Here is a 144,179-nt window from a genome sequence, read left to right as displayed (position 1 = left end):
CATGCATTAGTAGCATATATTGAAATATATCCATAGAATTTCTTTGGTTATTAAAGGTAAATTACTGTACAAAAATTATGGTTAGTCATTAACCAAAAAAAAGTTACGTCTACAAACATGCGGTTAATTTCAGTTCAGTAGCAAATACCGTATCTAACAAAGGGGCGCAATTTCTCCTATAACATAAAATTTCAGTTATACGCCGTAAATTTCCGTAGTCGTCAGTAGCATTTCGGACCGACTGTCAATTGACATCATTGTATCATTCATGATTGTATGTTGCTTTGTGCTTGAGTGAAACTCACATCTTGCCATCGCGTTAATTTATTCAACGCATCAATATTTGATTCAATTATGCACTGCGCCTATTGCACAAGTCTCTGCACAAACCAACATGCACATATGCAGCATGCAATTAACGAACAAGAATGTTGCATCTGTACACATGCATGATACCATTAAGCAGAATGTTAATAGACATTGGACATCAGGCAAGATGTAAGTGTCATCAAGCATGAAAAGGTGTCTACATAAAAATTGAAAGTACCATCAAGAATCATGACACAGTCACACAGAACGATGTAATTTTTACCTAAATACCCTTTCATATGTTAATTTAAATGTGGTATGAAGTCTCCATGGTTCGAGTTTCCCCATTATTCCGAATTTGAATTAAAGCCAAGTGCATAATGATTTCAATTTTAATATTACAAATTGAAATAACAATAAAAAACTACCTCGCAAACTGTTGATTATCGTCGATTGTAGGTTCCAACTTTTCTTATTAATGTACAAAAAGGTTAACATTCAACAACAGCAAAGTTTGAAAATCCATTTAGCCAGTACTTAGTAGGGCAGTGTACAAAGGAATCAAGTGTCGGGCACGCGGGAGATCTGCTGTGTAACAGTATAGGCCTTAAATTGAATGCATGAGTCATACGCCGTGCCGCTCTGTTAGTATATACATACATGCCTCCGCAGTTTACTCAGTCTATTGCTAGCGCTCACCACATACACGCCCACTATCAAGTTGCCTGATAATATATTTATTATGGATGTATAATAAACTTATAAACAATACATGTAGTTTATTAAGTACACCATAAACATGCTGGCTGGTTTAGAAAACAAGAGAATTGCGCTTGCAAACATTCGAAGATACACAAACGAGTCAAAATGCAAATCTACTTATAAACGTATTTTTTTTTTTAAACACAACAAAAAAACGTCAAATTCTTTATGAAAACATATAACAATTTAATGTACATGTTTATATTGTGTGATTTTTAGCTCAGCTGTTTTCGGAGAAAACCCAAGGTATTGTCATAGCCAGCTTGTCGTCTGCCGTTCGTGTCTTGCTAAAACCTTAACATTTTGTTAAGGTTTTGAACATTGGCTTTTAAATCAAAGTGCTTCAACCTACAACTTTGAAACTAAACAGGTAGCTGCACCTTGATGAGTTCTACATGCCACACCCATTTTTGGGTCACTAGGTCAAAGGTCAAGGTCACTGTGACCTCTAAAAAAAAAAAAATTCTAACAAGCTTTCATTTGTTAAGAACTGCACCCGCAGCCGAGCGTGGCACCCGTTATGCGGTGCTCTTGTTAAACGTTCTTAAAACAATCTGCGAGTGTTTGGAATGAAACTTTGAAATTCCGTTTCCCGATAACGTTCCGATAAAAACGTTGTAAGAACGTTACAGGAACGTTACACTTTTAAAGTCCACCAATACATCCTAGGATCATAAAAATATACTGTTTAAATGTGACTTTCATAACATATATTTCATATAACTAAAATAAGTTACGAATACTGATAGTTTGATTTTTGTTACAACGTTCTGAAAACGTTCTGGGAACGTTCTGTGTGATCATAACCTAAATAGAACTTAAGTGTAACGTTATTTGAACGTTACGTGCTAGCTGGTTTTATTTATCATTTTTTCTCTGATTTTGAAGGGTTTGAACTCATGACTATGCAATCCTTGATCATGTGGTTGATGTCAAATTACTGCAATAAAACATAACCTTATTACGATTATTATATACCAGTTAATTGTTATTGTTTACATTCTGGATTTTCATGAGCACTCACTGGTTACAGTAACCACAAACATATGCATACTGGCATGTGTTATGTTAATAAATTGATAAGTAATTATAAAATAAACATTGTAACACCTGAAATTAAAATAATAATTCAATGACATGATATTTAGTTCCAGCCTCTCTGCACATCGTTAATGAAAGTCATAATTAATATTGTAACAGGGTTATATTACCATTGTATTGCTATTCCTAATGTACCTATGCAGTAAATAAAAGTTAAGCAATGTCACCACAGTTCATGTTCTTTCCTGGCCAAAATACAATAATTATTAGCTCGACTGTTTTCAAAGAAAACTGAGGTATTGTCATAGCCAGCTCGTCCGCCGTAGGCGTCATGCTAAAACCTTAACATTTGCTCTAAAATCAAATTGCTTCCACCTACAACTTTGAAACTTCATATGTAGATGCACCTTGATCGAGTTCTACAGGCCACACCCATTTTTGGGTCACTAGGTCAAAGGTCAAGGTCACTGTGACCTCTAATATAAAACTTTAACATAGGTTCCAAAGTCAAAGTGCTTTCACCTACAACTATGAAACTTCATATGTAGATGCACCTTGATGAGTTCTACACGCCACAACCATTTTTGGGTCACTAAGGTCAAAGGTCAAGGTCACTGTGACCTCTAATATAAACCTTTAACATAGGCTCTAAAATCAAAGTGCTTCCACCTACAACTTTGAAACTTCATATGTAGATGCACCTTGATGAGTTCTACACGCCACACCCATTTTTGGGTCACTAGGTCAAAGGTCAAGGTCACTGCTTTATATCTTTTTAAAGATATTTCTTGTTTCAAGGTGGGTTAAACTAAAATTTTGGTATTTCAGCTGGAAAATGGTTACTACCCATATGTTTAATATGGGACAGTCTAAAATGGTGTTATTTTAGTTGGGATAAGGTTACTTCCCTTTGGTGAATATGGACAGTAGTATTTCCAATCTTAACACAGAGTTGTCGGTTTGGGATAAGGTTACTTCCCTTTGGTGAATATGGACAGTGGTATTTCCAATCTTCACACAGAGTTGTCGTTCCTAGCTCTCACATACAATCTCTGCAATCACAAGAAAATCATATCAGATTTGTTTATGAAAAGTGGTATCATTTTCTGTTATATTTTGAAAATAGTTTATAAGTTTATGTTCATAATAAAAAATAAATTACTTAAATTAAAAAAAGTAAAAAACAACAACTGAATATTATTGTTCCACGTGGCTTGGCTATCATCACGTGGTTGGTTATGAAGGCAGTTATTTTGATCAGACATGCTGCTTCCAGTTAAACCTCTGCGCGGAGGTTGTGGTATTTTATTTGGGGATCGGGTTACTGCCCTTTTTATGTCCCCCAGTTTATACTGGGGGACATATTGTTTTTGCTCTGTCTGTTTGTTGGTTTGTTAAGTGCGTCAAATTTTAACATTGGCCATAACTTTTGCAATATTGAAGATAGCAACTTGATATTTGGCATGCATGTGTATCTCATGAAGCTGCACATTTTCAGTGGAGAAAGTTCAAGGTCAAGCTCATCCTTTAAGGTCAAAGGTCAAATATACGGGGGGAGGGAACATAGTGTTTCACAAACACATCTTGTTTAAATTTGGGACAGCCTTAATTGTTAGTATTTTAAATGGTATAGGGTTAATGCCAATTATTCAATATTGGGCAGTCTCAAATGTTGCTATTTATGCTGAGATAGGTTTACTGCATATTGTTTATTATGGGACATAATTGTGTATAGGACAAGCATCCTTCTTCCCTTATGATAATTTTCTTTGAATACGTTAAGGGCTTCATAAAAAACTGTTTTATGTCAAAGCCTTTTATTGACCCCAAAAGCTTTAATTCTTTATATATATAGGGTGCACTATTTCAAAGACACCGTCTGGTGCTACCAAAATTATGTTATTACATTGTGAAAATTCAAATACTGTATTTTTAAATTTTAAAGTTTAAAAGTACATATACATAAACATTTGAATCTTTAATTTCACTCAGAGTATGTAGATGATGGCTTTAAACATTTGCCTAAGGCTTCAAAAAGCTTAAATGACTTTAATTTTCAGCTGCAAATTTTATCAAGTATTGCTGTCATGTTTTTAAGACTGCTTACATTGTTTGACATTTAAACCATCGCATAATGTGGCGAGGGAAGTCATAAATTGTGTGCATCAAATGATTTTTTTAATGCACACACTTTATTTTCATTTCCATGCAAATGTTAAGATGATCTGTGACACCTTTAGCCAGAAAATTAAGGTTTTGATGCATCAAAACTGTCTAGACGCTCATACATATGCTTAAAAAGTGTCTTAATTTTGTTACTTTAGACGTTTTATTTCTTCCAATTTCTATTATTTTGATAATAGGCAGTAACAAAAACTCATTACCAGTGCTGCTGCACTGTGCAGTATGTATGCAGATTTTATATTATTCCCTGGCTCTAACAATCACTAGAAGTGTCGTCTGATGAAAGGAAAAATGAAAGGAAAAAAAGCGTCTGCAAATGAATATTTCTCCACAATGCTGACTGTATTCAAATGGGAAAAAACGTCTGCACATGGAAAAGTCGTCTGCATACATTTAGCAGCAGATGTTTTTAATGCACAAAAAAACCACTTGGCTTAGAGCCAGGTTCATGCAACATATTTGCATTTTATGTTAATATGATAGCACTTTTTGTACAAGGTGTATATTTATTATTCCTGCCCTACTGAACAATCTTTAATGCAGTGTGCAGTGTAATGTTTATTTCATTTAACAACTTTTTTTAAATTACCTGAGCTTTTTTATCTCGTTATTCAACTTTTATCCATGTAACTTTTTTTTAGAGCCGTTTTGAAAACTCATTGCTCAAATGCTGTAGGTTAGGCTTTTCTCCCTGTGCTTTACAACACTTACGCATTTCTTTCATGCTGCATTTTAATGGCAAGTGAAATGCGCCCAATAAAAAACACTGCATAAAATGTTGCAGTGATGGGAGAATATTGAGTATACCTTCGCTTTGTTCAGTGGACAAAAATCTCCCCAGCTTAGATTGCAAAGAAATAAAAAAGAAAGTGCAGACATAACATGGATATCATTGGAAAAACTGAAACTCAAAGGCATTATGCTGGGAAAGTTCAGTGGAAAAAACACTCTTTTTTAATTTTGGAACAATGTTCTCAGAAAAGGACTAAACTACTTAGTAACAGTAACATTTTTAAAGTGGTGCTTCATTTTCATTTGCTGTTTCACAAATAATTTGTATTGTTTTTCATCTTTTAACAAACAACAATTATCGCTTATACACCCCCCATGTTAAATTTTTCAAGTCCTGCATATAAGATACAATAAAATTCCTCTGTTCATCTAAGTTTCATAAAATCATGACCCCCAGGGGTAAAAACTAGCAACACTCAGTTTGGGGTGAAATTCGCCTCAATCTTAACGTTTTTGTTTTTCCCCAAATGACCACATATTCTGAATTGATAGTTTCCAAAAATATATTAATTGTTATGCCAGATCGAATGATCGGGGGTTTATTGTTTTTGGCCTGTCTGTCTGTCATTGTATGTGTGTCTGTTATTGTATGTGTGTGTCTGTCCCAAAACTTTTACCTTGGTCATAACTTTTGTAATATTGAAGATAGCAATTTTATATTTGGCATGCATGTGTACTTCATGGTGCTGCACATTTTGAGTGGTGTAAGGTCAAGGTCAGGAGGTCGCGGTGGTGTTATGGATATGGTGTTTGCCTAGCGACCAGGAGGTCATGGGTTCGATCCCCACTGTGGGAGCGTTCTTTAAATCTTCCCCAAGACACCAAGTACTGGTTCTAGGCCCAGGAAACGGACTCGAGAGCATTCAATAAGCCTGAGGCTTTCGATGCAATCGAGCTAAAATAAATAGGTTTAAACTAAGGTCATCCTTTATGGTCAAAGGTCAAATATATGGCTTCAAAGCGCAGTAGGGGCATTGTGTTCACAAACACAGCTTGTGTTTTATTTCAACAATTAGTTTATCCCCTTTTATAGCTCATGAAATTAAACCTAAATAAGTATTATATCTAGAACACTTTTATTCTTAATTTCTAATTTTTTGGAAGCAAAAAAAAAACGCAACTTTCCCTACATTTGTCAAAATGATGTGATTTTTCCCAATCCAATGGGCCCTTGCTCATTCTCAAAATGATGAGGAGTCATCTAGAAATTATTTCTGGATCTTGTGCAGTATTTCTGTATTTGTACTTGAAGTGAGACATTGCGGTTGTGGTTGTCATCTTAAAATGACTTTTCTAGTTAACTTCAGTAATTCTAAAATATTTTTTTCCCTGAATTTATGGGCTTCTGATGACTAGGCTTTATATTTCTGTAAAGAAACCAAGACAATGTGCAAGTAAGGAAACAAAATATGTCATACCTCTTTCAGTGCTGGAACCAAATTTTGAAGGCCTTTGCAAACAGTTTGGATCCAGATGAGACGCCACAGAATGTGGCGTCTCATCTGGATCCAAACTGTTTGCTATTCTGATAGTATTCTTTGGAAAAAATCAATGAAAATGCTAATTTTAGAAATTCAGCACACAACATTTTAGCAGACGACAAATTTCCCAGCATGCAAAGGGTTAACATTCTATAAAAGGTGCGCTACAATTTATGAAGACATAATCAACTGATATTATTCAAACAAATACTTAGACGAAATGAAATGCTGAGCAAGTTAACCTATTTAGAACCCAGGACAATGTCTAAAGCACGGAAACAGGACAATGAAGGTCGCTGTGGTGTAGTGCATAAGGTGTCCGCCTAGCGACTTGGAGGTCACGGGTTTGATCCCTACACTCGGATTCGATCCCTTCTCTGGAAGTGTTCTTTTGATCCGCCTCAAAGACACCAAGTACTGGTTCTAGGCCCAGGAAACAGACTCAAGAGCGTTTCAAATAAGCCTTAGGCTTTCAATGCACTCAAGCTCAAAGATGTAGGTGTAAACTAAACTAAAGCAGGGAAACAAAATAAGTCCAAGCATGACCAACTGTGTGCACGTATATTCAGGCAAATGATGCAAAGTGGGATGAAATGAGTGGATGAAAAAGTAAAAATTAATGAAAATTCAAAAGTGAATTAATAAATGAGGCGGAATAGACTGAATGAGTAAATGATCTGGTGTTATTGTACAATGATATGACACGCCAAACACACGAAACATACTACAACACTTATAAGGCAACATACACTAATAAATGACCCTGTGCCATATTGATCATTAACTGCCACTGAGTGTGTTCAGTGATACAGTTGTACTTTAAAAATTGTCTTAAGATCATTGATATGGCAGGGCCCTGAGGTAAAGGAATGAAGCTGCAAGAGCACAAGCCTGAGTGGTTTGATTGCTGCATATCTAAATGACATAGAGTGGTTTACTGGCCATTAAACAAAATTACATACAAATTATTTCTATAATAAAATGTTTTGCATGTGAAATACAAACTATGTGTTTGGCCTAAATGAAATCCATGCTACATCAAAGGTAGGTGGGAAGGTATTTGGAAATTGTTCTCATGATTTCTGTTTGGTGTCTTTTCTAGTTCACACAATTTCCACAAAGAGTAAGAACAACGTATTCAGCTTGAAAAGATCTTCAATGTTTTCCTAAGCTCCTGCGCTCGGAAATGGATGCAGACATTATTGCTGCCAAAACTGAATGCTGTAAAGGCTAAATTCACTTGTTTCTAAACACAGTTGCCACAAAATATTTTAGCTGTGAAAATAAATTAAAGGTCTTAGAAAACCATACAATTTCTATCCTCATAAGTACTTCTGTTTAAAATGTTAACGGTTAAAAGACTTCAGCAGTCCAGATCTTTATCTGATTCGTCTAGAACAACTTGCCCAGAATGAATCCTTAAAGTCATAGTACATCTTTTTTTTTAAGCATTACACTGCTATGGATTCAAGTCTGGAAATCTGCTGCAACTAAACTGCAGTAGACAAAATATTAACCCTTTGCATGCTGGGAAATTTGTCGTCTGCTTAAATGTCGTCTGCTGAATTTCTAAAATTAGCATTTTCTTCGATTTTTTTCCAAAGAATACTATCAGAATAGCAAACAGTTTGGATCCCGATGAGACACCACGTTCTGTGGCGTCTCATCTGGATCCAAACTGTTTGCAAAAACCTTTAAAATTCGGTTCCCGCACTGAAAGGGTTAAGTACTGTCGCACTGATTCATGATAATTAAAATACACTGAGATAGAACCTGAAAAGGAAATAAGTGTACTGTCAACCATTCTTTGTATCCTCCTTCACTCAAATAAATCAAAGACAAATATAAAAATCTGTGACCAAATTCCTTTTAAGGATGAATTCAATTTTCACAATACCTAATGTCTATTTTATTGAAAAAGAAACTTTCTTGACAAATTTTAGTTTTTAAACCGCCACTCCTAGCTTAATTTATTATACGCCCGTCTATGACGGGACGTATTATGGTATACCCCGCGTCCGTCCGTCTGTTAATGTCGTACGCTACGTCAAATATCCTTTGACAGATTTTCTTCAAATTTTAACACAATCTTAATATTGATAAACCCTGATCCCCTTTCGTTTTTGACGGAATTCTGAATTGTCGTTCCAGAGTTATGGGACTTTGTTCGTCAAAATTTCGTCATTTCATTGAATGTCCTACTGTAGCTCAAATATCCTTCGATGGATTTTTTTCAAATTTCAACACAATCTTAATATTGATAAACCCTGATCCCCTTTCGTTTTTGACGGAATTCTGAATTGTCGTTCCAGAGTTATGGGACTTTGTTCGTCAAAATTTCGTCATTTCATTGAATGTCCTACTGTAGCTCAAATATCCTTCGATGGATTTTTTTTTTTTTTTTTTTTAGTATCCCTGAAAAATTGAACAAGGTGAGCTTTTTTCTATTCCGATTGTACACTACCACTTACCCATCTACATTTCTCTTTTATTATTGGTCAAAATATCTATAACAGGTTTACTTCAACTCCATATCCTCTAAAGAAATGCATACATATACTCAAAAAAAGATATGGTATGAATGTCAAGGAGACGGCGCTCCATGCTCATGTACTTATAAAATAAACCATGTATTCAAATACAAATAAACTGAAGTAAAAAAATGATTCAAAGGGTTATTTATTACCTTACTACTTCATTGGCGAACGACGGGCGTATCATGCGCTCATGGCGCAGCTGTTTATTTAGATAGCAACACTTATTGTTATGCCCATGAAGATGTCATATAAAAGTCAGTGTCACTGCCCATCCTTGGTGGTATTCTTGGTGGGTGAGTCCTTCCCAACAGATTTTATGTACATTATATTTTTCAGCATAGCTGTTTAACCAAACTTTTCATCTTAGAGACTTTTTACCCGGCAGACCCAAATGAATACACTTCCTTTTTCCATTGGCTAATTTGAACATTTTCCCCCTGAACATTAAACCTTTGCATGCTGGGAAATTTGTCGTCTGCTCAAATGTCGTCTGCTGAATTTCTAAAATGAGCATTTTCTTCGATTTTTTTCAAAGAATACTTTCAGAATAACAAACAGTTTGGATCTTGATGAGACGCCACGTTTTGTGGCGTCTCATCTGGATCCAAACTGTTTGCAAAGGCCTTTAAAATTCGCTTCCTGCACTGAAAGGGTTAAACCTTTTTGTGCCTAGCGTATAGAAAAATGGCTATGGCAAACAGCGTAGACTCAGATGAGACGCCGCATCATCGGGTCTGCGCTGTTTGCTTAAGGAATTTCTGTAAGAAATGTTCTAAATATAGAAATTAATATACTTGACATCCCTAATTTTGGAAATAAATTAATCCAATTTAGAAGGATGGGAGAGTCAACTAGGCAAAAATGAGTTAATAGCAACATAACCGTGCCTTTGTAGGATGTAACACTGTTCAGTGACGGAGATCCACACTACTCTCTGTCTGCATTTTCATAGGAAACAGAGACATACATTTTGGCCCACTTACAATTACACATTTCTGGTAAATTCAATCCCCAAATACATTCAGGGTCAGACTGTTGGGTCAGTAAAATGTCAGGGTAAGACTGAATGTACTATCAATAAACGCCATAGGTTATATGTATTAAAAAATACAAATTTTAGGGAAAGAAATGAATAAATAACACAATGTTACTTCAATTTTCTATTGGAAAGTATCATGGTTTGATATTCCATTTACAAGACGCAGTCAGATTTTTAAAGACTGTGTGATGCAAAAATGGCTCTTTTGCAATCTGCTTCCAGTGCTGGCCCAGCATGCGCATCAACGCAGACTTGTCAGCACATCCATTCTTAATTGGCTACACTGGAGAAACCACAAAAACTTGCATCCTTTTTTAATAGCAAAAAGCGTAGCCCCCTACCAGACTGGGCTGGTGCACAGGCTGGGCTTTAGCTTTGCTGTTTGCCTATGATATATGACAAACGCATGACGCGGATGTAACAGTGTTAATCGAATTTGTGAAAGAAAATGTGTCTTAATATAATATCAACATACCATAATTATGCTTCGATGATGAAGGAATCATTATCAGCCACTATATTAGATCAGAATATGAGACTGGCTCTGGAAAAACAGGGCCTAATGCAATTGTGTGAAGTGTTGTCCTAGATTAGCCTGTGTACTATGTGAAGTGTTGTCCCAGATTAGCCTGTGTATTGTATGAAGTGTTGTCCCAGATTAGCCTGTGTATTGTATGAAGTGTTGTCCCAGATTAGCCTGTGTATTGTGTGAAGTGTTGTCCCAGATTAGCCTGTGTATTGTGTGAAGTGTTGTCCCAGATTAGCCTGTGTATTGTGTGAAGTGTTGTCCAAGATTAGCCTGTGTATTGTGTGAAGTGTTGTCCCAGATTAGCCTGTGTATTGTGTGAAGTGTTGTCCCAGATTAGCCTGTGTACTGTGTGAAGAGTTTTCCCAGATTAGCCTGTGTATTGTGTGGAGTGTCTCCCAGATTAGCCTGTGTATTGTGTGAAGTGTTTTCCCAGAGTAGCCTGTGTATTGTGTGAAGTGTTGTCCCAGATTAGCCTGTGTATTGTGTGAAGTGTTGTATAAGATTAGCCTGTGTATTGTGTGAAGTGTCTCACAGATATGCCTGTGTATTGTGTGGAGTGTTTTCTCAGAGTAGCCTGTGTATTGTGTGAAGTGTTGTCCCAGATTAGCCTGTGTATTGTGTGAAGTGTTGTCCAAGATTAGCCTGTGTATTGTGTGAAGTGTTGTCCCAGATTAGCCTGTGTATTGTGTGAAGTGTTGTCCCAGATTAGCCTGTGTATTGTGTGAAGTGTTGTCAAAGATTAGTCTGTGTACTGTGTGAAGTAGTGTCCCAGATTAGCCTGTGTATTGTGTGAAGTGTTGTCCAAGATTAGCCTGTGTATTGTGTGAAGTGTTGTCCAAGATGAGCCTGTGTATTGTGTGAAGTAGTGGCCCAGATTAGCCTGGGTATGGTGTGAAGTGTTGTCCCAGATTAGCCTGTGTATTGTGTGAAGTGTTGTCTAAGATTAGTCTGTGTACTGTGTGAAGTAGTGTCCCAGATTAGCCTGTGTATTGTGTGAAGTGTTGTCCAAGATTAGCCTGTGTATTGTGTGAAGTGTTGTCCAAGATGAGCCTGTGTATTGTGTGAAGTAGTGTCCCAGATTAGCCTGTGTATTGTGTGAAGTGTTGTCAAAGATTAGTCTGTGTACTGTGTGAAGTAGTGTCCCAGATTAGCCTGTGTGTTGTGTGAAGTGTTGTGCAAGATAAGCCTATGTATTGTGTGAAGTGTTGTCCAAGATTAGCCTGTGTATTGTGTGAAGTGTTGTCCAAGATAAGCCTGTGTATTGTGTGAAGTGCTGTCCAAGATGAGCCTGTGTATTGTGTGAAGTGTTGTTCAAGATTAGCCTGTGTACTGTGTGAAGTAGTGTCCCAGATTAGCCTGTGTATTGTGTGAATTGTTGTCCCAGATTAGCCTGTGTATTGTGTGAAGTGTTGTCCCAGATTAGCCTGTGTACTGTGTGAAGTGTTGTCCAAGATTAGCCTGTGTATTGTGTGAAGTGTCTCCCAGATTAGCCTGTGTATTGTTTGAAGTGTTTTCCCAGAGTAGCCTGTGTATTGTGTGAAGTGTTGTCCCAGATTAGCCTGTGTATTGTGTGAAGTGTTGTCCAAGATTAGCCTGTGTATTGTGTGAAGTGTTATCTCAGATTAGCCTGTGTATTGTGTGAAGTGTTATCTCAGATTAGCCTCTGTATTGTGTGAAGTGTTGTACCAGATTAGCCTGTGTATTGTGTGAAGTGTTGTCCCAGATTAGCCTGTGTATTGTGTAAAGTGTCTCCCAGATATGCCTGTGTGTTGTGTGGAGTGTTTTCCCAGAGTAGCCTGTGTATTGTGTGAAGTGTTGTCCCAGATTAGCCTGTGTATTGTGTGAATTGTTGTCCAAGATTAGCCTGTGTATTGTGTGAAGTGTTGTCCCAGATTAGCCTGTGTATTGTGTGAAGTGTTGTCAAAGATTAGTCTGTGTACTGTGTGAAGTAGTGTCCCAGATTAGCCTGTGTATTGTGTGAAGTGTTGTCCAAGATGAGCCTGTGTATTGTGTGAAGTGTTGTCCAAGATTAGCCTGTGTATTGTGTAAAGTGTTGTCCAAGATTAGCCTGTGTATTGTGTGAAGTGTTGTCCAAGATTAGCCTGTGTATTGTGTAAAGTGTTGTCCAAGATGAGCCTGTGTATTGTGTGAAGTGTTGTCCAAGATAAGCCTGTGTATTGTGTAAAGTGTTGTCCAAGATTAGCCTGTGTATTGTGTGAAGTGTTGTCCAAGATGAGCCTGTGTATTGTGTGAAGTGTTGTTCCAGATTAGCCTGTGTATTGTGTGAAGTGTTGTCCAAGATTAGTCTGTGTATTGTGTGAAGTGTTGTCCCAGATTAGCCTGTGTATTGTGTGAAGTGTTGTCCCAGATTAGCCTGTGTACTGTGTGAAGTGTTGTCCCAGATTAGCCCATGTATTGTGTGAAGTGTTTTCCCAGATTAGCCTGTGTATTGTGTGAAGTGTTTTCCCAGATTAGCCTGTGTATTGTGTGAAGTGTCTCCCAGATTAGCCTGTATTGTGTGAAGTGTTTTCCCAGAGTAGCCTGTGTATTGTGTGGAGTGTCTCCCAGAGTAGCCTGTGTATTGTGTGAAGTGTCTCCCAGAGTAGCCTGTGTATTGTGTGAAATGTTGTCCCAGATTAGCCTGTGTATTGTGTGAAGTTTTTTCCCAGATTAGCCTGTGTATTGTGTGAAGTATTTTCCCAGATTAACCTGTGTATTGTGTATCTAATGATAGGAAATAAGGAACAACTACAGTGCATTCAGTGTTATGATTTTTTATGCTCCTCCAAAAATTTTATTTTGGGGGGAGCATATAGTCGCCGCTACGTCTGTCAGTATCATTCAGTCAATGCACAATTTTTTACCGGGCTATTTCTCAGCAACTAATGACCAGAATTTAATGAAACTTTATGGGAAGCTTCACTACCAAAAGGAGATGTGCATATTATCAGCGGGTTCTGGTTGGATGATTTTTCACAGAGTTATGGCCCTTTGAAATTTTCCATTAACTGTACATATAGTTCAATTCTTGTCCCCCCAACTACTGTACTGACTGGAATTCAATGAAGCTTTATGGGAAGCTTAACTACCTTGAGGAGATGCGCATGTTATTTGTTCTGGTTAGATGATTTATTTAGAGAGTTATGGCCCTTTGAAATTTTTAAGTTGCTAAACCATCCATCGTTATATTTTGTACAAAGTTATGCCCCTCAAGACGTTGTCTTTTATCTGAATATATAGTGCAATATTGTGACAAAAAAACCTTTGGGAGCATCACCCGTCTCCGACGGTTTCTTGTTTATTGATTTTCTCAGAGGATGAGGCTTTTTTTACTTTAAAGGAATGCCTTCTTGTACATTGAATGAGTCGCACTGATAAGAACTACAAACATCAGCCTCATGGATGCCTGCTGTTGTCAAAGTATGGCTTTAAAAAAAAAAAAAATTGTTGACGATGTTTAACTTCATACAGGGTAAACAGAGGCCCCAGAAGTGTCAACAGGTTGTATGTAGACTGGTATACTAATAGTACAGATACGCCGAAGGTATTTGGTACAAAGAACCTGAAACAGTCGACTATTCACACGTTTTCATTTAACTTGAACAGACATGGCGTCGAAGCGAAAATTAACTAGTTTCTTTTTACCCACAGACGGATATAACAACAAGAAAGATGAAAGTTAACCGTTGTTAGAAAAAATAAGGAAATAAAATCCTTCTACGAAAACAGTGAAAAATGGGAAAAAGAACTTAATATAAAACTTAAATTTACGAGAACGTTTTTGATTTTACGAGTTGGTATTAAAACTGCTCGCCATGTTTTGCAAGTAGAAAAACAAGTTGAATTTGAGCCCTACATGTTGAGAGAACATGTACATGTTTCCGATGAAAACAATCAGTTTCAAATAAGCTCTCAGAATAAACATTTAAAAAAAAGAATGTAAAAGAGTATTAAAATAATTAATGGCTTTGTGTGATGGGGTACCAAGAAACTAAAATAATCCACATTCCTAATGTTAAAATAATTCTCCCCCTTGGGCAAGTACAGGTACTTTTCCCATTACGGGATGGCTTATACCGGTACATAGCATGATGATCAAAGAATTCCCTGTTTAAAATATTAATATATTCTTGTATGTATAAACTAGGTCAGAAGTTTTATCTAGATAATCTGAAGGCCAAGTTCGAACATGGGCCATGCCAGATCAAAAACTAGGTCACAGGGTCACTTAGTACGTTATACATATTGAGCATGGTGTCCGCTCTCTATTTCAAGTAAATTAAATCTGATCTTCACCACACTTGGTCAGAAGTTGTAACTAAATGATGTGTAGGTCAAGTTCAAACATGGGTCATGCCGGGTCAAAAACTAGGTCACGGGGTCACTTAGTGTGTTTTAAACCTCACTATGTTGTCCGCTCTCTAATTCTAGTTGTTATCCAATCTTCACCAAAATGGGTCAGAAGTTGTATCTTGATAATGTCTAGGGAATGTTTGAATATGGGTCTTGGACTAAACAATTTTCTCTAAAGTAGCTGCAGTGCGGCTTCAAAGTTCATTGGGGGGCATTGTGTTTCATAAACGCAAGTCTTGTTTTTCTATCATCAGAGTTGCTCTTATAAGCAAAAAAACTCAGATATGTTAAGATTGAGATTTTCAGGCTTGTCCATCTGCTTGTAAATGCAAATAAATGAAAAGTGTGCATTTATTATTTGTATTGCCCCATGTTAAAAATTGCCAAAGTTATGCCCCTGTTTTAATTTGCACATTTCTATTACCTTCTGCTACATATTACATGTAGCATTTGGGGTAACCTTTGTCACTATTGGGCCATCCTTAAAAATTCTTTTGTTTGGCATAACTCGACCGACCCACTACCCACTAAAATCGGCCCGACTGAAATTTTTGTTTGTCACTTTCCAAAAAAAATTTTTGCTCGCCGAAATTTCTTTCCGCTAAATTTTGCCTTTCCGCTTTTTATCCGTTCCGATTATTTGCATCATTTAATTGAATGCTCTTTCAAGGATATCTAGAATAGCAATGAACAAAACGCGTACAAGTATTTATTTGAGTCGCCTATTTATTTGACATATGCATATGCGATTAATTAGCTTTTAAATACAATTAAACCGCTCCTGTTTTTCTCGTATCCCTTTAATTAAAATACGCTGCTGTCGTTCAGGATAGTTTGGGAGAAAAAAACCAAATTGATTAGTTATCACTGTTCAATTTAATTTGGCAATTGGCAGAGATGTGTAATATTATTGCCATATAACTAATTATTTAATTATCACTCTTTAATTCAGATCTGTAAATATTGGGAAGAAAGATGAAAAGTGGTCAGCTTAGAAATATTTATTGACGGGTATTGTCACGTTTTTGTTTCATTTGTTTATCTCTAGCGACCGCCCGCTATTTTGAAGGCAGACTGCGATATTAAATGTGTATTAAAATATTACAACATCTGCGCATAATGGCCCAATATTATCCGCTTGCTCCACCCTTTCTCACGTTTCGTTCATCAACGTCATGTCATGTGAAAGCAAGCTCAATGTTGATTGGCCAGCTACCATGTGCACTTCAATAAAAATAAGGTCAGGTCAAGCGATGTCTAATCGGGTACAGACCGGGTTTTATTAATTGTTCAAATTGCGAACACTTTCATTGAAACAAAGAGACAAATATAGAAAACCAGTCTGGATTAAAATGGCGGATGTTTTCAACGAAATTTTACAAGATTTTCGAATTTTCGCAATTCAGATTTTTCTTGAGCCAAATTCTCAATATTTTTGGAAATGGCTCAAATGGCGAACGACAGCAGGAGCATTGCGAACGTGTTATTATTGGAATAAATGCTCACTATTACAGGGCTCGCTCTCGTTCGCCATTTGCGAAAATATAGAGAATTAGGCTCAAGAAAAATATAATTTGCAAATATGCTGAAATCTCGTTAAATTTAATTGAAAACAGCCGCCATTTTTATCCGGATTGTTTTTTTTTTAAACCATTTTTTCTCTTTGTTTCCATGAACGTTTTGAAGCGCATATGGTAGCTGGCCAATCAACATTGAGTTCGCTATGGGGTAATATTGGGTAATTCATGCGCAGATAATGGAATACACAGTTGAAATTGTCATCTGCCTGCAATATAATGGCCGATGGCAAAAGTCGAATAAAAAATAAGCAAATGAAAATAAGCGTAACACTCAATAAATTATTTTTAAGCTGATCACTTTACTACTTTCTACCGTCTATCGATCTGAATTAAAGGATGATAATTTAATAATTAGTTACATGTCGAAGATGTTACACCTTTCTGTTCTTGATTGAAATTAAAATGTTATAATTACTTTGTTGTTTTTTACTCACAAACTATGCTATTGTAAAGTAATATGTCAAACAAATAGTATATTAATTAAGTATTTTTTGTCGATTATATTATATTTTCGATGTTCTTTATACAAAAAATAGACTTACGAATACACGTGCGGTGATACGGACGGTGCAGAAATATATTTACCAATTTTCTTTCATGAGGCAGAAGACTTGGAGCTTTATTTGATAATTACCTTTCAGTTTGGTATATGTCGGAGTTCAATTTCAGGAAAAAAAAAACACTAAAATAAAATAAAATCCCTACCTACCTACCCACCCAAATTTACCTGGGTCGGGTTATGCCAAACAAACAATTTTTTAAGGATAGCCTTGTGAGAAAAGGTCTTATAATCATTCACCTACTGACAGCTGTAAGCTTAAAAAAAATGTTGAGCCGGCTTTGTGAACAGCACGATAAAGCACGTCACAATGGACTCTTGGTGTATGTGAGTGGGTTCTTTCTTGCCTGCATCAGTCTGATCCCCTCTGGTCTGTAACTTTCCCCTTTATATGGCTTAGTTAAAATAACTGACCACAAATGATCACATTATTTGGAGATATTGAGTCCCTCTCAAAACCATACCTTAGAGCTCAAAATCACTTTAAAAGGGGCCTTTTCGCTTTGGTAAATTGACAAAATTGAAAAAGTTGTTTAAGATTTTCACATTTAGTTTTAGTTATGATATTTGTGAGGAAATAGTAATACTGAACATTTACCAAGCTCTAAAATAGCCATTATATGCATCTTTTGATGATTTAAAACCCCGAAAATTATAAAGCGTTGCAACATGAAACGATTGAATAATTTGGAAAGTTCTGTTGTTGTCATTATATTTTGTGAAACTACAAGGATTGTTTATATAAAGTATAAAATACTTCCTTCATTGTAAGAGGACGGATGGTTGAGTGGTCTATGTGGTTTTCTTTAACTCCAGGACTCCAGGGGTCAGTGGTTCGAGAACTGCTAAGGGTTACTTTTTTTTTCCTTTTTAAAATTTTATTCTTGATGTTTTACTGGAGCTTTTTAGATCCAACGTTTACATTTATCAATATAAAGCATTTAATGACAAACTTAAAAACATGCCAATATCTGTGAAAAAGCCCCTTTAAAAGTATGTAGTAAATGATAGCCACTAATTATGCACCCCCTGTAGGAAATCTGAGCTTTATGCATGTGGGTATAGTGTCGTCCCTGATTTACCTGGGCAGTCCACACAGGCTAATCACATGTGGGTATAGTTTCGTCCCTGATTTACCTGGGCAGTCCACATGTGGGTATAGTGTCGTCCCTGATTTACCTCGGCAGTCCACATGTGGGTATAGTGTCGTCCCTGATTTACCTGGGCAGTCCACATGTTGGAATAGTGTCGTCCCTGATTTACCTGGGCAGTCCGCACAGGCTAATCACATGTGGGTATAGTGTCGTCCCTGATTTACCTGGGCAGTCCACATGTGGGTATAGTGTCGTCCCTGAATTACCTGGGCAGTCCACATGTGGGAATAGTGTCGTCCCTGATTTACCTGGGCAGTCCACATGTGGGTATAGTGTCGTCCCTGATTTACCTGGGCAGTCCACATGTGGGTATAGTGTCGTCCCTGATTTACCTGGGCAGTCCACATGTGGGTATAGTGTCATCCCTGATTTACCTGGGCAGTCCACATGTGGGTAAAGTGTCGTTCCTGATTTACCTGGGCAGTCCACATGTGGGTATAGTGTCGTCCCTGATTTACCTGGGCAGTCCCCACAGGCTACCTGGGCAGTCCACACAGGCTACCTGGGCAGTCCGCACTGGCTAATCAGGGTTGACACTAAATCCTGCCTAGAGTGTAAATTTTTACTTTAGAAGAGATTTCCTTTACACAAAAGTTCATTTAAGTGGGAAGTGCATAAAATAGCCCAATTGTCTCATTTAATTTCTTCAGACTGTCACATCAACATATATCAGGCAAATGTAAGATTACTTGCAACAAACTAAATAGGCCATGCTCTGTGAAAAGGGGGTTTAATGAATGTGCCTAAAGTTAATTTCTTATTAACAGTGCAGTCCGGTTTAGGCGGAAAGTATGGTCCCTGAATAGCCTATGCAGACTGCACAGGCTTATCTTGGACAACGCTTTACATACATGCTTGAAAACCTCTTTTCACAGATCACTGCTAAAATAATTACAATGTAGTGACTGAGTATTAGGCATAACACTTCAGTTTATAGCTTGAACGTCAATATCATACTCTGTCTTAATATTAAATATGGACATTTTATTGCCTTTAGTTTTTCATCATTTATCAATTCTTTAAAACAACTTTATCGCCATTCAGAGATGATGTATGAACCTTAATACGTGTGAGTTTAAAGGTAAAGTGTACCCTTACATTGGCAATCCAATTTCAAAACAAATACTGCTTGTCCGGATGTAAACTTCATGCGAATATATAAAATCATTACAAGCTCTGTAGACAAATGGCTGAACATGTTTCCAAAAGGAGATGTAAGATATAACTTATATATTGATAGAGTTTTACTGTAAGTAATTATTTTATATACACAATGTTCTATTTGATTCATAACACTACTTCAAACATGTTTCTTTAATAATGTAACCATATCTCTTTGCCTCTATCTATCTATTAAAGGCATGTTTTCTTTAAGAGTGTAATAATGATTTGAATAACTATGTCACTTAATTAAACTTTATAAGGCATTTTATCATAACAATACACATAAAGGCTTGATAAGTGTTCCTTTAACAACTTTAATAATCAACTTGGGTAACTACATTTTGAATTACTTTCAACAAGATTGACGGTCATTTTGCCATTACTATATTCATTCAATAGTACACTACGTGACTAGTGATTTTTGCCGCGATTCTCGCATCACCGCAATTGATGCAACGTGACAACTCACAGTGATATCCAAGCGACAAGAAAATTTGGGTGATGTCTTTGCGATTGCACAGTGACCGTGTATTGTGTATTCTACCACGGCACGTGACTTGTTTTCTATATACAAAGAAGGAAAACTACTGTTGGTTATTACCCCGATATACTAACGGTTGTTTAAAGTGACGTCACTTTGATTGTCCGCGCACTGTTTATAATGAATGAAGACAACGTCATTTGAATTTAATTGTTGTGGTGACGTCAATTTTTTTCGCGGAAAAGTGGAGGACGTTCGGTTAATATATTTCTCATTTATAACCTTTAAATCGCGGATAACTTATTAATAAAATCGTGTTAGAATCAAAATAATTGACGGGTAACCGTTGGTTATTGCGGTTATAACCAACGGTATGTCGTTCTGATGCTTGTTATCAAATCACTCGGGCTACGTCCTCGTGATTTAATTCCTACGTCGGAACTCCATACCGTTGGTTATTACCGCAATAACCAACAGTTACCCGTCGATTACTTCTTAATTGACCATCGTGCGAATCACCACAACCGCCGTGAAGGCAGTGTAACTGTTAACAAATATTCACTTTAATTTTTACCCATAAAGTCTCCGGGAAGCACGTTTTTTACATGCTGCCTATGACGCAATAAAACATTTTTTTGTACATGATCGTATTGCATTCAATCTAAATTCAAATTCGCTCGTCCAATGAAAGCTGTGTCTATAATGCATTATACTCTTTACACTATTGAAAAATGGCGTAGTCATATGGTTGTGTTTATGAAATTCTTAAACATATTTATTGTCATAAATGTTTAAGATTATTTTTAGTAAGTGATGTTGTAATTATGTTGGATTATCAGATAATTGTGAACATTAGAAAAGCGGTATGTATACAGTGATCGATACAATTCGGTTAATATGCATGAATTTGCGAATCACCGATGTCACAGATATCCTCTGCAATCACAACGAAATTGAGGCGTATCACAACAAAATTGCAGGGAATCACTGCGAAGATTATCTTGCTCTAGAGCGACGGCGGAGTGACGAATCACATGAAATCTGTGATGTTCCACTAAAAAATCAAACTGCCCACCATGACTCCGCGAATCAGGCAAAAATCATGGGTCGCGTAGTGTATATATGCTCTAAATCATGTTAAGGTTTCCAAAAATTCTTATACTAAAATGTTGCATAAATTTCATATTCTGACCCTTTAAGCTTAAAGCAATAATTTTCATCATGTTTGATTAACACAGAATGATGTAAAACAAATTGCATGCAATACCCATATAAGTATTTTGAACCATAATGTCCTTAAAGTAGATCAAATGCAAATACCACTCTATTATTACAGGTTTTATTGCCTTTACTTTTTATACACCCATTAAAAAACAAAAGCCAGGGTGTATTACAGGAACAACCCCTAGCATGTGATTTGCAGGGTGCAGCATTCAGGAAAACAATTTCCACTCTTTAATTCAAATAATTTAAATCATAATGAAAGTTTGTAATAGTGTTTGATGTCATATAATCTCAAACAAGTTTGATAACCAGCCAAATTGCCAGAAGTACAGTACAGGCACCGTTAACTTAAACAAAAAAGCCTGTCCGCGGTGTTCACTTTTCCCAATGGGTGACATTTCGAGGGGGGCGGAATGCTTCAAACCGCGGTGTTCGGCGAACACCCGAAATCGCCGCAATTGCACGCTATATTTAACGGGAACACCCATGATTACCGCGATGCTGCGCAGCCACGTAAACACCTGTCTGCAAGAGTCGTTCGCGCGTTTTAAATTTAAATGTACACAAAAAAATCATATACTACATGTAGATATTACATGTATGTGCACATGTATGCGTACTTAAATTCGGAAAGTACGTAAAGTCGGAAACGTAAATAAAGCGTTTAGATGATAATTACTATTGACCCTTATGGTGTTTATCAATGCAATTGCCCTTTTTAACAACAAATACCGAGTTTCAAAGAAATCAAGAGAGTATTAAATCATGTATTTACTTGTGTCTGACTTTAAGTACTGTCCGAATTTACGTATTGCATCCGTATGTTACGACACTTGTGTGCAGTCAGTATACAATACAACAATTGTTTCAATAATAAAAGAACTGATACAGTGTAACGGTAACAATACAACATGTTTAAATTATATTTTATTAAGAGGAAATGTCAATGCCAAATAATTGGCAAGATACCCCGGTACTTCAGTTGCATTCACAACGAAACTTTCAATGGAAATTAATTAATCTCAATGTTGTACCCACTACGAAATTTTTATTTACAAATAAATACACCCATGCCAATTTTCGCGGGTTTTTTATCTGGACAAAGAAATTCATTTATTTCATGTAAAATTTTTAACCTAAAATAGCTGTACACGACGCGTGCAAACTGTGTCAGGTGATTTACGCATGTTGCAAGACAACGGTCCTGATTGGGAGCTTATTTCATCATATCTTTAAATAGAATCATATGCCGAAATTCATTTCACACTTTCGAAAATTTCAAACGTTTGTATATATGACTCTTATCGTCTATATGACCCACCCATAATTTGGTTTTAAAATATAAATCGGGCATATATGGGATTATCGAGTAATGGGTACAGATGGGAAAAGTTGCTTGTATGAGATTGAGTCAGTTGACACGTATGTATCGGGGAATCCAGAGACTCGGGATAATACGATTACTACAATTAGTTATGAGTTCTCCATGGCTTCAAACTGTTAATTGAATAATCAAACACCTAATTAACACTCCTCCAGGTGCAGACATTATCCTATAGCTATACGTGGCATTTTAAAAGACAGAAAACACTGTCATGGGCATGGGTGTGAAATACATTATTCATTATCACTTTTAAATGAAAGGAATCAATATAATACGTTTATGTTAAATTATTTTATTTTAAGCAAACACGATGAACACGGTATATATTATGGGTCCGCGGTGTTCGCCTTTTGGCAAATGGCCCCCGCGGCATTTGATCTGAACACCCATCGCGGGGTCCATGTTGAAAAGCGAACACAGTGAGATGAACACCGTGGCGAGTGGCGTTTGTTCAAGTACACGGTGCCTGTACTATATTTCAGAGTTATGGTCTTTTACATAATAAATAGAAAAAATGTAATTTGGTCTGCTCCCTAACTTAGATCATTTACATCCGACGTTCATGAAACTTAGTTGGATTATGATGTACGGCATATAGTTTTAGCCAAGTTCAATAATCAACTAAGTGGTCAACTTTAAACTTGATGAAAATTATTGTGGACATAATTTATTATTATAATCCCCAACAAGTTCAAAAACCAGTCAGAGTGCATAATGCACTTATGAATTATGGCCCTTGCATCATCTCAAACATTCCAGATTTATCCAGACCTATAAACCAATCTATATTGTGACAGATTGAAATCCTTGTTAAAATATATAACATGCAATGCACATTTCCCTTAAGCTCCTTAAAGTGAGTTATTCAATATAGTATGCACCTCTATGTAATCTGTCTGGTTACCAGATCTATAATCTTTTGAGCTGATTCAGGGAAAACTGCTAAATGCATGTGCCTTAAGTGTGGTCCCAGATTAGGCTGTGCATTCATCACAGGCTAGGTCCCAGATTAGGCTGTGCATTCTCCACAGGCTGGGTCCCAGATTAGGCTGTGCAGTCTCCACAGGCTAGGTCCCAGATTAGGCTGTGCATTCATCACAGGCTAGGTCCCAGATTAGGCTGTGCAGTCTTCACAGGCTAGGTCCCAGATTAGGCTGTGCATTCATCACAGGCTAGGTCCCAGATAAGGCTGTGCATTCTCCACAGGCTAGGTCCCAGATTAGGCTGTGCAGTCTCCACAGGCTAGGTCCCAGATAAGGCTGTGCATTCATCACAGGCTAGGTCCCAGATAAGGCTGTGCATTCATCACAGGCTAGGTCCCAGATAAGGCTGTGCATTCATCACAGGCTAGGTCCCAGATTAGGCTGTGCATTCATCACAGGCTAGGTCCCAGATTAGGCTGTGCATTCTGCACAGGCTAGGTCCCAGATAAGGCTGTGCAGTCTCCACAGGCTAGGTCCCAGATTAGGCTGTGCATTCTCCACAGGCTAGGTCCCAGATTAGGCTGTGCAGTCTCCACAGGCTAGGTCCCCGATTAGGCTGTGCATTCTCCACAGGCTAGGTCCCAGATTAGGCTGTGCATTCATCACAGGCTAGGTCCCAGATAAGGCTGTGCATTCATCACAGGCTAGGTCCCAGATTAGGCTGTGCATTCTCCACAGGCTAGGTCCCAGATTAGGCTGTGCATTCTCACAGGCTAGGTCCCAGATTAGGCTGTGCATTCTCCACAGGCTGGGTCCCAGATTAGGCTGTGCAGTCTCCACAGGCTAGGTCCCAGATTAGGCTGTGCATTCATCACAGGCTAGGTCCCAGATTAGGCTGTGCATTCTCCACAGGCTAGGTCCCAGATTAGGCTGTGCATTCTCCACAGGCTAGGTCCCAGATTAGGCTGTGCATTCTCCACAGGCTAGGTCCCTGATTAGGCTGTGCATTCTTCACAGGCTAGGTCCCAGATTAGGCTGTGCATTCTCCACAGGCTAGGTCCCAGATAAGGCTGTGCATTCTCCACAGGCTAGGTCCCAGATTAGGCTGTGCATTCTCCACAGGCTAGGTCCCAGATTAGGCTGTGCAGTCTTCACAGGCTAGGTCCCAGATAAGGCTGTGCATTCTTCACAGGCTAGGTCCCAGATTAGGATGTGCAGTCTCCACAGGCTAGGTCCCAGATTAGGCTGTGCAGTCTCCACAGGCTAGGTCCCAGATTAGGCTGTGCATTCATCACAGGCTAGGTCCCAGATTAGGCTGTGCATTCATCACAAGCTAGGTCCCAGATTAGGCTGTGCATTCTCCACAGGCTAGGTCCCAGATAAGGCTGTGCATTCATCACAGGCTAGGTCCCAGATAAGGCTGTGCAGTCTCCACAGGCTAGGTCCCAGATTAGGCTGTGCAGTCTCTACAGGCTAGGTCCCAGATTAGGCTGTGCATTCATCACAGGCTAGGTCCCAGATAAGGCTGTGCATTCTCCACAGGCTAGGTCCCAGATTAGGCTGTGCAGTCTCCACAGGCTACTTAGGGACAACTCTTTCCATTTAAACTGGATTTTTCATTTAGAAGAGACATCCTTTAAACGAAAAAAATCCATAGAAACGGAAAGTGTCATTCGTGATTAGCCTGTGTGGATTGCACAGGCTGATCTGGGACCACGCTTAAAAGCACATGAATTAACTCCCATTGTCCTGGAACAATGCTCATTTAAACTCTTCAAATTATGAAATAGAAAACACTGTCCCTTTTAAACCACTTTAATTTTGTTATATGATTTAAAAGCCTGCATAATGTTTAACAGCTTCATGACTAATGCCGTACATTTGTATGCACCTCGATTGCCACTGTGTGCAAGCAGGCAGGTATATACCGCCCAACTTTTTTTCACTCTGCATATTAACATGTCTACATCAGCCTTTCGTCTGCATTTTTTATTGATCCAAGTTGAATAATATTAAAAATTCATTTCCCCTTTTGGTGGTGTTCAAAACAAAATATGCAGTGAAAATATTGGATATGTATACATTGACAACTTTCCCTGAGTATTTTATAGTTATTTATTGCATTCAATTTAAAATATCAACTATATCTGCTACATGAGACTAGTTTGAGTTTAATTCAAATTATTATTAGGGGAGAAATACAACAGTACTACAGAACTGTATATTAAGAGACTGGATCAAAAAATGTATTTAATTAAACATATAACAATGTGCAGCAACATATGATTAACCAGTCTGCTCATGAAAAAAACTAGAGCAGAAGATAAAATATGTAATATTTCATCTCGTTTCTCAAGATGCTTGTGCAACATTTTTTACTTGTCATGTAGAGATGTGATATACAAGAATCTATTTTTAGCCGTAAAAAAGTGCATCAGCGTTGCAGCTGTTAGAGCACTGTGCACTTCTGCATTTTAATCATTATAACTTCAGTTTGCGTAACAGATTGACATACAGACTGTTACATGGTGTTAGATTATTTTAATTAAGTGAGGATTTTTTACTTGTGTGCTGTATTTGTTTTTAAAGTGTAAAAATAAATATTTGGATTAATAAAAAGTGAACATATCTGTTTTAGGGATTTAATATTCACACTGTACAGGTAAGTGTCATTGTCTTACAGTCATTTCAGCTTTCCGTTGTACTTTATGTAGCACCTTAAGCAGCTTTAATGATGTTACTATTTCCTAAGCTTAGAAAGGTTTTTAACTTGTACAGTAATTCTCATCATAATCACAGGTATTCATCATTATCCAACAAACATCATCTCATCATCATCATAAAAATAATAACTCATCATCATCCTTATCCACACATCTTCACCTTTATCCACAAATCATCATCAACACATCCATCATCATTATCCACACATCATCATTATCAACACATCATCAACAACAACACATCATTATCCTTATCCACACCTCATCATTCTTATTCACACATCATTATCCACAAATCATCATCCTTATCAACACATCATCATCCTTATCCACATATCCTTATCTACAAATCACCATCCTTATCCACACATCCTCATCCTTATCCACACATCCTCATTACCCACACATCATCATCCTTATCCACAAATCTTCATCTTTATCCACACATCTTTATCCTTATCCACAAATCATCAGCATTATAAACACATCATCATCGTCATCAACATTACATCATCATTATCTATCAACACATCATCATTTTCTATCAACACATCTTCTTTACCAAAACATCATTATTATCAACACATCAACATACTAGACACACCATAATCATTGTCAGCACCTTATTGTAATCATTATTAGCGCATCATCATAATCATTGTCAGAACAATCATCATAATCATTGTCAGAACAATCATCATAATCATTGTCAGAACAATCATCATAATCATTGTCAGAACAATCATCATAATCATTGTCAGAACATTGTCATAATCATAGTTTACATTATCAAAATCATAATCAGCACCTTATTATAATCATTATTAACACATTATCATAATCAGTATCAGAAAATTATTATAATCATTCTTAACACATAATCATTATCAGCACATTATCATAATCAGCACATTATCATTATCAGCACATTATCATTATCAGCACTTTATCATTATCAGCACATTATCATTATCAGCACTTTATCATTATCAGCACATTATCATTATCAGCACTTTATCATTATCAGCAACTTTTCATAATCAGCAAACCATCATCATCACTATAAAGACATCAACATCGTCAGTTCCACTACAGGGTTCCCTGGGCTTTAAAAAGTTGTTGCCACTTAGTTTTGCCAAATTCAAAAAGTTGTCGCCAAACTCAGGGGCTTTATTGGAGCATTATTAAGATCATGTTATTATAATACAAACAAAAACTGAGCATTTTACTGTATGTTAAATAATTTTATTTAACACCGTATTATTAATAATAACAACACATTTAACAAGTTTAAAAAGACTTGTAGTATAACCTTGACATACTCAGAAAAATAACTTACTTAATACAAAATTCAAAACTAATGTCTTGGAAATTTATTTTTCTCATGCCAATGTACGTTACTAATAAGTTAAACAGTTATAAAAACACAGCATTGTAACAATTGTGTTTTCTATATCTAAATAATACTTTCTCGCATTTGTTGTTGACATTTATATACAAAGATTGTACCTAAAGCATATTAAAGTAATTAAACAAATGTATTAATTTCCCTTTTTTATTGATAGGGAAATCGATCTTTAAATATTTTCACGAAAAATATTTCTAAGAAATGCAAAATAAATATAAATTGTGAAGCAAGCTTAATTGCTAGCAGCTGTGTCATACAAGGAATAAGATATACACTGGCTAAACAAAACCATTTTGATAAAAAAAACACTTTTTCTTTATTAGCCGGATTTTTTTCGAAAAAATCTCGGCTGATAGATTGATGTTGTCGGGCGGGGCGGGGGGGGCGGGCGGGCGGGGTGGCGGCGTGCTCGAAAATGTTAAAGTTCTTATTTCATGGTATAACTTTGGTATGCTTGGACCTAGAGTCTTCAAACTTGACATGAAGGTTGGCCAGGATTAACAGATGACCACTGGTCATTTCAAGGTCATTCATTTGAAGGTCAAGGTCACTGTGACCTTCAATATAAAAAATGTTAAAGTTGTTATAACTTTGGTATGCTTGGACCTAGAGTCTTGAAACTTGACATGAAGGTTGGCCATAACTAGTTAGTAACCACTGGTCATTTCAAGGTCATTCATTTGAAGGTCAAGGTCACTGTGACCTTGAATGTAAAAATGTTAAAGTTCTTATTTCATGGTATAACTTTGGTATGCTTGGACCTAGAGTCTTCAAACTTGACATGAAGGTTGGCCAGGATTAACAGATGACCACTGGTCATTTCAAGGTCATTCATTTGAAGGTGAAGGTCACTGTGACCTTCAATATAAAAATGTTAAAGTTGTTATAACTTTGGTATGCTTGGACCTAGAGTCTTGAAACTTGACATGAAGGTTGGCCAGAACTAGTAAGTAACCACTGGACATTTCAAGGTCATTCATTTGAAGGTCAAGGTCACTGTGACCTTGAATGTAAAAATGTTAAAGTTGTTATAACTTTGGTATGCTTGGACCTAGAGTCTTGAAACTTGACATGAAGGTTGGCCAGAACTAGTAAGTAACCACTGGGCATTTCAAGGTCATTCATTTGAAGGTCAAGGTCACTGTGACCTTGAATGTAAAAATGTTAAAGTTCTTATTTCATGTTATAACTTTGGTATGCTTGTACCTAGAGTCTTCAAACTTGAAATAAAGATTGGCCAGTACTAGAAGATGACCACTGGTCATTTCAATGTCATTCATTTGAAGGTCAAGGTCACTGTGACCTTAAATGTTAAAATGTTAAAATTGTTATAACTTTGGTATGCTTGGACATAGAGTCTTCAAACTTGACATGAAGGTTTGCAAGCACACTTAGATGACCACTGGTCATTTCAAGGTCATTCATTCTAAGGTCAAGGTCACTGTGACCTTGAATGTAAAAATGTTAAAGTTCTTATAACTTTGGTAGGTAAAAATGTTAAAGTTCTTATTCCATGTTATAACTTTGGTATGCTTGTACCTAGAGTCTTCAAACTTGACATAAAGGTTGGCCAGTACTAGAAGATCACCACTGCTCATTTCAATGTCATTCATTTGAAGGTCAAGGTCACTGTGACCTTCAATGTTAAAATGTTAAAATTGTTATAACTTTGGTATGCTTGGACCTAGAATCTCAAACTTGACATAAAGGTTTGCAAGCACACTTAGATGACCACTGGTCATTTCAAGGTCATTCATTTCAATGTCATTCATTTGAAGGTCAAGGTCACTGTGAACTTAAATGTTAAAATGTTAAAATTGTTGTAACTTTGGTATGCTTGGACCTAGAATCTCAAACTCTATCTGCTAGAACTGGTGTGATAGAAACCTTTTGGAGTGATCATAAGGCTGTCTGGATTTCTGTGTAGGTATGTGAAAGCAAAACAATAAATAGTATTATTTCATCTAAGTTTATTTTCTTACATTTGATAATGAAATTGATGGAAACTTCAAACAATATGTTACTAATTTGCTAATAAAAAAATTGAGATCAAACTTTCCTAATTGTCAATTCAAGTTCTTATTTGTGACCTTAAATGTTATTGTTGTTCATGTATATGCATGCATTCAAAACATAACACAAGGTTTGCTCATGCCTTGAAAAGTACTTACATTTCATTTTGACCTTTGAACAATATTTCAGTAATTTAAGTATTGCATTGACAAAAACACGAAAGGTACTTTCCTGTCATTTAAATCAAAAATCCGGCTTCAATGCGGTCATCTCCGACCGCGGAACTCTTGTGTTCCCTTAACCTCATATAAAAATCTGTTAACACAGATTCAAGTTGTATCTGAATTCTTGGACTTTTGAAATTCAATGAAATTATTGTGAAACCTTTGTTCATTAAATACATGATGCTTTTTATTGATCATATAGTATGGATGGGTACCCAAAATTTTCATTCATAAAGAATGTATGTGACATCTCATTAGTTGTATGTCCAATACTGCAAGGCATTCCAACCAAGGAAACTGCATATGAGTGTACAGATACATGATGGCATAATGTCATATAACCAATTTATCCATTGTTCCATAATTATGATGGTGATGATAATGGTGGCAATTCATGTCATGATTAGTTGTATGGTGGTGTTGATGATGATGATGATGATGATGATGATGATGATGATGATGATGATGATGATGATGATGATGATGATAACCTGGGTTAAAGTTTTTTTGTTTTTTTTTCATGTACAATTTTATTAGCCCTGAATCTTTCTTACAGATATAGTACAATAGACCATAAATCTTCTAGGGTTAACCCTTTACCATTTTGATGCCTTTGTAGTCCCATTCAGGCCTTTTCCGCTCCATTTTGGGAAAACCACACTGGAATTTTGGGAATTTTGTGTTGTGAAAAACCCCATTTTGGGAAAAAATAAATCACAAAGCTGGCTCAATTGGGAAAAATAATCGCATGTAAATAGTGTTTCTTATATTTCAAAGAAGCCGTTAATTGGTAAATAACGACTATTTTGATAACATATTATAAAAAAATTACAAAATATTATGAACATGTGTGATAAGTGCAGGTTTTTTGATTTTTGGGAAAGGGCCTGGCCATTTTTGAGGGGAATAAATCGCACGAAACGCCCGATTATGGGGAAAATAAGGAATGTCTTAAGTAATCTATTTAACACATTTTACTGTTAAAACAAATTCAAGGCAACAGATAATTTAATTTTGCAATATTTTTATTTTTTTCTACACTGGATCAGATTAACTTAGATATTTAAAGGATTAAAAAAAAAATATAAGTTTTTTTTTGGAATTGGGATTTTTTTTTTCAATTGGGAAAAAAACAACCAGATTTGCATTGGGAATGGGGCCATTATTCGGATCCGTAGGGCTGAAAAGGCCTGCCATTAGAAAGTTTTATTTAATTTTAAGACCTTTCTTACTAGATTCAGGTTTTTAAGGCTTCAATTCCAACACTGATAAGCAGCAAACAGCATAAAACCTGAACAGGCTGCGAGTTACTCGCAGGCTGTTCTGGTTTTACGTTGTTAAATGCACATAGCCATTTTCACTTTGCTTCTAAGTGGTAACAGGTTAAAGAGCCATACCCATGACCATCAACCTTTCTAAATATCATTTTAAGCTGACCTTTTCACAGATTGGGCATGTTTTGAAGTTTGTTCTTGAATGCTGTTAAACTGATTAAAAAAATTTGGAACTAACTTAGCTCCAGTAAGAAACGCGAATACAATTAAAGAGAGAAAAAAGTTATCCTCAACTGGGCGCAAACCACTGTAAAAGTCTACCAATTAAACATCTTGGCACTCTGTACTCTAACAGTTTAGTACTGTATTTTGTACTTTTAACAATCAATCCTTGCAGTGTTACAAAATAGTTAACGATAACAATACTGTCGAAACTGATCTAATGGCCACCTGTAATTAACGGCAACCTCCAGACAACGGTCAGTCTGGAATCTCCCTGACGAAAAACACTCTATATTACACTTGAAAATAACGGCCACCTGTCCATGACGGCCAACGGCCACTATATTTCACTCCAGTTTGAACTGAAATCAATGGTCAAGCGTCAGTCGTCTTGAGTCGCGAAAATTAAAAACACAGCACATCATTTGTCCGTCTATTTTGCGGTTAAAGCGTCTGATAGTGGTAATTGCCTTTGATATAATAAAAGCGGCCCGTTGCGATTAAACAAATAATAAGGTATTGAGAAGGTTTGTTTTCCCGGGATAATTGTGGGGGTATCTTCAAAAGAAAATATGTCAGTGTTTGTGACACGTTGAAAGTAATTTTCGCTAATTAAATGACCGCTACATCGATCACTTAAAGAATGTTGCTTTGTCAAAGAACAACCAGGTAATGCTTGACTCAATCATGAAATTTCAAGACCGATTATTTGCGCACAGGGTCAAGTGTTCTAGTATTCAAAAGAAGATTAGCGAGTTTTTTTTAGCGTGGAGTGAATTGTTTTGATTGTTGCGAGTGATTATGGCTGTGTGTGTTTTGAAGTTTTTTGCGTGATAAGTTATCTTGTTTTATGTGCATGATGTGCTATGTTTTTTTGTTTTTTTAAAGAATGAATGAATGTTTGTATTTTGAATGAGGTTGTTGAATGAAAATGCTGTTTGTGTGATGTTTGTGTCTTTTTCTTTGAATGAGAACGGTACAGTTCTATCGATTTATGACAGCAAATCCGCTTTTTAGACTTGCATGGGCTTGACGTCAATGGCACGTGACAAGCTTTATTTACTGAATGAACGAGATGCATGAGTAAACAATTATACTAGCGTTGATAAAGTCATTGCTTTAGTTCAACAATATGAAATTAAATAAATCTATAAGATATTATTCTGTATTATTCAATGTAAGTTAATTATGTTATTATGCTTAGTAAAGGCAATGAGCATTTGTTTTACACTGTATGCAAACGACTGGGTGGGGTAACGACGTAGCAATACTACCAACTGACCAACCATCTTAAAATTGTGATCCGAATTCAACGGTCACCTGTGAACAACAGTCACTTTGGTCAATTCCCTTGACTGACCGCTGAATTCAGGTTTGACTGTATTAAAGTAAATCCCTTCTGTAGTTTAAGAGTTATGCTCCGAACAAAAATTTCTTTGAAATTAAATCAAGGGAGACAATTCAAAAAGTAAGGAAGATAGAGTTATGGTTTTTAGTCTCTGCACTTCTCCTACTTGCCATCTGTTTATATTTCAAGTTTCAAGTAAATGCCTTCAGTAGATTTAGAATTACAAAAATTTACTTTGAAATTATATATAGGGAGATAATTAAAAAACTAAGGTAGATAGAGTTATTGTTCTTGGTCACTGCACTTCTCCTAGTTTCCATCTGTTTATTTTTTAAGTTTGAAGTAAATCCAGTGAATAGATTTGGAGTTATGCTCTGAACAAAGTTTCGGACAAACGGATGGACGGGACCAATTACTACATCCCCTCAAAAATTTCAGCAAGGATAAAATGTTGGGCCTGCAGTGTCATTTGCAAAATAGCCTGAAGCAATGATATTTTTACAAATTTTCTTATCTGAGTCCTGGGACTCGATAACTTGTAAATCTATGAGTCCCCAAATTGTAAGAATGAGTCCAAATATTAAACGATATTATTTTTTGAGAAATTTTAATACATTTTTGGGACACACATAATTGAAAACTTTGCATCCTTCGAGGTTCTTGTGAGTCCAGTATGCAGAACTCGCAGGTAAAAAAATCACTGGGCTGAAGGCAACAATTTGCATTCATCTGTTATAAATTGTAAATTAGCTGCAATTTTCAAGTGAAAAGATAAATGGTTTTGAATGGTAATGTGAATGTTTTAGAATTATGAACGCTTTATTATGCCCCCCTTCGAAGAAGAGGGGGTATATTGCTTTGCTCATGTCGGTCGGTCGGTCTGTCGGTCCGTCCACCAGGTGGTTGTCAGACGATAACTCAAGAACGCTTGGGCCTAGGATCATGAAACTTCATAGGTACATTGATCATGACTTGCAGATGACCCCTATTGATTTTTAGGTCAAAGGTCAAGGTCACAGTGACCAGAAATAGTAAAATGGTTTTTGAATGATAACTCAAGAACGCATACGCCTAGGATCATGAAACTTCATGGGTAGATTGATCATGACTTGCAGATGACCCCTATTGATTTTGAGGTCACTAGGTCAAAGGTCAAGGTCACGGTGACCCGAAATAGTAAAATGGTTTCTGGATGATAACTCAAGAACGCATACGCCTAGGATCATGAAACTTCATGGGTAGATTGATCATGACTCGCAGATGACCCCTATCGATTTTGAGGTCACTAGGTCAAAGGTCAAGGTCACGGTGACCCAAAATAGTAAAATGGTTTTCGGATGATAACTCAAGAACGCAAACGCCTATGATCATGAAACTTGATAGGTAGATTGATCATGACTTGCAGGTGACCCCTATTGATTTTGAGGTCACAAGGTCAAAGGTCAAGGTCACGGTGACCCGAAATAGTAAAATGATTTTCTGATGATAACTCAAGAACGCTTTTGCCTAGGATCATGACACTTCATAGGTACATTGATCGTGACTCGCAGATGATCCCTATTGATTTTCAGGTCACTAGGTCAAAGGTCAAGGTCACAGTGACAAAAATCGTATTCACACAATGGCTGCCACTACAACGGACAGCCCATATGGGGGGCATGCATGTTTTACAAACAGCCCTTGTTTCTGAATTCTATCGATCACATTTGTTTGCAAGTATAGTTTTTTGACAAAGACCCCATTCTTCATGTTAACTTTAAAACAAATACTTCATAGTTCTGCAGGAGAATATAACCATTTGTTGATCGTTCATTTGTTGTTTTAACCTGGAACATTAATTTTGAATATGAATAACTTGAAACTTCTAAAGGTTCACTTGATTATTACTACTTTTTCCCAATTTCAGTTTTTTCTGGCTAATTTTTTTTAAAGGGTATTTTTGTTCTGGCACTTTTCCCAAATAGGAAAAAAAGTTGTCGAGTTCTAATCACGCATCATGGGTTTAAATTGGATTAATACAGCATGTATACAACTTAATACAACAGTATTTTGGAGCAAAAAATCAAAATACGCCAATTTCCCAATATGTAGACTTCACAACGAGAATTTTCCCCATTTCGGGTATTTTCATGCACAATTTTCCCTTTTGGGCTAAAGAATTGTTGGATCATCATTGATATAGCGTTTACTACCTTTCCATTTCAAAAGCCTTCTGGGTGTATAATTATATAGTGGTAGCGTGTTTGCTTTTGCTTTTGGAGCATCCTGGTTCGAACCCCAGGGCTGGAGATTTTTATTTTATTTTTCATTGTTATCACATTTATGTAAAAGTTGTGAAATTGTTGAAGTTGTGTGAGTATTTATATTCATTATGTTTCCAAAATACAAAAATCTGTCAGTTAGCCCCTGTAACCCATACACTCATAAATCTGAGAGGGATGTGGGGCATGTGTTAGTTTTACTGTTATTCTATTGCTTTATTATTTCTTATACCATTATAATATTAGTAATAAAAGTAAAAATAATAATGAACCATTATACAAGGAAATGACATAGGAGCCCTTTTAAAAGATAATACCTTTAGATGTTGAAAATGCTAATTTAAGTAATTTGAAAAAAAAACAAATTATGCAAATGAGTTATGCAGTTCCATCATAATGAAAACGAACATTATACCTCCTGATTCGGTTTTTCTGTTTCCAATTGTGATTTCTAAACATATGTTCACATCATTTCTCCCCTTTGGTTCAAAAATGTACCATGGAACATTGAAATTAGAACACAGATGGACCTTTTTGCACCAATGGGGCGATTATATATTTATTTTTTTTCCCTTGGATAATATTGTATAAGCAGGCAATAGCAGTGATTTTTTTTGCTTTAATTTGTTACAGCCTGTGCCTTTTGAATTGGGAAAATTAGCGCGATAAACCGTGAAATTGGGAAAAATAGCGCGATAAACCATAAAATTGGGAAAAATGAAGCATTATAAATAGGATTATAAGTAACAGAAGTGATATTGTTTTTAAGTGCATGTTAAGGGAGTTTTCTAGAAAAGGAGTCTGGTCAAATTGGTTTTTTTTTTAATCAATAAAAGTGGCAAGTTTGGGAATGATTTATGAACAAAAATGACTAAATTCAAGTTATATATTTTGTAAGATGTTAAAAAAATAAAGTTGAGACCTAGATTTAAGAAATCATAAGTTATATGAGACTTCGTTATAAAAAAAAAAAAAAAAAAATTTTTTTTTTTTTGGAAGTTGGGCTTTTTTGGGAAATTTTGGTCAGAATTTTGGGAAAAAACGTGTATTTTTGCGATTGGGAAGCAGCCGAAATTCGGCTGTAAATTTGAGCAAAAAAAATCACTGAATAGTAAGGAGTTACCACATAAAATGTTTGAAATGAGATAATGAGGGTTTTTGACCCAAAGTTTTTAATAATGTGTTAAATATTTTTCTAAAATCCATTATTTAAGAGTCCCATAAAATTGAAAGACTTGACTATTCTCAATCCTGCGAATCAATATCAAGTCTTGTTTATATATTTTTTTAGATCACCCCTCGGACTCACCCCTTGTACAGTCCAAGGTGCATAGCTGCAGCGCTTATAAAGCAGTGGTGGTAAATATGTCTTTAGTAGAAGTGCTGAGTATTTTTCAGCTAGCTGCTTGACCCAGCTTTTCACCTTAGATGACCTTGACCCAGCTTTTCACCTTAGATGACCTTTATATAACACCAGCAGACCTGAATGAATACACTCCATTCATTTCATTGGCTGCTAAGTCTAATTCCCCATGAAGTGAGCAACATCACCATGTCTTTATAGTATAGGATGTAACACTTTTTATACGCCCGTATAAAATACGGGACGTATTATGTGAAACCCCTTGGCGGGCGGGCGGGCGGCGGGCGGAAGGCATCACTTTGTCCGGACTCTAATTCAAATTGTATTCATCCGATCTTCACCAAACTTGGTCAGCAGTTGCATCTAGTTGATATCTAGGCCAAGTTCGAATATGGGTCATGCCGGGTCAAAAACTAGGTCATAGGGTCAATAAGTGCATTTTCAAAGGGGCCACTTTGTCCGGACTCTATTTCAAATTGTATTCATCCGATCTTCACCAAACTTGGTCAGCAGTTGCATCTAGTTGATATATAGGCCAAGTTCGAATATGGGTCATGCCGGGTCAAAAACTAGGTCATAGGGTCAATTAGTGCATTTTCAACGGCGCCACTTTGTCCGGACTCTAATTCAAATTGTATTCATCCGATCTTCACCAAACTTGGTCAGTAGTTGCATCTAGTTGATATCTAGGTCAAGTCCGAATATGGGTCATGCTGGGTTAAAAACTAGGTCACTGGGTCACTTAGTGCATTTCAAGGATTTAGCATGGTGTCCCCTCTCTAATTGAAGTATTTTTCATCCGATCTTCACCGAATTCGGTCAGAAGTTGTGTCTAAATGATATCTAGGTCAAGAACAAATATGTGTCTTGGCGGGTCAAAAAATAGGTCACAAGGTCACTTAATGAATTTCAAGCGTTTAGCATGGTGTCCGCTCTCTACTTGAAGTAGTTTTCATCTGATCTTCACTGAATTTGGTCAAAAGTTGAGTCTAAATGATATCTAGGTCAAGAACAAATATGGGTCTTGCTGGGTCAAAAACTAGGTCACTTAATGCATTTCAAGCATTTAGCATGGTGTCCGCTCTCTAATTGAAGTAGTTTTCATCCTGTCTTTACCAAATTTGGTCAGAAGTTGTGTCTAATTGATATCTAGGTCAAGTTCAAATATGTGCTGCTTAATTTTCAAAAATATATCATTTTGCCACTCAAATGGTAAAGCTATCAAGTTGTCCAAAACCTTCAAACGGGCGTATCTTGTGACAGTTTGGCACTCTTGTTAATTGTAGGGTAATGCATATTACTTTTTTTTGTTGGTACAAAACATAAATACACATTTTGGCCCAGTTGCAATTACTCATTACCAGAAATTTCATGTCCTTTTCCCAAAGACTTTCAGGGTCAGTGCTGGGTCAGTAAATCATCTGAGGAAGGCAGAATGTACTATCAATGAACCACCTTATGTTGATAACACAGTATTTCTTTCAATATATCAACAAGATGTGTTTGTGAAACACAATGTCCCCCTATATGATGTTTGACATTGTAGGATGACCTTGACCTTGTGAAGGATGACCTTGACCTTGACCTTTCACCACTCAAAATGTGCAGCTCCATGAGATACACATGCATGCCAAATATCAAGTTGCTGTCTTCAATATTGCAAAAGTATTCATAAAATAAGCGATTTGGGCCACATATATTTGACCTCTGACCTTGAAGGATGACCTTGACCTTTCACCACTCAAAATGAGCAGCTCCATGAGATGCACATGCATGCCAAATATCAAGTTGCTATCTTCAATATTGCAAAAGTATCCATAAAATGAGCGATTTTGGCCACATATAATTGACCTCTGACCTTGAAGGATGACCTTGACCTTGACCTTTCACCACTCAAAATCTGCAGCTCCATGAGATACACATGCATGCCAAATATCAAGTTGCTATCTTCAATATTGCAAAAGTATTCATAAAATGAGCGGTTTTGGCCACATATATTTGACCTCTGACCTTGAAGGATGACTTACACCTTGACCTTTCACCACTCAAAATGTGCAGCTTCATGAGATACACATGCATGCCAAATATGAAGTTGCTATCTTCAATATAGCAAAAATTATTGCAAAATGTTAAAGTTGGCGCAAACAGACAGACAGACCAACAGACAGACAGGGCAAAAACAATATGTCCCCCACTACTATAGTGGGGGACATAGTGGGGAACATAAAAACCAAGCATTTTAAGGCAAACTGGGGAAATGTCATTTGTCTTCTGAAACAAAACCACCAAAACAGTATATTGTTCATGATAGAAGGAAAATTACTAAACATATGTGAATACCGGTCAGTCTATCTGATAATCTGTCTTAGAAGCCAGATAAGCTTACAGACATTGGCCAGTTTGCTATATTTTAATTTTAACCCTTTGCATGCTGGGAAATGTTGTCTGCTAAAATGTTGTCTGCTGAATTTCTAAAATTAGCATTTTCTTCGATTTTTTTCAAAGAATACTATCAGAATAGCAAACAGTTTGGATCCTGATGAGACTCCACGTTCTGTGGCGTCTCATCTGGATCCAAACTGTTTGCAAAGGCCTTCAAAATTTGGTTCCAGCACTGAAAGGGTTAATTGGAAAGTATCAAGGTATTAAACCGAATGTTTGTCCGGACCATAACTATGTCATTTATCGTTAGATTTTAAAATGACTTGGTAAATTTGTTCACCATCATGGGACAGTGTGTCATGCAAAAAAAGTACATCAATATTTCCGAGGTCAAGGTCACACTTGGAATTCAAAGGTCAAATGCTTGTCCGGGCCATATCTTTGTCATTTATTGTGAGACTGTAAAATCATTTGGCATATTTGTTCACCATCATGGGATGGTGTGTCATGCGAAAGACTAACGTCGATATCTCCAAGGTCAATGTCACACTTTGAGTTTAAGTGTAAAAAATGGCAATAAATGAGCTTGTCCCAGCCATCACTATGTCGTTCATTGTAAGATTTTAAAATCATTTGGCACATTTGTTCACCATCATAGAATGGTGTGTAATGCAAAAGAAATATGTCGATATCTGCATTGTCAAGGTCTCACTTTGAGTTCAAAGGTCAAAAATGGCCATAAATGATCTTGTCCGGGCCATTACTATGTCATTTATTGTGAGATATTATAATTACTTGGTACATTTGTTCACAATCATTGGACGGTGTGTCATGCAAAATAATTACGTCAATATCTCCAAGGTCAAGGTCACACTTTGAATTCAAAGGTCAAAAATGGCCATAAATGATCTTGTCTGGGCCATATCTATGTTATTAATTGTGAGATTTTTAGTCCCCTACCGGTTTCACCGGAGGGGACTTATGGTTTGCACTCCGTATGTCAGTCTGTCTGTCCGTCACACTTTTCTGGATCCTGCGATAACTTTAAAAGTTCTTAATATTTTTTCATGAAACTTGAAACATGGATGGATGGCAATATGGACATTATGCATGTCATTTCATTTTGTTCCTACGTCAAAAATTTTGGTTGCTATGGCAACAAATAGACTAGAAATACTGCTGAAAATGGTGGTTTTCTGGATCCTGCGATAACTTTATAAGTTCTTTATATTTTTTCATGAAACTTGAAACATGGATAGATGGTAATATGTACATTATGCATGGCATTTCATTTTGTTCATACATCAAAAATTCTGGTTGCTATGGCAACAAAAAAAAAATCTGACAATGGTGGAATTTCTGACAATGGTGGAGCCGGTAGGGGACTTTTATTGCTTGGCAATAGTCTTGTTAAAAATTACTTTGTACATTTTGTTCACAAACATTGGACGGTGTGTCATGCAAAAGAATTACGTTGATATCTACAAGGTCAAGGTCACACTGGGAGTTCAAAAGTTCATTGTGAGATTTTAAAATGGCTGTACATTAATTTTGTATACAGTCATTGGACGGTGTGTCATGCGAAAGAATTCAAGAGTTCAAAGATCAAAATGACCATAAATGATAATGGCATATTAATTCTTAAAAATCGCCATACATTAGCTTTTCTTGTTTTGTGAAGACAGCATGCAAAATAGTCTGTGTAAATACAGTATGTGGGGGTATATGTCACAAATAAAATATATACATTAAAACATGGACACCTCCTTATTTTGGTTGAAAGGTTTTGTATTTAACTGTAGATATTTTTCGCCAAAAAACATTCATTGTGTTGTGCTTGTAAGAATTTATTTTTATGCCCCCTTTCAAAGAAAAGGTGGTATATAGTTTTTGCACTGTCCGTCAGTCTGTCAGTCAGTCTGTCTGTGACAGTGTGTCACACTTTTCATGAATTAATCACGAAGCTGAAAAGTTCATGAACTTAAGAACATTCATGGACATAATTCTTGAATGTTCTTAAGTTCATGAACTCCTCATGTTCATGAATAATTCATGAAATGAAAAGATCATAAAAATAGTCTCATTTTCAGTTCAAGAATCATTCATGAATATTCAAGAACTGAAATATTACTTTGATGAATTTTGTTCATGAACTGTTCAAGAACTATTCATGAACATGGGAAGTTCATGAATGTTCTTAAGTTCATGAACTTTCTATGTTCATGAATAATTCATGAAATGAAAAGATCATGAATAGTCTCATTTTTAGCTTGGCTGTTTTCGGAGAAAACCCAAGCTATTGTCATAGCCAGCTCGTCGTCCGCCGTAGGCGTCGTGCTAAAACTTTAACATTGGCAATAACTTTTTAAATATTGAAGATAGCAACTTGATATTTGGCATGCATGTGTATCTCATTGAGCTGCACATTTTGAGTGGTAAAATTTCAAGGTGAACATCATCCTTCAAGGTCTAGGGTCGAAAAAAACAAAGTCAAGGGAAGTAATAAGCTTTAAATGGACATAGTTATCTGACCTGCCCACATATATATTTTTGTTTAATAAATCAAAGCAGCGCAGTAGGCGGCATTGTGTTTCTGACAAACACATTATGGTAAAAGGTCAAGGTCATCCTTTACAGTCTACGGTAAAAAATACAAATTTAAGGGAAGTAATAAGCTTTAAAGGGAGATAATTATTCAATATTGAACATAGCCACTTTATATATTTGGCATGCATGTGTATCTCATGGAGCTGCACATTTTGAGTGGTGAATCTACAGTCACGGTAGTGGCTTTTAATTATTTGCTACTAAAAATAGAGATTTGTTACAGACAATTATTTTCAAGGGAAGAAATTTATATAATTATAAATCTCATATTATATATTTCCTTACCAAGAATTGAAGTTCTTTTCACAGTTACTGTACAGATTTATTATTTAGATTATTTATAAATAAAAATAAATGAATAAAATAAAAAAATAAAATAAAAATAAAAAAGTAAAAAAAAAAAATTATGAAAAGAAAAAAACAATAATCTGGCTATGATCTCTTTTAAACCACAGGCCTTGGTTGTCAGTGATGTCTGTCATGGTCAAAATTGACTGTGAGACCCCCCCCCCCCCCCCCCCCCCCCCCCGGTTGGATTGGACAAAATTCAAGGGGAGTAATAACCTTTAACGGGAGATGATTTCTATACCTGCCAAATGATGAATAGAATTTTTTTATTTCAATGCGGCAGAAGAGGGCATTGTGTTTCTGACAAACACATCTCTTGTTGGAGATCAAAAGGTCAAGGTCACTGTGACCCCTAAAAAAAAAAAATCTGACAAGCTTTCGCAGCCAAGCGTGGCACCCGTTATGCAGTGCTCTTGTCATTTCAAGAATCATTCATGAATAATTCAAGAACTGAAATATTACTTTCATGAATTTTGTTCATAAACAGTTCATGAATTATTCATGAACATGAGATAAGTTCATTAATGTTATTAAGTTCATGAACTTTCTATGTTCATGAATAATTCATGAAATGAACAGATCATGAATTATGTCTCATTTTCAGTTCAAGAATTAATCATGAATAAATCAAGAACTGAAAGATAACTTCATGCATTTTGTTCATGAACTGTTCATGAATTATTCATGAACTTCATGGGTTCATGAACTTTTATTGTTAATGAACATTTATTGTCCATTTTGCATGAAAACTGTTACTGACAAAGGATACAGACAAAAACTGATCACAAAAGCTCACCATGCACATAATATGTGCAGGTGAGCATAAATTAGTACAATGGCTGAACATAAACATAGTCTTTAAATGTAGGCTTACATTTATGTAAACATAAGTTTTAGGTAAAAATACATGATTCTCCTGAAATGTATTTTAGAGAGATTTCACTTCATCTCCCAAGCTGAAACAGATTAAACACACAAGAAATTCTCAATGACCCTTTATTGGAAAAGCAGAGCTTAACTTTAAAAATTTAGGTCTAAAACATGTATTTGCTACATCTTTGAAGAAAAATCAATTGTACCAGTCAAAAGTACCAACTGGCACACATTCACAGTACATGTATGTTTGTTTCATGCAAACAGTTGATACAATGAATATTGTTTTTTACAAGTAACAACATCATATTGAGAAACATCAAGTTGCATATGAAACAATACGTCTTTATGTATTTTGACTTTATTACCTTTAATATGCTGTTATACCAATAAAACGGAAAGTGTTTGTGAAATTTGTGTTTGAGTTTTTCGTTGGTTTTCAACAACTTTTAAGTTATATCAGGCGGGCAGTTACCTTACCATCGTTCCTTGAAAAAAAACTAGACTCTCATCCTCCGAGAAACTGGGGCTCCCTCTACCACACATCTGCTAAACTAGGGCTTCAGATTGAAGCGTTGAATGTCTGTTTCTGAAACTTTGCTTCTATAATTTCACATTTCTGGTATTGTTTCTTTATCGGGGAGACGATGTCCCTTGTTGATATGACACCCATATAAGAGCATAATGCGGTCTTCATATTGTATTAAAAACTGTGTATCTGTGTCTGCCATCTTTGAACATCCAGCGCGCACAACACCAGAAGTAAACCACGTGTGCTCAATTTCGTTTAATCGATTCTGATTCGTTAACAAAATGTATTTCAACCAATTAAAACACGCGTTGTAGAATAACTTTGTCCTAGAATTTCTAGGCTACACAACACTAAATTCTGAACCAAAACCATAAATAAATATAAACTTCCTGTTGAATTTGCTCAGTGTTTTTGATTTTCATTATAGTCTGACAGATCATAATTTCCAGCGCTTCCGTTAGTGGATGTCTGGGCGTAAATTACGCACAAAATCGTCAGTCGTACGTCTGTTTTACAAATAGTGAATGCCACTTGGACGTCCGATAATCCACACGTATAGATAACCCACTGATAAGAGATATTAGACTATTGAATAATTAAGTCACATTACACAGCCATGCATGCTGACACTTGCATCACGAGCAATTCTTGGGTAACTTTCCAGTCGCAAACTGTGCTGTTCAGCGTCCAATCCGTAACGAGAAAACACAGGGTTAACTGGTGATTGATATTTTTGATTGACGTCAGTCTTGAATTTAGCTTTTATTGCAGATTGATTTACAAGGAATCACAGTTTAAAATTTGTGTTTTATCCAACTGTAATTAAACATGAAAGACGATGTCGGGTATCATCATCACACCTTTTTACCTTAAAGAATCACATAAACAACAATTGTTCCTTATGAGAAGTTAAATGCAAATTGTGAGCAATTAATTAATTATGGCGAGTTGTGAAAACATGTAATACCCGTTACAAATTATATGCCTTAACAATTTAATTTCAGTACAAGTATATTTCATCATGTCCATTTATAGACCTAAATTACACAATTTTTCTACAGCCAAATGATACTATGATTTAAGTCCCTTTGAACGCATCTGCGCCATTCACTGTACATGATGCCATGAAATATCTGCGTTTTAATAAGACCGCGACATTGTTAACTAGAAATGGCGCGGCAGAGGCCGACGCGTATCCCCACGCCGAATGTTTGACCTAGGTGTGCCCCAGGGTTGGTAATGGGGCCATGCATAGCTGAGATTGACCGTATTGTCATAAGAGAAGTTCATCATCAATTAGAAGTGAATTGGTGTAGAAATGAAGAAGTTATAGTAAAAGGCAATTTTGGGTGGGTGTGACATATGTGGGCAGGGCGCCCCAGGGTTGGTAATGGGGCCATGCATAGTTGAGATTGACCGTATTGTCATAAGAGAGGTTCAGTATCAATTTGAAGTGAATCGGTGTAGAAATGAAGAAATTATAGTAAAAGGCAATTTTGGGTGGGTGTGGTCTATGTGGGCGGGGCGCCCCAGGGTTGGTAATGGGGCCATGCATAGTTGAGATTGACTGTATTGTCATAAGAAGTTCAATATCAATTTGAAGTGAATCGGTGTAGAAATGAAGAAATTATAGTAAAGGCAATTTTGGGTGGGTGTGGTATATGTGGGCGGGGCCCCAGGGTTGGTTATGGGGCCATGCATAGTTGAGATTGACCCTAATGTCATAAGAGAAGTTCAGTATCAATTTGAAGTGAATCCGTGTAGAAATGAAAAAATTATAGTAAATGGAATTTTTTGGTGGGTGTGGCCTATGTGGGCGGGCGCCCCAGGGTTGGGATTGGGGCCATGCATAGTTGAGATTGACCCTAATGTCATAACAAAAGTTCAGTATCAATTTGAAGTGAATCCGTGTAGAAATGAAAAAATTATAGTAAATGGAAATTTTTGGTGGGTGTGGCCTATGTGGGCGGGGCGCCCCAGGGTTGGGAATGGGGCCATGCATGGTTGAGATTGACCGTATTGTCATAGGTGAGGTCCAGTATCAATTTGAAGTGAATCGGTGTAGAAATAAAGAAGTAAATGTAAAATAACCTAAAAAAATGAGTGATAATTTCTGACGCGGCCCCACCCCAACCCCTATAACTTTTGACCCAGGGGTCAGATCAAAATTCCAAATAGTGCAGGGTCGCACATATGCTCATAGCTACCATGTGTGTAAATTTCAAGGTTCTAGTGCTTTTAGTGTAGGAGGAGATAGTGGCCAGGACGGACGGACAGACGGACGGACGGCGGAGATCACCACAATATCCCCACCTTTTTTTCAAAAAGCGTGGGGATAAAGACAAAAGTTCCATGCGTGCGTGTCAAAACAGACCATGTGCCGTAACTAAATATAGACGTGCAACTCGGTGCATGTAGAATTTTAAAATGAAAAATACATCGGCATTTAATGCACACAATTAGATAGTATTGACACATTGAAACTGTATAAAAAAAAATACGTACATTTTAGAACTAATTTTGGTGTTAGTTTGGACACCGCCAGTTGCTTATTTTAGTAATGCAATGCGTAAACAATGTGACGTGATTACCCCGGTGTAATTACTATTTGTCAGGGTTCAGGTTGAAATTCAAGTTATGGTTTGTTCTCATTCCAAGAGCCGGGTTTGTATCCTATAACAACTCTTCACAGGAGTATCTGCTGCTAATGTATTTAAATCTTCATGTTGCTTAATTAATTTATATTTTATTACGACGTCTTGGTTATGGGAATATATGTGTAGAGTAACGACACTCATGCGAGGATTACTAGCACACTAAAAATACAACAGTTTAATACTAGAAATGGCGCGGCAGAGGCCGACGCGTATCCCCACGCCGAATGTTTGACCTAGGTGTGCCCCAGGGTTGGTAATGGGGCCATGCATAGCTGAGATTGACCGTATTGTCATAAGAGAAGTTCATCATCAATTAGAAGTGAATTGGTGTAGAAATGAAGAAGTTATAGTAAAAGGCAATTTTGGGTGGGTGTGACATATGTGGGCAGGGCGCCCCAGGGTTGGTAATGGGGCCATGCATAGTTGAGATTGACCGTATTGTCATAAGAGAGGTTCAGTATCAATTTGAAGTGAATCGGTGTAGAAATGAAGAAATTATAGTAAAAGGCAATTTTGGGTGGGTGTGGTCTATGTGGGCGGGGCGCCCCAGGGTTGGTTATGGGGCCATGCATAGTTGAGATTGACTGTATTGTCATAAGAGAAGTTCAATATCAATTTGAAGTGAATCGGTGTAGAAATGAAGAAATTATAGTAAAGGCAATTTTGGGTGGGTGTGGTCTATGTGGGCGGGGCCCCAGGGTTGGTTATGGGGCCATGCATAGTTGAGATTGACCCTAATGTCATAAGAGAAGTTCAGTATCAATTTGAAGTGAATCCGTGTAGAAATGAAAAAATTATAGTAAATGGAATTTTTTGGTGGGTGTGGCCTATGTGGGCGGGCGCCCCAGGGTTGGGATTGGGGCCATGCATAGTTGAGATTGACCCTAATGTCATAACAAAAGTTCAGTATCAATTTGAAGTGAATCCGTGTAGAAATGAAAAAATTATAGTAAATGGAAATTTTTGGTGGGTGTGGCCTATGTGGGCGGGGCGCCCCAGGGTTGGGAATGGGGCCATGCATGGTTGAGATTGACCGTATTGTCATAGGTGAGGTCCAGTATCAATTTGAAGTGAATCGGTGTAGAAATAAAGAAGTAAATGTAAAATAACCTAAAAAAATGAGTGATAATTTCTGACGCGGCCCCACCCCAACCCCTATAACTTTTGACCCAGGGGTCAGATCAAAATTCCAAATAGTGCAGGGTCGCACATATGCTCATAGCTACCATGTGTGTAAATTTCAAGGTTCTAGTGCTTTTAGTGTAGGAGGAGATAGTGGCCAGGACGGACGGACAGACGGACGGACGGACGGACGGCGGAGATCACCACAATATCCCCACTTTTTTTTCAAAAAGCGTGGGGATAATAAGCAAACTCTATGCAGTTTATACTTAAATTAATGTGTGTGATTGCATTGTTACGAAGGTTCCTTTCATATCTTATACCTATTTTTCCAATGATATTTATAAGCATTTTCTGCGAAGAAAACACATTTTTGTAAATGATTTTTCTGCAGTTTTTCTGCAATTTTTGGAAACAAGACGATGGTTTGTGCAATTTCTGGTAAATTAGTGTTTAAAATTACCACAGAATCTATTTTCCGTTTGTTGTTGAACTGTTTTCCTGGTCAAGAATCTTAATGGAATTTAGCCTTACGGTTTATACTAAAAAATTTCTTCATACATTCATGAAAATTTATCTAATCATGAACATTCAGGAATATATTTTTTTTCATGAATTTTTCAAAAACTTCTAATGAAACAAAAATTACCTTTAGACATTCATGAAAATTTGCAGAAGTTCGTAAAAATTGATCATATCATGAAATTTCATGAATCTTTTTATTCAAGTATTTTTCAAGAACTTTTCAGGAAATCAGATTTTTATACGCCTGTCTATGACGGGACGTATTATGGTATACCCCGCGTCCGTCCGTCCGTCTGTTAATGTCGTACGCTACGTCAAATATCCTTTGACAGATTTTCTTCAAATTTTAACACAATCTTAATATTGATAAACCCTGATCCCCTTTCGTTTTTGACGGAATTCTGAATTGTCGTTCCAGAGTTATGGGACTTTGTTCGTCAAAATTTCGTGATTTCATTGAATGTCCTACTGTAGCTATATAAAAATGTTAAAGTTGTTATAACTTTGGTATGCTTGGACCTAGAGTCTTGAAACTTGACATGAAGGTTGGCCAGAACTAGTAAGTAACCACTGGACATTTCAAGGTCATTCATTTGAAGGTCAAGGTCACTGTGACCTTGAATGTAAAAATGTTAAAGTTGTTATAACTTTGGTATGCTTGGACCTAGAGTCTTGAAACTTGACATGAAGGTTGGCCAGAACTAGTAAGTAACCCCTGGACATTTCAAGGTCATTCATTTGAAGGTCAAGGTCACTGTGACCTTGAATGTAAAAATGTTAAAGTTCTTATTTCATGTTATAACTTTGGTATGCTTGTACCTAGAGTCTTCAAACTTGAAATAAAGATTGGCCAGTACTAGAAGATGACCACTGGTCATTTCAATGTCATTCATTTGAAGGTCAAGGTCACTGTGACCTTAAATGTTAAAATGTTAAAATTGTTATAACTTTGGTATGCTTGGACATAGAGTCTTCAAACTTGACATGAAGGTTTGCAAGCACACTTAGATGACCACTGGTCATTTCAAGGTCATTCATTCTAAGGTCAAGGTCACTGTGACCTTAAATGTTATTGTTGTTCATGTATCCTACCGTAGCTCAAATATCCCCCGATGGATTTTTTATACGCCCGTCTATGACGGGACGTATTATGGTATACCCCGCGTCCGTCTGTCCGTCCGTCCGTCCGTCCGTCCGTCCGTCCGTCCGTCTGTTAATGTCGTACGCTACGTCAAATATCCTTTGACAGATTTTCTTCAAATTTTAACACAATCTTAATATTGATAAACCCTGATCCCCTTTCGTTTTTGACGGAATTCTGAATTGTCGTTCCAGAGTTATGGGACTTTGTTCGTCAAAATTTCGTGATTTCATTGAATGTCCTACTGTAGCTCAAATATCCTTCGATGGATTTTTTTCAAATTTCAACACAATCTTAATATTGATAAACCCTGATCCCCTTTCGTTTTTGACGGAATTCTGAATTGTCGTTCCAGAGTTATGGGACTTTGTTCGTCAAAATTTCGTGATTTCCATGCTCATGTACTTATAAAATAAACCATGTATTCAAATACAAATAAACTGAAGTAAAAAAATGATTCAAAGGGTTATTTATTACCTTACTACTTCATTGGCGAACGACGGGCGTATCATGCGCTCATGGCGCAGCTTTTATTCATTAAATTCATCAAATGGTTCATAAACATGTCCTTAAAAGTTCACGAACAGTCAATGAAAACAGTTCGTGAACTTTCATGAATATTTTGTTCATGAACTACCTTGATGAACTGATGATGAACTGTTCATGAATATTCATGAATCTTCATGAAAGTTCGTAAAGTCATGAACATCGTTTTGCCTGGGTGAACATTTACCTTGCTTTAAAATATCCATATTACGCATCTTTTGATGATTTAAAAACCTGAAAATTATAAAGCATTGCAACGCGAAACAAGTTAAGAATTTGGAGAGTTCTGTTGTTTTCATTATATTTTGTGACACAACCAGGATTGCTTATTACATCACTCGTACATCACTCATTGTGTGAGCACGGATGGACGAGTGGTCAAAGCAATAGACTTTTACTCCAGGGGTAATTGATTCAAGCCCAGTTGACTCCAGGGGTCAGTGGTTCAAGCCCAGTTGAAGGCTTTGTTTTTTTTCCTTTCTTTAATTACATTCTTGTTTTTTACTGGAGCTTTTTAGATCCAATGTTTACATTTATCAATATAAAGCATTTAATGACAAACTTCAATACATGCAAAAATCTGTAAAAAGGTCCCTTTAATATGATTTTTTCGCTGATTTATTTACTGGGATAGACTGCTTGACTAAGACCTCAGCTTTATTTTTAGCTTTGTATAAGGTTGATTTAAGTTATCTACTTCATTTTGATTACTTTTGATCTTTTTGGGGGATTTAAACTATGTAGTTCAAAGGTGTGTTATTTGATAGGTGGAGCATTTTCTAATGACTATTTTGATCTTTAAAAAGTATTTAGCTGTCATTGATTTCATGTGATCAAACAATTTAAATTAAAGATTTAATTACTTAAGATCTCCATCAGAAAACAGACTTGAGAGCGTCTCAATAAGCCTGAGGCTCTCTATGTCTTCCAGCTAAAATAAATAGGTTTAAACTAAATCAAAGATAGCAATTACAGCAAAAATGGTGGACACGTCTAGTCGTTTTTGTGTAGAGACACATGATGGCTCAGGTTTGTCATACATGCCATAATTTTTCAGACCAATTCCGGGACATCGAGTCAAATTGTCCAGGACTTTTGCCGATTTTCCGGGACATGAATAAATTGTAGCGATATTTATAGACATATGCATTTTTGGTATGTTTTTTTTTGTTTCGCATCGTTAATTGCAAAAGTTCGAAAGCCTATCCCAAATACACTTGATCTATTAACGTCAAATTAAACATTACTACTTCCGTTACTAGATACAAGCCACGTGTTTTCAGTGTAAGCGTTCTAAACATAAATGGTGACCTCACTGCGTTATTGTTATTAAGACCGGTCACTGTAACGTGTAGTTGTTAATACGCCTTTATTCATTTATAACATTTATATAATAAAAAATACAACAATACAGTACCGTTAGATCATCAACTCAAATCAAATCACAGTACATACAACCAATCACAATAAAACAAATAAGCGAACGCAATTCAAATTCACTTATTATTTTTAACGTTATGTTTACTGGGGGTTAAGAACAAGACAATAATAAACCTAGTGAGGATGACGTTTTAAAATGCTTACTTTTTTTTATCAACTTCTTTGTCGGTTAAACATGCGAACATAAACTGCTTTTAATTTTTTACTCAGCGATGTTGGACTTCTATGTGTGAACAACTATCCTTTGCCCTTATGCAGCGGGAAATAATGACGTAGTAGATTAATGTCAATTAACAACCACATATAACAATGCCGCCTTTTCGGTTTGACCGCGAACGTGAGAAAATCGATATGATTACAGGACCCCTGTTAGTTGATCGATTTTGACATGTAGCGTAGTCTGCCTATTCGGGTAGGCATTGTCATGGAGACACTGCAGATATACACAGATTCGAGTCGCAGTTAAGCCTAAGATAAGGTACATGTATATATGGATTTTGTAAATTCCGGGACATTTGACAGATTTCCGGGACAGTGGGACAAGTACTTCATTTCCGGGACTGTCCCGGACAATCCGGGACGTATGGCATGTATGGGTTTGTTAAAACAAGAAATATCTTTAAAAAGATAAACGGCGTTGATTGTGGTTGGAGGTGGTGAAAGGTAAAAAGTTCAATGAATGAGATCAAAGATAGCGAATATCTTTTTCTGTGCAGTACTTAGCAGTACGGGATAAAATTGTTTCATGCCGAACAGGCAGTTAAACATTGTTACATGCTATACTACAAAGACGCGGTCATGTTTCCAATGTTCTGGCGGATTCAATGCTCAAATCAGCAAATGGAATAAATGAAGTGTATTCATTTGGGTCTAGCCGTGGGAAATTTTATTTGAATCTTATTGGACACTTACAAAGATCAGGTATGGTGAAAAGCTAGCTTAGACAGCTACGCCGAAAAAATGTTTCAATCAAACAAAATTGTATGATGTGCAAACCCCTACATGGACCAGATCTTCAGAACACATTATCTGTTGTTTTTTATCTTTGATTTTGTTTGCCTTTTTGTCACCATCAAAGTTATTTTGCTTTTTGATCAACATCAAAATGTGTTTAAGTATATAATAATTGTTATCATCCATAATGAAACTGATCTTCATCATCTTCTTTATCATCTTTGTGGTTGATGATGTCATTTTGTATCATATAATTTTTCTCACAGTGACCTTTGCAATAGCAATAAACATGTATAGATCTACGTAATAATTTTACACTAAGATGTCTGATGACTGTTTGAAGCATTTATAAGCATTCATTCTTATCAGGTATTCATGTTGCATAATGATAATGATAATATAAAATTTTATGAAGTGATAATTTTTAACAGTTAACATAATAAATATTAAAAGCAATAAATAGTTTATGTAATAAAAAAAATAATGTGATAAACATTTGAACTTAATGAAATAAACATTTAATGTAAATAAAATAAACACTTCATCTAATTTAATTATAACAAGAAGTATGTAAGGATAAATAAAATGACTCCTAAGAAGTGACCGAAATGTTAAGAATAAAATAATTAGGTGCACCAATTCAATCTTTATTGAATGGCCTATACACAAAATATACAACATATGTATGAGCATTGCAGATAGTGATGATAATTAACCCTTTGCATGCTGGGAAATTTGTCGTCTGCTAAAATGTCGTCTGCTGAATTTGTAAAATAAGCATTTTCTTCATTTTTTTCTCAGAATAGCAAACAATTTGGATCCAGATGAGATGCCACGTTCTGTGGCGTCTCATCTGGATCCAAACTGTTTGCAAAGGCCTTTAAAATTCGGTTCCCGCACTGAAAGGGTTAATTATACACTGTACACTTGTTAGCATAGAATAACAAAGTTTTTAAAAGCCTATTTATGTATTACCTCCGAAAGTACTCTGGACCCTTATAGTCAGGGGGGAAACACCTCTTTACAGATTGGTCTAGGGGGTAAAATACATTTTGACAAATTGGTCTAGGGGGTAAAATACGTTTTGACAGAATGTTTGGGTCAGGGGGGAAGCACCTCTACAGATCGGTCTAGGGGGTAAAATAAATTTTTGGCATAATTTATAGGTCAGGGGGAAACACCTCTTTACAGATTGGTCTAGGGGGTAAAATACCTTTTGGCATAATTTATAGGTCAGGGAGAAACAACTCTTTACAAATCTGTCTCGGGGGTAAATACCTCTCGACAAATACATCATGGGGTAATATTCCTGTTGACAAATAGGTTAGGGGGTAAAATACCACTCGAAAATATGACAGGGGGTTAAATACCTTGTGAAAAATATATCAGGGGAAACAATACCTGTTATATGTTCAAAACAATATCAGACTTTGTATTTAAATTCAAATGTATTTTTACTAAATAGCTTGTTAAATTAAACATGTGACATAATGTGTTTTAAAACAGGAAACAGAAGAGATGTATCTCAGCAGAACACGAAATGTGCTTTGCTTTTCTCGTTAATCTTTCAGTTATTACTTTTTATTATACCATTTATTCAACTCTATTATATTATGCCTTGATACATCTTAGTCTCTTCCAATGGCTCTGCATGTGTTTTAATGCCACTTTATTATGCCCCCCTTCGAAGAAGAGGGGGTATATTGCTTTGCTCATGTCGGTCGGTCGGTCTGTCGGTCCGTTCACCAGGTGGTTGTCAGACGATAACTCAAGAACGCTTGGGCCTAGGATCATGAAACTTCATAGGTACATTGATCATGACTCGCTGATGACCCCTATTGATTTTGAGGTCACTAGGTCAAAGGTCAAGGTCACGGTGACCAGAAATAGTAAAATGGTTTTTGAATGATAACTCAAGAACGCCTACGCCTAGGATCATGAAACTTCATGGGTAGATTGATCATGACTCGCAGATGATCCCTATTGATTTTGAGGTCACTAGGTCAAAGGTCAAGGTCACGGTGACCCGAAATAGTAAAATGGTTTTCGGATGATAACTCAAGAACGCATACGCCTAGGATCATGAAATTTCATAGGTAGATTGATCATGACTTGCAGATGACACCTATTGATTTAGAGGTCACAAGTTCAAAGGTCAAGGTCACGGTGACCCGAAATAATAAAATGAGTTTCGGATGATAAATCAAGAAGGCTTTTGCCTAGGATCATGACACTTCATAGGTACATTGATCGTGACCCGCAGATGACCCCTATTTATTTTCAGGTCACTAGGTCAAAGGTCAAGGTCACAGTGACAAAAATCGTATTCACAAAATGGCTTACACTACAACGGACAGCCCATATGGGGGGCATGCATGTTTTACAAACAGCCCTTGTTTAGTTTTCTTTTAGGTTATATTTTTTATGCCCCCCTTCGAAGAAGAGGGGGTATATTGCTTTGCTCATGTCGGTCTGTCGGTCGGTCGGTCTGTCAGTCCGTCCACCAGGTGGTTGTTAGACGATAACTCAAGAACGCTTGGGCCTAGGATCATGAAACTTGATAGGTAGATTGATCAGGACTCGCAGATGACCCCTATTGATTTTGAGGTCACTAGGTCAAAGGTCAATGTCACGATGACCCGAAATAGTAAAATGGTTTCCGGATGATAACTGAAGAACGCTTAGGCATAGGATCATGAAACATGATAGGTAGATTGATCATGACTTGCAGATGACCCCTATTGATTTTCAGGTCACTAGGTCAAAGGTCAAGGTCACGGTGACCCAAAATAGTAAAATGGTGTCCGGATGATAACTCAAGAATGCTTATGGCTAGGATCATGAAACTTCATAGGTACATTGATCATGACTGGCAGATGACCCCTATTGATTTTCAGGTCACAAGGTCAAAGGTCAAGGTCACAGTGACAAAAAACATATTCACACAATGGCTCTCACTACAACGGAGAGCCCATATGGGGGACATGCATGTTTTACAAACAGCTCTGTTCATAACTGATTTTGCAGCCAGCTTATGAAAGAAACATAAACATTTTTTAAAAACATATAAGCTGTTTATGTCAAATTCATTTTTTAAGTGCTCATAACGCCTGCGTAACTACTCTTTCCAGATAAACTTACAGCTTTCACAACAGTAAAATAAAAAATACATATTTTATAGCATTTGCACTGTGCATGTTTAACAGTTTTATGTTAATTTTTTGTCTAGACAGTCTGCAGTTTACCATTTAATTTTTATTTGCTGCAACTTTGACAAAAAGGCTGTGGTGGAAAAATAAAAACATAGCGCCTTTTGTTTTCAGTTAACAGCCTCAGAAATTACTGGGAAACTGACAAGATTATCTGAATAAAAAGTGTGTGTTAATTGCTTGTTTTTATTGATATATTATTTGAAAATAAAGTACCTATAGTTGTTATTTTGTTGGCGTGCTAGTAATTTTGTGAAATCTTTTGTTTAGTCCTCACTTGAAATGGCAGACGAGCATATAGTGTTTTCAATGTCAGAGTGTGTAAGTGGAGCGGGGGGAAGGGGGGGATGCGAGCCCATAACTTGCAAGACCATGGTCAAAGCTCAGTAAACCGAAGAGTACCCCATGATGGAAACTCAAAGTAAAATTACATCATTATATTGCCTTAATGAATGTTTTGGGGCGAATGTCATTGCAATTAATGTTTAAGGTTACATGGTCTTTATTATTGTTCTCGAGCAAAGGTCATATATAGGGATACCTAATACATGGTTACATGGTTTTACTGAATGTTCTGTGGCAAAGTTCAAAATATAATATAAACAATCATACGAGTCATGTTCTGAAAAAACTGGGCGTAATGTGTCATCCCATATTAGCCTGTGCAGGCCAGGGACGACACTTTCCGCTTAACCCTTTGCATGCTGGGAAATTTGTCTCTTGCTAAAATGTCGTCTGCTGAATTTCTAAAATTAGCATTTTCTTCGATTTTTTTCAAAGAATACTATCCAATAGCAAACAGTTTGGATCCTGATGAGACGCCACGTTTGCAAAGGCCTTCAAAATTCGGTTCCCGCACTGAAAGGGTTCAATTGGATTTTTCGCTAAGAAGAGACTTCATTTAAAAATTGGTTAAATTGATATCTCGGACGAGTTCGAAAATGGTCCAGATCTGTTTAAAACAACATGGCCACACTGAGGAGGGCGAGAAGTTTTCTCTATATGTATTTAGTGAAAACATGTGAACACTCTAATAGTCATGGTTTTGGTCCAATCTTCATGAAATTTGGTCAGAACATTTGTTGCCTAGATACGTGAGTTAAGTTCCAAAATGGTTCCAGTCCGTTGAAAAACATTGCTGCCCAGGGGCGGGACAGTTTTCCTTATACTTGTATAGTAAAAAAAGGCTTGTGAATAGTCAAGAAGTCACATTTTTTTCCCAATCATCATAAAATTTGTTCAAAACATGGGTTTTATTGATATCGGAAGAAAATGGCTCAGATCGGTGAAAAAACATGGCCCCCAGTGGGCGGGGCAGTTTTCTCTATATGTATTTACCCTGGTGTACATTGTCCAGGGTTATCATGGAACTTAGGCTGGAAATCCATGGTATAACATGGAATTCCATGGAAATCCCTGGAATTTGAAACAATTTCCAGGGTTTTCCAGGGTTTTGTTATTGAAATGTCCATGAAACGTGGACTTTTTTCACCAGCATTTTTCAGCCTTGGATGGAAAAGCATGGAAAAGGAATGGAAAACGCTGGATTTTAGGCTGGATAACCATGGTCAATATTTCCAGATAGCATGGAAAGTGGAACATAGAATTTTTTAAGCATGGAAAATACTTTAACATTTTCAGCTGAACCTGGAAAAAACTTTGACTTTTTAAGAGGAAAAAATAACTTATAAAAATGCAACACATTTTATTCAAAGTTAATCACAGTTCAACAATTTACACATCATATGAATAAAACATAAAACAATTTGCATAGTTTGATTACATAAAAAATTATATATAACACAAGGAAAGCAATATAGAAAAAAATATCATTCAAAATAGTGCAGCTGAGTTCTTTCTTATATTCTATTAAAGACACTTTTGCGATTGTTCCAAATGTATAGTCAACATGTTTTCTGTATATGAAAACAACTTGGGAAAAGGCAGTGTAGTATATCATCATAAAGTGACTATAAACTATCAAAGGCATATTTTGACCGCACATATATGTTCCGTATGAATGCATACTTGTTTATACGTTAAAATTAACAAAAACTGTTCTCGGTTATATAAATATTAAATTGATGACCCTTCATCCCTCATGGGCGAAGAATCTTAGTTATGGTAACATCATGTCTGAATTTCGATTCAGTAGTAAGCAGATTGAGTTCATTTGTTCTGTTTTAAAATCTTTAACACGTTACTTTATTTACATTATACATGGCTGAACGCACACAGGACAGGGCACAACATCTCACAAGACAGTAAATAGACACAAACTATTCAAGGGTCACACAGATTTTATTAATTGATGTATATTATTTGACAACATGGAAGTTACCAATTCTACACTTATAAATACTAGTCGTTCTACACGAATATCGACTTGTCGTGCTTGTCTTAATTTTGTTGCTTGTTGTGTTGCCAAATTGTTGATGTTCATTAGAAATGTCATTTGATGGTGTTTTAAGATACTGTTTTCGGACAAAACACATTTTATATAGAATTATTCACGTCCGCATTTATTAGTACACTGCAAAAATGAATATAAAACGGATATTTTGGAAGATTTAAAATGTGCTTGTCGTGGTTGCGTGCATTGTGACGTAAAAACTAACAATTTGCCTCGAATGATAGACCAAACTACTTATCTGGTGTCAAATATTTATATAACCGGTAATAGTGCTCAACTTTACCCATAGCCTGCGCCTAATTGCGTCAAAATAGAGTAAATAATAAGATACTTACGTGGATTTGAAGTTTCTTAGCAGAGACAATTTTTACAATTTTCTACTTGGCGTGCTAGCCAGAATGACGTCACGGACCACGTGGTATGGCCACTCTGTTGTTACTGTGGCTTGAAAATTTGAAATGTAGTTTCAAAGCAATGTTTGGACTTTTTCATTTGAAGTTTTGATAATATGATGAAATAACTTACTTTGATGAACATTCTGAAATAATTAAGTAAACTGTCTGTAGAAATCAACATTCTGTGTGTAATAAAGCTGAAAAGAGTGATTCAGTAAGTTATGATGGACCTTTTTTGAATGCTCTGAACTACTGAACAGGTTTGTCTCTATATTTACTTTGTATTGTTCTCTTATAATGCTGTGTTTATTACATTAATATTGTTTAACAGTAATATCTGTTTTGGCAGGTGGTTAACATTTAAAATGAATGCTCAAGCCATAATGCAGTCAAAGGTGTACGTGTGTATCTTACAAAACAAACATGGCTGTAATGATTCATTGCTTAAAAATACAGTGACCTAATAAATGGCAATATAACAAATATTTAAGACTAATATATTAATAACAAAATATCTGCCACTTAATGTTAAGCTTTTTTCATATACATGCTTTAAGATAGCTATGGCAGATTCTCTTATGTTATATTGCAATTTTAAGGTTAAAAACACAATTTGAAACACAAATACATAAACATACAAATGAAGAAGTGTAAATGTTGTGTAAAGTGAATTATAATAGCTGGGTTTTATGATAAATATTGTCATCTTAAATTTTACTTTCAGCTGTTTCTGGTCATGATACTAAACGGATTGCTTTCCCTCATATTTAATGAGTACTTTTATATTTTAATTTTGAAGGTTAAACTCTTGCCCCCAGGCAAAATTTACGTTGAACAGAAGATCCTAAGGAAAGTGTGCACATCGGCTGCCAAAAATGGAGCAAAAGAGGGATGTTACCTCATGATGTATGGACTTTTATAAAAGGTTTTTACCCTCAACAAGTTTGCCAGCTCAAGGGGAACAGGAGTGGGAAAACCGCACCCTGGTGATGAGCATATACCTGTCCTTGACCAAGACAAGCTGGATTTTTTGAGAGGTAAATTTATACAGGTTATTGAATTAATTGAGTATATGTTTTTAAAGTATTACCAGCAAATGCGCAGTCAAAGTGGCCGTAAAAAATAGTTTGAAATGGAAAAGTTCAAAATAGAGATGTTTCTCACTTTTTCGAACCTATTGTGTAGTAAATATGCATACACTTTAAGTAGAAATGGTATTTAATAAAAGGTTTGTAACTATACAATATAATTTTTATGCCCCAGAAGGAGGGCATATAGTGATCTGTCCGTCCATCTGTCTTTCCGTCACATTTTGCATTTAGGTGTCGCGTTTAGGTTTCAAAAAATGCTCATAACTTCTATGTCGCTTCAGATAGCAACTTGATATTTGGCAAGCATGTGTATCTCATGGAGCTGCACGTTTTGAGTGGTGAACGGTTAAGGTCAAGGTCATCATTCAAGGTCAAAGGTCAAATATATGGCTTCAAAGCGGAGCAGAAGGGGGCATTGTGTTTCTGGCAAACACATATCTTGTTATTTTTTATCCCGCTCACTTTCCAGCCATATTAGGAAAAAAGTTACTAGCTTTTATTTCAAATACTAATATTCGCTCTATATCTCGACTTTACTTGGTGCGAAATTTCTTAGCGGGATGACCTTAAAATTAGGGCTCCATTAAGAAAATTTGCGGGGAATTAAGTCGAGATATAAAGCGAATTTAAATACGAAATAAACGCTAATCACCTTTTTACAGATATGGCTGGAAAGTGAGTGTCATTTAAAATATAAACAGAAGTAATAAAAGGTATAAAACGGCGAAAAATAGCTGTCTCGCCATAATGACTATCACGTGATTACCCCCGCTGGTACTGAATCAAAGTGGTTATTGAGTTATTGTTACAGTCGTGATTAGATCTGTTAGAAAGTAATATGATTTTTTTCTGTACGTTTTTTTCTTTCTGGAAGTAGATCGAAAACCCACTTGCAAACTTTCAGAGTATAAATTTCAGTTAATGCCAACAAACTTCTTGTTAACTACTTTAAATCATAAATGTTTACTGAAATGAATAACTTTCAAGTAGACAAAATTTGAATAGATATACTGCTTTATGTAGTGATCAATATGAAATATCTTAAGTAGACTTAATAATGAATGAGAGTTAGAATAAAACAATTCCATCTCATGATTGCTGCGCAGTAACTTTTAAAGATGAATGTAAAAACTATAATGCTTTTTCTTTCAGAGATCATGCAGGAGCAGTACAAGGTCAAGTGCGAGAGAATTAAGATCCGCGACCTGCTGAAACCCAGCAAATTAAAAAAACAGTTTTAAAAAATGATGGTAGTTCTTATACTAAAAACAGTACCCTGGTGCTCATGTGTAAATATTGTGACATAATAGTTTAAAATAACTACTGTGGCAAAACATGTTTTAAGAATTTCCATTTATCATTGTTGGTCCCCTACCGGTTTCACCGGAGGGGACTTATGGTTTACTCTGTGTGAGTCTGTGAGTCTGTCACACTTTTCTGGATCCTGCGATAACTTTAAAAGTTCTTAATATTTTTTCATGAAACTTGGAACATGGATAGATGGCAATATGGACATTATGCACGTCATTTCATTTTGTTCCTACATCTAAAATTCTGGTTGCTATGGCAACAAATAGACTAGAAATACTGCTGAAAATGGTGATTTTCTGGATCCTGCGATTACTTTAAAAGTTCTCAATAAATTTTTTTCACGAAACTTGGAACATGGATAGATGGCAATATGGACATTATGCACATCATTTCATTTTGTTCCAACGTCAAAAATTATGGTTGCTATGGCAACAAATATATATTTTTTTAAATCTGAAAATGTTGGAATTTCTGACAATGGTGGAGCCGGTAGGGGACTTATATTGCTTGACAATAGTCTTTTTTCTTTTGTTTCTTGCATATAGTTTTATGCTCGGTTGTTTTTGGAGAAAACCCGAGGTATTGTCATAGCCAGCTCATCGTTTTGTGTCGTCTGCTGTCGGCGTCGTGCTAAAACCTTAACATTGGCTCTAAAGTCAAAGTGCGTCCAGGTAAAAGGTCAAGGTCACTGTGACCTCTAAAAAAAATATTCTGACAAGCTTTCATTTATTCTCAAAACTGCACCCGCAGCCGAGCGTTGGCACCCGTTATGCGGTGCTCTTGTTACAAGGTTTGTGACTGTACATTACTGGACTTATTTGTATTTTTATGGCTTTGAATACACTTTTTGAGGGTACTATACTGTTATTTTGCTTCTTTTTATTGTTTAACTAAAGACAGGCGTGTTCTTCTATGTAATGGCAAGTTTTTTTAATAATGGACCTAGAAGATTTGTATGCATGTATTCAGTTTTGTAGACCAGGAATTTATTTTTCCTTTCCAGTGACCATGGTATAAGCTGGACAATTTTCCATGTTATACCAGGCAACCATGGAATATTAAACATGGAAAACCCTGGAACATTTTCCAGGGTTTTCCAGCAAGCATGGGAAAAATACCGTCCGAATACTCCATGTAATCTGGAAAACCAGCGTTTTCCCTTGCAGGCTAGAAATTGTTTCAGGCTATTTCCGCATACCATGGACAATTCTCCACCGTTTTTAGCTCACCTAAGGGAAAGCTCGGGGTGAGCTATTGTGATCACTCAGCGTCCGGCGTCTGTCCGTCTGTCTGTCTGTAAACAATTTGTAAACATCTTCTTCTACTAAACCATTGAGCCAATTTCAACTAAATTTCATGTGGAGCATCCCCAGGTCATGGGACAAAAGAATTGTTAAAAAAAATTTGATCACATAACCAAGATGGCCATCATGACCATATATGGTAAAAACCTTAAAAAATCTTCTTGTCAGAAACTGCTCATCAGATTTTCAAAAAAATTCACAGGGATGACCTTTGAAGGCTCCCCTGAAAAAGTTGTTCAAAAAAATTTGATTCGTCAAAAAACATGGCCGCAGGAGCTCGTTGAACTTTGCATGTTTATTCGTTTTTGCCTATTTTGTGAAAACTTTCAAAAATTTTCCACATTTTTTGTCCGATTCTTTCCAAATTTGCACAGTGTCTTTATATCAACGATGACACAAACCCTACAAAAAATGAGCATTATTGGTCCATGAAGTACAGAATTACCTCCCCTTGAATTGAGAAAATGGTGTTTATGCAATAAAGTCCAAATTTTTCATCCAATTCTTTCCAAACTTGTAAGGATTTAGCATGGTTCAAACAAGGGAAACAACTACGGTTTATGCATGTTCTTTTTATAACTTTGCCTCCCTTTAATTCATTCAAAATCTCATTTTACAGCAGAGATTCCAAATCTGACCTGTAAATGAGCCCCATATTTACTGCCAGTGCTAGGTTACCTTTTCCCATTTGATCATTCTTAAGTATTGGTCTTGTAATGCTGCTACTGCTTTTGCTACTGCTACTGCTACTGCTACTACTACTACTACTACTACTACTACTACTACTACTACTACTACTACTACTACTACTACTATTACTACTACTACTTCTACTACTACAACTACTACTACTACTTCTACTACTACTACCACTTCTACTACTACTACTACTACTACTACTACTACTACTACTACTACTACTACTACTTCTACTACTACTTCTACTACTACTACTAGTACTACTACTACAAGTACTACTACTACCACCACCACCACCACCACCACCACCATGTCTACTATTACTACTTCTACTACTACTGCCACTACTACTACTACTTTTACCACTACTACTACTACTACTACCACTACTACTACTACTACTACTACTACTACTACTACTACTACTACTACTACTACTACTACTACTACTACTACTACTACTACTTCTACTACTACTTCTACTACTACTACTAGTACTACTACTACAAGTACTACTACTACCACCACCACCACCACCACCACCACCACCACCACCACCACCACCACGTCTACTATTACTACTTCTACTACTACTGCCACTACTACTACTACTTTTACCACTACTACTACTACTACTACCACTACTACTACTACTACTACTACTACTACTACTACTACTACTTCTACTACTACTACTACTACTACTACTACTACTACTTCTACTACTACTACTACTACTTCTACTACTACTACTACTACTACTACTACTACTACAACTACTATTAATACTACTACTACTACTACTACTACTACTACTACTACTTCTACTACTACTACTACTACTACTACTACTACTACTACTACTACTACTACTACACCACCACCACCACCACCACCACCATTCACAGTGACAAAAAACGTATTCACACAATGGCTGCTACTACAACTTATAGCCCATATAGGGGGGCATGCATGTTTTACAAACAGCCCTTGTTTCTATGGGATTTTAACCACAACTGTTCATGTTTATCTCCGACACATATTTTTAGGTCACCTGTCATGAAGTGACACGGTGAGCTTATGTGATCGTGTGATGTCCGGCGTCCGTTGTGCGTGCCTGCGTGTGTCCGTGCGTCCGTCCGTCAACAATTTGTTTGTGTAGACAGTAGAGGTCACAGTTTGCATCCAATCTTGATGAAATTTGGTCAAAAAGTTTATCTTGATGAAATCCGGTTTGGGATTGTATTTGGGTCATTTGGGGTCAAAAACAAGGTCACTAGGTCAAATAATAGAACAACCTTCTGTAGACAATAGAGGTCACAGTTTTCATCCAATCTTTATGAAATTTAGTCAGAATGTTTATCTTGATGAAATCTGGGTTGGGATTTTATTTGGGTCATCTGGGGTCAAAAACTAGGTCACTAGGTCAAATAATAGAAAAACCTTGTGTAGACATTAGAGATCACAGTTTTCATCCAACCTTTATGAAATTTGGTCAGAATTCTTGATGAAATCTGGGTGGGATTGTATTTGGGTCATCTGGGGTAAAAATCTAGGTCAAATAAATAGAAAAACCTTGTGTTGACAATAGAGGTCACAGTTTTCATCCAATATTTATGAACTGTGGTCAGAATGTTTATCTTGATGAAATCTGGATTGGGATTGTATTTGGGTCATCTAGAGTCAGGAACTAGGTCACTAGGTCAAATCATAGAAAAACATTGTGTAGACAATAGAGGTCATAGTTTTCATCTGATCTTAATGAGTCAGGTGAGCTATTCAGGGCCATCATGGCCCTCTTGTTTTTAAATAATATTGATGCTGGAAAAGGCTGGAAACTTAGTCTGAATACTCCAGCCTCATATTTTCCTTGGATTTCTATGGAAAACCCTGGACAATGTTCGCCCGGGCAGTGAAAACATGTGAACACTTTAAAAGTGACATTTTTTGGCCCAATGTTCATGAAATTTTGTCAGAACATTTGTTTCTTAGATACCAGAGTTGAGTTTGAAAATGGTTCTGGTCCGTTGAAAAACATGGCTGCCGGGGGGGGGGGGGGGGCATTTTCCTTATAGTAAAAAAAAATTGTGAACACTCTAGCATTCACATGGTTAGTCCAATCATCATAAAACTTTGTGAAAACATTGGTTTTATTTATATCTCAGATGAGTTTGAAAATGGTCCCGATCGGTTTAAAAACATGGCCGCCAGGGGGGTGGGGCAGTTTTCCTTATACGACTATAGAGAAACCTTGTGAACACTCTAGAAGTCATATTTTGCCTAATCATTGTGAAACTTAGTCAAGACATTGGTTTTATTGATATCTTGGACAAAGTGGAAAATGGCTCAGATCGGTGAAAAACAACAAACTTTTTAGCTCAACTGATTGCTCAGTTGAGGTTTTACGATTGTTCTTTGTCCGTCGTTGTTCGTCCATCCACATTTGGTTTGTATACACTCCAGCATTCACATTTCTCAAGCATTCTATATCAAAGTTGCTGAGAAGCTAGCTATATGGCCACAAGATCTCAGTCAAGTTTGATAATGAGCAAAATTGCATAATAAATGCCAGAATTATTGCCCTTAGAATGTCAAAATTTTAATTATATTATCCTTGAAAACACTCTAGAGGTCACAATTTTGTTTCAGATTTTATGAATCTTGGTCATAAAATTTAATTTTGTAAGCAAAGTTTGATGTTTAGTCATGAGTGGTCAAAATATAGGTCACCAGGTCAAATCTTACAAAAACCTTCAGGTCGGACCTTAAAGATCTCGTGAAGGGGCCGGTAGGACCTGTAAATAAACTCTGATACACAAACACACTTACAAAAACCTAGTAAACACTCCATACGCCAGAGTTTTGGTTCAATAATGATGAAACTTGACCAGGATGTTTGTCTGTACAATATCTAGGTCAAGTTTGATGTTTGGTAATGTTGGGACAAAATCTAGGTCATGGAGTCTAATCTTACAAATTCCTTGTAAACACACTAGAGGCCATAGTTTTGGTCGAATAATGATAATACTTGACCAGGATTTTTTTTTCTTGTGTGAAGCATAACATTGGGGTAATGTGGGGTCAAAATCTTGGTCACCAGGTCCAAATCTCACAAAAACCTTGTAAACACATGTAGAATAAGCATAACTTGCAAATGTTTGCTTTGCAAAAAAAACATGCAAATGGACAGAACTCAATCAGAATTAATCATATGCTCACACTGCAAAAGTAAACAGAAGAAAACCAATCTAATATGCTCTTGAGAGTTGAGTACTGAATTTTCAACTAAGCAATGAACAAGGCCTTGTAAAAAAAAAGGTAAGCGATCTAGGGCCATCGTGGCCCTCTTGTTAAAATTAAACATTGACCTTGCGGAAATTATCATGGTCAAACAAATCATTGAGGATTCATCCTTGTGGATATGATTATCAACTCACTATATTAGTGTAACTCATAGTGCATGTATATCTAGTTCAGCTTGTAAAAAATGTTGTATTTGACAATGGAATTTGTTTATACTCATCCAAGAATAGTTCAAGAGCAGTTCCATGTTGGTAAAACACTGTACTTCCAATATGTCTTCCCCCCCCCCCAGATATCTACCCATCTGTACCTTAATACCATCACTAGAAACTTCATATAAAAATATATGTGAGAAAAAACTGCTGTCAAAATGAAAAAACAAAAACAAACGATATTCACCGCTTTATTTTTATTTTTTTATTGCAGAGCACTGTTTCTTTTAATATTGAATGGCTTTATAAGATTCTTTCAATAATAACAGGGTTTGTACAGACCTTGAAAAGTGCTTGAAAATCAAGGTTTATCTTGAAAAGTGCTTAAAAAGGATCTGGAGTGCTTAAAAGTGCTTTTTTTCAACCATAGCCTTGAAAAGTGCTTAGAAAGTGCTTGAATTTGACTGGAAAAGTGCTTGAAAAATGGATAAAAATATTACATTTCCGTGAGTCGGAAGTCGTAGTTTTTTTCACGATTTATGACGGTTCTGATCTGTTTATACGAGCAGGTACTGGATCGGTACGGGTTGGTACGGGTATTAGAACGTAAGGGAGGCAACTACTACTAATCTTCTGCCAATTGGTCTACTTCGGTATTTGTTGTACGCATTATGCCATTACGGTACTGACAAGTTGAAATATGCCAGCGAATAAGTGCATTTTTCAGAAAGGGTGGCTTTTGAAGTTCCCTTGGGTTGTTGACAATGCCGATTCTAAAGTCAAAGCATCTTGTAAAGAACGCAGAACAGGTATAGAGATAGACAGTATGGGGGAATCGGCGTTGAAAAGCCACCTAAAATGCAGTTTGTCTGTGAAGCAAATTCTTTCAGTTAACCCAATTCTACTGCAAAAAACAAAAGACAAAAAAGTTGCACTTGACTGATTGTCAAATAAATTAGATGATACTGTGAAGAAACTGCAATCTGTTTACATGAGTGCAGACTCTCAGTCTGAACATACACAGTACACTATTGCATCAATAACAGATTTTACATGTATGGTGTAAGTACCTGTTATCAAACAGCACCTATTATCGGACGTTTTGTTTTGGCTCTGTATGCACATGCGCAAAAGTGCGCATGACGTCACATTGATAAACAAAAGGTCACACATGAAGTTCATGACCTACTTGCCTACTTAGCTTGAAACAAATGCGCCAAAAACAGGTAAAAGGAATGCATTTATTCTTATTTACACCGTTTTATGTGTTTTTTTGCTATTACTTTTTGAATGCATTTATCAAAACGTGCATTTACACACCAAAAAGCATATTGCCGTTTGCAATTTTGATTGCAGCAGATGCAGATTTTTTTCGCCGAGTCCGGGTCACGTGATAATCATGTGACTTTGTATATACTGGAGTAGTATTTATGAAATGTCGGGTAATAGGTCATGTTTACATCGGCCGCCATTTTGTTTTGTCTGCTAGAGGTGACAATAACCAGGGAATCATTGTTATAAATTCTTGAAGGTAGTTTGCTGGAAAACTTTACAGATAAATCATTCAATGATTGAACTGTTAGTCATTTGTTAAAACAAAATGTTTTGTCATTTTAAGTGTTTCAATTTTAAGGAAATTTAACGTAATTTCTTAGGTCAGATAACTGGTTCGTCCACCATACATGTGTACCTGCTGTAGAAAATTACTTAATAAGTATAATTTTTACAAGCCTCAATTAATACATGGCATTTTATATTGCCGTTGCGAGATTCTGTACATTTGTAGTTTTCTCTTTTCACTTCAGAATTAATTTGTATCAGATGCATAATTGTCTTTAACATTTTGTATCAGCTATATTATACCACTGGAATATCTGTTATTAACATTTAGAATACATAATGATATTCAATACAAATAACAGGGTATTTTTATGTCCCCCACTATAGTAGTGGGGGACATATTGTTTTTGCCCTGTCTGTCTGTTGGTCTGTTGGTCCGTTGGTCTGTTGGTCTGTTGGTCTGTTTGCGCCAACTTTAACAATTTGCAAGAACTTTTGCTATATTGAAGATAGCAACTTCATATTTGGCATGCATATGTATCTCATGAAGCTGCACATTTTGAGTGGTGAAAGGTCAAGGTCAAGGTCATCCTTCAAGGTCAGAGGTCAAATATATGTGGCCAAAATCGCTCATTTTATGAATACTTTTGCAATATTGAAGATAGCAACTTGATATTTGGCATGCATGTGTATCTCATGGAGCTGCACATTTTGAGTGGTGAAAGGTCAAGGTCAAGGTCATCCTTCAAGGTCAGAGGTCAAATATATGTGGCCCAAATCGCTTATTTTATGAATACTTTTGCAATATTGAAGATAGCAACTTGATATTTGGCATGCATGTGCATCTCATGGAGCTGCACATTTTGAGTGGTGACAGGGTCAAGGTCAAGGTCATCCTTCAAGGTCAGAGGTCAAATATATGTGGCCCAAATTGCTTATTTTATTAATTCTTTTGCAATATTGAAGATAGCAACTTGATATTTGACGTGCATGTGTATCTCATGGAGCTACACATTTTGAGTGGTGAAAGGTCAAGGTCAAGGTCATCCTTCACAAGGTCAAGGTCATCCTTCAAGGTCAAACATCATATAGGGGGAAGCATCTTGTTGGTATGTGTAATGCCTTGGTCAATTACTATATCATATATTTTAAATGAAATATCTTACTTTTGATTAAACAGTTGTTACTGTAGCAAGGTAGTGCAGACTGTTGAAATTCACATAGAATGTTAGGCAAGAAGAGACCAATTTAGCGAAAATATTGTCAGTATTGGCCACAGAATAATATACAGTTTTCAGTAGGGCTGACTAAAAAAGTGCTTGAATTTGGGTTTTTTCCCTTGAAAAGTGCTGAAAAAGTGATTGAATTTCATTGGAGAAAATCTGTATGAACCCTGAATAATAATAGAGGCCTTTCAGAGTTTAGCTAGGATTACGCAGGCGTCAATAAATTTTCCTTTAAACTGTTATTGCTTAGTCAAATTAGTCATCAATTAACAATGTTAACACCTGCTACAAACATCACTTATATAGAATAAGCATTCTTCAAAATGTCAATTGGTTTGTCATCTACATTGGGTCTGCGTGACAGGTGCTTTTGGTTGCAAAAGGTGGCACCATGCAGACCTGAAACAATTTGTCCTTGAAAGTAACTCAAATTGTTCAGTTCTTTTGTCAATAATATGGCCACCAAAGGGTGTCGCCACTGTTTAAAAATATTTGTATTGTGAAAACTTTTAAATATACTTATAAGCAACCACTGCTGATGGCATGGTATTTTCACTGCTTATATTACTGGAGCCAGTGGTATGTTAAATTATTGATATTTACTTGTTTTTAGCTCACCTGAGCACAATGTGCTCATCAGGTGAGCATTTGTGATCGCCTTTTGTCCGTCATGCGGCGTGCGCTGTCACCATTTGCCTTGTTAACACTCTAGAGGCCACATTTATTGTCCAATCTTCATGAAATTTGTTCAGAAGATTGGTCTTAATGATATCTTGGATGAGTTCGAAAATGGATATGTTTGCTTGAAAAACATTTCAGCCTAGGGGAGGGGCATTTTTCCTTATATATGGCTATAGTAAAACCTTGTTACTACTCTAAAGGCCACATTTATTGTCTGATCTTCATGAAACTTGGTCAGAAGATTTATCCCAATAATATCTTGGACAAGTTTTAAAATGATGCTGGTTGCTTCAAAAACATGGCCACCAGGGGGCGGGGCTTTTTTTTTTATATGGCTATATACGACTTAAGTAAAACCTTGTAAACACTCTAGATTATTTTGCATACAATATGGTTTGCCTCCCATGTTCCTAAGCCTGGTTTACAACTGATCCTCGCTTTGGGAAAACGGAATTTAATGCATGCGCTCAAGTGTATTTCCAGATTTACATGTGTATTTAACGTGTTTACCGTTTCTTCGGGATATATACAATGGCAACAAACACCACTTGTATTTTTCAACACACAGATTTTGCTGGGGCTTTCCTGAGCAGATTGATTAGATACTCAACTTCCTCAATTTTAATTTGAATTAATGAATGTTTCCACTATTAATGATTGATAATTATTCTATTATTCGAATGATGAACGTTTAATCAGTATAAAAGCCGGTTTCGTATGCCATGTGTGACTTTGATGTCTTGGATCACTTGGGTCTTGGGAGACTTGAGTCACCTTGGGTGGTTTCGGTTGGCTTTGGTCACCTAGGGTGACTTGGGTTGACTTGGGTCACCTAGGGTGACTTGTGTTGACTTGGATCACCTAGGGTGACTTTGGTCACTTCGGGTGTCTTGGGTTACATTTGGTTGACTTTGGTCACCAAGGGTGACTTGGGATGACTTGAGTCACCTAGGGTGACTTGTGATGACTTAGGTCACCTAGGATGACTTGGGATGACTCGGGTTTACTTGGGCTGACTTGGGTGACTTGGGTCACCTTAGGTGTCTTACACCTATAGCAACGAGTCTGCAGTGTCCTCTTATTGCGTTATGCAAGGAAGACAATTGGTCAGTGTAGTACAAGTGATAATAAGTAGCTTGACAGACTCAGGCTGTCCTACGAGACCTGACATGTACACTAACTTATATTTCCAATGGAAACCTGTGACCCGGACTAATATAGAGTCTCTAGGCTACCCAGCAAGCTATGGTCTATTGCGCAGCTATGGTCACCTCCACTCAAAAGGCATTCAAAGTCACAGATACTTTCAATGGTATATGGTCTCAAATTACTGCAAGGTAATAAACGTTGTGATCTGTTCGGCAAGGGAACACAGACTGCCTGCTCCCAGTAGAGCAGCGCCTTATATATTGGTTCACTTGACCGGCTTGCTAAAGACATCACCCTACTATTTCATTTCATGAAAACACCACCCTACCGTCTCAAACAGTAATTATAGTATACTGCTTCTATATTCTGTAAAACATATTGTGAATCTTTATAACCGACTTGTATTATTAGATCATTAAACTATGAACATGAAAATACTGTGAATGAAAATACTGTGATCAATCCAAAATGCACATGCTATTTGTTTGGAACATACCAAAAAGTCAAATACTTGCAAACGGGAAATGTACTTTCGTTTTAATGAATATACTAGGAATCAACTCAAAGAATAATGAACATTAAGGATAAAGTACCGGCCAAAATCATCACCTGTAGTCCAAACAGGTTAATCAGGGACCATATTTTCCACCTAAACTGGATTTTTGCTAGGAAGACACTTCCAATAAAAGTAAAAAAGAATTTTCTCTGATAAGCCTGTGCTAACTGCACAGGCTAATCTCAGATGACACTTTTTTCACATGCATAAATTCTGCGTTTCCCAGAGCAAAGCTAAAAAAGATAACAACAGTCTGCTAGCTTGGTACACATTTTTATTAAACTGTTTAAAATCCGAGGTATAAATGAGCAGGTGTTATGAGATGCAAGACTTTACCTTTCAATAATATATATAAAAATGTATCAGGAGGAAGTATGCAAATAAACAATCTTTTGGTATAGTCAAGTGTTTTATTTTCTTTCATTATATTTGCCTTACAAATACATTTTGTATTATAATTTCTTGTAAAAGAAAACCATACTGTCTTTCTTTGCATAGACAATAAATATGACATTTTCACCGCATTATAACTGGTTGTGGGAGTTTAATTTGTCTGCAATAGATATATTAATGTAATTAAGTTGTTTGCCATTTAGAAGTGCGCCTGTTCTTTTCTGTGAAACCGACCCCTATTTATTAAAAGGGGTTTAATCCTTGTGTGTAAAGTTTCGTCCCAGATCAGCTGGTGCAGTTCGCACAGGCTAATTAGGGACAAAACTTTTCACCTTGGATTTCTGCTAAGAAGAGACTTTCTTGAAACAAAAAATATCATTAAAGCTGAAAGTGTCATCACTGATTAGTCCATGCAGATCTGGGATGACACTTTACGCACATGCATTAAACCCCTTTTTTCACAGAGGTTGCAAAAGCAATTTTAACTGTGCTTCTTATGGGGAAAAAGGTTAAGAATATTCTCCCCAATAAGCTGGTGCGGACTGCACAGTCAAACCGGGACTTATAATACTTTATGCTCATCAATTAAGCCATGTTTTTCGAGAACCTTCTGATTTTTGTCCAGATACTGAGTGTTTAGGTTCTACCAACAACATAAAGAGTCCAAAGTAACATAAGAGTCCAAAGCAACATAAGAGTCCAAAGCAACATAAAGAGTCCAAAGCAACATTAACAGTCCAAAGCATTTGAATATGTCTTTGGCTTAAACACCAGGGCCGTTATTCACCAACAAATTCTAAGACTTTAGTCTAAAAATAACAAATACTCATAAAGCTAGGATTCTAAATTACTTGGAACTAAAGTAAAGCAAGGCAGTAAACACCTTAAATTACCTCATTATGAAAAAGAACAATTTCCAGCATTAATGAATTTAAAGAATTCTTTGGTGAATAAAACCTTATCACACTTTAAGGTTAATAATATTAAATAACTCTATTGAGGCTAAATAAAACATTTTTCTGCATTTGTTACAGGAGGAATAATCATAAAGAGGACTGGTGAAGTTGCAGCCATCAGAGTGATATTATGAATGATAACAGTGGATACCAATGTAGCAGGAAAGGGCACTAAAAGGGACAGAAATAAATTCGCAATCTCAATAGCATTTTGCGGTAGAGAGATTATAGGTAAAGTGCAATGAAATGTGGCTATATTCCTCTGCTAGACCCCTTTAAATAATGTATCGTCCAGGAATGGGTGTTGATCCTTGGTATGAAAATTTCAAGTTTTTCTTGACATACTGGTTGCTGTCAAATAACAATCGTGATCGTATGGGTGATGCTGATCAGCTGCCCCCACCACACCCTCCCCCAACCACTGGGGGCCCCACAACCACAGGCCACGGGTTCATGACTCCTCACAACAACAACAAACCGGGCGGTGAAAACCATTCTGCACAAAATAACACAAATCTTCAACAACAAAACCCTTCAGCAAAATCTCCGTCTGGTATTCCGTCCCCATCAAGTAGTGAAAACCATGGCAACCCATCAACAGTTCACTGGGATAACCTTGGGGACAAGAATTCCCACTCGTTAGAATCTCCACGTCATGGCCAGAACCATAACGGCCCTCTGCCACCTCTCTCAGAAACCTTCAATGGAAATCTGAGTTCCTTTAAACATACGATATCCCATGGGCCTCATAACCACATACCACACCCTGGCAACCACCCTAGCAACCATCTTGGTCACCACGGTAACGGTCCAGGTACGAGCAACTCAATGCTCCCGGAACATATCATTGTGGACAAGGATCGGCGGCACGTCTGCCCGCACTGCTACAAGGGCTTCCGGAGTCGCCAGCAGCTGAACCAGCACAATCTGGTTCACTCTGGCGTGCGCAAGTACCACTGCCTCTACTGCGAGCGTTCCTTCAAGCAGCTCTCTCACCTTCAACAACATCATCGAATACACACAGGTAACCTTTATGTTATTGATTAGGATGTTTCATCAATAAATGATATCCATTTTGCACGGGTTTGTTAAATCTCATTTCTTAACTGTTTCTGCAAAAATCATAATAAACAACTTGCACAATGTCTGTAAAGCAATTTTGTTTAAGTTCTTTCAAAATTACATTCTGCCATTGGTGCTGTTGAATATCTTTGAGTCCATGCAAGGGGTATGCATTTAAAACTTGGAGCCACCAATTGTGTCACAATTTACTGTTTACCACTAAGATAAAAACTTAGACTTGTAGTCCCTTAGAAAATCACATTAAATTTAAGAACTTTCTTACTAGATTTAAGTTTTAAAGGCTTCAGTTCCAATCCTAAGATACGAATGAGCAGCAAACAGCATTAAACCTGAACAGACTGCTAGTTAATCGTTTTCACTTTGCTTCTGAAAGGGAAAGAGTAAAATGCATAAGTAACCTAAAACTGCAAATAACAATGCAATGACATGACATGATACAACAAAAAAAGCAGCCGAATCATGTCTGTCTTCCTTGTATATTTTAACAACAAAAGAATTGATACTACAATTCAGGATTTTACAAAAGATGTGTTACAACAATCACAGTTTTTGGGCTTATCAAAATGTATTGAAATGTAAATGTGATACAGTTACAAACACATGTAAAAACAACATTTTGTCAAATCTTTTTAATGAAAATGTCATTTGTCCTCCTAGCCAAAGAGTCAACAACTCGTGCATATTGTATTGTGATTCTGTGCAAACTTTGCCTAAAAAATATACCTTGGTTAAAAAAGCTGGCCGTGTCCCACGGTCAAAATATATATGTCATTATTTGTAACAGCTTGATACATATTACAACAGGCAGAAGTGGGGGGGGCGTATGTCTGTCGACAACCCGGGGGCGTATGTCTGTCGACAACCCTCCCTCTGTTAATTGAACTGTGTGTCTGTCTGTCATCACAAATTGAATATCTTGAAAAGTACATATCATATAACTGGAACCTGCAATATCTTATAAAGTTCTGAAGAGCCATTGACAAGCTTTTGCAATATTATAAAAGAGAAATAATGAAAAATTAATGCAAGACTTTTCAGTTTTCACCTGAGGACAAAGGTCAGATCCATATTTCTTGCAATAAAACAAAACTTAATATAATAACTAAACAATAACATGAGATATGATAATGAAACTTAGTATGAATGATTGTCTAGACATTGCCATTGTCTGTGTGTAAACCGCTTTCTAATAGTGCACCCATTTTTCTGTCTGCTGTTCTGCAAAAAAAAGTTCACAGAATAGGATACTACAACTAGATTTAAATATTAAAAGCACAACCCTACATTTCTGAACAATGTAAAATGTCGGGTTACTGTTACTTAATCAAAGTACTGACAGTACTGGTGTGACGATGCTTTTGAAGAGGATGGATATAAAAGCATCAATTTAAGTTTATCTACATCACCACAATTGTGTATGTGGGTACGAAACAAAAATAAAAAAATTTGGGTACAAACATTTTGGGTACAAAAAAAAAATTGCACAAAAAAAGTTTGGTACGAAAAGAAAAATTGGGTAAGAAAAAAAATTTGGGTACAAACAAAAATTTGGGTACAAACAAAAATTTGGGTAAGAAAAAAAAATTGGGTACAAAAAAAAAATGCGTACGAAAAATTTTGAGTACGAAAAAAAATTGGGTACGAAAAATTTTGGGTACGGAATAATAAATGGGGGAACTGGGAAGTAGTACCTGTGGGGAACTTGACCCTCAATCGCACATTTTCGGCTCTTTCCGTCAAACATCGGATAAGTACCTCGAAGGCAATAGTATGAATACACATTTCGGAAGCGGTAATTTGGTCCCACCTATAATAATGTGCGTCAAAATGTAAGCAAAATATGTAAACAAAGCAGTAGCCTGTCAGGAATGTTTGAATTAATGAAAAAAATCGTGTATTGATGTAAGTTTTTTGAAGAAATGTGCAGAAAATATATTAAATAAGCAATGGCGATATTTTTCTCAGCCACATAATTGTTAATAGTTTGATATCACAAAATGAAAGTGAAAGAAGAACTGTCAAAAATGACAACTTTTCAACGAGTTGTTTTTGCTGGCACGAGAGGGCGGTTACACTGAATGTGTTCACATTTTTACCATAGGCTTTGTCAATGACCTTTATAATTTGGGTGGCTTTGTTAATATGAAATAAGGCAAAGCCTCAAAGCGAGCTCGATTAATGTTTAATAGAAAAGAATATTTAAAAAACTTTAATTAAGATGATATTTAAAGTGATATTATGGGCATTTTTCACTGTTGACTTGAGCTGAAAAGAATTAACAGGTCAAAAGAATAAGTTAAAATGTGGTAACTGACCAATTATCTACAACTCATCTTGCTACCAGTTGTTTATAAAAAATATATATTCTTTTGATATTTTACATGACTCACCCAATCCTCTAAGCCGAAATGATCCGTAAAACAAAATTGTGTTTTTGTGTTGTATGAACAAAACTGCAAGAAAACTACATTTAGACTCGCATCGTACATCAAATCATTTCTGTCGTCAGTTGTCAAAACGTAAGTACTGTTGATATTCAAATGGATTATTTTTCTCTTTCCGGGATATTGTTTTATTATGTTGATGCTGCATTAACAAATATAAGTGTATATGAAGTTGAAACAGCAAAAATAAACAACGGTTGCGATAGACACCTTTATACTGTTAGATGCCCATAATATCACTTTAAATAAAATTATTAATATATTATATAGGCACTTCCTTACAGAAGAACGTGGAGTTCGTAAAGGCTGGTAATAATATAGGCACTGGTATAAAAAAATAAGGAAATTAACTTTTAATTATTATGTTAATCAGCAATTAAACAACAAACGGGCCATATTAAAGGGTTTCATGTGACCTGATGAACAGAACTTTTAGCTCAAAACCTCGCCCAAAACAGCTTGTCACACTATCAGTTACCAGTCTTGCAACCACAGGTTTACCTACAATGGTCAGATTGGGATTCGAACCCCAATCCACCCAAGAGCCATCTGATGATATTGATCATATGATATTGGCCTGGGTTGCTCTTCCAATTAAGCTATCTGACCTTTTGAAAAATATATAGGTAAACTGCAATGCTGTATAATAGCATGATTACCTTGCTTAGGAAAATTTTACAAAGAATTACATTTAATTGATATTCTGTTATGATTTAGAACAGTATATTGTCAGTTCAAAAGCTCACATGAGTTAATGTTTGAAAAGCCCACAAAAGCTTCTGTTTGTAAAAATGGTGCTAATTAATTTGCCGACTGTGTATACGGTAGTTGAGATAAAATCACCTTATTTTGCACAAATCTGGTAAAATATATATGGTTCGAATACCAACTGCGAATAAGAGCAACAGAACAGACAATGTAACTAAATAACTCTAATATTTTAATAAGTAATTATCTAAACCATAAAGTGACCTATACTTTGATAACTATGTATACCTGAAGAGAAGATATATCGAAGGTGAAAGTTGCGTAACACAAATTGTGCAGCAAACATAGATTTGTATATACCAAGGACATATATATTAATCTAGTACCGTAATAACTCTATGTTTTCGGACACTCTAAGTTTTCGAACACCCCTTTTTTTGGCAAAAATAATTATTTTTCGTGACTCTTAATTTTCGGACACATGAGTTTTCGTCCATAATTAATGTCTCTTAGTTTTCGGACAGTATTTTACAGCGCTATTTTACCAAAGTTCGGTCCTGTTTTCGATATCTAATGACGCTTCGAACATGGGGTTTTACAACCAGATTAACATCATCAAACATGGCAGGTGCATGCCTGAGGGCAACGCACCATTACATTGCGTTGTTGGGTAAATAACCTTGTAAACCGGTATTAAACAATGGTTTCGCCTGATAACATAAGCGTTATGACAATTACCAGGGGAAGTGCCAATTAACAGTTCAATTATCTACCGCAAAGGTACTACCCATTCTCAGTAAAATAACTGTGACAAATACTAAACGCTTCAAAGTGTGGTGCAATCTATTGCTGTTTTACGAACAATCAAAGGTGTTTGACAACAACTATCGGAAATGAACAAACAAAGAATTCATAGTTTGCTTTTTTATTGCGTTAATTACAGGTTCATACTAGCGAGTATCAGTACATCACATGCTCATCTTTGAACTCGTTGGACAAAGTACAACCTTGTAGTAACTTTCTGTCAAATAAATTAAGCATTTACAGTGCCATAGCCAGACCCAAATTTAAGCCTAGGCGGTATCTTAGGTCCTTCTAGGGGGGTCCGGGGGCATGCCTCCCCCCCCTGATTTTTTTTTATACCTAGAACGTCTCTGGTGCGTTTTAAAGGCCATTTAAACTACATTTTATACCTAAATTATCAGAATCGTGGACGCTACATATTACCGTTTGGTATCAATAAAGTTAACAAAAAAATCTGCTACAAGTTCATTGTCAATTTTATATTCTGGTACCATAAACAGTGTTTGAAGTGACAATGATGTAACAAACTTAACTACAGAAAAATAGTCATATACTTCATTTGAAGTCAGATAGAAAAAATAAAAAATTGAGACGCAGCTCTCTCATACAAGCCATAGTATGTATATGGATAATAGAATGTGCTTTGCATTTTTATTATTGAAATACTAAAATAAAACAGATCTACCTTATAATATGAAGAAACAGATCTATCAAACATTTTAGCGAATTATGTTTCATGAACATGTTTTATTATTCTTCAACTTTTAAATATCAATCTTATAATTGAACGCTAATTCAACTCTCCTGTCTCCAGTCGAATCCCACATTTGAAGAATTTGTTTTCGATCAACTGGAATGTGTTTATGCACAAACATTAAAGCGATGCCATTAAGCCGTTCCTCTTTCATAGTAGAACATGTCCAAGTTTTAAGCCTTCGCAATGCGCGAAAACTCCGCTCACATGTACAATAACCAATAAAAAAAATTATTTCTTAAGTTAACATCAAATCAGCTTCCGCAAACTTGCTGTTGTAGTTCAGACAAGTTCACAGTGAAAAAATTCGTGGACGATTTGTTTTTCCATTTAGAGCTTGAAAGCACAATCGGGCTCTTTAAAGAAATATTTAAATGCATTCAATCAAAAGCGTTTTCAATCATAAACACATATAAAAAGGATCATTGATGGAATTTACTTAAACACGGACCTACTGGGATTCGAACCAATGCAGTGAAAATATAATAGTGAGCAATGGATCCAGAGTCTGACGCCTTACAGATTGCGTCACAGGGGCATCACTGTAACTCCAATGTAGTGCGGTCCGTTATAACGCTGTGTCCAATATAACGCGGGGGGTGCTTGGATCCCGTTTTTTCTCCAACCTTCCATTTCTGATTCAAATCCATGTTATGCAACTACTTGTATTTTCAGAAAATTCAATAAAGCCGGTGATCACAGCTTGATTGCTTTATCCGTTCGTTTAACTGATTTTAATCGATTAGAGGTTAAACGACAATTGACAGCTAATTGGTGTTAATCTGTTGCGTAATGTCAATAAAGGTGTGAAAACTCGTGAGTCCGTGGTTATTACATGTATTCCCTATCAGAGCGATTCGGTGCGCTAATTTCAATAGGCAAGTGCAAGCGTGATAATTATCAAATTAAAGTTATTTAAAACGATTACCTGTTTATGTTTTATATTTATCGTGTATTGTATTTCATTGTATAAACTATGGCTGTGTAAGTGTGTTATCGTTTATTATATGCTATACAAGCTTGATACATAAAAAGATCTTTGTGTATATTTAATGTTTCAGTACGTATACGAAAAGTAAATTAAAAAATCCTGACAATTTATTTACATGCTAACGCAGTGTAATTGTTAACAGAGATTCACTTAAATTTTTGCCCGTTATCAGAAAGTCCACGGAAAGCACGTTTTTTACATGCTGCGTATGACGCAATAAAACATTACTTTGTACATGTATCATATTGCATTCAATCTAAATTTTAATTCGCTCGTCCAATGAAAGCTGTGTCCCATAATGCACTGTAATATTTTTCTGAAAAATAGAGTAGGCATATGAATTTGTTTACGAAATTCGTAAACATATTTTTTGTAATAAATGTTTAACATTATTTTTTCGTAAGTGATGTTGTAATTATATTGGATTATAGGGCAAATGTGCACATTAGAAAAGCGGTATATATACTGTTATCGTTCGATTCGATTTATATGCATGTATTTGCGGATGACAACACAGCATGACAATATAAATAAATAAGCTCAAAACTTATAACGCTGTCCGTTTATAACGCTGTTGCGTGGCTTGGACCCCGTCATCCGCGTTATATTGGAGTTACAGTGTATTATTCATGAGGAGTACAAATATTTTACTTAAATCAGTAAAGTTTTTGGCCATTTTTCTTGTGGAACATTTTGTTTTAGCACTGCGTCATCATTTTCTATCATCAACGTTCTATCATCAACTTCATTGACTATTAAAAAGAAAATACTTGAACTTCTTTATATCAAAAAAGTTTAATACGCAGGATATCATAATTTGAAAATTCTAATGTAAACAAAGATTCTTACCACCTGAAACGGTCCCGGGTTAAACTTGACGCCGGCCATAAAGAGGAGAATTCCAATAAATTGCGAAACCGCAAACCACCCGAAGTGTGTCTAGGTCCAAAATAGACCCAGATCTGGCCGTAAAACACCCAATCCTCGCTTGGTACGTTCCGATGTCTACAATGATTGTAACATCGAAGTGTACAGTGCGACGCTTTGTTTAATATACGGATTTTCCTAATCATTTTGCTGAGCCATTTGGTATCAATTGAAGTTATTAAAATGAAATAATTATCTGCCTCAACATGAACCAATTGTACTCAATGATAATATTTGTTTGTGAATATCATAGTGCCTTAAATTCATTAAATTGCCTCAATTTCTTATATAGATTTTATTCTTTGACATAAATTGTCCTTTTTTTCCTTGTAATCTCAACATTGCTCTGCAAATTTTAGCCAAGCAACTGCCTCGTTGTGCCTCAGCGTGGCTACGGCGCTGATTTAAAATTATTTAAATGCAGTGCAAACATATATAACTGTAATTTATACTATACGGCATGATATTTTACAAGCGCATGCTATTACCGGTTGTCGTTGATACAATTGACGTTATGTCAAAGTTTTCGGACACCTGTATTTTTTGAATATTTTTCATATCTAAGTTTTCGGACACGAAAAAAAATTATTATTTTTAAGTGTCCGAAAACATAGAGTAATTACAGTATGTATGTCCTTGGCATTACCTCCTAAAAACACTAAACAATCAACTAGAACCTACAATGTAAAAATTTAGAACAGCCAACTGTTGCTACCTTCTCAATTATAATTTTCACTGGCATCAGCAATGATTTCTCCATGTTGCATACTGTACTTAGATTTCACAAGGGTGAAAAATAGTGTCATTGCAAAGGAAATAATGGCAGTTTACTGGTATATAATTCGTTAAATTTCAGTACTTTTCATGAATTTCTTTGACCTGATAAAAAGCGCACGAAAATTGGCGTGGGTGTATTTATTTTTAAATAAAAATTTTGTAGCGTGTACAGCATTGAGATCATTTAATTTCCATTAAAAGTATCGTTGTAAATTTCAACTTAAGTACCGCGGTATCTCGCGCATTATGTGGCATTGACATTAATTTTCCTCTTAATAAAATATAATTCAAACACCCTGTATCGTTACCGTTTCGCTGTTTCAGTTCCTTTATGCATTATGCGGCGTCTCATCTGGGTCTACGCTGTTTGCAATGTCCTTTTTTCAGGGCGCTAGGCATAAATGGGTTTATGAAGGGTAAAGAAAGATTCAATTTTCAGTCATTATTAATGTTATGTCATTTTGTCAGTGCATATTTTTGGCACGTCATTAATCATAGGTGTTAAAATATTGAAGTCTTAAGAAGTCATTAAACGCAATTAATCATAAAGATGCAAAATCTTATTACAGTCAAATATTTATCTTTAAAACATTATAATGCAAGTTAATGGTTTATACTTCCTTAAAGCACGATCAATGTGTTACTAGTTACATTTATCACATTTGCCTGTGGTCTCATATGGGAAATAGGCCACCCACCAGCTTCCTACGGTCGTCTAGGATCTGTATGAGTGTCTGGGAAATAGGCCACCCACCAGCTACCTACGGGCGTCTAGGATCTGTGTGAGTCTCTCCAGCTATCACCACGTCTTGCCCGTCTGCTTGGAATCCTCATCCAGGCCTAGGCCTTCCCCTCTTCCTGTGCCCTTGGAGATTGCCTTTGAACATGATTCTTTAGGTCTTTGCTCCCTCTCTTCCTGTTCCCTTGGAGATTGCCTTGAAACATGATTCTTTAGGTCTTTGCTCCCTCTCTTCCTGTTCCCTTGGAGATTGCCTTGGAGGATGGTTCTCCAGGTCACTGCTCCCTCTCTTCCTGTTCCCTAAATGGAGATTGCCCTTGAATAATTTGACATAAACATAATAAAGTTGTCTGCTTAGTCTCTAACTGAAGTAGTTATAATCTTATAAACATTGAATGAGCGTATTTGTGAAAAGTTAGCACTCTCTTTCTTTTTATGAATATACAGTCATAACTATTTTGTTTATTAAACTGCTTCTTGTTGTTAACTCACACTTGTCATGATGAATGAACTTAATGCGTTGTTGATTAAAAGATTTTTTTTTTGGTAGCCCAATTTTTTTAAAGAAATATGGCCCTTGTTTTTCTCTCACTATAGAATATAATAGTCTCTGAAATGTTGAGTTCTCAAGTCCTTTTTAACTGCTCGAGGGTAAAGATTCAAGGTGACCTCTATTGAGGGAGAGTTGTTTAGATCATTCCCAAAAGACACTTAGTACAGGTTATACCCAGCACATTGACTGAAGAGTTCGTCAGTAAGTCGGGGTACATCTAAGGCCTTAATGCAATCCAGCTAAAATAAATAGGTTTAAAGCATGGTCATAATTTATTTGATAACTTAAATTTTAGTCTTAATAATAAAAATGCTGCTCAAAAATAAATAAAGAAATAAAAACTTGGTGATGACATGTAGTGGTGTATAGAGTAAAGCCCAATATATTTCTCTTTCGCTCTTAAAACTCTAAAATATTTGAAATTTAACCTTATCACATAAAAAGATACTGTGCTGTAATACTATTCAGACATCTTACTTTGTTTGAACCACAAACACACATATTATTCTCTATTCTCCACAGACATTTGTCATAAACACAGGCTGGCCTGCGGCCAACAATACAACATAGTACAAAGTCTGCGCTTTTTTTGTTGTTGATGTAACCATTTAATCCAGCTTTTTACCTCAAATGACCTTTTACATTAGGCCAGCAAACCCAAATGAATACACTCCATTCATGCCATTTGCTGATGTGAGAATAATCCCATGAAACATCGGCTAATCACCACGTCTTTGTAGTATAGGATGTAACACTAATATCTGTAAGGAAAGGCGTTTTATTTACTGCATTTTCATGCGAAATATTGACACACATTTTGGCCCAGTTACAATTACGCTTTACCAGTAAATTCCATCCTCAAGACTTTCAAGGTCAGAGCTGGGTCAATAAATCGTCAGGGGAAGACATAATGTGCTATCAATAAATGCCCTATGTTGATAAAACAGTATTGCTTACAAGGTATCAAATAACACCAATTTTAATTAAAGGAATTAATGAAAACCTAATGGTAAATTATGTTTGTCTTGTATTTTGAGGCAAAACTACCCAAATAGTTAGTTGTCCATGATAGAAGGGAAATCGCTTATTATCTAGCCACACATTTCTGCTGTACGTGGTCAGTTTGTCCAAAAATCTTTTGGGCGAGAAAAAAATAGGCTTCCAACATTTGCCAGTTTGCTTTAAATAAAACAGTGTGACTTAGATTTTCTATCAGAAAGTATCATGGCTTGATGTTCCATTTACAAGAAGTGGTGAGATTTTTAAAGACCTGTGTTACGCTAATTTGGGACTTATGCAATATGCTGCCAGCATAGCTCTGGTCAAGCCTGCTTATCCATGACAAGAACTCTTGACAAGAGCTCCATGACAGATTTGACTTGAGATCCATAACATATTGGACTAGCGATCTATGACATATTGGATTAGAGATCATTGACCGATTGCACTTGTGATCCATGACCAATTAGACAAGAGATCCATGACATATTGGACTAGGGATCCATGACAGATTGGACTGGGGATATATCACAGATTGGACTTAAGACCCATTACAGATTGGACTAAAGATCCATGCAAGATTGGTCTAGAGATCCATGACAGAAAAGACAATATTCAGGCCAAATCGGACTTGTCTAGAGATCCATGACAGATTGGTCTAGAGAAACATGAGAGATTAGAATAAAGATCTATGACGGATTGGACAAGAGATCCATGACATATTGGACTAGATATCTATAGAAGATTTGTCTTAAGACCCATGATAGATTAGATTTGAGATCTTTGACAGATTTGACTAGGGATCCATTATATATTTGACTAAGTATCCATGTCAGATTGTGCTTTAGATCCATGGCATAATGTTCAAGAGACCCATGACAGATTGAACTCGAGATCTGACCAATTGGACTGGAGATCCATGACATATTGGACTAGCTATCTATTGCATATCTGACTAGAAATCCATGACAGATTGGTGTAGAGATCCATGACAGATTGTACTAGAGATTTATTGCAGATTGGACTAATGATCCATGACAGAAAGGACTAGAGGTGCATGACAGATTTGACTAGAGATCCATGACTGATTTGACTTGAGATCTATAGCATATTGGACTAGAGAACCACAACGGATTTGACTAGAGATCCATGACATATTTGACTAGAAATCCATGACTGATTGGTCTAGAGATCCATGACAGATTGTACTAGAGATTTATTGCAGATTGGACTAATGATCCATGACAGAAAGGACTAGAGGTGCATGACAGATTTGACTTGAGATCCATTACTGATTTGACTTGAGATCTATGGCATATTGGACTAGAGAACCACAACGGATTTGACTAGAGATCCATGACATATTTGACTAGAAATCTATGACTGATTAGAGTAGAGATCTATGACATATTGGACTAGAGATCCATGACAGATTGGACTAGAGATCCATGACAGATGTGACAAGAGATTCGTGCCAGATTGCAGCATGGACTGAATATGAATCCATGACATATTGGACTTTGGATCCATTATCGATTGGATTAGAAATCCTTGCCAAATTGAAATGTGGATCCATAACAGATTTTGCTAGAGATTCATGACATAATACACTTGGTATTCATTGCCAATAGAGGAATCAGTTCCATGTTCTGATTGTATTGATTAAAGGGCTGCTTCCATGTTCTGATTGTTTTGATTAAAGGGTTGCTTCCATGTTCTGATTGTTTTGATAAAAGGGTTGCTTCCATGTTCTGATTGTTTTGATTAAAGGGTTGCTTCCATGTTCTGTTTGTATTGATTAAAGGCTTGCTTCCATGTTCTGATTGTTTTGCTTAAAGGGTTGCTTCCATGTTCTGTTTGTATTGATTAAAGGGATGCTTCCATGTTCTGATTGTTTTGCTTAAAGGGCTGCTTCCATGTTCTGTTTGTATTGATTAAAGGGATGCTTCCATGTTCTGATTGTATTGATTTAAGGATTGCTTTTAAATATACAGGTATGTCTAACTCTTAGTAATATGAACCAAAACAATGTAATTTAGGTCAGTCTTAATGCAATTAAGTGAATTTAAGTAAATGGGTCACCTTTCAATACATTTGTAAAAGTTAATTATTTCTGGGTTTATTTGGGAACCGGGAGATTTTTTAAATTATTTACACAAACAAGTAAACAACTAATCGGTTCAGCAAGTTGTTTGGGAGATGATGTCTGTTATTAGATTCCTTAAAGATTTTGTTTTATCATTTTACTGAAAAGTTAAAATATAAGTTCTTTGAAGAGAAGTATATTTGAAAAAAAAAATGTTGTCTGCTACAGAAGACCCAAAATACATTTTTGAGACACTTTTCCCAGTTGCAGACAGAAAAATCCTCTCCAGTACATGTTATGTTGGGATTTACTGAAAGTATAAATGTGTGTGCACCATTTTCATACATGCACACATTTCTGTCTAGAATTTTTCCAATAAAAAACCTTGCAATGTGCGGAAAAGTCTATACGCAGAACGCTTGCACAACATTCTTTGAAAAAATGCTGTAGGCAGAGAAAAAGCTTTTTTTATTGGAATGTGTTCGTTACCAAGATGTATGATTCGCATCAGCCTCTATATGTTTTTTAGACAATTGCTACATTGCGTAATATTTACAATAAAAATGCTACAGGCATTTTGCAAAATTTAAAAAGACTTAATTTAAGCATGGAGACTAAATCCTCATGTTTCCTTAAAAAGACATGATAGTATGAACTCACATTATATTGAAAGTTGATTGTAATTTTATTGCAAATGAGCATGAAGTTCAAATAAAAATGTTCAAATTTAACCATTTACTGCTAAGATATGTATTTCCACTCATTTATAGTTTAAAGTTAAATTTAACTTAAGAACTTTCTTGAGAGATTGAAGTTTTAAAGGCTTTAATTCCAACCCTTTGATACTGAGCAGCAAACAGCATAACACCTGAACGGACTGCGAGTCGCTCCCAGGCTTAACCCGCAGGCTGTTCTGGTTTTATGCTGTTTGCACATATCCATTTTCACTTTGCTTCTGAGAGGGAAAGGGTTAACGGTAAATGTCAAACAATTTATAGTAATTTCGGTCAAAACGAATATCAGGATAGGGAACAACAATACTAATATGATCTAAAATATTATAGAACACAGATTTCAATACGGTAGTAATTATACCCTGATTACCATTGGTAATGGGGGCTATATAGGAGTAACTTTGTCGGTCTGTCCGTCGGTCTGTCACGAAATTTCATCCGATCTTCACCAAACTTGGTCAGAACTTGTATCTAGATGATGTCTGGGTGAAGTTTGAATATGGGTCATGCCAGGTCAAAAACTAGGTCATGGGGTCACTTAGTGTGTTTTAAACTGAAAGTTTGTCCGGACCATAACTATGTCATTTATCGTTAGATTTTAAAATGACTTGGTACATTTGTTCACCATCATGGGATGGTGTGTCGTGTGAAAAAAGTATGTCCATATCTCAAAGGTCAAGGTCGCACTTGGAGTTCAAACGTCAAATGCTTGTCCGGGCCATAACTATGTCGTTCATTGTGAGATTTTAAAATCATTTGGCACATATGTTCACTATCATCAGGGACGGTGTGTCATGCAAAATAATTACTTCGATATCTCCAAGGTCAAGGTCACACTTTGAGTTCAAAGGTCAAAAATGGCCATCAATGAGCTTTTCCAGACCATAACTATTTCGTTCATTGTGAGATTTTAAAATCATTTGGCACATTTGTTCACCATCTTTGGACGGTGTGTCGCGCAAAAGAATTAGGTCGATATCTCCAAGGTCAAGGTCACACTTTGAGTTCAAAGGTCAAAAATGGCCATAAATGAGCTTGTCCGAGCCATAAATACATTGTTTATTGTGAAATTTTAAAGTCATTTGGCTCTTTTGTTCACCATCATTGGACGGTGTGTTGCGCAAAAGAATTACATGGATATCTCCAAGGTAAAGGTCACACTTTTAGTTCAAAAGTAAAAAATGGCAATAAATGATCTGGTCCAGGCCATAACTATGCCATTAATTGTGAGATTTTAAAATGACTCTGTACATTAATTTTGTTCACAGTCATTGGACGGCGTGTCATGTCTGTGTCAATGCAGCATGTGGGGGTATACATCACGTCTGTGACAAAGCTCTAGTTACTAAATAGGAGAAGACAGCCTTTAAGGCATACAAACTGTATAAATGCCGAGAGTTGAGTGTGAAACTGTTCTATCCCTCAAGCCTTTTAATAAGAGATACAATTATTTCATGCTAAACATGCAATTAACATCGTTTCAAAATGCACAGCAGTATTTCTTTTCATACCCTATACTCCCAGTTTTTATACCCCCATTACCAATGGTAATGGGGGCTATATAGGTGTCACTTTGTCGGTTGGTCAGTCTGTCAATATAAAAAAATTGCCAACTGCGATGATATTAAACGGTATGTATCAGGTAAAAGATACCTTTTTGGATTATAAACCAACATGTTTTCTCTACTGCATCAACAACCTATTCTGCCACGTTTGGAGGACCAATCTCTCACATGAAAAATGGTCATGATTCACCTCATAACTTATGGTTTGAAGACAGTTTTTTAAATGAGAAAATTTCAGACAATGCGGTTGACAATAATATTTTGGCCAACTTAATTTATATCACTTCTCTTTCATCTCAGCTCTGTTATTCCAAGTTCTGCAAACAAGCAAGCCTCATTTAAGGAAAACTGTGCTTTATTTACGTGCTTTAGGTGTCATCCCAAATTAGGCTAATCTGAGGAACACTTTCCTTAAAGGTCAATTAAAAAAAAAATCCAAAGTCAATATATGTAACGCTATTAACATTGAAATATGATTACATTATCGGAAAAATGACATTTGCGTGTTGAGTTTAACATGAAAAAAATGATTTTGTTGACTTTTATGATCGTAACTCGCAAAGCGTTGATTCGCTTATCTCCCCTGTTCTACCCTGTTTTGTGACGTCACAGCTGAACAAGCATTTTCGCGTCCGCTTAGAAGATGAGCGATAGTTTAGAATTCAGGTTTAATTTTTCTGTTTTTGTTGATATTTTCGTGAAATTGTTTTCACAGTAATAGGGTAAATGGTTATCTGTGCCGCCTTTGGCTGTAAATCACGTTCTGAAAAAGATAATGTGATAAAAAAAATCCAGTTTCCTTATTACAAAAAACTGAAGAAGATTTGGTGCACTAAAATCGTATTCTACAAATAAAAACAGCTGGGTCTGTTTCTGCCTCGGCATCGATCCGCAGAATCAAGCCGCGTCTTTACACTCGGCGATTACCTGAGTAAAAATATTTACAAATAGTTATTGCATACTATAGCAAAGGTTGAATAATTTTTAATTCACGAAAATTAGATACAGACACATATAATACGCTTATATATTTACTTCTGCGCAATTGTGTTAACATTTCGTCAGCTTCTCTGCATTGTAACTTCACACAATTACCATCAGTAGTCATCTGTCAAAACAATGATAATTCCGTATATGTCCTATTTCCATTTTTAATATAAAATTCTGGTAAATATTGACGAAACAGTGCTCAAATTCATAAACACAAACTTTCTCCATTTTTTCTCGCGAGGTATCTTGCGAATTATTTGCCATTGACAATTCCCTCGAATAAAATAAAAAATAAACATGCTGTATCGTTATCCTTACACTCTTTTAGTTCGTGCATTATTGAACAATATCTGCATTTGTATTGTACTGAATACTGATTGCACAAAAAAAATCATCGTGTACAATTCATATTATTTTGCAACGACCAATAAACAAATTAATTTATATTAGATATCATAACATGTAATTTTTTTTCTGTATTTAAACATTTGTTTGTATTTAAATTGTCAATTTTTTTTATAATTTGTGTCATCTGTGTATGGTGTATGTTGGATGGTTCTCATTTGTTTTTAGAAATTATTTTGACAATGTATATCGTTATTTTAAATGTTCGAAGTAAGTCTCGTTTCCGAGATCATATACGGGAATTCACTGTGTGAGCAACTTCGATATACTTACTGATCTATAAAAAACATTCTTTTGACAGATGACACGTGCTTATCTAAAGTTTGTGTGTCGTTATATACATGATATTGGATGTTCAGGGCTTAATTGGGCAATAAAACAAAGACGCGGTTGTGGTTTTCGGTAGAACGTTTGTACTGACCAACATAATATTTATTAGTTCACGTGCTGATCTTACATTTAGGGATTAAACCACGGGTCGAAGCCACTGTGTGCTTGTTAGGGCCATAAAACACAATCCCGATGGATATTTTTCAGTAGCACGCGTGGTCAGAAACTAACAAGTTAGAGACAAGTAAGAGTAATAAATCACAGAGATTATGATCTGCAAACTGCATGGAGTCTGAAATGAAACAAAATGCCGACAAATCAAAATGATCACAGCCTAATGTTTCAATATAAAATTCGACATGTAGACATATATGATGCAATTATTAAAATCAATTATGAGTTCGTCGTGGCTACAAACTGAGAAAAGCATAAGCAACACGAAATTATCATTAATCCAGGTGCGGGAGCCTTCAACTAGGTGCGAGCACAGTTTCCTTTTATCATCGGTGACTAAAAAGACAACAACACTGTCATGTGCATGGGTGTGAAATACATGTTGAAATTTGGAAAAGAAGACATATTCCGTTGCAATCTGCTAACAATCCCGACTGTATATTTGACGCTAGAATTTGTAAACGGCGCGCTATCATAAAACAATCAGAAGTGTGTTTCGGATTACAAATTGGTATTCTTAATGGGGGAATTCAACAAAACATTTATATTTGTAATATATTTGTAATGAATAAAATATTACTTTGTTCAAAAGCTTTTCGTGTCGAAAAAATATTTTTATACTATAATGCATGAAAAGCACGATTTCCAAGAGGATTACACCCGGTTGCTATCAACTGACCACGATTTAATAGTGGAGGAGTACACATAAGGATTAGTGTGGTAGGTATTTAACAAAGCCATAACACTGCAATAAACCAATTAAATGATTGATTGATAGTGGCATGGGGGGTATTCAGAGGCAATCGAATTACCGCTAATGATTATCACACGGGCATTTTTTTTTCCCAAAAATTTGGTTATTAAGTTTTTCATTGTCGTCCATAAATAAGACGCTTCGGAAAAAAGTCGCTTCTTTTACCCCCGAAAAATACAGTAGTGTGTTTTCTGTCTTCTGAAATTTTTATTGAACTTTACATTTGCACTAACTATGCATAAGTGGAAAAGATAACGAACTAGACCAAACATGCGCGATGAACAGTTAGAGCATCGATGTAATTACATCGATGGGTGCAACTGATTAGAATTATTGTTATTAGTTAAATTATGTGTTACAATAATACGATTTCTTTCACTTGCATTTATTAAAAAAGAAAGAATACAATTATTTAAATAGATGATGAAAAATCTAATAACGAACATTTTGGGGCTTTTTCCAGCCATTTTTGGAAAAGAAGTCTGGTCTAATTGGATTTTTAAATCGATTAAATGGCGTGTACTGTACATATGCAGTTTAATGTCATGCAGTTCATCTTCATAATGATCAGATTCGTCAGAAAAGTCCATAATTTAACATAAAAGTGTTGATATAATAGCAATGCAGTAGATCGTCTCGGCAGAAATAACGCTGTTAATATTGCGGATGTACAGCTCTGACGTCACAGAAAGGGAAGGTAAGTCAGTCAAACTTTTGGAAAACGATGCGTTATTGGGAGATTTACCTGGTGATTTATGGCATAAGGCGTAACGCTAATTTATTGCAAATATGTTTATTCCGCATTTTAAACATTCATTTTTGATATTATAAAGTTTTCAAAAGTGTTAAAATTTGACCTTTAACTATGAACAGACTTCCTTTAACACAAAATACCATTGAAGAAGACAGTTTGGTCCCTGATTTCCCTTTGCAGACTTCACAGGCTAATCTGGGATGATACTGTACCCACATGCATTAAGCCAAGTTTTCTCAGAACCTGGCTTATAATTTAAACATGATGTTATTATGTGCGTGTAACAACAGATTGAAATAACAAATACAAAAGAATTTATTTGAAAGGTGTTCTAAATTATTGTATTCCTGATAACAAAATTATTAAAAATGCATGTATATCTTTTAAGTTCTTTTGCTTTCTATTGTAGACACTGCTGATCAATTGAATTAAGAATACATTTAGAGTTATATTAATACCATCAATACTTCTGTTAATTTGACTACTCAACCCACTCAGAAGCATAAATTATAGAGAAAATGGCTATGTGCAAACAGCATAAAACCAGAACAGCCTGCCGGAAAGGTCTTAAATTAAATACAAAATATTTCTAAGGGGCTACAAATGCCTGAAAATACGTTTCTAAGTGGTAAAGGGTTCCCTTAGTTCAGATTTTCGCATTGCATTACAGAACAGGGAGAAAATGCCGATAAATTACAGAAAAGTTGCAGAAAGCTTCTTTTTCCGCTGAATCTCTGCAAAAAGTAGATTTCATTTTGCGGAAAAATACCTCAAATATGCTGTTTAAATGCAATTGAGCTTTGCCCCGGCACACCGAGGCTTAATAAGTACCGTGTCATGGCAGATTATCCCCTGCATTTAACAAAGGCTGATCCGGGAGGACTTTTTGTGCCTAGACTGTATCTTTGCTAAGATGAGACCTCTTTTACACAGGTTTGTGAAATCGTCTCAGACCATTCATTTAATTATTGTCATACTGAGAAAATTTGCAGTGGAGGAAATAATTATTTAAGTTTTTTTCTATATTATTTGTTATATAGTTGCCGCTTCGTCTGTCCGTGTGTGCGTCTGTCTGTCTGTCTGTCCGTCCGTCCGTGCACAATTTTTGTCCGGGCTATTTCTCAGTAACTAATGACCGGAATTCAATGAAACTTTATGGGAAGCTTCACTACCAAGAGGAGATGTGCATATTATCAGCAGGTTCTGGTCGGATGATTTTTCACAGAGTTATGGCCCTTTGAAATTTTCTATTAAAAAATTATTTTCCCCCCAACTACTGTGCCCTCAAGACGTTTCCTTTTATCTGAATATATAGTGCAATATTGTGACAAAAAAAACCTTTGGGGACCATCACCCGTCTCGGACGGTTTCTTGTTTACTATTATTTTAAAAAAGTAACAAATACAATTAAACAAATATCTTATAGCAAATTATATCAGAACGTTTTAACGTAGCACATTTTCTGGTATTACATAGAGCACTAATGTACAAAACATGCATGTGAGTTTTCGCACTCCTTGAGATAAGTTCTGATTACATTAACCCATTTATGCCCAATGGACTCTCCCATCCTTCTAAGTTGGATCCACGTATTTCCAAAATTAGGGATGTCTAGTATATTTTTTTCTATATTTAGAACAATTCTTACAGAAATTCATTTAAGCAAACAGCGTAGACCCAGATGAGACGCCGCATCATGCGGCGTCTCATCTGGGTTTACGCTGTTTGCAATGTCCTTTTTTCAGGACGCTAGGCATGAATGGGTTAATACAAAATGCCATCTTTTACTTAAATCAATTAACAATTAAGTAGAGGGCACGTTTGCAACTGGTGTTAGATAAATTATTGATAGCCTTAAATCAAGAGGTCCTAATCGATTAACAGTTTATGTGACCTGAAATGAGTTCGAGCCATCCAAACAAAAGAATGTGTAAAAATTGTCAACAGGACTGTGAAAACAGTTTGAGCCATCAGAAAATTCGAGCCTTGCGAATTCGAGCCATCCCACACAATTTTATAGGAACATATAGCAATAAAAAATCGGTGCTTTGATGACAGTTTGAGCCAACCGGAAATTCAAGCGAATCAAGTTCGAGCCATCGGGTTTCTACTGTATCTGCCTTTGTTTAAATCTGTATTATTTCTTTATACATTTTTGTAAATGCCGTACTTATATAGTTCCCGAGATACTCAGTAAGAAATATTGTAAATTCAATTCTTTTTTTAATTGTACATATCTTCTTTTGTCTAAATATGTTCTATTTTGTTATTAATATTTCCTTTTTTAAGTGTCATTTTAAAGGTTATATAAAAAAATTATAGACAAAGGTTTTTTGTTTTTTTTTAACTGGTCCGGAAATATATAGCAAAACTATGTAAGATTTATGTATCTAGTTAAGTCTAAAATGTGAGTGTTTTTTATTATATATAACTTATATTTACCGCTCTCAAGGTTACGCATAAATCTCTAACAGGAAATAAATACTGTGATTTTAAATTAACAAGTGAAAAACTGTGTAAGATGTCAGACTTTTTTATTGAAAAGTACATATCAGGTTCTGCCTTCAACTTTTTTTTTTATTATCATTTATATAACCTTTCACAGGTAATATCAGAGTCCATAGCCGGAAATAAACTTTCTTTGTGTTCTCAATATTTACTTAACTTATTTCTGAAAAATCTTAATTATCGATAAAAATGTACATCAAGAATAAACTGAAGCCTTAAATAAACTTAAATAGCTCCAATGATGTTTTCTTCATTTCCCAAACATGTATTTGTTGAATTTTTGTCATAAAGTTTAAATAAAAAATCAAAAAAATTAAATCACACCAAATACGTGATGTTTTTCTTCATTAATACCGGATCGTAAAATTAAGTAAGATAATGGTCTTTTAAAAACATCTGCAATAGATAGACATACACTCAATGGGAAGTGAGGATAAAAAGCATTTATGGGTATGCCCATGACACCACATGTGTGCACATGTTTAGATGCTGATATAAAGAAAGTATTTCAAGTGTTTCCTTCAAATAACTTGTCAAATGACAATCAAGAATTAATTCATGCTGAGTGGAATTACCGTAAATCCGTGAATATAATACGCACATTTTTGCCTGCCAAATTTTTTCTTCAAGTAGGGGGTGGGTATTATATACGAGTTTTAAGCAGAACAAAAATTTTCCTGTGAACATTTTCAAAAATTTTCCTGTGAATTTTCAAAAATTTTCCTGCAAAAATTTTCAACTTTATCGTTGTTATTCGCTGCGTGGCAGCCATTTAGAACTACACCATTACATCAAATGGGGGCAACAGTGCTCGCGCTGTCGTTCGCAATTTGGGCCATTTGTAAAAATATTGAGAATTTGGCTCAATAAAAATCTTATTTGTAAAAATGTGAAAATCTAGTAAAATTTTGTTGAAAACATCCGCCATCTTTATCGGACTGGTTTTCTATATTTGTCTCTTTGTTTCAATGAAAGTGTTCGCTATTCGAACAGTAAACGAAACCCAGTCTGTACCCAATTATGACACATCGCTTGACCTTAGTGCACATGGTAGCTGGCCAATCAACATTTAGCTCGCTTACACATGAAATGACGTTGTCGAATGAAACGTGTGAACAGGTGGAGCTATCGGATAATATTGGGTCATTCATGCGCAGACACTGTATACTTTGAATACACAGTTAATATCGTCGTCTGCCTACAAAATAGCGACCGGACGCTAAGTCGTATAAAGAGATTAGAAAATGAAAAAAAACGTGACATTACCCGTTAATAAATAATTCCAAGCTGACCACTTTTTATCTTTCTACAGAATATTTACCATATCTGAAGTAGAGACTGGAAATTAAATAATTAGTTCTATGACGCTAATATTACACCTTTCTGCAGATTGCCGAATTAAATTGAAAGGTGATAATTAATTAATTTGTTTTTTACTCCCTTAATGACAGTGGCGTATTTTAATTAAAGGGATATGAGAAAAACACGAGCGATTTAATTTTAGTTAAAGTTTATAATTAAAGTATGAAGTTTGTAACACTTCTGAAGAGTAATTCATCTAAACTACTATAAAAAACGGAAGTAACCACTTTGTCTACTTATGATATTATTATTATTATAATTATTATCGTCCTGAATATTGTCAAATGGAATTAAATGTTTAAAAAAAACAACAGCGCCTCTGTTTCTTTGTTTTGCAATAATGACTGCTTGACCCAGGTGTCAGCAGGTGGCCCGTGCGTTATTAGTAACAATCAACAGTATTAATATAAACAATAGGCAGAGATATTTAATATTCAACTGTCATGACAACAGCACGATAACACATCGCGATCAATATACCGGGGTATTACTGTGAAACAGATGGTTGATAACATCAAATTGATTTGCTATTTTCACAACACAAAAGTATATTGACACATTTTTCAGAAATGGCTGATTTCAGACACTGATTTTTTTAGTGCTTATTTTACTCGGATTTTCAATTTTTACCGAAATATTTTGACCAAACTCGGTGGTGCGTATTCTACACCAGGGCGTATTATATTCGCTGATTTACAGTACTCTTAAAAGAATGCAGATAAACCTTGTTTCTATTAATCACATTAAAAAACGAATTATTATTTGATGATGAGATTGATAACAATTTATTTGTATTTTTTTATATATATTAGATAAAATTGTAATGCTTCCCTGTTTTGTTCTTCAGTACTGTAATGGTGGCGTGTGCGAATATTCAAGGGCGGTTATCCATTTTTGGCATTGTCTATATTGAGAATCGTTCTTAGATAATTGAGCTTAATTCATGTGTGTAAAGTGTCCTACCTGATAAGCCTGTCCAGTCGGCGTGGCTCTTCAGGGAAAACACTGTCCGTCTGAATTGGATTTGGGCAAAGAAGACACTTTCATTCAACCAACAATACAATTAAACAGAAAGTGTTGTCCTTGATAAGCTTGTGCGGACTGCACAGGCTAATCTGGTGCTTAATGTTCAGAATCCGCAGGCTAACAAGGTGTGTAACACTACACACATGAATTAAGCCTCGTTATCTTAGAACATGGCTCATTAGTTGTCATAATGTACGTATAACACTGAATTGAGACTTTCATTTACATTTTCAAAATGTCAAACAACTCAGAAATCGAGATGTAATTATTTCTGTTCTAAACATAGACAAGAGTTATAATAGTTTTGATGTTAAGGGATAACTATAAAATGAAAATCTAGAAATATCGTGTTTGAGGAAAATAAAATACAAAAGTTCAATTCAATTTCAAAGGCACATATTAGAAATAAACCCTAAACATATTGTCAAGAACATATTGTCAGCATAGATGAATTTAAAATTTAATTGACAGAAGAAATGAGCCGCGTTCTGAGAAAACTGGGCATAATGCATGTGCGTAAAGTGTAGTCCCAGATTAGCCTGTGCAGCTATCATTTCTTCAAATATGCACCCGCAGCTGAGCATGGCACCCGTTATGCGGTGCTCTTGTTAGTTTCAATGAAGTCCCTCCTTACCGAAAATCAAATTTAGGTGGAAAGTGTCGTCCATGAGTAGCCCGTGCGGACTGTCTGGGTTGACACTTTACTCACATGCATTGAGCCCAGTTTTTTCAGAACAAGGCTCAAATAATCACGATGGTTCAGAGTCTCTTACTCAAATACAATGCCGCTTGGTCCAAGGTCTATTTCATATATCAGAGTCAAATATTAGAAGTCAACTCCTTTCCCATTGACTGAGTGGCAAACCTGAATTCAGCATGCATTGATTTTCATGTAACTTTGCAGAAGAGATAAACAGATTGGGCCACCGTGTGTCATGCAAACCCCAGGCCATTAGGTCCAAGGTCAAGGTAATATTGGGCCACCGTGTGTCATGCAAACCCCAGGCCATTAGGTCCAAGGTCAAGGTGATATTGGGCCACCGTGTGTCATGCAAACCCCAGGCCATTAGGTCCAAGGTCAAGGTGATATTGGGCCACCGTGTGTCATGCAAACCCCAGGCCATTAGGTCCAAGGTCAAGGTGATATTGGGCCACCGTGTGTCATGCAAAGCCCAGGCCATTAGGTCCAAGGTCAAGGTGATATTGGGCCACAGTGTGTCATGCAAACCCCAGGCCATTAGGTCCAAGGTCAAGGTGATATTGGGCCACCGTGTGTCATGCAAAGCCCAGGCCATTAGGTCCAAGGTCAAGGTGATATTGGGCCACAGTGTGTCATGCAAAACCCAGGCCATTAGGTCCAAGGTCAAGGTGATATTGGGCCACCGTGTGTCATGCAAACCCCAGGCCATTAAGTCCAAGGTCAAGGTGATATTGGGCCACAGTGTGTCATGCAAACCCCAGGCCATTAGGTCCAAGGTCAAGGTGATATTGGGCCACCGTGTGTCATGCAAACCCCAGGCCATTAGGTCCAAGGTCAAGGTGATATATTCAAAATCAGCCTCAAACACTTTGTACAGAGCATAACTTTGTCCAGCATTGATGAATGTTCAAATAACTTAACAAAAGTGTTAGACATTGATTGATTTAGTGTCGTGTGATCTTCAGCTAGGTCAAGGGAACAGTTTAAAGCAAAGTCAAAACTTATTCTTGAGCATAACCAAACTTTTCAAATGGCATATATAAGTAACAAGCTTATAAGAACATAGTGGCCCTTCCAAACTGTGTCAAGGTCAAAATTCAAGGTAAATATTTGCCAATCTATCAAATGTTAGTTAAAAATCAAAAAGGTTTCATTTTTCAGACACCCGTGTGATGAGCAGGCAGGGTTCAAGGCAATGTTGTCTGCTTCTATTTCCAGAATATCAAATTGGTTCATAACTCAACTTGGTGACACTTTTTTTGAACAACATTTTCCAGCCAGAATAAAACAAGCATGATCACTACAATTACTGCAATTATTTATCTGGCTTCAAAAGGGATATTTGCAATTTATTAGTTTTTAATTTTCTAGTAACAGCCTGGCTTATGGAGAATTTAATGTCACCATTGCCTGATAATTATCGCATGTCAGTCACATAGTCGTAACATGTGCCAATATACATCTACATTTACATCCGGAACATTCCAATAAATATGTCTGGGAATATCAGGAAATCGATCATTGGGTCAGATCAGTATTTATGTTAGAAGGTCGCAGAGTTTTTAGTTATCTAGATCAGGCGTTTTTTTCCTCTGCAGCTTTTTCCAGATGTTTCAAAAATATATTGGGTGCAGCGCAGCCTGTATTGGGTGCAGTGAAGCCTGCATTGCAGCAGACAAGCATCAGTCAATATTTGCACCAAATAGCTTTGCTGCTCTCTGTGAAATTGTAGACTATTAAAAGTCTATTGTGATAAATTGTGCTCCGTATGTCAAGGGAGACAAATAGAGTTGAATATGACAAGAGTTATCCCAGAGCAGTGTGTTGCTAAATGTTAAATGTTTGTGGTTTATTGTTTGAATAAACAAATATTTATGAGACTTGCTCTGGAAAAATGGGGCTTAATGCGTGGGCAAATAGCACTTTTACCCTATTCGGATTTTGTTGAAAAGAGACTTCCCTGAATGAAAACTTCCATAAAAGCTAAAATTTTCATCTCTGATAAGCTTTTGTTTACTGCACAGGCTCATATGGGATGATTCTTTCTGCGTATTTTTCAAGCCATGTTTTCACATAGATCAGCACATATGTAAAACAATTGCTTAAATAAAATTGGGCTTTATGTGCGTTAAGTGTCGTTCCAAATAAGCTTGTGGAGTCTGCACAGGCTTATCAGGGACCACACTTTGATCAAAATCTGATTTTTGCCAAGAAGAGACTTTGTTTAAACGAAAAATACCAGACAAGCGGAAAGTGTAATCCCTGATTGCCCTGTATCTGGGACAACACTTCACGCACATGCATTAAAACCCCATAGTCCCAAAGCTCCGCTAACATTAATGTGATGAGTTGTTTTTCAGGAGAAAAGCCATATCGATGTCCGCTAGACGGCTGCGACAAAGCCTTTGCTCAAATGTCTAATCTCCAACATCACATGCGCCAGCACGACAAGACCACATTTGGACAGAAACAGTGTATGTGTCCCTTCTGTGACCGGGGCTATGCCAGTGAGAAGAGTCTGAAATCGCATCTTAGTAAAGTAAGTTTCGAAATAAGGATTATAGGACAGAGACACTTACGCATGTTTGCCTACCCCCCAAGTTCGGATCATATTTAAGTAAGCTTTGTTTGCGTATGTGGAACAAATTCTTGAATAAATACAGAGAACACAATTTAATTGGAGCATTGTACAAATTAAATACCTATTTGTCTTACAGATTGTGTGCATTTACCCCATCCATTCTGTAGTGTCGAACATTCAACTCCATCCATTCTGTAGACAGTGTACATTAACCCCCATCTATTCTGTAGAGAATGTACATATACCAGCATCCATTCTGTAGAGAATGTACATTAACCACCATCCATTCTGTAGAGAACAGATATTTACCACCATCCATTCTGTAGAGAGTGTACATTTACCACCATCCATTATGTTGAGAATGTACATTTACCACCATCCATTCAAAAGAGTGTTCATTTACCAACATCCATTCTGTAGAGAGTGTACATTAACCCCCATCCATTCTGTAGAGAATGTACATTTACCACCATCCATTCTATAGAGAGTGTACATTAACTGCCATCCATTCTGTAGAGAGAGTACATTAACCCCATCCATTCTGTAGATAATGTACATTTTCCACCATCCATTCCGTAGAGAGTGTACATTTACTGCCATCCATTCTGTAGAGAGTGTACATTTTCCACAATCCTTTCTGTAGATAGTTTACATTAACCCCCATCCATTAAGTAGAGAATGTACATTTACCACCATCCATTCTGTAGATAGTGTACATTTACCACCATCCATTCTGTAGAGGGTGTACATTTACCCTCATCCATTCTGTAGAGGGTGTACATTTACCACCATTCATTCTGTAGAGTGTACATTTACAACCATTCATTCTGTATAGAGTGTACATTTACCACCATCCATTCAAAAGAGTGTACATTTACCACCATCGATTCTGTAGAGGGTGTACATTTACCACCATTCATTCTGTAGAGTGTACATTTACAACCATCCATTCTGTATAGAGTGTACATTTACCACCATCCATTCAAAAGAGTGTACATTTACCACCATCCATTCTGTAGAGGGTGTACATTTACCACCATTCATTCTGTAGAGGGTGTACATTTACCACCATCCATTCTGTAGAGGGTGTACATTTACCACCATCCATTCTGTTGAGAGTGTACATTTACCCCCATCCATTCAAGAGAGTGTACATTTCCCCCATCCATTCTGTATAGTGTTAATTTACCACCATCCAATCTGTAGAGAGTGTACATTTACCACCATTATTTCTGTAGATAGTTTACATTAACACCATCTATTCTGTAGTGAGTGTACATTTACCTCAATCCATTCTATAGAGAGTGTACATTTACCCCCACCCATTCAAGAGAGTGTACATTTACCACCATCCATTCTGTAGAGAGTGTACATTTACCACCATTCATTATGTAGAGTGTGTACATTTACCTCATCTATTCTGCAGAGAGTGTACATTTACCACCATCCATTCAAAAGAGTGTACATTTACCACGAACCATTTTGTAGAGAGTGTATATTTACCACCATCCGTTCAAGAGAGTGTACATTTAACCCCATCTATTCTGTAGAGAGTGTACATTTACCACGAACCATTCTGTAGAGAGTGTACATTTACCACCATCCATTCTGTAGAGAGTGTACATTTACCACCATCCATTCAAGAGAGTGTACATTTACCACCATCCATTCAAGAGAGTGTACATTTACCACCATCCAATCTGTAGAGAGTGTACATTTACCATCATTCTTTCTGAAGAGAGTGTACATTTACACCATCCATTCAGTAGTGAGTGTACATTTACTTTCATCCATTCTGTAGAGAGTGTACATTTACCCCCACCCATTCAAGAGAGTGTACATTTACCAAATTACCACCATCCATTCTGTTGAGAGTGTACATTTACAACCATCCATTATGTAGAGAGTGTACATTTACCTCCATCCATTCTGTAGAGAGTGTACATTTACCCCTATCAATTATGTAGTGTGCATTTTCCCCCATCAATTCTGCAGAAATTGAACATTTACCCCCATCCATTCTGTTGAGAGTGTACATTTACCTCATCTATTCTGTAGAGATATATTTACACCCATTTGTTCTGTAGACAGTGTATAATTTATTTACCTCCATCCATTCTGAAGAGAGTGTACATTTACCCCCATCAATTATGTACAGAGTGTGCATTTACCTCCATCCATTTTGTAGAGAGTGTACATTTACCCCTATCAATTATGTCAGGGCTTTTTTTCCTGACTTTGTGAAGCGGCCCTGGCCCCTCACTTTGTGAAAAAAATGAGTCGCGAACATGTCAAAATTGTGCAAAATTGAGTCGCGAACTTCTTAAAATTGTGAAAAAACGAATCGCGAACTTCTTAAAATTGTGAAATTCAAAGTTCAATGCATTAGTTTAGTTAAAGCGTGTTAAACACTTGAATATTATCAAAATTTCATTTCCTTAAGTAATGCAATAAAGGCATATTTTCCTTCTATGAATACTGTAATTTATACAATAACAACACATATACATATATCTGATTTTCAAAACATTAATGTACCAAATGCAACTAAAATACCTGGTCCCAACACTTCTTTACCACAGGAAAAACATTTATAAACATAAAGCATGTCAAAGGCATATAACTCAGACATGTTCTGGACTTTACAGCTTTAAAACTCGGTTCATTTTACTTTTGAAAATGTCAACAATTCTCTCAATATCTTTAGAGGAAAATTCCTTCTTAATGATATTTTTCATGTTCTGTGAGCCTGACCCTCGCCAGTGCATGATGATCTCCCTGGGAGGTTGTCATTTGATCTGAAACATTAGGTACACATTGAACAACAGTACTTTTGTAAGAAATGTGAACGAGTTATTTTATTTTTCACATTTTTTTCACAAAGCATAAATAGACTACATACAAAGTTTAAATCATGAATATGCGTCATGAATATACATTTAAATTTAAAAAATATATATGAAGGGACCACATTATTACTTTAACCAAGATTTACAATCGTAAACAGATACGAATAACAAGTCACGGTCATCAATACTAGAGGACGTTTTGACCAGCTTCCATCAATGCATAGCCGCGGCAGATGCTTTCACTTTTATCAAATGACTTCTTATAATGTTATCAATGTGCATGTTTCAAAACTTACCCTTCTATAGAAAGCTTTTGTTTCTTCACTGTTATCCCAAATTTCAATAAATCAGGATTATTTAGCGGTTTTTTAAATTTTCTTCGTGTAGTAACGAGCGTTCCGCGTCGCCATTTTTTTTATAGTGACGTTGCTAGGCAGAGCTTTAACTATTTACGCCGGTTTCACCGGTTACACAACACTTTAAAATCGATTAAAACAAGCAAACATCGGTAACGCGAGTCGACAATTTTTCGCGAATTTGGAATTTAAAACGAAGTTTTGAAACTTATATTTCTGTTCCGAAATGGCCGTTTTTGACAGTTTTGAGCACGAAAAGTCCGTTTTTCACGATTTAAAACGGCCGTTTTTGTAAATATTCACGGACATGTCAGGTTTGTGAATTGGCCGTGTCAAATTAGTGAAATGTCCGTCCACGGCCAATCGCAAAGAAGGAAAAAAAGCCCTGATTATGTAGAGAGTGTGCATTTACCCCCATCCATTCTGCAGAGAGTGAACATTTACTCCCATCCATTCTGTTGAGAGTGTCCATTTACCCCATCTATTCTGTAGAGAGTTTAGAATTATTTACAACCATTCGTTCTGTAGACAGTGTATAATTTATTTACCTCCATCCATTCTGTAGAGAGTGTACATTTACCCGCATCAATTATGAAGAGAGTGTGCATCTACCTCCATTCATTCTGCAGAGAGTGTGCATTTACCCCCATCTATTATGGATGGAGTGTACATTCACTGCCATCCATTCTGTAGAGAGTGTACATTTACCTACAGTCAAACCTGAATTCAGCGGTCAGTCAAGGGAAATGATCAAAGTGACCGTTGTCCACAGGTGACCGTTGAATTCAGATCACAATTTTAAGAAGGTTGGTCAGTTGGTAGTATTACTACGTCGTTACCCCACCCAGTCGTTTGCATACAGTGTAAAACAAATGCTCATTGAATTAACAAATCATAATAACAGCATTAACTTACGCGTGTACATTGAATAATAGAGAATAATATCTTTTAGATTGATTTAATTTCATATTGTTAAATTAAACAATGACTTTATCAACGCTGGTATAATTGTTTACTCATGCATCTCATTCATTCAGTAAATAAAGCTTGTCACGTTCCGTTGACGTCACGTCCGTAAAAGTCTAAAAAGCGGATTCGGTGTCATAAACCGATAGTACCGTGTAATTGTACCGTTCTAATTCAAAGAAATAGCGGTCATTTAATTTAGCGTTAATTACACAACAAGTCATAAACTCTGATATATTTTCTTTTGAAGATAACCCCACAATTATCCCCGGAAAAGAAACCTTCTCAACACCTTATAATTTGTTTACTCGCAGCGGGCCGCTTTTAAAATATCATAGACAATTACCGCTTTCAGACGCTTTAATCGCAAAATAGACGGACAAATAATGTGCTGTGTTTTTAATTTTCGCGACTCGAGACGACTGACGCGTGACCGTTGATTTCAGGTCAAACATGAATTTCGGAGTGGAATATAGTGGCCGTTGGCCGTTATGGTCAGGTGACCGTTAAATTCAAGTGTAATATAGAGTGTTTTTCGTCGGGGGGATTCCAGACTGACCGTTGTCTGCAGGTGACCGGTAAATTCAGGTGGCCGTTAGGTCAGTTTCGACTGTACATCCATTCTGTAAAGATTGTACATTTACCCCCATCTTCTCTGTAGAGAGTGTATAATTATTAACGCACATCAATTCTGTGGAATAGTGTACATTTATCCCCATCCATTCTGTAGAGATTGTACATTTTCCCCAATCCATTCTGTAGAGAGCGTACATTTACCCCCATCCATTCTGTAGAGAGTGTACATTTACCCCCATACATTATGTAGAGAGTGTACTCTTACCCCATCCATTCAGTAGATCATTTGCCCCCATCCATTCTGTTGAGAGTGTACATTAACCCCATTTCCATTGTGTAGAGAGTGTACATTCACCCCTATCAGTTCTCTAGAGGGTGTACATTTTCCTCCATCCAATCTTCAGACAGTGTACAGTTTCCTCTTTCCATTTTGTTAAGAATGAACATTTATCCCAATCCATTTTTTGGGAGTGTTCATTTACCCCCAACAATTATGTGGGAGTGTACATTTACCCGCATCCATTCTGCAGAGAGTTTACATTTACCCAAATCAATTCTTTAGATAGTGTAAATTAATCCGCATCCATTGTGTTGGAGTGTACAGTTATCCCCATTTATCCTGTAGAGAGTGTACATTTACCCCATCCATTATGAAAAGAGTGTACATTTACCCCCTTCCATTCTGAAGAGAGTGTACATTTATCCCCATCTTTTTGTGGTAGTGTACATTTACTCCCATCCATTCTGCAGAAAGTGTACATTTACCCCATTTATTCTGAAGAGAGTGTACATTAACCCCCATCCTTTCTGCAGAGTGTATAATTATTTGTCCCCATCAATTTTATAGAGAGTGTATAATAATTGACCCCAATCCATTTTGTAGACAGTGTTCATTAATCCCATTCATTCTTTAGAGTGTGCACATACCCCCATCCATTCTGTAAAGAGTGTATAGTTATCCCCATCCATTCTGGTTAAAGTGTACATTTACCTCCATCCATTCTGTAGAGAGTGTACAGTTACCCCCATCCATTCTGTAGAGAGTGTACAGTTACCTCCATCCATTCTGTAGAGAGTTTACAGTTACCCCTATGCATTCTGTTGAGAGTATACAGTTATCCCCATCCATTCTGTAGAGAAGTACATTTACCCCCATCCATGCTGTAAAGAAGTACATTTACCATCATCCGTTCTGTAGAGAGTGTACATTTTCCCCCATCCATTCTGTAGAGAGTGTACAGTTACCTCCATCCATTCTGTAGAGAGTGTACAGTTACCCCCATCCATTCTGTAGATAGTGTACATTTACCCCAATCCATTTTGTAGAGAGTGTACAGTTACCCCCATTCATTCTGTAGAGAGTGTACAGTTCCCCCCATCCATTCTGTAGAGAGTGTACATTTAACCCCATCTATTCTGTAGAGAGTGTGCATTTACATCCATCCATTATGTAGAGAGTGTACATTTACCCCCATCCATTCTGTAGAGAGTGTACATTTACCTCCATCCATTTTGTAGAGAGTGTACAGTTACCTCCATCCATTTTGTAGAGAGTGCACAGTTACCCCCATCCATTCTGTAGAGAGTGTATAGTTACCCCCATCCATTCTGTAGAGTGTACAGTTACCTCCATCCTTTTTGTAGAGAGTGTACAGTCACCTCCACCCATTTTGTAGAGAGTGTACAGTTACCCCTATGCATTCTGTTGAGAGTTTACAGTTATCCCCATCCATTCTTTAGAGAGTGTACAGTTACCCCAATCCATCCTGTAGAGAAGTACATTTACCCCCATCAATTCTGTAGAGAAATACATTTACCCCCATCCATTCTTTAGAGAGTGTACAGTTACCTCCATCCATTGTGTAGAGAGTGTACAGTTACCCCAATCCATAAGGTAGAGAGTGTACATTTACCCCCATCCATTCTGTAGAGAGTGAACATTTACCACCATCCATTCTGTAGAGAGCGTACATTTACCACCATCCATTCAGTAGAGAGTGTACATTTACCACCATCCATTTTGTAGAGAGTGTACAGTTACCCCCATCCATTCTGTAGAGAGTATACAGTTTCCCCCATCCATTCTGTAAAGAGTGTACAGTTACCCACATCCATTCTGTCCATTCTGTAGAGTGTACATTTGACACCATCCATTCTGTAGAGAGTGTACATTATCCACCATCCATTCTGTAGAGAGTGTACAGTTATCCCCATCCATTCTGTAGAGAGCGTACATTTACCACCATCCATTCAGTAGAGAGTGTACATTTACCACCATCCATTTTGTAGAGAGTGTACAGTTACCCACATCCATTCTGTAGAGAGTATACAGTTTCCCCCATCCATTCTGTAAAGAGTGTACAGTTACCCACATCCATTCTGTCCATTCTGTAGAGTGTACATTTGACACCATCCATTCTGTAGAGAGTGTACAGTTATCCCCATCCATTCTGTAGAGATTGTACATTATCCACCATCCATTCTGTAGAGAGTGTACAGTTATCCCCATCCATTCTGTAGAGAGTGTACAGTTATCCCCATCCATTCTATAGAGAGTGTACATTTACCCTCATCAATTCTGTAGAGGGGTGTACATTTACCTCCATCTGTTTTGTAGAGAGTGTACATTTACCCCCATCCATTCTGTAGAGAGTGTACCCATGTCTGTTCTGTATAGAGTGTACATTTACACTGATTCATCTGCATAATTTGTAATTAATTATCCCCATTAATTCTGTAGAGATTTTACATTTAGTTCTAATTTGCAACAAATAAGCACCAATTGACAACAGATATAAACACAATGTTATAGGCATTTGATAAAAACTTCAAATTTCATTTTACTACTATGCTATCTGGTTAAATAAGGTTTAGGGTATTCACTTGCAAATGTTACTATTGACTCACTAAGAATCACTTATTTAAGTTATTTCTAAAAGGACTTCCTAAGCAACTGGTTCAGCTGTTATTTTTAGCTTATATATTTTTATGTCCCCCACTATAGTTGTTTTTGCCCTGTCTGTTGGTTGGTCTTTTGGTCTGTTGGTTGGTCTGTTTGCGCCAACTTTAACATTTTGCAATTACTTTTGCTATATTGAATATAGCAACTTGATATTTTGCATGCATGTGTATCTCATGGAGCTGCACATTTTGAGAGGTGAAAGGTCAAGGTCAAGGTCATCCTTCAAGGTCAGAGGTCAAATATATGTGGCCAAAATCGCTCATTTTATGAATACTTTTGCAATATTGAAGATAGCAACTTGATATTTGGCATGCATGTGTATCTCATGGAGCTGCACATTTTGAGTGGTGAAAGGTCAAGGTCATCCTTCAAGGTCAGAGGTCAAATATATGTGGCCAAAATCGCTCATTTTATGAATACTTTTGCAATATTGAAGATAGCAACTTGATATTTGGCATGCGTGTGTATCTCATGGAGCTGCACATTTTTAGTGGTGAAAGGTCAAGGTCATCCTTCAAGGTCAGAGGTCAAATATATGTGGCCCAAATCACTTATTTTATAAATACTTTTGCAATATTGAAGATAGCAACTTGATATTTGGCGTGCATGTGCATCTCATGGAGCTGCACATTTTGAGTGGCGAAAGGTCAATGTCAAGGTCATCCTTCAAGGTCAGAGGTCAAATATATGTGGCCCAAATCACTTATTTTATGAATACTTTTGCAATATTGAAGATAGCAACTTGATATTAGGCATGCATGTGTATTTCATGGAGCTGCACATTTTGAGTGGTGAAAGGTCAAGGTCATCCTTCATAAGGTCAAGGTCATCCTTCAAGGTCAAACGTCATATAGGGGGACATTGTGTTTCACAAACGCATCTTGTTTGAAAAATAATTTTGAGCTATTGTAATCACCCGAGCGTCTGCGTCGGCGTCCGGTTAAGTTTTGTGTTTAGGTCCACTTTTCTCATTCAGTATCAAAGCTATTGCATTCAAACTTGGTACACTTACTCACTATCATGAGGGGACTGGGCAGGCAAAGTTAGATAACTCTTGCTGGCATTTTGACAGAATTATGTGGCCTTTTTATACTTAGAAAATTGAAAATTTAGTTTAGTTTTGTGTTAAGATCCTATTTATTCCTAAATTATCAAAGCTATTGCTTTCATACTTGCAACACTAAATAACTATCATAAGGGGACTATGCAGGCAAAGTTATGTAACTCTTGCATTTTGACAGAATTATGGCCCCTTCAAACTTAGAAAATTGAAAATTTCGTTAAGTTTTGCATTATGGTCAACTTTATTACTAAAGTATCACAGCTATTGCTTTCAGACTTGGAACAATCGCTACCTATCATAAGAGGACTGTACAGGACAAGTTGCATAACTCTGGTTGGCATTTTGGCGGAATTATTGCCCTTTTTTATGCCCCTGGTAGGGTGGCATATAGCAGTTGAACTGTCTGTCAGTATGTGTGTATGTCAGTCTGTCCGTCCATCACATAAAAAACTTGGCCATAGCTTTTGCATTATTGATGATAAAACTTGATATTTGGCATGCATGTGTATCTCATGAAGCTGCACATTTTGAGTGGTGGAAGTTCAAGGTCAAGGTCATCCTTCAAGGTCAAAGTTAAATTAATTTTTTTTTTAATGTCAAAGCGGCTTCTCATGAAGCTGCACATTTTGAGTGTAGAAAGGTCAAGGTCATCCTTCAAGGTCAAAGGTCAAAAAAAATTAATTCAAAGCGGCGTTCTCATGAAGCTGCACATTTTGAGTGGTGGAAGTTCAAGGTCAAGGTCATCCTTCAAGGTCAAAGGTCAAAAAAAAAAAGATAAAAAATAAATAAATTTCAAAGCGGCGTTCTCATGAAGATTCACATTTTGAGTGGTGGAAGTTCAAGGTCAAGGTCATCCTTCAAGGTCAAAGGTAAAAAAAAAAATATATAAAATTTCAAAGCAGTGCAATAGGGGGCATTGTGTTTCTGACGAACACATCTCTTGTTTACTTAGTAACTTTGAATATTTGGTTAACTTTTGTGTTTAGATCCACTTTACTTCTGAAGTATCAAGGCTATTGCTTTGTAACTTCAAATACTTTCATACTATTATGTAGGTACTGTACCTGGCAAGTTGAATTTGACATTGACCTTTGAATGACCTTGACTATCAAGGTCAAATTATTAAACTTTGCTTAAATTACTTCTTTATTTATGATCAGATTTGATTAATACTTTGACAAAACAACACTTACCTGACTCACCACAATACACTCCACCCAAATCATCCCCCATGCCCCACCCCTGAATCCACCCCGCCAATTTTTTTTATTATAAATATTTGATTTTTCATTTTTTCTTATCTTTGAAAGATCATCTAATAAATGACCACACCCTCACACTATAACCCCCTCTCAACCCCCCCCCCCGACCCTGACTCCCCCCACCCCCCCATACAAAAATATATATTGTTGAAACATGGTTAAGAAAACACAAATATTTAAAATATTTATTTTTATTATTTTATTTTAGACAGACCGTCCAACCATCCCACCCAAGAATATATCCACACCCATTTTGTTTTCATTTGTTTTCTTATTTTTGGAAGATAAAGTATAAATGGCCACACCCCCACACTATACACCCCTCTCCACCCCCACCCTTCCTCCTTTTTATGCACCCGGATTGAATGATCGGAGGTATATTGTTTTTGGCCTGTCTGTCTGTCATTGTATGTGTTTGTCACAAACTTTAACCTTGGTTAAACTTTTGCAATAACTTTTGCAATATTGAAGATAGCAACTTGATATTTGGCATGAATGTGTATCTCATGGCGATGCTTATTTTAAGTGGTGAAACTTCAGGGTCATTTTTCAAGGTCAAAGGTCAAATATATGGCTTCAAAGCAGCGCAGTAGGGGGCATTGTGTTTCTGAAAAACACCTCTCTTGTTGATTGAAGTATTGAGATAGTTCCCTTTACCTTTAAAAAGTAAAATAGGCGGTGCTCTTGTTATTCCCTGCAATTCTTATACTTTAAGCAAAAGGATTTTATGTAATTAATTTTCTTACAAGAAAAAGCACTAAATAGCAATTTGAGAATCTTTTGATATTAAAGACAAAATTACATATGTTGTATATGGCCATTCATTTGAAAAACAATCAATAATTCCATGAACCTTTAATTCTACATATTCTTCTTTGTTAAGACTGGTTTTAAAAGCTTTGCAGTAGAAGCCATCAGTTTTTAATATCCCTTAATGAAATGTAATGATTTGAGTGGTTAGAAAGACCTAAAGGCTGGCAAATTCTGCTGCAGGGTGCACAGTGCATGCACTAAAACACCACTACGAGAACTTGACACAAGGTCAATACATTAACTTTGATGCTCTAGCTTTTGCCTGTTGCAGTTGTTGGGGCAACATTGGGATCAAGGGAAAGACGCATGTTATTGTACGCTTGATCTACTACGTTTTTGTCAAAAAGATTTTTATGCTCCCACAAAAATTTTGGGGGGAGCATATAATCGCCGCTTTGTCTGTCCGTGTGTCCGTCCGTCCGTGCACAATTTTTGTCATGGGCTATTTCTCAGCAATTAATGACCGGAATTCAATTAAACTTTATGGGAAGCTTCACTACCAAGAGGAGATGTGCATATTATCAGCCGGTTCTGGTCGGATGATTTTTTACAGAATTATGGCCCTTTTAAATTTTCTATTAACTGTACATAGAGTGCAATTCTTGTCCCCCTAACTACTGATGGAATTCAATTAAGCTTTATGGGAAGCTTAACTACCTTGAGGAGATGCGCATGTTATTTGTGGTTTCTGGTTAGAGAGTTATGGCCCTTTGAAATTTTTAAGTTGCTAAACCATCTATCGTATTATTTTGTCCAAAGTTATGCCCCTCAAGACGTTTCCTTTTATCTGAATATATAGTGCAATATTGTGACAAGAAAAAACTTTGGGGAGCATCACCCGTCTCCGACAGTTTCTTGTTTCATTAGTTGATAACATATTGTTTTAACATGGATCCAAATAGTTTGTGAATGCCCCTGCAACACAAATTTGTATAATGCATTGTTAAAACGTCTTCGGGATGTGTAAAATATGCACACAATTTTTAAAAAAAAATTCTGACATTAAAAATGGAGACAAAGTTTTATTACCTGCCAATGCGCAATTACCAATCCAACCTTTACATTGTTTTTTTCATTCAAAATCTGGTTCGGTAATCGTCCCATTCCCAATGGAAAAAAGTATATATTTTTCCCAAATGGGAGCTAAAAATTCCCAATGGAAGGTTTAAAAAAAATAAATATATATATATCAATATTTTGTTCAAGTCCCATCTATATATATTCGACCTTAGTAAATATAATACTGAAAACACTTGTATTCTCAATTTTAAAGCATTTTGTTTAGCAAAACAACAACAACACTAATCAATTTCAATTTTAGTCAAAACTATGCAATAGTTCCCAGTCTAAAGGGACACGGCCCCATTCCCAAAATGATTTTTAAAAAACTGCTTAAGTAATGCAAAAAATGAGCAATTGGTTGTTTGTGTTCCGTAAATCCTACAGTTTTCCTCGAATCTTCGCCAACATTTTTGAAAATGTTTAATACAATTTATTGAAAGCCTAGCTGGATAGCCAACCACTGCGCACCAGTCATCTAGGTTTTTTGCACTTTCTTCATATAAGCATGCAAAATTAGATTTTTTTCCCTTGTACTCACATAGTTTTCAATGAATCTTCATCAAACTTTCTCAAAATGTTTGTTGACATTAATTGGAGGAAAAGTTCCATAACTAGGCAAAGTGCCCCACTAACCTTTCATAAGTTATTGCACTTTCTTCATATGAAATGAAAATAGAAAATATGCCGTATCCACTCTCTTATTCTTTAGGTTTTTATCAAAACTTCACAAAACTGTTTGTTAATGTTTATTGAATTTAAGTGGAGGCCAACTGATATAATATTAGCCAAATTGTGAAAAGTAAAAGTTCTTCTGTTTTGATTTTTTTAGTTTTATGCTCACCTGATTGCTCAGGTGAGCTTTTGTGACTGGTCTTTGTCCGTCGTATGTCCGTCCGTTCGTCCATCCGTTAACATTTTCTCGTTAACACTCTTTAGGCCACATTTCTTGTCCCATCTTCATGAAACTTGGTCAGAAGCTTTGACCCAATGAAATCTCTGCCGAGTTCGAAACTGGGTAGTGCGGGGTCAAAAACTAGGTCACTAGGTCAAAAAAAAGAAAAACCTTGTTAACACTGTAGAAGTCACATTTCATGCCCAATCTTCAAGTAACTTTGTCAAAATGTTTGTCTTAATGATATCTTGGTTGAGTTCAAAAGTGGTTCCGATCCGTTGAAAAACATGGCCGCCAGTGGGGGGCAGTTTTCCTTATTTGGCTATAGAGAAACCTTGTAAACACTCTAGAAGTCACATTTTTTGCCCAATCATCATGAAAGTTGGTCAAAACATTGGTTCAATTGATATCTCTGACGACTTCGAAAATGGTCGAGATTGGTGAAAAAACATGGCCGCCAATGGGCGGGGCATTTTTCTCTATATGTATATAGTGGCAGTTTTCCGGATTTGGCTATAGAGAAACCTTGTAAACACTCTAGAAGTCACAATTTTTGCCCAATCATCATGAAAGTTGGTCAAAACATTAGTTTTATTGATATCTCGGACGAGTTTGAAAATAGTCCCACTAGCCTTTCATAAGTTATTGCACTTTCTTCATATGAAATGAAAATAGAAAATATGTCGTATCCACTCTCTTTTATTCTTTAGGTTTTTATCAAATCTTCACAAAACTGTTTGTTAATGATTATTGAAATTAAGTGGAGGCCAACTGATATAATATTAGCCAAATTGTGAAAAGTAAAAGTTCTTCTGTTTTGATTTTTTTAGTTTTTAGCTCACCTGATTGCTCAGGTGAGCTTTTGTGACCGGTCTTTGTCCTTCGTATGTCCGTCGGTACGTCCATCCGTTAACATTTGCTCGTAAACACTCTATAGGCCACATTTCTTGTCCCATCTTCATGAAACTTGGTCAGAAGCTTTGTCCCAATGAAATCTCGGCCGAGTTCGAAACTGGGTCACATTTCATGCCCAATCTTCATGTAACTTTGTCAAAATGTTTGTCTTAATGATATCTTGGTTGAGTTCAAAAGTGGTTCTGATCCATTGAAAAACATGGCTGCCAGTGGGGGGCAGTTTTCCATATTTGGCTATAGAGAAACCTTGTAAACGCTCTAGAAGTCACAATTTTTGCCCAATCATCATGAAAGTTCGTCAAAGCATTGGTTCAATTGATGTCTTGGATGAGTTCGAAAATGGTCGAGATTGGTGAAAAAACATGGCCGCCAATGGGCGGGGCATTTTTCTCTATATGTATATAGTGGCAGTTTTCCCTATTTGGCTATAGAGAAACCTTGTAAACACTCTAGAAGTCACAATTTTTGCCCAATCATCATGAAAGTTAGTCAAAACATTGGTTTTATTGATATCTGCGACAAGTTTTAAAATGGTCGGGATTGGTGAAAAACATGGCCGCCAGTGGGCGGGGCATTTTTCTCTATATGTATATAATGAAAACATGTGAACACAGTAGAAGTCACATTTTTGGCCCAATTTTCATAAAATTTGCTCAGAACATTTGTTTCCTTGATACGAGAGTCGAGTTCAAAAGTGGTTCCGGTCAGTTGAATAACATGGCTGCTGGGAGGGGGGGCAGTTTTCTCATTATGCCCCCCCCCCCCCCACCACTCCTTTCAAAAAAGAGGGGGAATATTGTTTTGCTCATGTCGGTCCGTCCGTCCATCAGATGGTTTCCGGATGATAACTCAAGAGCGCTTATGCCAAGGATCATGAAACTTCATAGGTACAATGATCATGACTTGCAGATGACCCCTATTGATTTTCTGGTCACTAGGTCAATGGTCATGGTCACGGTGACCTGAAATAGTAAAATGGTTTCTGGATGATAACTCAAGAACGCTTATGCCTAGGTTCATGAAACTTCATAGGTATATTGATCATGACTCGCAGATGACCCCTATTGATTATGAGGTCACTAGGTCAAAGGTTAAGGTCACAGTGCCAAAAAACATATTCACACAATGGCTGTCAAGGTCACGGTGACTCAACTTAGAAAAATGGTTTCCGGATGATAACTCAAGAATGCTTACGCCTAGGATCATGAAACTTCATAGGTACATTGATCATGACTCGCAGATGAAATAATTATGAAACTTGACCAGGATGTTTGTCTGGACAATATCTAGGTCAAGTTTGACATTTGGTAAAGATTGAATGAAGCGACTCCTCTCAGGTGAGCGAACTTGAGCCATCTTGGCCCTCTTGTTTTTGTAATTTTGTTTAAATGATTTGTCATTTCAGGTCTCTTTTGACTCCTTTCCTTTTCACAGAATCTTTCCAGATATATGGTCTCTTTTTAAACAATAGCCAGATATTGTTGCCCATTACCTCATCCAGTTTAGTCAAAATTTTCAGGGTATATTTTCATCAACAAAGTTTTGGACTTGAGTTAAAAATAAAAAATATTCTTAAAACTGTAACATCCATATATTATTACACAGTTGAATATGACATCATATTTAACCCTTTGCATGCTGGAAAATTGGTAGTCTGCTAAAATGTGGTTTGCTGAATTTCAAAAATAAGCATTTTGTTTGACTTTTTTCAAAGAATACCGGTACTATCAGAATAGCAAACAGTTTGGATCCTGATCTGGATCCAAACTGTTTGCAAAGGCCTTCAAAATTCGGTTCCAGCACTGAAAGAGTTAACGCCTTTAACTAGCCAATATTTTCTTTAGAACAATTTATTTAAGAAATCAGCAACATTTGTAGCCTGTATAAATTCAAACGCTTCAGATATTTTTCATTTATCTTTATTTGTACTACTTAGCCTGAGAATGGTTTGTTGAGAACAATCCCAGCAGGTTAGTGAACATGCTAAAATACTTAAAATTATATATATTGTATATGCTGCTTTCTTGATTGATTGTGAGTTAAAACCAGACAATGTCTGATATTTTTTCTGTTAGATAACTTGATTGGTTAACCAACTATTTTGTTACAATCTTATAGAAAACTATTTTTGAAAAAAAAAACAACACAGTCAATACCTGCATCCTTTATGTCTGATATTTAAAGGTCAATGAATACAAATGAAAGAACAGAGAATGAAACATATTATATTTGTGTTGTTAATTTTGCTTTGGGTCATTATGACATGATTATAAACAATGTGACCTTTTTATTACAATTAATATTTCATTTATCATACCCTATTATGCATTTTATCATTTACGTGCTCATTGATTGAAGTGAAGGTAATTAATCAAATTTTGCAGCAACAGATCTAATGAGCCTCCATAAAATTATAAAACACAGAATGAGTTCTTTGAAAATGATCTTTAAAGTGGGAAGATGTGTAGACAAGTAACTTTTTTTTAATTTCCATATTTTAATTCCTTTAGTTTTAAATCACTCCAGTACGAAAAAGTCATCTGTTGTCCAAGAATATTAATCTGACATTTAAATGGTGTATATGCCTGTGTAATGTAACGATTATTAATAGATGTTTTAATGTTGTGAATGTTTTAATTTTGTAATAAAATAATGATAATGAAAAAACAAAAAAATTATACCGCCATTATTATTGGTAATGGGGGCTATATCGGAGTCACTTTGTCGGTCGGTCAGTCCGTCGGTCTGACTGTCTGTCCCGAAATTTCATCTGATCTTCACCAAACTTGGTCAGAACTTGTATCTAGATGATGTCTAGGTCAAGTTTGAATATTTCCAGGTCAAAAACTAGGTCACGGGGTCACTAAGTGTGTTTTAAACTGAAAGTTTGTCTGGACCATAACTTTGTCATTAATCGTTAGATTTTAAAATGACTTCGTACATTTGTTCATCATCATGGGACGGTGTGTTGTGTAAAAAAAGTATGTCGATATCTCAAAGGGCAAGGTCACACTTGCAGTTCAAAGGTCAAATGCTTGTCCGGTCCATAACTTTGTCATTTATTGAGAGATTTTAAAATCATTTGGCAATTTTTTTTACCATCATTGGACGGTGTATCGTGTGAAAGAATTATGTCGATATCTATAAGGTCAAGGTCACACTTTGAGTTCAACGATCATAAATGAGCTTGTCCGGACCATAACTATGTCATTCATTGTAAGATTTTAAAATCATTTGGCACATTTGTACACCATCATTGGACGGTGTGTTGCGCCAAAGAATTTTGTCGATATCTCCCAGGTCTAGGTCACACTTAAAGTTCAAAGGTCAAAAATGGCCATAAATGACCTTGTCCGGGCCATAACTATGTTGTTCATTGTGAGATTTTAAAATCATTTGGCACATTTGCTCAGCATCATTGGACAGTGTGTCGCGTGAAACAATTACATCAATATCTCCAAAGTCAAGGTCACACTTTGAGTTCAAAGGTCAAAAATGGCCATAAATGAGCTTGTCCGGGCCATAACTATGTCGTTCATTGTGAAATTTGAAAATCATTTGGCACATATGTTCACCATCATTGGACGGTGTGACGCGCGAAAGAATTACGTCGATATTTCCAAGGTCAAGGTCACACTTTTAGTTCAAAAGTCAAAAATGGCCATGAATGAGCTTGTCTGGGCCATAACTATGCGGTTCATTGTGAGATTTTAAAATCATTTGGCACATTTGTTCACCATCATTGGACGGTGTGTCATGCCAAAGAATTACGTCGATATCTTCAAGGTCAAGGTCAATTTTTGAGTTCAAAGGTAAAAAATGGCCATAAATGAGCTTGTCCGGGACATAACTATGTATTTTTTTGTGAGATTTTAAAATCATTTGGCTCTTGTTTACCATCATTGGACAGTGTGTCGCGCACAAGAATTACGTCGATATCTCCAAGGTCAAGGTCAAATTTTTAGTTCAAAGGTCAAAAATGGCAATAAATGATCTTGTGTGGGCCATAACTATGCCATTCATTGTGAGATTTAAAAATGACTCTGTACATTAATTTTGTTCACAGTCATTGGACGGCGTGTCATGTGAAAGAACTCAAGAGTTCAAAGGTCAAAATGGCTATAAATGATAATTGCATAATAATTCTTAAAAATCGCCATAAAGAAGATTCTCTTGTTTTGTGAAGACAGGATGAAAAATAGTCTGTGTCAATGCAGCATGTGGGGGTATAGGTCACCTCTGTGACAAGGCTCTAGTTACTATGTGTATCGTTATTATGATTCAAAAACAAAGTCTCTAAATGGTTTTATAAATTCAATTTTATTTTTCTACTGAATTAAATGCCAAAACAAAAGCAATTTCTGTTAACAAAAATGAGCTTAATGTATTTCTTCATGAGTCACATAAACACAATTGTGTTACTATAAGAAATGGGAGTCAATATATCAGCATCAGCGTTTATATATTTCACCTAGGTAAACAATATTTAATTGATGGTACCATAAAAAGCTTTTTAATTACTTGTATATAACATCTCTCCATCATAGTCATGAGTTGGTTTAAGAAAGTAAAAATAACTTATTGGCTTTTTAATTGTAAATACCTGTGTTAATTTATAATGATTTCCTTTGTGTTTTAGTACTTGTAAGAAAATGTACCAAATGGCCCCATTTATTGGTGTAAAAATGTGTTCTCCAAACCAAATTTTCAATTTGTGTTCGATTTACATAAACTTTTCATGCTAAGCATCTTAAAGGAATAAAATAGTGTGACATTATGTTTTTTTATGCTCCCCCTAAAAAGTTTTTGGGGGAGCATATAGTCGCCGCTGCATCTGTCCGTCCGTGTCTCCGTCTGTCCGTGCACAATTTTTGTCCGGGCTATTTCTCAGCAGTTAATGACCGGAATTCAATTAAACTTTATGGGAAGCTTCACTACCAAGAGGAGATGTGCATATTATCAGCCCGTTCTGGTCAGATGATTTTTCACAGAGTTATGGCCCTTTGAAATTTTCCATTAACTGTACATATAGTGCAATTCTTGTCCGGGCTATTTCTCAGCAACTAATGACTGGAATTCAATGAAACTTTATGGGAAGCTTCACTACCAAGAGGAGATGTGCATATTATCAGGCGGTTCTCTTCAGAAGACTTTTCACAGAGTTATGGCCCTTTGAAATTTTCCATTGTACATATAGTGCAGTTCTTGTCCGAGCTATTTCTCAGCAACTTATTACGGGATTCAATGAAAGTTTATGGGAAGCTTCACTACCAACAGGAGATGTGCATATTATCAGCTGGTTATGGTCTGATGATTTTTCACAGAGTTATGGCCCTTTGAAATTTTCTATAAACTGTACATATAGTGCATTTCTTGTCCGGGATATTTTTCCCCAACTACTGACTGGAATTCAATGAAGCTTTATGGGAAGCTTGGAATTCAATGAAGCTTTATGGGAAGCTTAACTACCTTGAGGAGATGCGCATGTTATTTGTGGGTTCTGGTTAGATGATTTATTTAGAGAGTTATGTCCCTTTGAAATTTTTAAGTTGCTAAACCATCCATTGTATTATTTCGTCCAAAGTTATGCCCCTCAAGACGTTTCCTTTTATCTGAATATATGTGTCTTGTTCTGATAATACTGGGCATAATGCATGTGGGTAAAGTGTCATGCCAGATTAGCCTGTGCAGTCCGCACAGGCTAATCAGGGATGAAACTTTCCGCCTTAACTTGACTTTCGGTGAGGAGGGATTTCCTTGAAACTAAAAATACCATTAAAGCGGAAAGTGTCCTCCCTGATTCGCCTGAGGGGACTGCACAGGCTAATCTGGGACGACACTTTACACACACGAATTAAGCCCAGTTTTCTCAGAACACGACACATATAGTGCAATATTGTGACAAAAAACCCTTTGGGGAGCATCACCCGTAGACGGTTTCTTGTTTTATTCATTTTTGATGGATTATATTTTGTTGAGCATTTTAACTGCCCAAAACAGGCTGGATAATCTTGTGTGACATTACATAATTATTCTTCCATGAAATTCCAAACTGCTTTAGCTGCATTCTGGGACCAGAAAACTTCATGCATGTGGGTGATATGTCATCCCTAATCAGGGACATTAATACTTTCAGTGCGGGAACCGGATTTTGAAGGCCTTTGAAAACAGTTTGGATCCAGATGAGACGCCATAGAACGTGGCGTCTCATCAGGATCCAAACTGTTTGCTATTCTGATAGTGTTCTTTGAAAAAAATCGAAGAAAATGCTAATTTTAGAAATTCAGCAGAAGACATTTTAGCAGAAGACAAATTTCCCAGCATGCAAAGGGTTAATACTGTCCGCCTGCATTGGACTTTTGTTTAAAATAAAAAATAACATGAAAGTGTCGTCTGCAAAGACCAGTTTTCCAGAATGAGGTTCATTTTAAGTTGTTCACTTGGGAACAACTAAGGTTAATACTGTCTTAACGTTTGCATTTAGACATGCTCTCAATGAATGTGAATGGATTTTGTTGATGTAAAACTTGAAATTTAAAGAGCGATGACTTAATTTTTGAAAAGAATTTATGTCTTAAGTTATGCAATCGCGAATTACTACAGTGCCTTCAGAGCTTTGATTTTTAATTGTGTTAAGTTTACTCTTTGTGTGTACATGGCTTATTTCCCGTTATATTTGATAGAAGTTTGTCCTTAATTGGCACACATTCTTGGAATTTTAATAACTTGACATGAAACTTCAGCCACTGCTACATGAAAAGACTGCAGCTCAAATGGCAGTTTTTATGTAAGGCCATTAACCAGCAGTAATAACACTGACCTGCAGTTTATCTTCTGATACTACAGTACATTCTAACATTGATTTTTAATTACATAAATGACATTCATTTTCGTTTTGTTTTTTTATTATTTTTGTTATTTGTTATATCCAAACAAAAAGTAATGAAAAATAAAATATGCTTTTGGCTAAATGAAAAAAATGCATCCTTATACTAACCCAGTAAATCAATTGTAATAAAAATGCATCCTTATACCAACCCAGTAAATCAATTGTAATAAAAATGCATCCTTATACCAACCCAGTAAATCAATTGTAATAAAAATGCATCCTTATACCAACCCAGTAAATCAATTGTATTAAAAATGCATCCTTATACCAACCCAGTAAATCAATTGTAATAAAAATGCATCCTTATACCAACCCAGTAAATCAATTGTAATAAAAATGCATCCTTATACCAACCCAGTAAATCAATTGTATTAAAAATGCATCCTTATACCAACCCAGTAAATCAATTGTAATAAAAATGCATCCTTATACCAACCCAGTAAATCAATTGTATTAAAAATGCATCCTTATACCAACCCAGTAAATCAATTGTAATAAAAATGCATCCTTATACCAACCCAGTAAATCAATTGTAATAAAAATGCATCCTTATACCAACCCAGTAAATCAATTGTAATAAAAATGCATCCTTATACCAACCCAGTAAATCAATTGTATTAAAAATGCATCCTTATACCAACCCAGTAAATCAATTGTAATAAAAATGCATCCTTATACCAACCCAGTAAATCAATTGTAATAAAAATGCATCCTTATACCAACCCAGTAAATCAATTGTATTAAAAATGCATCCTTATACCAACCCAGTAAATCAATTGTAATAAAAATGCATCCTTATACCAACCCAGTAAATCAATTGTTTTAAAAATGCATCCTTATACCAACCCAGTAAATCAATTGTAATAAAAATGCATCCTTATACCAACCCAGTAAATCAATTGTAATAAAAATGCATCCTTATACCAACCCAGTAAATCAATTGTAATAAAAATGCATCCTTATACCAACCCGGTAAATCAATTGTATTAAAAATGCATCCTTATACCAACCCAGTAAATCAATTGTATTAAAAATGCATCCTTATACCAACCCAGTAAATCAATTGTAATAAAAATGCATCCTTATACCAACCCAGTAAATCAATTGTAATAAAAATGCATCCTTATACCAACCCAGTAAATCAATTGTATTAAAAATGCATCCTTATACCAACCCAGTAAATCAATTGTATTAAAAATCATTTATAATCCCACCAAAGTTTACATTTAAAATTATGTTTTGTGTTGTAAAGTGAAATTGATTTTCAATGTCAATCAAATGTTTTTAGAAATCACAGCCAGATTAAATTGAATATTTGTTTTTATCAAAATGTTTATTTAAAATTTTTAAATAAATGAAACTAGACCCACTCTTAAAGCAGCTATATACTAAATCATTATCATACCAGCGCTTGCATTACCATGTACAAAATATAATGAACTATTTTAATGATTCATGTCAAAATAAAGATAGGGAACAAAAGTTAGCTTTTTTTGCAGTAGCTGTGTCAATGGGGACTTAAGAAGTCATGTTTTGTCAATTATTTGATGAACATCTTTTGTTGGTATTTTAATGTAAAAGCTATTGATGATAAAACGTTTATAATTTGTTATAATATGCATGCATTTCTTGCAAACTAAAGTGTGGAGTGGTACGCCTTCAACCTTCACACACCTATTTAGGAGGATAATAAAATATATTGAAAGGAATTGTTTTTTCAATGGAAGTCCCACAGATGCAGAATAACGATTTTTTTTAAAATAATTATACCCCCACAAACGAAGTTTAGAGGGGTATATAGGAGTGAGCTTGTCTGTCGGTCAGTCTGTTGGTCTGTCAGTCCGTATTTAGTGTCTGCTCTCTATTTCAAGTTGTTTTCATCCGAGCTTCACCAAACTTGGTCAGAAGTTGTATCTAGATGATGTCTAGGCCAAGTTCAAACATGGGTCATGGCAGGTCAAAAACTAGGTCACGGGGTCACTTAGTGCGTTTTAAACATTGAGCATGGTGTCCGCTCTCTACTTCAAGTAGTTTTCATCCGATCTTCACCACACTTGGTCAGAAGTTGTATCTAGATGATGTGTAGGTCAAGTTCAAACATGGGCCATGCTGGGTAAAAAACTAGGTCACAGGCTCACTATGTGCGTTTTAAACTTTGAGCATGGTGTCCGCAGTTTTTTGTGTAGACAACATGCAAAATATTCTGTGTCAATGCGGAATGTGGGGGTATTAGTAACGTCTGTGACAAAGCTCTAGTTTGACCTTGCGATGTAGAATACAAAGGAGCCATGCTCTGATGGGGCAGTTTGCACAGGCTTATTAGGGACGACACTTTTGGTCAAAGCTAGATGTTTGTGTTGAATATTAAATTAAACAAAACATACAATAAAGCAGAAAGTGGCTTCACTGCATGATTACCTTGTGTGGATGGCGAGGCTGATCTGGGATGCCACTTTACAAACCTGTATTAAGCCCCATTTTCCCATGCCACTTTACAAACCTGTATTAAGCCCCATTTTCCCATGCCACTTTACAAACCTGTATTAAGTAAGCCCCAATTTTCCATGCCACTTTTCAAACCTGTATTAAGCCCCATTTTCCCATGCCACTTTACAAACCTGTATTAAGCCCCATTTTCCCATGCCACTTTACAAACCTGTATTAAGCCCCATTTTCCCATGCCACTTTACAAACCTGTATTAAGCCCCATTTTCTCAGAGTGTGAAACAAGTTTTGTTAGCAATAATCCTATTACAACTTTTAATTAACATGTGGCCTACTTCAAAAGACATCTGTTACATATTACATAAGAACATTCATGAATCTGATTGACCTTTTCATTTGCTTGTTTTAAATCTCTTTGATGAAGAGTAGTTGATGTAGTCCTGAGCAGAAAATTACATGTACCTGACATTGAGATGTATAGTAAATGTTAAAGTGTGTTTTGTTAGGGGACATGTTACTGATGAAGAATCTAAATGATTCCAGTTTGGTATCTTTGTTTTTTTAAGAAATCCAAGATGGCGTCTAAGATGGATGCTGTTTTCAGCATTTGAAAGTATGTGATGATATGATTCGTGTTCTGAGAAAACTGGGCATAATGCATGTGCGTAAAGTAACACTTTCCGCCTAAATTGAATTTTTGCTAAGAAGAGACTTCCTTTAAACGAAAAAATGTCATAATAGCGGAAAGTGTCTTCCCTGATTAGCCTTTGAGGACTGCACAGGCTAATCTGGGACGACACTTTACGCGCATGCATTATGCACAGTTTTCTTAGAACACGACTCATATAATCATGACTTTATCCATTGTTCTGGATCTTCTCAGCCTAAAATAGAATGATTTTGTCATGGTTAATGTGTTGGACGTGAATTAATATAAATCAAATTCCAGATTATACACCAGATGGTTGCCATTCCACTACATTTAATCAGAATTTCACGTTATACAAAATGAATAAATGGTATTTCTGCATGTCATTTTGTAAAGACCATTCAATATTTTTCACTAAAATTCCTTAAATCTATTATTGTATCTATTCAGGAAGAGATTGAAGACAAGTATACTAAGAAACCATATTTAACATACAAATGAACTGCAAAATACACTACCTGTGAACATCATGTACACATATATGTTAAGAACAAATGATTACCACCCATTAATGGACTACACAAATAAATAAATAATTATTATTTATTATGTTTCTAATTGTTTCAAGTTGTGAGAGTGTTAAACTCTCCAGAGCTAGACAATAGTAATCCTGCCTACATGATAGGGAATATGATAACTAATATACTAACCCTTTGCATGCTGGGAAATTTGTTGTCTGCTAAAATGTCGTCTGCTGAATTTCTAAAATAAGCATTTTCTTCGATTTTTTTTCAAAGAATACTATCAAAAAAAGCAAACAGTTTGGATCCTGATGAGACGCCACGTTTTGTGGCGTCTCATCTGGATCCAAACTGTTTGCAAAGGCCTTTTAAATTCGGTTCCAGCACTGAAAGGGTTAAAGAAGCGACCAACTGCAGTAGAATTAAGCAGACGACAAATGCTAAAAGCGTCTGCTCTAACCACCGCATCTGACTGTTCTCACTGGTACAGGACAGTGTGTATTTAACAGCTTTTAAGACAACGTTGGCCAGTCTAGTGTTTATCATTGAAATCTGTACATATTGGCTGCTTTCAGGGAAAAACGGGACTTAATGCATGTCAAATAAGATTAGCCTGTGCACACTGATTAGCTGTATCAATGATTTGAACAAAAACACATCTCGACCTGTGTTTTAAGACACGCTCTTTATAAATTTGAATGGGTTGTGGTCATTTCAAACTTGCAATATAAAAAGCTATAACATAATTTTGAAAACTTAGTTGTGTCTAAGATTATACAACAGCGAACAAATTCAGTGCTTTCAGCGCTTTGATTTTGTTATGGATTGTTAGTTTGCGAACAAGATCTCGAATCTAAATCTGATTAAACTTTATATGCTCTTACCTTTAAAGGCAGACATTTTTTTAGGGATCTGTTTGATGTGGTAAAGGTCAATTATAATATTTCCAAGTCCTGTCCCAACAGTAAAACTTCTTTGAAAATGTTCATTTTTACTGGCAATTAATATCTAGATTTGTTTACATTTGTAATAAACAATTCTGACTAAAGGGAAGTCTATTCCTTACTTTCCAGATGCATCCAGACTCTAAATTCCTTGGCATGGGAGGACAGCGCAGTGGGCTTCCACTGTCAGAAGATCAAGGTCACTCCATGCTTACTGGCTCTCAGGTGAGAACTTAGTGTCAAATCTTATAGGTGATGATGTAGATGAGATGATGATGATGATGATGGTGATGGTGATGGTGGTGGTGGTGGTGGTGGTGGTGGTGGTGATGATGATGATGATGATGATGATGATGATGATGATGATGATGATGATGGTACTGATGATGATAATGATTATGATGATGATGATGATGCAATATGTATATAACTCAAATAATAAGACCTCTCATTTCAGAGCCAATTCAATCTCCTTTCCCATGATGCATCGTATAATTCAGATTGTCATGCCTCTTGTTTCAGAGCCGGATGATGCACTCAAACTCCCTTCCCATGATGCATGCCTCTATGAAGTCACCCCTAACCCCTCCTGGAGGCCCGCTTGAACTGACTGTAAACTCACATTCTCGAAACATGGGCACTGACAGCCGTAAATACAGTCTCGGTAAGAATCCATTGCTGCAAGGTTTATTTTTTTATCTCAGATCTTCGATTATGGCCAGTGACTGCTGGAAATCCGGTCTCTGTAATTGACAATTGTTGCATAAATAGTAGCAAGAACTTGTTGAAATTTCTTTTCTCCAAGGATCGCTTTTGATGGCTGGCCATCAAGGTAATGTAAAGAGGCCATTGAAAATAAGCAGTAGAGACTTTTGTAACCTTTTCAGAGTTGTCCAGTCAATGCTATTCAGAAATCCTCTGCAAATGCCTCTGAATGGTATGAACACCCAAACCTCCAGTCAAAAATTGTGTAATACATATAAGCCTTGCTCTGTGAAAAGGGAGTCAAATGATATGCGTAAAGTTTCGTCCTAGATAAGCCTGTTCAGTCCACACAGGCTTATCAGGGCAACACTTTCCCCCTAAACTTGATTAGAAGAGACTTTCTTGAAATTAAAAATATCATAAAGGCAAAAAGTGTTGTACCTGATTAGCCTGTGTGGACTGCACAGGCTTATCTGGGACGACTCTTTACGCACATGAATAAGACCCCTTTTTCACAGAGCTAGGTCCATTTTTACATTGTGTCAGTTGCCAAACCAATTTATGACATGCAGAATGTAAAATTTTATAAACAAAATCGGACTTTGGCACAGCTATTAAAATGAATAATAGTTCCATTCATTCACAGAAAGTGTACTGCAATTTTACTCTTTTTTTTTCAGATTCAAATAAATTCCCCATGGTTGGAGACCTGCCACATGATTCAAAAAATTTCCAGCGCAGTTTGTCAGAACGTATTCCGGACAGAGGCCCTGAAAAACTTGAGAACATACTTGATCAACGGTACGGATTTCAGAACCATTTCCGTGAGGTTAATCGATTTGGAGATCGGTCCTTTGAGCCATTTTCCCCTTCAAGACTTAATGAGGCCGTGCGGTCCTTTGATTTTAAAGAAATTGAGGCAAAACTTTTGGATCCGAGTTTGAGTGGGGAGAAGTTTCAAAGAATGGCAGAAAACTTTAACGAGTTCCGCTCTCGGTTTCAAGATCAGATGTTTCGCCGTGATGGAATGCGCCAAGGAGGGTATCAGATGGATGGGCGAAATATGCTGCCAGAAATGACCGATCGAAATTCGTTTTTTAACAGCCGTAGTGATAACAATGACTTGGCCAATAGGGAGCGGTTTGAAATAAGTAGAAGTTTTAACAGCATGAGTGTGAATGATGTGGATAATTTTGGTAATAATCGTGATGACAATATGAGAAATCGCAATCGAGATGAGATGGGCAGTAGGAATGATTTAAACAGCCCGAACTACCATCGCGGTAGAGAAAGCGCTGCTGAAAACATGAGCATGAACATCAAGAATCAAATGGACATGAGGCGGAACAATCTAGGACTTGAACAGAACTCGAGCATTAGAAACAATGCATTGAGTGCGGACAACATTATTTCAAGGCCGGGCGAGTTGTCACACCCAGACAACCCTCATGTTGTCAGCGAACCACGCCCGGCTATTATGTCTGCCAGCGAGAGAGAAATGGCCATGTCCTCGAGGCATTCTCATCAAATGAAACCAACCAGTCAGAGTGATCTCATGGCTTTGCGCCAAGGGCAACGGATGGAATCATTGAGCGAGACTGAGATCATGTCCCTGAGACAACAGCAGTGTCGTAGCATGGAATCAAATGAAGCAGAAATGTTGTCGATACGACACAGACAGAGTAACGGATTAAATTCAGCGAGCGAAATTGAAATGATGCAAATGAGGCATATGTCACAAAATGGCCTGGAGTTGCACAATGATACAGACATGATGTCTTTGAGGCCAATCCCTGGCTCACAGATGGAAAATAACAATGAGCAAGGAATGATGCCGCTACACAGGAGGCGTGCCGACCTAGGCACAAATGTCATGAATACTCGAATGTTTGCTAGTCACATGGATATGGATGGTATGAGAAGCAGCTGTCATGACATCAGTCCAAGACCTGGAATGATGAGCAATGGCCCTAACCGTGTGGATGGAGTCACTCACATGGAAATGGTGGAGAGAAGCAGAGAACAAAACAACCTGAGCTATGAAGGCAGAATGCACAGCAGTACCGATATTATAAAGTCCTCACAATCCGAATATGGTATGATGTCTAGGAATAGCATGATGATGAGCCACGAGAGAGAAAAACGTCAGCACAGACCAGAAGATGTTGGCATGGAAACGGGAGTCAAAATGGCCACCATGGAAGCAGAAAGGAATGTTTCCACGCCAAAGTCTCGACTGGTCAGCACAGGTAACATCTGTAGTAATATGGAGGTCAGTAGCACAAATCAAGGTTACCTGGAGAAATCATCAGAGCAGCATCTGCTAAACCAAGACAGTGTGATTCAGGACTCCATGAATTTGACACAGTCTGGTGGTCTTCAGAATTCAATGATCAATCATCATGGGTCTTCAAAAGAAAACAGCACCTCGGCTATGATGGATGATGGTGATATTGATTTTGACGGTAGAGGCAATGAGAAAAATTCTTCATCTCCTAACAATTTATCCGACCCGAATATGATTCGGCAACGAAAGCAACGAAAACCAGCAAATCCACAGCATGTGTTCATGCCTTCTCTTGACCACTACACGAGCTTTGCTGTTGACGAGGGGGAAGAATGTTCACCACTTATTTAACCCTTTCCCTTTTAGATACGCATTTTGATGCATTTTAAGTCTATTAGAAAATTATCATTTAATTTAAAACCTTTCTTACTAGAAAGGCGTCATTCCCAACCTTAAGATGCTTGTTGCATACAGCCATTTTCACTTTGCTTCTGAGTTGAAAAGGATCAAGTGACAGACTTGAAAAACATCAGCCCTGGGTTGGGAATATTCTTAATCAAATCAGAACTGGTTAAATTTGAATATCATTCTTTTGGTTTTAATGGCAATAAAAGAAAATTTTCATGAAAACTTGATGCTCTGGAAAAAAAAACTGAAGAGAGATTTGAGAGATGAATGAGGCTGTATATGAACAATAATTGTGTCTTGTTCTGAGAAAACTGGGCATAATGCATGTGCGTAAAGTGTCGTCCTAGATTAGCCTGTGCAGTCCGCACAGGCTAATCAGGGACGACACTTTCCGCTTAAACTAGATTTTCGGTAAAAAGGGAATTCCTTTAAACGGAAAATACCATTAAAGCGGAAAGTGTCGTCCCTGATTAGCCTGTGCGGACTGCACAGGCTAATCAGGGACGACACTTTACTCACATGCATTATGCCCAGCTTTCACAGAACAAGACACATATGAACAATAATTTGGGACTAGAATGGGGACAGGGTATTCCAACAATTGGAAATGACAAACGCTTTTTTGTGTATGAAGATGTTTGATGCAGATGTTATGGTTTCGTTGAACTGCATTCACTAGTGATACGAAAGCGGGAAAGAAGTTGTTAAATAACTCTAACTTCTACAAGCTCAATCTATAAAATATGTAAATATACATGTTTATGTATATATATTTGGAAAAAAAGTTCTGAAAAGACTTGTGTGAGAGTAACAAGCATTTATCATTTGGACATTCATTTGGTTGTAATAAAAAAACTTTGGTAAAAGATGGTTTGTGAGAATAAGTGACCTTTGATGGGGTCTTCAAGCTCTGATTATATGGTAAATGAAGGTGTTACATCAAACACTGACAGGACACTGATGTTTGTGCATTTTTTAATAACTTGTACATACACCTTGGCTAAAAGCTGATTTGTCAATTATGGCCTATTGTTTTGACAAACTCTACAAAAACATGTTTTAAACATGCTTGCAATGTGTATGTGGAAATTCCAAATTTCACAGTGGAGGGAAAATTCTCAATGTTGTGTTGTTAAAAAAGTACTTTTCTTTGTATATGATACAACAGCAGAATATTTTGTTATGGTTGTGTATTAATTCTTTGCAATGAAATTGCTTTGTTTTTTGTTAAAACAAACTCTTTGAAGACATATGACTGTTTAAAGAGTGTTTAACTTTATTGTCCGGTGTTTTCTTTGTTACTTGTGTGGTTTTGTTATTTATATGAAAACATGTAATGTTTGTTTACTTAAATTTGTGAACTATCGGAAGAAATATTATTTAATTCTTGTGATTACAGTTATTATTTAATATTGTATTGTGAAAAAAAATATTATAACATTATATATGTAAGATTTACAAAAGATCTTTCTTACAATCAAATGAATTAATGTAATTGTTTAAACTAAATGTAAGATCAACAATCTTTTTGGGACCCAGATAAAAGTATTGTTCTAGGTTAAATATCCAGGAGGTGTATGGTATTTTGCCTGAAAATATAACAAATATCTCAAAAAGTAATTATGTATTTTCAAGCAAAATGTAAGCCTATGTCGGTTCCTCAAAAACCAACATTGTTTTAAAAAAAAGGCTGACGTTGCCAGAAAAGAACACAATGAACATCAATGATGTCATGTAAAGAAATGAAAAATGGCATCATTATGAGGTGTGGGACTCCTTTTTTCAGGCTATAAGGAAATATAGCTAAGTTTACTCATTGAGGGTTTCTACAATGCAGAGAATACTTTCTCCTTAATACATGGGAATAATAGTGATTCTTGTTCCAAATCAATGTTTAATTTTATGATTACATGTTTATATTGGCTTATTCAGCATTTTTGTTGATATGCTTAAAGCAGTGTGTCTTTTATATGTGTTCATTCTACATTTGTATAATATTTAGTTTTGTCGGTTCTATTATCATTTTCTATGGAGTCCAAGAGATAGATTGTGTGTGTTGAACAAATGCTTTTTTTCTCTTTCATCACTTTATTTTATTTTAATTGAAATATTTTTTTCCTCTCATTCCTTTTGTAAAGTTATTTATATTATTTTATTAGGTATTAAACCTTGTTATTGTAGAGACTACATGTCACAGTGTCACATAAGGTATTGTCATCAGTTAGCATTGCCAATGCTATCAATGCAATTCAATTGATGTGTCATCAGTCAGCATTGCCAATGCTATCAATGCAATTCAATTGATGTGTCATCAGTTAGCATTGCCAATGCTATCAATGCAATTCAATTGATGTGTCATCAGTCAGCATTGCCAATGCTATCAATGCAATTCAATTGATGTGTCATCAGTCAGCATTGCCAATGCTATCATTGCAATTCAATTGATGTGTCATCAGTCAGCATTGCCAATGCTATCAATGCAATTCAATTGATGTGTCATCAGTCAGCATTGCCAATGTTATCAATGCAATTCAATTGATGTGTCATCAGTCAGCATTGCCAATGCTATCAATGCAATTCAATTGATGTGTCATCAGTCAGCATTGCCAATGCTATCATTGCAATTCAATTGATGTGTCATCAGTCAGCATTGCCAATGTTATCAATGCAATTCAATTGATGTGTCATCAGTCAGCATTGCCAATGTTATCAATGCAATTCAATTGATGTGTCATCAGTCAGCATTGCCAATGCTATCAATGCAATTCAATTGATGTGTCATCAGTCAGCATTGCCAATGCTATCAATGCAATTCGATTGATGTGTCATCAGTCAGCATTGCCAATGCTTTCAATGCTATTCGATTGATGTGTCATCAGTCAGCATTGCCAATGCTATCAATGCAATTCAATTGATGTGTCATCAGTCAGCATTGCCAATGTTATCAATGCAATTCAATTGATGTGTCATCAGTCAGCATTGCCAAAGCTATCAAAGCAATTCAATTCTATCAATGCTATTCGATTGATGTGCCATCAGCCAGCATTGCCAATGCTATCAATGCAATTCGATTGATGTGCCAGCATGGTCAATTTATTTGAAAGAAAAAACTGTTGACCAAGATAAAATAAGATAATCCCAATTTTGCATTTATGATGATTTATATAAAGTTAATTGAATGATATAATGATTAAACAACCAGCAAACCAATAGTGTAATATGAGATTGTATATTATTTATTTTATAATCTGTTATCTAAACAACATAAGAAGTTTTGTAAGGTAATTAAATGTTTTTATTTGACAACCAAAGTTGTAGACATATGGGAAATAATTCTTTTTTTGCTTTAAGCGGAAGTAGTGTTTCGTTATAATTTCTGACGTTACTTAGATTGATAGACATACTTTCAAAGCTTTGCCTTTAGCAATTTGTGTTAACCCTTTGCATGCTGGGTAATTTGTCTGCTGCTAAAATGTCGTCTGCTGAATTTCTAAAATTAGCATTTTCTTCGATTTTTTTCAAAGAATACTATCAGAATAGCAAACAGTTTGGATCCAGATGAGACGCCACGTTCTGTGGCGTCTCATCTGGATCCAAACTGTTTGCAAAGGCCTTTAAAATTCAGCTCCAGCGCTTTAAGGGTTAAAAGTACAAATCAAGCCACTGGCTTCAATAAAAATGTGAGACTTAATATCAAAGGAGCGTTTCATCAAATTAAATGTATTGGGTTTATAATGTACTAGTAGCTAGTATGACCACATTAAAAGAGACTTCAAAAAGAAAATATTTGTTTCATTCTCTTTTAAATGAATTTGTTAAAAGATGTAGTAAAGCAAACAATAATTTTAATGTGTCTTTCTTCTAATTATTACACAAATTATTATGATACTATGATCACGATATGCACATACAAAATCTCACAGATACTTTCCAATATAAGATATTAGATATTTAGATAATACTCATGTCTCATACAATTGAAGTCTGTCTGCCTGTTAGGGAATTACTTTGCAAGACTTTCAAGCTTAAACCCTTTGCATGCTTGGAAATTTGTCATCTGCTAAAATGTCGTCTGCTGAATTTCTAAAATTAGCATTTTCTTTGATTTTTTTCAAAGAATACTATCAGAATAGCAAACAGTTTGGATCCTGATGAGACGCCACGTTCTGTGGCGTCTCATCTGGATCCAAACTGTTTGCAAAGGCCTTCAAAATTGGGTTCCAGCACTGCATGAAAGAGTTAACATCGTTTGCTTTATTTTTTTTTTTTTTTGCAAAACACATCTGTACCTGTGTCTAGATTTTCATTTACATGTGCATTGAACTACATGTGCTTTATTCTAGATGAATTCATGTTCACAAACATGTTGCACCTCTAATGAATGTGCCATATTGTTAATTTGAAAATAATGAAGCATGCAAAATGCTATATCTCAATAATTGCATTTGAAAATAAAAATGTAATTGTAAAATTAATAATAACAAAAAACACATGACGTAATGTGAGCACAAATGTATTAATTTTTAATAATAATTACAAGAACTGAAATAGCACACACATTACAATTTTGTCTTGTCATTTTTAATCTTCAAATTTTCTCTAAATTGTTATTTATTTTTTGTTAGAAAACAATTTATTCATTTGGTAAAATTCTATTTTGAAATGACAACAGTTAATTTGTGTATTGATGAAAATACCAGTGTGATAACGGTTCAAGATGAGATCACTTATAAAATGCTTGGCATCATTATAGTAATTTTAACCCTTTACCACTTAGATACGTCTGATACGTATTTTCACGCATTTGTAGTCCCTTAGAAATTATATTTAATTAATAACATCTTTCTTACAAGATTCAAGTTTTTAAGGCTTCATCTCCAAACCTTAGATACTGTCAGATGGGCAGCAAATAGCATAAAACCTGAACAGACTGCGAGTTACTCGCCATTTTCACTTTGCTTCAAGTGGGAAAGGGTTAAACCCCCAGATAGAAACTTTAATGAATAACAAACTCGAATAAAAGAGAACAACTAAAATCAGAAAAGCATAGAACATCCTTTCATATACATGTGAGGTGTACCCTATTTGAAAAGCCACAATATTCACAGTAGATTTGTCTATAGAACATAATGACAATTGTTTTGTTTCACCAATTACATTTGTATTACCAATTAAATGGGTCAGTATTGGCATAGCGTAAGAATAAATTTGTTTTTATGAAGTTCTATCAAAATTACAACATTTTTGTTGCAGTACATATAACTTTTATTTATTCAGTATTAATGAAAATTTCCAAAAGCACGTGTGTGTGGTTAAAAAGTATTAGAGAAATAAATTATTCACTCTCAGATCGGATATATACTCACTTTCATTTAATAACGTATTTGGTATCTGTTTAATTAAGGGTATTTAATTTGAAAGTGCTATTGTTTGTTCCTTAAAGATGCCCCCAGTCAGAGTAAATACGAGCAATTAGCATGCTAACCCTTCAAGATTAACCCTTTGCATGCTGGGAAATTTGTTGTCTGCTAAAATGTCGTTTGCTGAATTTCTAAAATTAGCATTTTCTTCGATTTTGTTTCAAAGAATACTATCAGAATAGCAAACAGTTTGGATCCTGATGAGACGCCATGTTCTGTGGCGTCTCATCTGGATCCAAACTGTTTGCAAAGACCTTCGAAATTTGGTTCCAGCACTGAAAGGATTAAGACAACAGTTAATGGGTAATGATTTTGCGGACAGCACAGGCTAATCTGGGACGACACTTTACGCACATGAATTAAGCCCAGTTTTCTCAGAACAAGACACATATAAACATGTCAAGAAGTAAACAAAATACTAGAAAGTGCATGTAATATTATTGTTAACCCTTTACATGCTGGGTAATTTGTCGTCTGCTAAAATGTCTTCTGCTGAATGTCTAAAATTAGCATTTTCTTTAAAAAAAAATCAAAGAATACTATCAGAATAGCAAACAGTTTGGATCCTGATGAGACGCCACTGTGGCGTCTCATCTGGATCCAAACTGTTTGCAAAGGCCTTCGAAATTCGGTTCCAGCGCTTAAAGGGTTAATATATCAAGGATGTGATATTTGAAATATGGTTATCATGTTGCTGCTATAGGGCATGGTTGTAACATGGTGGGAATTAACCCATTGCATGCTGGGTAATTTGTCATCTGCTAAAATGTTGTCTGATGAATTTCTAAAATTAGCATTTTCTTCGATTTTTTTTCAAAGAATACTATCACAATTGCAAACAGTTTGGATCCAGATGAGACACCACGTTCTGTGGCGTCTCATCTGGATTCAAACTGTTTGCAAAGGCCTTTAAAATTTGGTTCCAGCGCTGAAAGGGTTAACCCATTTATGCCTAGTGTACTCTCCCATCCTTCTAAAGTGGATCAATTTATTTCCAAAATTAGGTATGTCTAGTATATTTATTTCTATAATTAGAATATTTCTTACAGAAATTCCTTTAAGCAAACAGCGCAGACCCTGATGAGACGCTGCATGATGCTGCGTCTCATCTGGGTCTACGCTGTTTGTCAAGGCCTTTTTTCTAGAAGCTAGGCATACATAGGTGCATCAGTATGATGACTTAATTCCTGATATTTTGTTCATCTCTGAATCTTCAAAAACTTTATCATAAAGACAAATATCCTACAATATTTATTAACATGCTTACCTGGTGGTTTTGCTGGGTTAACATACATGTATTGTTGCTGTTTTAATTGATTTTGTTTTGGTTGTTTTTGAGTATTTAGTCATTCCATATTTCTTTTTATAGGAAGACAGATTGTAATTTTGTCTGCTTTTTAAATTCTTGCATGTTGCAAACAATTTTGTTTAAAGTTACAAAAGATGGCATTTTTACTCATATGTTTTTCATGTTTATATTTTGTTTTGTGTAGGGTTTTATTTGAAAAAGAAATTGTGAAATATTTTTGCTTCTCTGTTGCAAAGCAACATTTAATACATCTACATTACTATGTGTTCAACTTTTATTTTATATTTATTTTCAATTTTTAATTATTATACCCCCACAAACGAGGTTTGTTGGTTCGTTGATTTTTAGTCTGTCTGCATACAAAGTTTGTGCAGACGCAAGTGCCTGAGTTATATGCCATAAAGCTCAATCGTTTTATGCATAAGTAACTAGAGAAAAGTACTTCTACATTTCTAAAACAGTTAAATAGAAATTTTAAAATTTGTCTTCATGAAAATAATAAATGTTCAAGACCTTGTTCATGTCCAGTGATCCACACGTCCTGGAGTTATGTGCCCTTTAACCAACCTATGGACATGGCTGCTCTCCCTTTAAAAAGGTGATGCAGCGGTATTTTTAGCCAATTTAGTGGCAAAGCTCCATTTTAATTTGTATAAGAAAAATCAAACAAACTTGTCCATTTAGAATAATGATATAAGCTGCAATAACAACAAAAACACACTATAATTGTTTAATAATTTGAATATTTTCTGTTAATACATAATATTGCAGATGTTAAAATTTAATTTAAAAAAAAGGGCAAAATGTTAAAACAAATGTTTATATGCTTGGATTCATTTTTTTTTCTCAAGTTTTATCTTGTTTTATGTTTGTCCTTAGTTTATATGTACTAAGGTAGACATCATCTTTGCAATTCAATGTCGATGCTGCAATAACATGTGATGGTGACCAGTTTTGCAAAAAGCCTTGTATATAATATGCATAATGTTGATGTTACCATAGCTTAAAGCAGTTGTTTTGTGAACGTTTTTGTGCATTCCTTTATCATTGGAGCAACTTCAAGTGCATGTGAATCACATCATTGAATTGGCATTGTGTTTTATGGATTGTGTTTTCTATTATTTTCATTCAATTTTTTAAGAATTTATTGTAGACTGAAGAAAATTATAACCATATTTTGATCACAGATTCTTTTTTCAATATTTTTCATCCTTGCAATTTTGTTCACTCTTGATCTACACGTAAATGGTTATAAATACTTGTTTTATTTAACAGTTCTTTAACTTGTTGTTATCCATTATTATTGCATTTTTTACAACTGGGTAAATTTGTTATGTGTAAGATATTAGTTATATATTTCTTGGTGCTTGTAAGTCTTTGCTTGTAATGTGGTCAATGTATGGCATGACCAGTCCATTAAAATAATGGACTCTAAATGAAATCATCGAAGCCCTGTTATTTTGTGCACTTACATTTATTTAATGCACTGACCTATTTATCTTATGTGGCTACTTCACAGAATCAGAATCGCAGTCTTAATCTTATTTAACCCTTTGCATGCTGGGAAATTTGTCGTCTGCTAAAATGTCGTCTGCAGAATTTCTAAAATTAGCATTTTCTTCGATTTTTTTTCAAAGAATACTATCAGAATAGCAAACAGTTTGGATCCTGATGAGACGCCACGTTCTGTGGCGTCTCATCTGGATCCAAACTGTTTGCAAAGGCCTTTAAAATTCAGTTCCAGCGCTTTAAGGGTTAATTAATAGAATTTAAATATCTCATTTAACAACCATTTTCATCGGACAATATAGAGCTCTGATATATAACAAGCGTTTTCATTCACCAATATTTCTTAATAATTTTTAAAATTAAGACTTTTCACTTTAACAAGGTCTGTTTAAATTTTAAACACAATCTGTGTGTATGTTTTAACATTTTTCATGGCTGTGTTGAGGACATAAAGTTTCATGAATGTATTCAAATATCTTTGTGCTTGTATTTTAAACTTTAAGTTGAAAGTTTTTTATGCAATTTACAACTTGGTTTAACAAATTTGGTGATTGCCATAGTGTTAAATGAGGAAGCTAACTATAAGGAGGTAAGCGGTACTGGTTGTGATCCATTTTTCTCTTCGCTATTTTTGGTAAAATGTAAATTTCATTTGAGATACTATGAAATAAATTATTGCTAAATGATTTTATAGGGATATGTTTTGCATAATTCGCTTCTCTGGTGTGAGCATATTTTGTGTCTTAAACCTGAAAGTGTATTCTGAGCTTTCGTTAAAAAGTGCATCGTTGTTATTATTGTTTAAATTGCTTGTTATAATGAAAAGATCACAAATAGTATGTCTAGTGTTTTTTTAACTGTTAAGCTCACCTGAGCTCGAAAGACTGCTGATCAATCTATTTTCAATGTTACTCGTACATTGGCTCCCTAACACACTAGAGGCCACATTTTTGGCTCAATTGGGATGAAACTTTGTCATAATATATATCTGAACAATATCTTGGCCACGTTCAAATCTGAAAAACGTCTTTTAAGAAACATGTGTCCAAAAACTAGATCACCTGGTCAAATCTATGAAAAACATTGTTATCGACAGCTTTAAGCATGTCACCTGGTTAGAAGCTACATTTATGTCATGATAATGATGTAATATGATTAGAATGTTGATCTCGACAAAATATAGCCAAACTATTTATTAGGTTCACATGTATGCAAACAATATCACAAGGTAAAATCTTAGAAAAAACATGTTATATAAAACTTTTACCTTGTTAAGCCACATTAAAGACTTGGTCAAAATGTTTATGGTAACAATATTCAGGCCAAGTAAGAATCTGAGTAGAATGTGTAAAAAAAACGTGGTTTCCCAGTAAAAATCTTTAAAAACCAACTTTTTACCACTCTGGAAGCCTCAACTATGACTCCACAGTGATTAACCCTTTCAGTGCGGGAACCGAATTTTGAAGGCCTTTGCAAACAGTTTGAATCCAGATGAGATGCCACAGAACGTGGCGTCTCATCTGGATCCAAACTGTTTGCTATTCTGATAGTATTCTTTGAAAAAAATTGAAGAAAATGCTAATTTTAGAAATTCAGCAGACGACTTTTTAGCAGAAGACAAATTTCCCAGCATGCAAAGGGTTAAAAGTGATCAGAATATTTATCTTGACAATATCCAGGCCAAGTGCAAATCATGGTTAATTGTAGTCAAAAACTGTTAAACTCGGTGACATCTAAGAAAAACATTGGAACCACATTTATTTCTCAATTTGATGCAACTTTGTAAGAAAGCTATCTTGATAATATGTATGTAAAGTTTGAATTATGGTTAAGCAGGGTCAAAAGGTCACTGTGTCATTACAATTTTAACTTTGTTGGCACTCTAGAAGCCAAATGTATAAATTAATCTAAATGACATATAGTGAGAATGTTTTTTTATGGAAATACACAGGCCATGTTTGAATCTTTGTCAAGTGGGGTCAAAAAATTGTTCACCAGGTCAAGTCTTCTACAATTGAGTCGTGTTTTGAGAAAATTGGGCTTAATGCATGTGCGTAAAGTGTCGTCCCAGATTAGCCTGGGCAGACTGCACAGGCTTATCAGGGACGACACTTTATACGCACATGCATTAAGTACAGTTTTCTCAGAACACTACTCATTTGCTGTACATAGAGCTCAGGCGAGCGCTGTAGGGCCATCATAGCTCTCTTATTTTGATCTAATAAATAATATCATTTCTCAAAATCAAAAGAAATAAGGGAATCCCAATTTTATTTGTTTTAAATGTCATTTGTTTTTTTTTCATTGACAGTTTCATGACATAGTTTTACTTAAAGAAAGCTTAATAATTTTTCTCATTCTACATTATTTTTAGTCAAAATGCTAAGCATATTCCTTTAAATAGCTTGGAGTATTTTTGTTGAAATATCAATTCACAAATTCATTAATATGGAACTGTAAGATATATCTTTGTATTTTTTCCTTACCTTGGTCTCATTTATGAACTGTTGTTTTATTTGGGTTTTCATTAAATAGGTGTACATGCTTAAAATTGTGTTTGTTTTCATTTTTCTCAAAAGGATTTACTGAATACGTCCTGCAACATTTATGTCACAATAATATGCTCCAATCTTGTGAAGAATGGGGGATGCCCAATATGTGGTGAACATGTCAGTCCATCCTTTTGTCTGTCTGTATGATTAAGAATGAAGGATTGTCATTATGTGATACCCAAGTATGTGTCTAAGAATGAAGGATGGTCATTATGTGGTGAACATGTAAGTCCCTTCTTGCGTATGTCTGTATGACTAAGAATGAAGGGTTGTCATGATGTGACACCCAAGTATGTGTCTAAGAATGAAGGATTGCCATTATGTGGTGAACATGTCAGCACATCCTTTTGTCTGTCTGTATGATTAGGAATGAAGAATTGTAATTATGTGATTCCCAAGTATGTGTCTAAGAATGAAGGATTGCCATTATGCGGTTGACATGTCAGCCCATCCTTTTGTCTGTCTGTATGACTAAGAATGAAGGATTGTCATTATGTGATACCCAAGTATGTGTCTAAGAATGAAGGATGGTCATTATGTGGTTAACATGTCAGCCCATCCTTTTGTCTGTCTGTATGATTAAGAATGAAGGATTGTCATTATGTGATACCCAAGTATGTGTCTAAGAATGAAGGATGGTCATTATGTGGTGAACATGTAAGTCCCTACTTGCGTATGTCTGTATGACTAAGAATGAAGGATTGTCATTATGTGATACCCAAGTATGTGTCTAAGAATGAAGGATGGTCATTATGTGGTAAACATGACAGCCCATCCTTTTGTCTGTCTGTTCGATTAAGAATGAAGGATTGTCATTATGTGATACCCAAGTATGTGTCTAAGAATGAAGGATGGTCATTATGTGGTGAACATGTAAGTCCCTTCTTGCGTATGTCTGTATGACTAAGAATGAAGGATTGTCATTATGTGATACCCAAGTATGTGTCTAAGAATGAAGGATGGTCATTATGTGGTAAACATGTCAGCCCATCCTTTTGTCTGTCTGTATGATTAAGAATGAAGGATTGTCATTATGTGATACCCAAGTATGTGTCTAAGAATGAAGGATGGTCATTATGTGGTGAACATGTAAGTCCCTTCTTTCGTATGTCTGTATGATTAAGAATGAAGGGTTGTCATTATGTGGTGAACATGTCAGCCCATACTTTTATCTGTCTGTATGATTAAGAATGAAGGGTTGCCATAATGTGATTCCCAAGTATGTGTCTAAGAATGAAGGATTGCAATTATGTGGTGAACATGTCAATCCATACTTTTGTCTGTCTGTATGATTAAGAATGAAGATCTGTCATTATGTGATACCCAAGTATGTGTCTAAGAATGAAGGATGGCCATTATGTGGTGAACATGTCAGTCCCTTCTTGTGTATGTCATTGTTTCTTGGAATGGTCAATGACCATTATGTGATTCACAGGTCAGTCCATTTGTGTGTGCATGTATGTCCGTGTTTCTAAGAATGAGGGATGGCCATTATGTTGTACTAACCATGTCAGTCTATCTTTGCATATACCTTGTGTCTAAGAATAGAGGCATTATGTGGTGCACAGGTAAGTCGATTCTTGTGTCTGTCCATGTGTCTTAGAATGGATGATTTCCATCATGTGTTACCCTGTCCACACACTATGCATCTTCTATGAACTCACTTAATTTCTGCATCATTGAGCATACACTACATATCTTCAGTGAACAAATTACACCTCTAGTGTAAAAACAACACCCCCACTGTGAACAAACTACAACTCTATTGTGAATGCACATCACCACTACCATGAACACACTACACCTCTAATAAGAACATTTAACACATCTACTGTGAAAACACTACAAATCTACTGTGAACACACTAAACATATAATGTGAAGATGTAACACACCTTCTGTGAACACACTACACAACTACTGTGAACACACTACATCACTACTGAGAACATATAACATTTCTACTGTGAACTCACTACCCCGCTACTATGAACACACAACACCATTACTATGAAAACACATCACTACTGTTAACACACTACACCACTATTGTGAACACCCTTCACAACTCCTGTGAACACCTTACACAACTACTGTCAACACACTACACCTCTACTGTGAATTCACTACACAGCTACTGTGAAAAAAATATGCCATTATTTTGACCATACTACAAAACAAGTTTCAACACCCTTCACAACTTATGTGAACACCCTACACAACTACTGTGAATTCACTACACCGCTTCTGTGAATGCACTACACTGCTACTGGGAACACACTACACAACTTCTGTGAACACATTACACAACTAATGTAAACACACTACACAACCACTATGAACACACTACACAACCACTGTGAACACACTACACCTCTAGTGTGAACACTACACCACTAGTGTGAAAGCACTACACAACTACTATGAACACACAACAAGTTTGAACACACTACACAACTACTGTTAACATATATAACACATCTACTGTGAACACGCTACATCTTCACTGTGGAAACACTACAAGTCTACTGTGAACACACAACACCACTAATATCAAAAAATAAACATTTATTGTTTACAAACTACACAGCTACTGTGAACAAACTACACTACTACTGTGAACACTAAACCTCTACTGTGAACACTCTTAGCCACTACCATTAACACACTACTACACTACTGTATACATACTACACCACTATTGTGAACACACTTCACCTTAACTGTTAACACACTGCATTGCTAATGCAAACACACAACACCCCCCTTATGTTAACATGCAACACCTCTTATGTGAACACACTACACCACTATTGTGATCACACTTCAACTTAACTGTGAATACACTAAACATCTACTGTGAACACACTACGTCACTTCTGCGAGCACACTACACAGCTACTGTGAACACACTACATATCTGCTGTGAACACACTACACAACTACTGTGAACACACAACACCTCTGTTGTGAACAGACTGCACATATAATGTGAACATACTACACCTCTACTGTGAACACACAACACCACTACTGTGAACACATTACACCACCAATGTTAACACACTACACCATTATTGCAAACACACAACACAACTTCTGTGAACACACAACACTTCTACTTTGAAAGCACTACACCACTATTGTTAAAACACTACACCACTACTCTGAACACACTAGACCACTGCTGTGAACACACTACACAACTACTCTGAGCACCAAACACCACTACTGTAAACACACTACACATCTGATGTGAACACACTACACAACTTATTTGAACACACACACTACAGAACTACTTTGAAAACACTACACAACTACTGTGAACACACTACACCACAATTGTGAAAACACTATGCAACTTATAATAACACACTTAACAACTACTTTGAACACACTGTACAACTACTGTGAACACACTACACCAATATTGTGAACACAACACCACTATTGTGAAAACAATACACAACTACTTTGAACACACTACATAACTACTTTGAACACACAACATAACTACTGTGGACACACTACACCACTATTGTGAAAACACTACACAACTACTGTGAACACACAAGGGAACTACTTTGAACACACTACACAACTACTGTGAACACATCTCACCACTACTGTGAACACACTACACTGCTATTGTGAACACATTTCACCTTTACTATATGCACACAACTGTGAACACACTACCTCACTACTGTGAACATACTAAACAACTTCTGGGAACAGACTTCACCACAAATATGAACACTAGACCACTACTGTGAACATACTACATAACTACTCTGAGCACCAAACACCAGTACTGTAAACACACAACACAACTTCTGTGAACACACAACACTTCTACTTTGAAAGCACTACACCACTATTGTTAAAACACTACACCACTACTCTGAACACACTAGACCACTGCTGTGAACACACTACACAACTACTCTGAGCACCAAACACCACTACTGTAAACACACTACACATCTGATGTGAACACACTACACAACTTATTTGAACACACACACTACAGAACTACTTTGAAAACACTACACAACTACTGTGAACACACTACACCACAATTGTGAAAACACTATGCAACTTATAATAACACACTTAACAACTACTTTGAACACACTGTACAACTACTGTGAACACACTACACCAATATTGTGAACACAACACCACTATTGTGAAAACAATACACAACTACTTTGAACACACTACATAACTACTTTGAACACACAACATAACTACTGTGGACACACTACACCACTATTGTGAAAACACTACACAACTACTGTGAACACACAAGGGAACTACTTTGAACACACTACACAACTACTGTGAACACATCTCACCACTACTGTGAACACACTACACTGCTATTGTGAACACATTTCACCTTTACTATATGCACACAACTGTGAACACACTACCTCACTACTGTGAACATACTAAACAACTTCTGGGAACAGACTTCACCACAAATATGAACACTAGACCACTACTGTGAACATACTACATAACTACTCTGAGCACCAAACACCAGTACTGTAAACACACTACACATCTGCTGTGAACACACAACACAACTTTTTTGAACACACACACTACAAAACAACTTTGAAAACACTACACAACTACTGTGAACACACTACACTACTATTGTGAAAACACTATGCAACTAATTATAACACACTAAACAACTACTTTGAACACACTGCACAACTACTGTAAACACACTACACAAATATTGGGAACACACAACACCACTATTATGAAAACACTACACAACTACCTTGCACACTACACAAATATTTTGAACACACAACATAACTACTGTGAACACACTACACCACTATTGTGAAAACACTATACAACTACTGTGAACACACTAAGGAACTACTTTGAACACACTACACAACTACTGTGAAAACATCTAACCACTACTGTGAACACACTACACTGCTATTGTGAACACATTTCACCTTTACTATAAACACACAACACCACAACTGTGAACACACTACACCACTACTGTGAACATGCTAAACAACTTCTGTGAACATACTTCACCACAAATGTGAACACTATACCTCTAGTGTGAACACACTTAACCACTACTGTGAACACACTACATAACCACTGTGAACACACTACACCACAACTGTGAACACACTTAACCTTTAAGGTGAACACACTACACCTCTACCGTGAACATACTATACCACCTCTGTGAAGACACTACAACTACAATGAACATATAACATATCTTCTGTGAACACACTAAACCTCTACTATGAACACACTACACCTCTACTGTGACCACACTACATCGCTTCTGTGATTAAATTTTACCGCTATTTGAACACAATTCACCTATGCTGTAAACACACAACACTACTAATGTAAAAACACTACCGAACAACTGTGAATATACTGTTAAGAAACTAAACCTCTACAGTGAACACACTACACAACAACTGTGAACACACTACACAACAACTGAACACTATTCACCTTTATTTTGAAATAAACTTCACCTCTTCCATGAATACACTACACCGCTACTGTGAACACACTACACCACTACTGTGAACACACTACACCACTATTGTGATCATACTTCAACTTGACTGTAAACACACTACTGTGATCTCACTTTGCATCTACTGTGAACACACAACATCACTACTGTGAACATTACACATCTACAGCGAACACACTACACATCTGCTGTGAACACACGTCAACACTACTGTGAACGCACCACCTCGACCACACTACACAACAAATGTAAACACACAACAGAACAACTGTGAAAATACTGTTAACAAACTTCACCTCTACAGTGAACACACTACACCACTAATGTGAACACACATCACTACTGTGAACGCAATTCACCTTTATTTTGAAAAAACTTCACCTCTACCGTGTACACACTACACCTCTACTGTGAACACACTACATAACTACTTTGAAAACACTTCACCACTACAGTGAACACATTACACAATTATTGTGAACACACTACACCACTGCCATGAACATGCTACACAACTACTATGAACGCACTACACATCTAATGTGAACCCACTACACATCTACTGTGAACACACTTCACCACTACTGTAAACATATCAAGCATCTACTGTGAACATTGTACACATGTACTGTGAACATTTAAAGCATCTATTGTGCACATACTTCAC

General features: G+C 36.2%; 1 protein-coding gene across 1 annotated transcript; it reads left to right on the top strand.

The window, feature by feature from the left end:
* The first annotated feature begins 25,774 nt into the window (after nucleotides 1-25,774).
* LOC127881090 (uncharacterized) lies at nucleotides 25,775-127,190 on the top strand. Its single transcript, XM_052428778.1, has 6 exons — nucleotides 25,775-26,158; nucleotides 71,936-72,881; nucleotides 98,385-98,563; nucleotides 123,899-123,994; nucleotides 124,292-124,433; nucleotides 125,155-127,190. Exons 2-6 carry the CDS (start codon nucleotides 72,140-72,142, stop codon nucleotides 127,110-127,112), a joined length of 3,117 nt encoding a protein of 1,038 aa, XP_052284738.1. The 5' UTR covers nucleotides 25,775-26,158; nucleotides 71,936-72,139; the 3' UTR covers nucleotides 127,113-127,190.
* Nucleotides 127,191-144,179: the final 16,989 nt, after the last annotated feature.

The sequence above is a fragment of the Dreissena polymorpha genome, chromosome 5 (assembly GCF_020536995.1).
Source record: "Dreissena polymorpha isolate Duluth1 chromosome 5, UMN_Dpol_1.0, whole genome shotgun sequence".
NCBI lineage: Eukaryota > Metazoa > Mollusca > Bivalvia > Myida > Dreissenidae > Dreissena > Dreissena polymorpha.
This window is presented reverse-complemented; position numbering and strand designations above follow the sequence as displayed.

What these genes read in the sequence shown, in the direction of transcription:
- LOC127881090 (XM_052428778.1), top strand. Translation starts at nt 72,140, where the DNA reads ATGTATCGTCCAGGAATGGGTGTTGATCCTTGGTATGAAAATTTCAAG. An exon ending in CCATGCTTACTGGCTCTCAG is followed by an intron (nt 123,995 to 124,291) that starts GTGAGAACTTAG and finishes CTCTTGTTTCAG; the next exon opens with AGCCGGATGATGCACTCAAA. An exon ending in CAGCCGTAAATACAGTCTCG is followed by an intron (nt 124,434 to 125,154) that starts GTAAGAATCCAT and finishes TTTTTTTTTCAG; the next exon opens with ATTCAAATAAATTCCCCATG.